General features: G+C 41.5%; 1 protein-coding gene across 2 annotated transcripts; it reads right to left on the bottom strand.

Moving 5' to 3' along the window:
- Nucleotides 1-72,725: 72,725 nt before the first annotated feature.
- On the bottom strand, nt 72,726-134,737 carry CHIC2 (cysteine rich hydrophobic domain 2). 2 transcript variants are annotated; one of them, XM_028143808.2, is made up of 6 exons: nt 134,261-134,737; nt 102,446-102,500; nt 102,228-102,299; nt 77,542-77,598; nt 77,316-77,375; nt 72,726-74,138 (listed from the first exon to the last, which is right to left on the bottom strand). In XM_028143808.2, the coding sequence occupies exons 1-6, from the start codon at nt 134,377-134,379 to the stop codon at nt 74,088-74,090; spliced, it is 414 nt and encodes a 137-aa protein (XP_027999609.1). In that variant the 5' UTR covers nt 134,380-134,737; the 3' UTR covers nt 72,726-74,087. The 2 variants fall into 2 exon arrangements, with proteins under 2 accessions (XP_027999609.1, XP_008138535.1); XM_008140313.3 differs by having other exon boundaries at nt 102,144-102,299; nt 134,261-134,736.
- Between the last annotated feature and the right edge of the window lie 9,442 nt (nt 134,738-144,179).

Below are 144,179 nucleotides of genomic sequence, written 5' to 3'. Positions count from 1 at the left end.
ACGATGTTCTGCCCAAAGTTATTGTATTCCACAGGAATTCACGTGAACTTGCTTTGCACAGTTCCTGGCACGGAGCAGCCGCTTACTCAAAAGCTCAGGCTTCCTGGTGGTAGTCCAGCTCGAAACCTCCCTTGTCCCAGAATGAGTGTCTCCCTTTCTCCTTCCCTTTGCCTTCATCCCATCCCCGTGAGTGGCATGGGCACAGCATTCCCCTCGGCCGTGATTCTTTCTCAGAGCTTTGCTCTCTGGGGGGTGTTTTTTAAATGAGTAACAAGCCTGGACGGTCAGGAATGAGGTCCTGCCCTTCACTGGAGGACACTTTACCCGGTCGGAACCAGAGCGTTACCTCCTGGAGATCAGAACTCCAGAGAGCACGAGGCCCTTCTCCCCTACACCCCAGGACCAGATGAGGGCACCCTTCCTGGCTCCCTGGGACTCCAGGAAAGAGTCAGATGATCCTCAACATCAGAGTAAGCATGGCACCATGCACAGCACCATTCTGGGTCCTCGGGGACAAGTGCTTTCATGAGCCACGTTGTCTTTGAACCCCACAGGGAAGAGCACAGACCGAGTGGATTCAAATCCCTGCTCCACTGCTCACTAGCTGTGCAGCCCTGGACCCCGGAGCCTCCTCTGCACAATAAGCTGACAGAAGAACCCTCCACGCATGAGTCCCCCTGGAGCTCAAGGAAGATGGCACAGCTGTCTGTGAAAGATCCTGGAACTGCGCCTGCCACACAGCGAGTTCTCTACAAGCGCCTGGTGATCCACACTCTCCCAAGGAGGGAAAACGAGGCTCAGAACTGTCCGTCATCGGCTCAAGATCACATGCCTTAAGTGGCAAGCTGGAGCTTAAACCCAGAACTGTCCATAAACACAATCACACATAATTTGAGCAAGAGAAAGCAAAACAAAGGCCTCCTTATTCCTTCTCTTGTATTGAGACAGCTCCTCTGTCCCACTCATTCCTCACATTTCCTTCTTTCTCCCCCCCGCAAAGGTGAAAGGTCAAGTTTTGCAGGAAAGTTGTGTATTGGGATGTGTCTAAGGTTTACCGCCTCTCACTTCCAAGCTAGGCCATTCTGTGGGGCTCACTCGCCTTTAATGGAATTACCTGATAACTTCATTATTTCCATTTATCGGTTTAGCAAATACTAATTGAGTCAGCATCCTATTAGGCACTAGATGAAAAGGGATGGCCCTACCCCACGGGGAGACAGTTAGTAGAGGCATTGTTGCCAGAAGCAACCGAGCTGACAGGAAATTATGGATGTTCTTCTCTTTAAAAACAGGATAGTTTCCTAACCAGCCACCTGTTTGGCTAACTTATCCAGAGGACCAGAGAGCAAAGACCGAGGAGAGATTAATATCAAACCTTTGCCATTTGACTGACACACCAGCCCAGGGTGGAGAAGTCCCACCCTCCTCCGCTGGGGTGCCTCCTGGGGCGGGCACGGTGAAGAGCCCAGGCTTTGGGGAGATCAATGGGCTTTGCGTCCCGGCTCTGACGCCTCCCGTGGTGCGATCTTGAGCAAGTCTGAGCTCTTTCAATCACCACTTTCTTAGGAGATCCCTCCTGTGAAGCAGAAAGGAGATGGGCAGCAAAATGCTTACCATAGGGTCTGACACATGGGACTTAACTGATCACAGGGGACCTCTAACAAATGGCGACTTGCAATGTTATACCAGGGCAGAGGCGAACTCTCTCCCGTGGTCGGGGAGGGGTATGCCGACTCAGGCCAAGGTCTCCCAGCTTGTGCTTATGAAGGGGGCTGCAATTTGCAGGGATCCAGAAAGGTCTGAGCCAGGCTTTGTGACTGTAGGTGGTAGACCAGAGAGTCTACCTCTAGATTGGTGCCGGGATGCTAATGTCACCCAGTGGCCAAGTCTCCATCCTTTTCCAAAGCATCTAGTCTCCCTGCTTCTATCTCCGCCCTCCCACTGTCTATTCATAACACAGACTCCAAACAGTGAGTCAGATTATGTCATTCCTCTGTCCAAATATTGCAGGCGGCATCGAGAGAGAGAGAGGGAGAGAGACCATAGTAATTAAAAGGAAAGTTTGTTGTTAATGCAGAAACATGCTCCTTCCTCCAGGCAGACACAGTAGTCTTGCATCCGGGCACAAAGCTTGGTGAGTTCAGGTGTCCTTGTGCAGGGAACAGCCTGCACAGTCACCCTGCAGTGCTGTGCACAGTCCCTTATGCAGCCACATCACCTCTCACTTCATCTGTCACTCATCTCACCCTCTTTGATCCAAATATGCTGGAAGTTCTTTGAATACCCAAGCATGCTTCTGGCCCAGGACCCTTGCACTTACTGTCCCCTCTGTCTGGGAGTCTCATTCCCTAGATATTCCCCACCTGGCTCCCTCACTTCATTCCAGTCCCTGCTCTGATACCATCTCTCAGTGAGGTCTTCACCCACCTCTGCATTTAAAATTGGAGCATCGCTATCTAGCATATTATGTTACTTGTTATTTAGTTATTGTATTGTCTGTTTCACCCCCCTGGAATGGGAGTTATAGAAGGCAGAGCATTTTTACAGGTGTTCATTTACTGCTGGATTTAGTGCCTGGCACATAGCACAAACTCAGTAAATATCAGGTAAATAAATGACCATGAGGACAAGTCCAACCGCCAAGGAAACCATGGCTTCTGCCCCAGAAGTGCCAGCTTTTTCCTTGCAGACCAAAGCATGCCTATGAGATTTCTGCTGTGGATACAGGAGGGATGCAGCCTGCTGTCTCTCCCAGATTCAGGCTCGTGCAAAGAGGTGCCAGGTGCAGAGAAGCTGTGCGTCTGGCCAGGAGGCCCCCAGGAAGCCTTGGCATGGGGTAGGTGTTCGGTAGACACTGACATGATTCAATGACCACGTCCTCCTGTTGCTCTCGGAGCTGTCAGCCACGTAACAAAACAACGTGGTCCTCTCTCCAGCATGGTGTCCAAAGCCTTGTTTCAAGTTCCCACTCTGCTTCTCACTTACTGTTGTTGTTTTTTTTTTTTTTTTTGCCAGCTCAGCCATTTAACCTCTCAAAGTATCCATTCTCTCATTGGTAAAATGCAGATCATGAGGCATACACTGCGGGTGTTGTGAGTCTGTTGCGGGAGCAAATAAAATAATGGATATGTTCAGTGGAGACACTGATCTCCCCTTCTTGTGAGCTGGGCACATCCTTCCTCCCAATGAAAGACTGTATTTCCCAGCCTCCTTTGCAGCTAGAAACGGCCATGTGACAGAGCTAGCCAATGGGGTGTGAGCTGAAGTGGTGTGGCAATTTCAAGGCCCTGCCCTTAGAGAGAGGGATGTGCCCTCCTCGCCTGAGCATTGGAAAGCAGAGAACGTACTGAGCCATCTTGGGCCATTCAGAGAAAGGCACCAACAGGGCCCTTAAGCACGTTATAAAGCAGAGCCAGTTTACCGGCTTAGACTTACATACAAGAGGGAAGTAAGATTCTTTAAAGCTTCTGTTATTCTGGGTCTCTAGCACATGCAGCTGCAAGTACATTCTCATTCATCCAATGAGCATTTATCGAATATCTGCTGTGTGCCTAGCAAACGTTAGGTGCTCAGGCTGATGCAAAAATAGCTCCTTCCCTTACAGAACCAGAGGGGGAGACCTGGCACCTAAGTCATTGCGACATGAGGTAGTCAGGGCACGGGTGGAGGGAAAGACAGGGCGGTATGGGAACTCAGGGAGGTGCAGACACCTTGTAAGCCCTACAGCTCACTATGCTCCCATTCATTCCCACGTTTACTGAAAAAAACGCTCTCTGCTAGGCCCTGTGCTAGTTTGGGGAGCACAACAGTGGACAAGACAGACAAGGTCCTCACTCTCAAGGAGCTTACATGCCTTATAAGCAAATAAAACAAGTCATTTTTGTATCTGGTAAATACAATACCTTCTAAGAAGGTTGAATGGTACAGAGACCCTAACGCAGGACATCTGACAGCGTAGCAGGTTTATTACGGAGGAGTGCCTGCTTTAGCCTCGTGGTCCCGGAAACCCCAGTGGCATGTAAACTGGGACCCGAGTGAAGCAGAAATGGAGAAGAGCGTGTTGTGCAGAGGCCCCTGTGGAATGTAGGTCAGCGTGGCTGGAGGGGCGGAGTGAGCAGGCAGACATGTCAGAGGGATGGCCTGGCCAGACATGGCAAGAAGTTAGAATTTTTCCCGAGTGTGTTTGGAAGTCACTGGAGGTCTTTACAAAGGAGGTGGGGAGGGGGGGCATGATCAGATCCATGTTGTAAGGAATCTGAGTCTCCCCCCCCCCCACCTCCGGCTGCTCTGTGGCAGAAGGACTGTGGGGACACCAATGGGGAGGCCATGGTAGCGTGTCGGGTCAGAGCTGGTGACCCGGACGAGGCTGGCAGCAGTGGGGACTAACAAGTGGTCAGATTGGGGACCTCTTTGGGAGGCAGGGTTAGCCAATGTTCCTGACAGAATGGGTGAAGGTATTTATCAAAACAGAAGTCTTCAGTGTTTGGTCTGAGCAGCTGGGTGGGTGGTGGCGTGGTTCACTGGATGGAGAAGGTGGGAAAGGGGGGACAGGCTGGGGCTGGGGGCTGATTTGTACGGAATGAAACGTATTAGCAGCCATTGTGGGGACTTTGCCTTTCCTCCCGATGAGGCCGAGAACCTCTGGAGGACTTGGCCACACCGCACGGAGGGCCCTGCCAGCTCGCCCCATCTAACGGGATGGCAGCCTGGACCTGGGACCTTACACCACCAGGCTCCCATCACCTCCCTGACCTCCCCCACAGGGCTCCTCCTTGCTCACTGGTGGCTGTCTCGCCACTAACCTCTAACCCTGCTCCTGCCTCAAGGGGTGAGCCTGTGCCATCCTCCCGGCATAGCCTGCTCACCCCCCACAAGTTCAGCAGGCTCCCCGCTTCACCTCCTTCAAATCTCTGTCCGAATGTCACCTTCTCAAGATGACAGACACCCTGCTCTATAGAAAAAGGAAAAACTCCACCTTCCCCTCATGGCAACAGTCCCTGTCCCTCTCACCAGCTTTATTTTTCTCCAAAGTACTTGCCACATTCTAATAAACAAACATCTCGCTCACTTATTTACATATTGTCCGCCCCCTCCCATTTGTATATAAACCTCATGGGGACAGGGATTTTTGTCTACTTTGTTCACTGCTGGAAGCAAGCCTGGCCCATAGGAGGTGCTCAGCAAATGATCAATGCGGAGTAAATCGAAGTACATTGTGTTATCTTTCTTTTATAGAAGCCTTGTTTCAATTTCAACATGTATTCGATTTTAATAGGAAGTAAGGAAAAGGAAATCTGGGTTCAAAAAGTCCAGTTTCCCAGGTCAACCAGGACAGTTGGTCATTCCTACCATCCCCACCCCCACCCCATGTGACCATTGAGAAAACCGAGGCTTACTGAGATTCTAATGTGTGTAGTGCCTCCGAAAAACCAAGCTTGCTCTGGCCTGGTTCGGTCACCCAGCCCAACAGGCATTATCCGAGCAGGACCCAGCATGTTTCCTCACACTCACACCCACGGTCGTGAGTCAGCGCGCGTGGAGATCGGATCTTGTAAGAGCACCGATTTTAAAAGCCTTGTCATTCATGAAAAATCAAGCTGCGAGTAATCTCTGAGTGGGATTCTGCAGAGACCAGGAACCTTCTAGTCGTCAGTACTGGCCCTGGATTGGGTTTGTCTCTTTGACATTTAGCAAGCACTTCATGTATTCTGTAAGAGTGCATACACAAGAATACCCACAGCAGCACTATTCACAACGGCCAAAAGGTAGAAACAACCCAAATGTCCATCAAGGTGAACGGAAAAACAGAGGGTGGGTCATCTATGCAATGAAATATAGCAGAAGGAAGACATGATCCATCCTACAACATGGATGAGCCTTGAAAACATCGAGCTGAGTGAAAGCAGCCAGACACGAAGGTCACCTACCGTATGATTCCACTTGCAGAAATGTCCACAGGTCCACGGAGACGGAAAGCAGGCGGGAGGGAGTGCTTAGTGAGTGTGGCTGTTACTTAGGTGTGAGGAAAATGGTTTGAGATAGAGACTGCTGTTTGCACATGTGAATGTACTAAGTGCACTGAATTGCTCCTTTCAAAATAATTTTATACTATGTGAATTTCACCTCAAATATTTTTTTAGAAGTGCATGCATCCATTTGTTCAGAGTGTCCTCACAATAACTCTATAAAGTAAATATTAAGTCTATATTCGCATGAGAAAACTGAGCCTAGAAGCACTAAGGGACCTGGTCCAGGTTGTACAGGTATTAGACTAGAAGCCGGGGCTGAGTTGGCTCTTTGGAACCACCAGCCCCTCGGCCCCTCAGAGTCCCATGTGGACCCTGGAGAGCAGGGGTGCTAGTGGGGAGTGCTAACGGAGAGAAAAACTGAGGCAGGGGAGGGGTCAAGGCAGAAGGCCCTGGGGTCTCTTTAGGGTCCCAACTTAGCACCAGCGAAACTCAGAGTCTTGAAGCTTTTGGATTCTGCTGCTGAGACTGGGCTCCCCAGCTTTTCTCTGTGCTCCCCGTGACTCTGCAACAGCTGAGAACCATGGATGGGGGTGAGAGGGGAGGATGGGGGCTGGGGGGGGTTGGACAACAAAGAATTAGGACACCACAGAACACCAGACCAAAGCTCTGATAACCAGTATCTCCATCCTTCTTTCTTAAAACATCTTGTCTATGACTTGGCAGCACAGCACTTGAGTGACTTGACTGTAAACATATTTTGAAAGAAGAGCATATTTTGGGGAGTTCCATCTCAGAAGATGTGAATGCAGTATAATTCGGCTTGTGCGGAGGAGCGGGAGTGGCTGGTGGGTGGCTGGAGCGGGAAGGATGGGAGTGAATGTGGCAGAATGACACAATAATAGGGCTAATGATTTCAACATTTGAAAAAGCTTAACAGCTCTTAGCGCACACTACAGACAAGCTCCAGTGGGAGGCTTTTAAAACATCCACTTTGACAGTTTCTGCTCTTTTTGAGCTTCTCCTGTTTGTTTCCTCTTCAAAGCTTGTTAGCACCTCCTGTTTGGAAGACTTTGGCCACCTAAGGATAGTGATGAGGCCTGGCCTCGGGGCGCTGACCCCCAGCCAGTCCTGGAGCTCTCCACTAGTTTGTTTATAGAGGTGGGGGCAGGGAGAACAGAGAAGGCTGCAGATGACTCTCCCAGGTCCTTTATTGATGCCCTAACCAAAGCCCTCCATCATAATTCCCTCTGCAACCCCTTCCAAAACGCAAAAGACCAATGTGTAGAACAGAAACAAATACTGGCGACTTTCATGAATTCACCAAGAAGAGCCAAGGTAACCAGCTGGTGTGGCTCAGGAGTTGAGTGTCAACCTATGAACCAGGAAGTCATAGTTCAATTCTCGGTCAGGGCACATGCCCAGCTTGTGAGCTCGATCCCAGCGGGGGGTGTGCGGGAGGCAGCCAATCAATGATTCTCTCTCATCATTGATGTTTCTATCTCTTTCTCTCTCTCCCTTCTTGTCTGAAATCAATAAAGATATATTTAATTTTTTTAAAAGAAAAGGAGAGGAGAGGAGAGGAGAGGAGAGGAGAGGAGAGGAGAGGAGAGGAGAGGAGAGGAGAGGAGAGGAGAGGAGAGGAGAGAAGAGAGAAGAGGAGAGGAAAGGAGAGAAGAGAGAAGAGAGAAGAGAGAAGAGAAGAGAAGAGAAGAGAAGAGAAGAGAAGAGAAGAGAAGAGAAGAGAAAAGAAAAGAAAAGAAAAGAAAAGAAAAGAAAAGAAAAGAAAAGAAAAGAAAAGGAAAGAAAAGGAAAGAAAAAAAAAAAGAAAAGAAGAAACAAAGTCTTACTGGAGACCAGCCAGGGACTCATCCACTCCTCCTATCAGGCAAAACCAGCCTTCAGGAGATGAGCCCCACAATCAGGAGACTAGCAGATTAGTCTCATGGGAGCCTGTCTAGGAGTGGCTTTTCCTTTTGAAAAATCATGAAGCTCTGGTCCCCTGAGTTATTGAAGGGCCATACAGCAAGTCCAGTGCCTCCACTTGCACTCCAAGCAGCCCAAAGCAACTGTGCCCAGACCGTACCCACTTCCTTCTGCGCGCTGGACGGGCCATAAGCCAAGAACCACCGTTCAGCTACCAACAGTGTTGACTCGGTCCTCACTGGGGGCCCCAGGAAGGGACCAACGTGGCATTTCTGGCTGCGTTCACTGGGTCACTCCTGTCGCCCCACTCCTTCACGCCAAGGAAGAGGGGGCTGGAAGACTTGAATAGGCAAAGGACCCAACTGTCTTGTCCTCCTCAATCAGCTTAATTAACTGATGAAGATCGAACAGGCCAATGGGACTATTGACAGATGTATCAGCCACCCAGCTTTTCAGATCCTCTCAGCTAGCTCAGATCACGGTGGGGTTCCTACTGGCTTTGAAACACCGCGGATTAATAAGTTACCACTGTTACATCTGGGGGAAATGATATTCAGCTGCATGAGACAAAGACCAATGTATACACATTTTCTTCAGACAGCCTCTGTGCTTCTCTTTTTGAAAGGGCTCCCTTGTACCCGGTGTTTTAAATATAGCATTAAAATATATAAGAGTAAAATATTTCTTGGGGAAAAAAGAATTGAAATTAAATCGAGTGCAACACTTATGTGTGTAGAAGGAAATCAGATGGGGACTGTGGGCAAGTGGATAACAAATGAGGAAAATGTCCTCTAGCCCAGTGGTCGGCAAACTCATTAGTCAACAGAGCCAAATATCAACAGTACAACGATTGAAATTTCTTTTGAGAGCCAGATTTTTTAAACTTAAACTTCTTCTAACACCACTTCTTCAAAATAGACTCGCCCAGGCCGTGGTATTTTGTGGAAGAGCCACACTCAAGGGGCCAAAGAGCCGCATGTGGCTCGCGAGCCGCAGTTTGCCGATCAGGGCTCTAGATGTTGCTCATGTCTGAGGAGTGCTCCCTTCAATCTTCAGTGGCAGTTCACTTGACCGTGTAGCGGTTCCAAGTTCAGGCTGTGGGGGCAGAAGGTCTACGTTCAAATCCCTAGTCTGCCACTCGTTGGCTGTGTGACTCTGGACAAGTGCCCAACCTCTCTGTGTCTCGCTTTTCTCCTCGGCGAAAAGGGGCAATGTCACCATGCACTGAACTGGTGGCTTTGAAGGCGGTAGGCACACGGTGCACGTGGAACAGTGGCTGGACTGGCACATGGCCAACGGGGACATGTTCATTGTTCTGAAAATGTTTTTTTAAAAATAAATGAAGCATTTCTACACAGAAGGATTGCTTCCCCCCTGAAGGCCCAAAGTACCTACCTAAGTGGGTCCTTTCAGCTATTAAATGCATAGTTAGTGTCCCTGCCAGAACAGGCGACAACTTCAAATACGCTTGGGCTGAAAAATAAAAATATCTCCAGTGTTGTTCTAACCTTTCCCTTGACAGCTGAAACGGTAATTGGTTTGTAGACAATTGCATTTTTCGTCGCAAATACTGCCACAGGAAGGCAGGCACCGGTTTCAGGGTGACAGGTTCCAAACAGCCTTCGGTGACCGACTGCCAGTCCCCGAGCCCCGAGGAAGGCGGCTCCGTAAGTCCTGATAATCATAAAGTAACAGCAATTGCTATCGCTTTTAAGGCCCTGCCTTCTGCCAGGCCCTGTGCTGGGCACCTTCTATACCTCTCTACACAGACCTCCAAGCTTCTTGTCTGCTCCAGCAGGCAGGTGCTATTAGCCCCTTTGACAGGCGAGGGAGTGGGCCCAGAGCTGCTAAGTGCCGCCAAGTGCCTGAATCTGGTTCCAGCCAAACCCACCCGGCTCCAGAGTCAGCCTTCCTTCCAGTCCACACTGTGTCCAACCAGCTCCTGGCCCTGTTCCCGGTCATTTCTGAGACCCAGAGCAACACACTTCAGGATCGCATCGCCTGCCAGGAAGTCCGCCTCCGCATCCATGGTGAATCTCCTGCACCATAACTTATGCCCCTTCCAGGCCCCTCCCTGGGTCTTTGACCCCAGCCCCCCAGGGTGGCCTCACAGGGTGCTCACTTGGGGCTGGTGAGCCCCATCTGGAGATATTTCTGGAGTCACAACTTGGGGAGGGATGTGCTACAGGCATCTAGTGTTCAGAAGCCAGGGAGGCTGTTAGGCATCCTGCAACACACAGACGGCCCCACAACAAAGAATTAACTGGCCCAAAAGTCGATAGTGCCACCCTCGGTGGAGAAACCCTGAAAACAGACCTCTGGGTTTCTTTACCCCAAATCCATGGCTCCTGTAGCTTTCCCATGCTCACACGTTGCTCAGACTCCACACCCAATAATCTGCCTTGATTGGTCCCTTTCTCACCCCCTTTTCACATGCATTTTAGCTGTCACTGTTAGAAAAAGAATCCATTCTGTGACATATGGCTCACATTTCCACCTCCCTCAGTGGTTCAATCAATTAATTACAATATCTAATCTATGTATTCAATCAACAAACGCTAATGAGGAGACCACCATGTGCTCATCAATCACGCCTGCTTTCCCTGGGAAGTCTCCGAACTCTGCAAACTTCCACACAAATACAGTTTAGCACCAGTGGGCAATCCACCTGAAGGTGTTACAGAGATTTTGCAAAATGCCAGATGAAGAAAAGCTTAAAGTTAAAACAAATGCTAACTGGCACAAAGGGAAGAGAAAGTCAACCACAGGAAATTCGAGACAGGGCCCCATGCCCAGATGGTTACTGCAAGCGCGTGTCTGCCCAGGCCGCGTGCGCTGTTGAGCCCACCTCCATCCTCGTCTTCAAGGTGCTTAGAGTCTAACAGAGCAGAACGTGGAAGGAGAAGAGAGATTATTTACACCAACTCCCAGAAACCTAAGTCCAGGTGAGTGCCGCCTGCCCACGGACCTCTCAGAAGACCCCGGCCTCTCCCGAAGGTGCCCCCGTGTTCAAGTCCACAGGGAAGCTTGTCGCCCTCGTGCCGCCGAAAGGAAGCCAGCGCCTCAGAGGCTCTGCTGCTCTCTTTCTGAGCAAGATGTGGAGCAGTTTCTTTTTTTTTCTTTTTTTAAAATATATTTTATTGATTTTTTACAGAGAGGAAGGGAGTGGTATAGAGAATTAGAAACATCAATGAGAGAGAAACATCCATCAGCTGCCTCCTGCACAACCCCTACTGGAAATGTGCCAGCAACCAAGGTACATGCCCTTGACCGGAATCGAACCTGGGACCCTTCAGTCCACAGGCCGACGCTCTATCCACTGAGCCAAACCGGTTAGGACAGTGGTCGGCAAACTCATTAGCCAACAGAGCCAAATATAAAGAGTACAACGATTGAAATTTCCTTTGAGAGCCAAATTTTTTAAACTTAAACTATATAGGTAGGCACATTGTTATTAACTTAATTAGGGTACTCCTAAGCTGGCCCTTGCTAAAAACTCAAGGGGCCAAAGAGAGCCGCAGTTTGCCGACCACTGGGTTAGGGCAAGATGTGGAGCAGTTTCCTCTTGCGCCTCATCCATTGGGTGGAGCTGCTCCCAGAAACCCGCTGAGAAGCTTTATTAAGTGGCCACCCCGAAAACGAAATACAAATATGCTTGAAGCCATTAGGCAGGCCATCCCAGGAAGTGACTGAAGGCGCAGTTCTGCCTTCTGGGCCCAGAAGGATGGTTCCAGTGGTACCAAGACGGCGAAGCGGAGCGCTTCCGTATCCATCTCACCCCCGAAGACCCGTGGAGTCCAGGCCCCTGACCATGCCCTCAGGGAGTGAGCAGGGTTAGGACAGGCCTAAGCATTTGTCTTCAACCCTGTAGATGTGGAGTCACGGCTTAGAATCCTGCGTTAAGTTACCTTGGGCGACATAACGTCTACAAGCTTCATTTTTCTCATTGGTAAAATAGTGATACCTCCTATGAGGATTCACTGGGCTGTGCTGTGTAAAGTACTTCTAATTGTACTTTATATAAGTGTTATGCCTAATTTTGTGATTATCACTATTATTATTATATAGCTTTTAACACCGAGTTTGGCACATAATAGACACTCAATAAATATTAACTATTATGACCGTGGCCAAGGGTAGACCTGAAAAATCTTAGATGCTCTTATAACACCCTGAGATGCTGGGATTCATTTAAAGATTGTATACAAGCATTAGAAAGAAACGTGGGGAAAAGACAACAAAAGCTCGTATTTTCAAAAGGAGCAATAAGCACTTAGGTGTCTGCTACTTGCCAGGAACTGGGGGAGGCACTGAAGACACAGCGGTGAATTAGATAAAGCTCCTGCGTTCTTAGTGGATGCTAGCAACTCTAGCAACCCCCTCCGAAAATCTACTCCTTTAAAGATGAAGCAAAGGTGTCCTAGTTCTTGGCAATGCTTTCCCTGGCCCAGTTACATCATAAAGAGTTGAATCAGGACTAGACCCCACCAGCTGGGAGTGTGAACTTCCTGGGGCTCGGCCACCACGCCCGCTCCCCTCGAGGTGGTTATCTAGCGGCCAGCAGCCGCTTTGATAAAGGTGGGAGTGTGCGCTAGACCTGCAGAGGATCACAATTAGATTTGGACAGGATGGGGAGAAAGATAAGAGCAATGCATTGTGCTCCTTGTTTTGCTTTTAAGAAAGTAGCCAAGATAGCTCGAGAGACACAGGACAGTGGATCGCTGCCGTAACTCCTCTTTTGATTATAAAACTTCGTTTCCTTATCGAGCCAATTCCAAAGGTTCCCCTGTGACCATCGTCTCTGGAATTTTAACCCCTGCCTGCCTGTGGACCCTGCTCAGCATAACTTCCTGGCCCAGAGAGATGGCCGGCCCCAGGCTGAACGGAGGGCAGGTGGAGCCTCTCTCCTGGTCCCATGTCAAGGCTGCGAGAGTGTCCGAGACAGCCACCCTTTGCCACCTCCACTGAACCAGCCGGTTCGGGGTGAAGACCCACCACAGGCTGGCCTCTGTACAGTGCAGTTTGACAGCCACTGTAGCCCCCCCCCCCCCCCCCCCGCTCTGCCTCAGGGAACCATCCAGGCCCACAGAGCCTGCAGCCACCCAGCCTGTCTCCACACACGCGCCGCCCTCCACCTCTGCAATCCCGACCCCCCCACACCCACACCTCCTTTCATCCCTCCCCCTTTGCCCACGGTGCTCCCTCTGCCCAAAATGCCCTCTCCTTCGTCCGGACTTTACTATCTGCTGAGCTTTCCAGACCAAATGGATCCTTGTCTTCTCCTTGCTCCTTTCCTACTGCCCCAGGCGGAGTGGGGCACTCCCTTCAACGCCTGTTTCCCTCTCACGGCGCTCCGTGCACACACAGGCCCCTATTATCTACGTGCGCACAGCGGCTCTCCCACCAGAGTGAGCTCCTCAGGGGCTGGAGATGCGCTTCATTGATTCTTGCAGCATCTGCTACATGGGAGGCCCTCAATAAATGTGGAGTGAATGGATACTGACTGAGTAGATAAGCAACATCAGTCTCAAACTGCTAACTGAAGTTAGGGTCCTAGAAAGACTTTAGAGAATGTCCTTCCTGACCTGGTTCTTCTTACTAGCTGTGTATCCTTGGGTAAGTTACTTAACCTCTCTGTGCCTCCGGTTCTTCATCTGTAACATGCAGAAAATAGAATAATACATCTACTAGTATTTATTTCCTAGGGTGGCCGTGAGTACCACATGTTAGTGTATATGAGGTAGTAGAATATTGCATGGTGCATAGTATATGCTCAACTAATGTTAGAGTTTATCACCGTCATTGCAGTGAATACCCTGCCCAGAGGCACCTGTGTCACCCACCCCCACCCCTGTCCCCACTGCTGCGAGGGTTGCCTGCCAATGGCCCTGCCTGCCCCCTTTCTTTGGAGACTCGCCCTCAGCCAAAGGGAGCAGCTTCACCCAGATGGTTCCCCTATGGGAACCGCACACCCGAGTTGCCGCTCTGCACCTCAGTCAATGGCTGACTGACGTGGGGTCCGAAGGCTGGGCCCTACCTTAAGGGAGGATAGACTTCAAGGTCCAATCTGTGCTCCCTGAAGGAGCAGACTGAGCAGATTCCCCTCCCCCTCCTGCTTCCTCACCCCCTTCTCTCGAGCGCATTCCCCAAGAAATCACTTACACAGGAATCCCTGTCTCAGACTGTTTCCAGGGAGCCCAGGCTACACACTCATCACCACCATTATCATCAGAGAGAAAACAGGCCCAGAGTGGCTGCCTGATGTGCCCAAGACCCAAGGCTGGGAACAGAGCCGGCTGGGGGTGGGGCAGTGACCAGGAGTTAGTTTGTTATTTTACAGGTTTCTGAGTCTCCAACAAGTTTTTTCTAAGAAACAACAACCACATGAATTAACAATCAGCTAGGACAGTGGTCGGCAAACTGCGGCTCTGGAGCCACATGCGGCTCTTTGGCCCCTTGAGTTTTTAGCAAAGGCCAGCTTAGGAGTACCCTAATTAAGTTAATAACAATGTACCTACCTATATAGTTTAAGTTTAAAAAATTTGGCTCTCAAAAGAAATTTCAATCGTTGTACTGTTGATATTTGGCTCTGTTGACTAATGAGTTTGCCGACCACTGAGCTAGGAGAACAACAAAAAGCCGGCCATACCTGAGAGAGGTGCAGAAATTGCGGCCTCTGGGGCAGAGGGGGAGGGCAGGCCGCCTCAGTGACCAGATATCCTGGGATGAGAGCCGAGGGTCCAGGGGGTGGTGAGAGGCCCTCAGGCCAGCACACAGGTAGGGTAGCGAGTGGAGACAAGCCCACGTCCCTGCTTGCCTTGGTCTTACTGCGGAGCCCACCGTGCCGGACAGACTTCCCCTCTCACCCCCGCCCCAGCCCACGAGGCCTCCACTGAGCCCTCTCCCACCCCCAGCTGAAAACCATCTTCTCTGATGACCCCATGGTGGTTATCAAATCCTGCCCTTGCTCTGGGCAGCCTTTCCCCTGAGACCACCGGGGCAGGATTGTGCGTGGACCTTTGTCCTACCGCCCAGGGGAACAGCTATGGTGAGGGAGAATAAGGGAACGAAAGCAGAAGACGCCTGCCCTGTGGCAGTCGTGAAGTAGGGATCAGGATCACGCTTTCCCTTGTGAGTGCGGGCTGCACGCAGGCCTCCGTCTCCCTGACCACACAGCTGCTGCAGCTCACGAAGCTACGTTCAGGCCCAAGTCCTTCCAGCCCCAAAGTCTGAGCTAAATCAGACCAGGAAAAGCAGAGTGCGCTCCAGGTGGGGCGTTTGAAGACATTGGATAGAATCAGATGAATATTCTGCTGGGCAGAGGGGCTCATAGGGAGAAACTTTGCAGGGCCTGGGGCAGGGGTTCTTTTCTGATGTGAAAGGATTTTTTTGCCAAATTACAAAAGCAGCATATATTTGTAAGAAAGTCAAAGAAAACAAGAAGTGAATAAATTACACAGTATTAGTGCCCAGGATTCCCTCCAACCCTCAGCAATACCTGCTAGTGAGAGTTTGACTCTTTTTCCAGACATTTTTAATAGGCATATTACATAGACAGATGGCAGATAAAATACAAACATCTGCAAAAGAAGGGTTACAGAAATAGCAATGCATAGAATGACATTAAATTAAAAGTGGGTGTCTAATGAATTGTCTTTAAACAAGCATTTTTCCAAGAACAGAAGACATGTTTACTATCACTGAGGGAGGGATTCCATGACAGCACAAGTAACAAGCGCTTCCCTTGTAATTACATCCCCTCCATAACCATTTTATATTTTACTCTTGTCCTTTTTGTCTTTTTTCTACCTTGTGTACTTATAGATTTTTATTTTTTGTTTTTTAGCAAAATTGGATTCAATTTTGGAATGGTTCCCCCCGCACCACACTCAATATCAGATTGTGAATTTGGGTGGGGGCCGCATAACTATTGCCTGCAATTGATTAATCTAGTGGCATTTACTTCCCAAGGAGAATCTTTTGAGATAATAAGGTAGACACCCAATCAATCTGTCCATCTTTTAATATCTTTGTCCTTTGATCTTGTATCATCGAGTCCTTTTATTTTTTTAGCCCCTCCTGTAGATTACTGTGGCTCTGTGTTATCTTGGGAAGATCCATTCCTTTTCCCCATGAGCACCAGGACTGCGTTGAAGACCATTTTTGAGACCCTTCTGGGTGCTGTTTCAGCAGGATGCAGAGCCTGTTTACTTTGTGCTCCGGTATAAATCCTTGCATACATCCACCACGATCCTATTTTCCCGCGAACATCAGCTCCTCACATTTCGGAGAGACTCCTGGTTTCTGACGGGCCTCTAGCTTTTTGGGAGTGCCCCCTGGTATGTGGGTTCTGAACTGCTATCCCGCCACAGCACCCCTCCAGTTTCTGAAAAATCTAAGATTTGTTGAGGCAGAACAGCCAGATCAGCTGAACTGTGCCGGGTGGTCAGTGGGACCACAGGCGCTGCAGCTAGATGGCGCTCGCACCCACACATTTCTGAGCAATTGGGAGGAGGTGAGCAGTTGTTTTCCAAGCTTACAGTCTTGGGGGAAGGGAGAGAAATATATCTGGGAACTTGAAGTAACTGAAATGAAATTGTCACATACTTGTTTTCCAAATGAAACTGACATATAATGACCACAGCATGCCAGATGCTATTCTAAGCCCTAAACTCTTCTCCAATTGAATCCTCCCTTTTCAGATGAGGCACTGAGAGACCTGGTAATATCCCCAAGGCCACAGGAAGTCAGGCCCAGGCAATGTGCTCCAAAGCCCACATTTAAGCACCATGAACCGGCTCAAGAAAAGTGCTAAGAACGTGGACATCAAATGAGCAGGGGTTAGGCCGAGGCAGCAAGGGGTACTGGGGGACCACATTACATGCTTTCTACACAAAGCTCTGTATTGAAAATTATGTCCCCGCGCGTAAACTATTGTGGTTACTTTTCAATTCAATAATTTTTATAAGAATAGCATAAGTGTATAAGAAATTGTTCAACTGCGGTCAAGGGCAGCTTCGGGTTTGTGGGTCTTGAAGTTTATACATGGAGGAGGGCTCTTTAAGAAAAAGAATTCAAAACGAGAATACAAAATTAGGTATGAAAGTGAATATGTATTTAGTTAGATTGAAAAAAGAAATCACAACAAATTACAAATTTTTTGGAAGGTGACAAATACCACAAACATAACAAAACCATGGCCGAAACCGGTTTGGCTCAGTGGATAGAGTGTCGGCCTGCGGACTCAAGGGTCCCAGGTTCGATTCCGGTCAGGGGCATGTACCTTGGTTGCGGGCACATCCCCAGTGGGGGGTGTGCAAGAGGCAGCTGATCGATGTTTCTCTCTCATCGATGTTTCTAACTCTCTATCCTTCTACCTTCCTCTCTGTAAAAAAGTCAATAAAATATATTTAAAAAAAAAAACCATGAAAAGTTGCATTCTATACCTCTTGAATATTCTTTTCCCTATTTTTGGTTGCATACTCTTTGTATGATTAACTTTTCATATGACAACCATTCTGTGATATCATTTTCATGGAAAAAAGCAACACGTGCATTTTAAAATGCCATTATATTAGGTTGAGCTACATAATTGTTTAATCAAATTACCCTTAAACTATGCACAATAACTTGTGGATGAATGTGCATGGGAGTTTTGTTGCAAGAACACTTAGGTTGCTTTGCTGTGATTTTAGTGTTTTTTCATATCTTTTTTTTTTTCTGGAATTGCCAGGTTTCACTAGGGCAAGGTGACCTCAGAGATCTAAGACTGATCCAGCATGTGGGGAGGCATAAAAATCCTGCTTCACCGTTTGTATAGCTATAGTTTTGTGCCCTATGAACACAAAAACTCTGGTCAATTCTATTTTGCATTGGTTCCCATTTTCAAAGCATGGTAGTTCCCCTAACTGGTTTGGCTCAGTGGATAGAGCATCAGCCTGCTGACTAAAGGGTCCCAGGTTCGATTCCAGTCAAGGGCATGTACCTTGGTTGGGGCATATCCCCAGTAGGGAGTGTACAGAAGGCAGCTGATCGATGTTTCTCTCTCATCGATGTTTCTAACTCTCTATCCCTCTCCCTCTCCCTTCCTCTCTGTAAAAAATCAATAAAATATATTTTAATAAAAATAAAATAAAAGCATGATAGTATTGGGTACTGTAGTTGTAAACACTGCATTATTGGGTATTTTCCTGCAGGTAATGTCTGTCTTGACTACATTGGAATGAGAACCCAATATTCCACTTCTAATTTTATACATTTGATGGTTAAAAGGACATTCCACAGACTAGCTTCTGTTTCTGCACATTTTGACTCCTTCTCCACCCACCCACCCACTTCCAGCATCATGCACAGTAGGACACATTTATATTGCAATAGGACCCAGGATGCTAGGTGAGTATGCACCTAGCACATCAGAAGTACTCCTGGAAGCCATTCCCACCCTAGAATAGCTAGCCTGGAAGGAGCATGAACTGTATGAATAGACCCATTGAACTCCCCCAAAATAAATCTCCAATTCAACTTACTCTTAGCTGGCGTCCCCAATACGCTCAGGGCCTCTCCATTGCCACAGAGCTCCTCAAGAGAAAAGCGATGGAGAGGGAGTTCGAGTGGGAGGAGACCACATCTTTAGCCTATTGCAATTCAAATATCTTACTTCTGCAATTTTACCAAAAGCATTTGACCAGCCCTGATCAGTTTGGCTCAGTGGCTAGAGCGTTGGCCTGCGGACTCAGGGGTCCCGGGTTCGATTCTGGTCAAGGGCATGTACCTTGGTTGCGGGCACATACCCAGTGGGGAGTGTGCAGGAGGCAGCTGATCGATGTTTCTCTCTCATCGATGTTTCTAGCTCTCTATCCCTCTCCCTTTCTCTCTGTAAAAAATTAATAAAATATATATATTTTAAAAAAGCATTTGACCATGTGAATCCATGAAAGAACCACATCCCTGGAACTCACCCTTACAGTGAACAAGTCCTAAAGCTTAAGCTTCTTTCACTCAGCAGTAAAATCTGCCCTGACTGGGGAAGATGATCATTGCAACTAGAGCTGAGATCGTGGACAAATCAGTGTAGACTGGAGTTGTCAAGAAAAACTGCAAATAGGAAGCGGGCACGGCGCTAGGCCGTGGGCCATTGGTAGGATCCCATAGACAGAGGGGGAGGAAGGACCGGAGCCACACATTTCCGCAGTCTGCCAAAAGGAGACATGCATGCATGTGGATGTAAAATCTGTTCTGCCAATAAAAACATTTTTCCATCACTGGCTTAGAGCTACCTAGCAAGAGCCAATGGCAACACACTTACATATCACTGAGGAATGAGAACTGAACTTTTCTTCCCGGCCCCTTTTCCCCATCTCCACCAGCCAATGAGCGCTCCCAAGCCAGGATCAACAAAGCTGCAGGCATTTGGCACACCTGTGCCCACCATCGACATCTTCCAACGTGTGGGTCCGAGAACGCTGGGTTTACACTCCAGGCAAAGGGGAAGGGAGGGGAGAGAAACCAGCCAGAGGCCGTTTCCTGGGTAGACTCCGGAAAAGCCTGGTGAATGCCTGCTCCTCCTGTGTGAGGAAGGAAGGTCCATGCCCAGCTCTCTCTTCCCTTCTTTTCAGCATCTTCTGGGCCATTACATCCCTGGGGAAAGGGAACTGTTTCCTGCCAGAGGTGCGGCCAGCCAGCCATTTGGAAGCCTGGGAGTGAGTTGATCTTGGCCGGGGCCCTTTGCCTGTGCCTTTAACACACTGCATTTAATTCTCAGTTTTGCTCCTCTTGATCCTGGATTCCACTCTGGAAGATCAGAGAGATGCTCTCGGGGGATCTTGAGGGCAAGACTCTTTATACTTAAGGAGTTCTGGGTTCAGACAACAGCCACAACCACCAGCACTGAGGTCGCCTCAATAAATGTCATTTAGTCCACACACATTTGTTCAGCATCTACTCTCTGCCAGGTAATCTCTGAGAGGCTAGCGTAATGAAATAGATTCGGGCTCCCAATTTCCCCCTTTCCCTTCCAGATCATAAATGCAATTACCCTCCTTTGGTTTCCCATAAGCTGATGTCTAGTAAAGTGGCAATATGTCTTTTACCCAAATGCCACATCGACTCTAGAACTCAGCTGGATTAGTCGCAGGTCAGCCCCACTGCTGCTCAGCGAGTTCAAGGGCTTGAGTGGACACTAAGACAGGCACATGGAAAGGGAGACAGTTAAGGAACAACTAGCAGGTGCCAGGTTAAATTTATTTCAGGATATGGTTTAAAGTATAAATCTAAAGCGCTTTTACCCTAACTTTAATTTCTGTATGCAAAACCACTCGTTGAATAATTCTTGCTTTCCCTTTTGGTGCTCACATGATTCTGCAGTATTTAATTCTTATATATCTGTAGACCCATGTCCGGTTCACTAGCCAGTTTCACGAGCCTACATCTTTTTCAGCCTAAAATCACATTGCTGTACCCTGCAGAGTTATATTATTTTTCCCAGAACCCTACCTTCTTCCCCCTACACATCACCCCTGCCTTGTCCCTCTTTGGGGGAGAGATAAAATGACATCATCTCTACCCTCCCTTGAGGAGCTTGCAATCTGCACGAGATTTATACCCCTGAAATAAGTGAAGTGCTCACAGCCAGTACTCAAAATGGCTTGTTGAAATAGTAAGTTCAAATACAATGTAAAGGCATCACCAACCAGCTTCTCCATAAACTACTGACTACTCTATTGAAATGGTCCCAGTTTCCCCAACACACACACACACACACACACACACACACACACACACACACACACACAATTTTGTTTTCAGATTGGACTGATTAAAATTGTGTAAAGTAAAACTCACGTGGTGACCTCACCCACATTACTTAGAAATGAAGAGCTAGTCATTCAAATAATTGTTTCTGTTTTATTTTTGGAGGCAAAAAAATAAGGCTGGGCAGGAATATTATCAGATATACAGTTTCTGGAAATCTGAAACCATGGATTCGGGAACACCTGGAACCTAGGGAATATTTTTTTCCTTAGCACTTTCCTGCTTTAGAAGCACAAGAATGTATTCTGTATTATCACGTCACTTATGAACTTATTATATTTGGCACTTCCAGAGATGTAAAAGTTTGATTTAAGAAGATGAGGTTTCTCTCATTCTTGTGCAGATCAGGAGGAGGCAAGGTGGACCAACACACACACACACACACACACACACACACACACACACACACACACACACACACACACACACCACACCTCACCACACCTCACACACATTATTTTACAATCAGATTTTTTTTTTTTACTTTTAAAATTCTAAAATTAAGATGTTTCCCAATGATCCAAGGTTAATTCTGGGCCTCCAGAATTCTTACCAAGAGTACTAGGTTCTTCACTGGCCATATATAACCCGATCTGTCTCTCATTCTCGCCTAACCATGCCTCCCCTCCCCCCTTAGGGTGGAGCCCATCTGGTCTTCGAGGAGCTACGTGCAGATGGAGGGAAGCTGAGGTGTCTCCCAGCCTTGGGAGTCTTGGATATCTTCTCTAAAGCTGGGATTGGTACAAATGGTACTTGCCCTCAACTAGGGTGCCTTGGATGTTGGGATGCCTCAGAGCCACCTACTGACAACTGTGCAGGAGTGGAGGCCAGGCTGCCCGGGGTACCAATGCCCCCACGTCTGAGGAGCCCCCGCTGGACTAGACACTCCACCAAAGCACAGGAGATCTTTTTCATTCTTGTGTCCCAGGGCTTAGCACAGTGCCAGACATGTAGTAAGAATTTAATAAAAATCTCCAAATTGATCATAATTAGTACTAAATTCCAATTGGACTTTAAAAATTTCTCATTTCTTGCCCTAACCGGTTTGGCTCAGTGGATAGAGTGTCGGCCTGCGGACTGAAAGGTCCCAGGTTCGATTCCGGTCAAGGGCATGTATGTACCAGTAGGGGGTGTGTAGGAGGCAGCTGATCGATGTTTCTCTCTCATCGATGTTTCTAACTCTCTATCCCTCTCCTTTCCTCTCTGTAAAAAATCAATAAAATATATTTTAAAAAAAAACATTTCTTACAAAATAAATACTTGAAATAGCTTCCATATACTATCAAACCAAAAAAAAAAAAAATGATACTCGTAAATTGATTTTTTTAAAAAGACAAAAGTATATTTTTACAATTTTATAATGATCATTACTACATATGCAGTTGTCAGGAATCACTAAAAACAAGATTTTTCCATGCTGGCTAATGTGAAAAATGAATCACTGTTTCACATTAGCCAAAGGCAACAGGGAATTTGTTTTCTAAAGTTCAGACAATAAAGAGTCAGATTTCATGATGTGGATCATTTAAACATGAAATCACCATGAGATTGTAATCACTCTTTAGTTCTTTCTTATCTTCTTATCTTTTTTCCTCTTCTGCTCTTTGTTGTTGTTGTTATTGTTGTTGATTCTCACCCAAGGACATTTTTTCATTGATTTTTAGAGAGTGGAAGGGAGGGGGGAGAGAGAGAGAGAGAAGCATTGATGTGAGATAGACACATCAATTGGCAGCCTCCCGCATGCAACCCAACCTGAGCCAGGGATCAAGCCTGCGATCAAGGTATGTGCGTGCCCTGGATCAGAATCGAACCCAGGACCCATCAGTCCATGGGCCAATGCTCTAGCCACTGAGCCAAACCCTCTAGGGCTCTGCTCTTTCTCTCTTTTGACTTGCTCTTTTCTCTGCCTGTCTCTCTCTCTCTCTCTGGCTCTTGGGCTGTCAATCTCTCTCCTCTTCCAGGGAACCATTAATGAATGATTCAAATGCTCTGGGCAGGTGGTGGAAAGGCTGAGCCTAGGGCTAATAAGAGAGCAGAAAGAATGGATCCAGGCAGACTTGCCAATGGATCCAGAACTTGCATGTGGCTAGAAGGGGAGACATTCTAGGACAGCAATTTGTAAACACTTAAATGGCCTTAGGGAGCTTGCTGTTTAAATAGGAGTTCTCCACCAGGCTCAATCCAGTCCAACAAAGATTCATGGACATAACAGTTATGGCGAAAGACACAGAGTCTGCAGGCAGACTATCTAGTTTCCAATCTCAGCTCCAAAATGACCTTGTGTGACCTTAGGCAACTTCTCTGTGCTTCAGTTTCCTCACCTGGAAAAATGTGGACAATAGAGTTGATGTGAAAATTAAACAAGGTTATTGTGCCTTACAAATGTTAGTCATTATTTTTTGGCCATCGCTGCTCTTCTTTTAAAAGTAAATGGAAACAAGAGGTTGCAATTTTATTGGGGGTAGTAGGCAGGATAATGTAAACAACTCATGCTGATTTTTGTTTTCTATAAATCTGATCATTGCTGTGTGTGTGGTTTTTAAGTAGGATGTGGCTTACATATATACATGTAATGGAAGAAATATTTATGAGGCCCTCTGCCAAGTACTTTACCTAATTATATTAACTTACCCTCACAAAACCTTACAAGATAGGCATCATTATCCCTATTTTGCAGATGAGGAAACAAAGGCTGAGAGGAGCTAATTAGCCCAAGGTCCCACAGTGATCAGTGGCTGAGCAAAGATTTGAGCTCAAGTCTCACTCCAGTTCTTTTTTTTTTTTTTAAATATACTTTATTGATTTTTTACAGAGAGGAAGAGAGAGAGATAGAGAGTTAGAAACATCGATGAGAGAGAAACATCGATCAGCTGCCTCCTGCACACCCCCTACTGGGGATGTGCCCGCAACCAAGGTACATGCCCTTGACTGGCATCGAACCTGGGACCTTTCAGTCCTCAGGCCGACGCTCTATCCACTGAGCCAAACCGGTTAGGGCCTCAATCCAGTTCTTAAGCCCGTGCACTACATCATGAAACAACCAGAGAGCTTAGAAAACACCATAAACCAGAAGTCAACCCATGATTAAAACTCTGTTGACCTGCAGAATAAACCGTTTCCCCACCAGTCCCTCTCGAAAGTCCACACAGCATGACTCACCACGGAACCGAGAAAACCGTGTCAGCAGAGAAGATCATAGAAGCCTGGGGAATCTTGACTGGCAGCAGCCACCTTGTCCTTCAAGCCCCCAGGCTAAGTGACCAAACTCTGGGGGATTAGGTAATCTTTGGTGAATGTGGGATCGCTGGTTCCCAGGATTCACAGCGACCTGTCAGATTCTGGGTTCATTGTGCACCTACGGGTCTCCCATGGTTGCCCTGCTGGAGCTCCTGCTTCCCAGCCAGAGAAAAGAGTGGACCGGAGACTAATCCATCCCCTTACAGAACAATACATCCTGAATTTGTCTACTGGGTGGACACCATTTCGACTGTCTCTCCATTAGGCATTCATCAACGGGCAAGAGTTTTGAGGTCTTGTCCATACCGGCCTGAAAGGCCCCACTCCCCAGAAGCAGTCCGGGGAACTCTGGGAAAGAGTGACTGCTTCATGACCTTCTTTAAGTCACTTGTAGCCAGATTTGGATAACATCCAAAATCTTACAACTGATCTCCTTCTCTTCTTTTTTGGATGCCATCAACCAAGAAGTGTTTAGGAATGTGCTCGTAATTCCCAGGAGAAATTGGCCAGGATTACCTAGTCATGACTAATGAAGCTGTCATCCACCATTCCTTCCCGCTGTTTAATCATGCCTTCCACGAGGGCTTTATGAAGATGGATAGTATCGTAACGCTGCACCCAAGAAACTGGCACGCTGTCAATGGCAACAGAGGCCAGCTTATTTTGCATGCCACTCTATTTTTCATTATACTCCACAGCAACTTGTTATTAAATGAAAATGAATTTGCCATTAGGGACTAGATACTATTAAAAACTGTTCAGCAATGCTTCATGATTCAATGTGTTTTTTTCTTTTTGTAAACAGTGCAGCAGCCATGTGAGGAAATGTCATTCTGTATTAGGTGAGGCTGGATTTTCCAGAACAATCCTTAAATATTTTATGGAACTTGGTCATTAAAACTTGATGTGGTTTAAAGCTTGGTTTGCAAGATTCTGGCTTTGAATGGGCCATTTATGAACAGAAAGAATGAAGCAGACCATCTCCATAAGTACTCCCAGGAAATGGCATGGAATGGGGACAGCAGAGGGGGTTTCTGTGCAGGAACAGTGGATCTCTCCTTCAGGGCAAGGAGGCTTTCTGCAAAGCAGTCTCCCCAGACACCTTCTCCAAAGAGTGTGCATCAGTTAGGATAGGCAGTGTTATTTTGCAATCCTATATAATAAAAGGGTAATATGCAAATTGACCCTAATGGAACGACCGGGTGCTATGACACACACTGATCACCAGGGGGCAGACGCTCAACACAGGAGCTGCCCCCTGTTGGTCAGTGCGCTCCCACAGGGAAAGCTCCGCTCAGTCACAAGGGAGCCTCTCCCGCCTCTTCCGCAGCTGCAGTCAGACATCCTCCAAGGGGTTCTGGACTGCAAGAGCGCACAGGCTGGGCTGAGGGACTCTGGAGTGCATGAATTTTCATGCACCAGGCCTCTAGTAACAAATAAACCCCCAAATTTTCATTGGCTGAAAATGACAAAAGTCTGTTTCTTGCTCATACTACTACATGTCCATTCCAATACTATATGTCTATCATGAATTTTCTGGAAGCTAGGATGATGGAGCACACACTATCTGGAATAGTGACAAAGCTCTGGAGGGTCTCAAGTCAGCAACTAGAAGTTTAACCTTGAGGGATTACATAAAGGACAGCACAGGGAATATAGTCAATAATGTAATAACTATGTGTGGTGTCGGGTGGGTACTAGACTTATCGTGGTGATCACTTCGTAAGGGATATAAATGTCTAATCATTGTTGTACACATCAAACTAATACTCTGTGTCAACTATAATTTAAAAATAATTTTTAAAAGTTTAATCTTGAACTGATCATATGGCCCCAACCAACCCCAAGGGTTGGGAAGTGGCCAAGAATTACAATCTGCTCAAAGGACAGAAACAGCCTATCTGGAGATCAGCCTGGTTAAGTACTAATGTGGGATCAAAAGGGGGGTTTCATGACAAGCCCAAAGGTTCAAAAGAACCGCTTGCATTCTGGGAGAACCCTACTTTCCCCATCCTATCTTTCCTCTGCTCTTGAAGACAGGCATTGTGGTCCGCAGCTCTCCCAGGGGTTAGTCAGCCAGGACTTGTTGACACCACATGATCTGTAACTTTAATTCATTTCAACTGAGTAATGTACTTGAAAAGTACCAGGGTGTTGATATGAATTACAATTACTATTAAAGCTCAGATGCACATAGATAATTAATAGCACTATCCCTTCACCTATCCAAAGTTGACTTCCAATTTATGCCACCTGACATGAAATCTCTTAGCATTTTGAAACCACTGGACCAGGACTAAATTACTGCATTAAGTATTGCCAGCTTTTCACAGATGAAGACCTCATCACTTATACATGATAAGTTTTTACATAGCTTTGGCAGCTAGATGGTAAAATCCAAAAGAAATTGTATAAATTAAGTAGCCTCTCAGATGACCTATTGGGTGTTCTGTACGGTACTTGATCTAAAGAGCTATCTTCACCGAATAGTGACATTAAAGCCCTAAGTGTCTAGTCATTGGCTGGGAGCATCCTGCAGGAAGTGTGGCCTCCATGAGAGAGAAGTAAATATTTCCCAAACTGCCTTATTAAAGGTTTCCTTGGTATCAAAGTCAGGGTTCCTCCCAGAGGAACCATCTGAAAGGAACCCATCCTGAGACAGGAAGTATGCAAGGGGTAGATTTGGGAGGAAATCCCAGGAAACCAGGTAGCGGGGTAGTAAAATGAGTCATGAGAGAGAAAATGCAGCCAATATGAGCACATTAATGAGAAGGATCCTGTTGGGCAGCTAGAGTTCAGTCACACTGGTAACTGTGAGGATGTAGAGCTATCCCACCAAAGGTGAGACAGGCAGGGTGTTCATCCTCCAATCCCATTCATCATCAGTAAGGACTGTCCCCACAATAAGGAAAGCTCATGAGACTCAAGGAAGAGTTACTCCCAAGTCTGGGTGGAGAAGTAGGTCTGTAGCACAAGGGGTGGACTGTGTGGCCACGAGAATGTGCCTGGCAGACCTCCAGCTGCAGAGAGCACAATGGATGAAGGGTCCCAGCTGCTGCTCCCTGAAATCAATGACCATGTTTCCCTGGAGGCCGCACTTCCTGCAGGATGCTCCCAGCCAATGACTAGACACAGCAGGATACTAAGGCAGGCGCAGTCCTGGAAGATGCAAGGCTTTCTGACAACTAACCATGGTTCAAAGAAAGACCCTCCTTAGGCTGCACAGTAGTCTGGAATGCTTCCACCCACCTGCCCCTGTCTCTCCTGCCCTGGGGGGTCAGTCTTGCATCGCTGTTGAGGGCTCATGCCGCCTCCTCCAGCTCCCTCCCCACTTTCTCTTACACGGGCACTTTCCCTAATAAAATCTTTGCATGTTTAACTCCATCTTGATGTCTGCCTCTCAGAGGACCCAGACTAACAAATACAGTACTAGTAAGTGCTATGGACCAACGGTGCTTTGTAGATAGTAGGGAACACAGATATATTAAGTGGATGGATGGATAGATGGATGGATGGATGGTGTGAAGGTGTGAGAGTTAATTTTATGTGTCTACAGACTAGTCAAGTTGTTTGATCAAACATTATTCTGGGTGTTTCTGTGAAGGTGGTTTTGGAAGAAATTGCCATTTGAGTCAATAGACTGAGTGAAGCAGATTGCCCTCCCTAATGTGGGTGGGTCTCATTCAATCAGTTGAAGGCCTGAATAGAACAGAAAAGCTGACACTCACCCAGGTAAGAGAGAACACTTCCTGCCCATGTGCCTTCAAACCAGGACATTGGCTTTTTTTTTTTTTTTTTCCTGTCTTTGGACTCAAACTGAAACATCAGCTCTTCCTGAATTGGATAATTTATGGACAGCACAGTGCCTGATACCTGGTCAGCACTCAATAAGCGGTGCCTATGGTTTGTTATTACACCTCAAAACTGGTTGCTCCCTCTTTCTGCAGGGTGAGGTTTCCTCAGATTCATTAATTATCATAGACAGTGGGAAGAAGGTTTGATCATTTGAATCATGGTCTCTAGATCAATGACCTCTTGTGCTTTTGGGTGATAGCAAATAGCCTTTGTGTACCTCAAAAATTATGAGACTCCCCCTTAAACATAATAGTAATTGTATATTTTTAAATCCTTGACTGAAAAAACATATGAGACCAAAACTCCATTCTAAATTCAGTCACACTTTAAATGTATTTTATTGACCTCAACAGCATTGAGGTGTATCTTAAATAGTAGGGCATGAGATTTGTGAGACAGAGCCTTCATTCAATCTAGAGACAATGCTTAGTGGACATCAGGCTTCAAGACCTCACACAGCCTTAACTCCAGGGCTACCCAGCGGTCTGAGGTCCAGTGGGATGAAAAACACCATTGAGTTAAGCAACTGCACAGGTCAGAGAAAACCCCCACCTTTTCTTCCTTAGGAGCTTGAAGTAGCTGTACTTTCTTCTCCAGCTTCTCACAACGCAGCCTGCCAGGCAGGTGTGCACCCACCCAAGGCTTCCCTCCCCTTGAGAGGTGGCCCTCCACGAATGCCAGGCGTTTGCTTAGCTCTTTCATATGCTTTAGTATGAATATGTGACTATGAATTTTTACTTTATTCTCAAAACCCTGTTACTGAATGCATCTGCCAGAAAGACAAAGAACCTAAGCAGACCACACACAAGCGTTAAGTGGGAGAACTGGACATCTGGTCATTTCTACAGGAAATGAGACCAAATGGCCAGGGCTGTGATTCTCGCTGAGGTCTTAGGCCCACGGAGGCCCATCCGGAGAGAGACTGTGGTCCTCTGTGCCTGTGAGACTTTAATTCCACCATCGCCAGGGACAACATCCCCACGAGTAGAAAGGACTTGCTGGGGCAAGGAAGACAAACCCAGCAGCAAGTTCACAGTCCCACGTGGGTTTTTCTGGTGGATCTGGAGGGAGTTGCTTCTAGAATCTGATATCTATAAAGGGAGGCTACTCACTTGCCCCAGGTCCTCAACCTGCAGCCACGTCAATCAGAAAGACCACTGGTGCTCCAAACACGTAAAAGGCGTGGAGCCCAACGTGACGAATTACGGAGGTCCTCAGATGGATCACCCCTACAGTGCGTGAAAACCAGCAGGAAGAAACAACGCTTCTTGGCCACTACTCAGTCACTCATTCAACAAATATCCATCAAAGCCCTACAGTGTGTCACAGGCCATAGGCTAAGCTCTTTACTTGTGAACAAAGAAAACAGGCAAGGACTGTCTTCATGGAGCTTATTTTCTACTGGGAGACACATAATGAGTCAAATAACCATGCAAAACTGCCCAAGTGAGAAATGACACAATGAAGAGGTGCATGGTGCCAAGAGAGCCATCATGCAGGGTTTCAACCAATGGGGCGGGGACGGGGGGGGGGGGGGGGTGTGGTTCCTGGGAAACCAGTGCAGGAGGGAAGTGGGGAGGAAAGAGGTTTCCGGGCCCAGGAAACAGCCTGTGCCAAGGCCGAGGGGAGGGGAGAGGTCTACCGAGCAGGATATTTTGACCTTTTCTACCCTAAACTCAGGTAAATAGACCGTGGTCTTTTTTTCTTGCTCTTTTGAGGTTTCAGTTTTTACTCAACCTGTCTGGGGGGAAAAATTCTGATGCATGATGGGGTGAATATCACTAAGAACCTGTTAGTTTTCCCCACTGATTTGCCATACACCCTCCATTTGCCTATATTTCTATAGTAGCTTTCTTTTCAGTGTCATTGATTTATTTATGTGCAAAAACTATACTCTTCTAATTACTGAGAATTCAGAATATCTTGCAATGCAGAGTCTACATCCCCCCAATGTTCTTTTTGGGGAAAATACAATAAAATAAAACAGAAAATTGCAGAGAAGAATATAGCACCACCTCCCACATACTGTTAACGTTTTAACACAGTTGCTTCAGACACATGGACTAGGAAACAGTATAAAATGTAACATGGATTCAAAGTCGCTGGTCAAATCCTTTTCCTCCCACCCTAGTGGTAACCACCAGCATGAGTTTGATATGGAACCCTTCAGTCTATGTTTTAAAACTTTAACTTGATGTATGTGTAGATAGATAGATGTAAAATACTGAATTTTTTGTGAATTTTCACTTATTTATTCTTCCAGGTGAATTTTAGAATTGTTTTGTTAAAATGCCTGTAGACTCCTCTTTTGAATTTTTATTGGAGATGCATTAAAGGGATTTATGACTTGGGAAAGAATTGATATCTTTACATTATTAGTTTTTTTCCTCAAGGGACAAAGTATGTTTTTTCACTTAATCAAGTCTCCCATATATCCCTTTGTAAAATATTGTTATTTTCCCCTTGTAAGTCCAGCACATTTCTTGTAATTTCCAAGTAATTGATTATTTGTATTGATGTTGAGAATAGGATTTTATTTTTGTATTATAATTGCTAATTCACTTACTGACATAAAAGAAAGAAGTTAATTTTTAAATACTTACTTTGTAGCTGGTCGTGCCACTAAATTCTTATAACTAATAATGTAGTTTTTCAATGGATTCCTTTGTGTTTTCTTGGTAGACAATTATACATTACATATAATACCAGAGATTTGCAAATAATAGTAATTTGGTCTGTTTCCTGCTGATAGTTATACTCCCTTTTTTTCTTCTTATCTCACTAAATTAGCTAGGACTTCCAGAACAATGTTAAATTATAATGATGATAGGTATCCTCATCTCATTCCTGATCTTAAGAGGAGTGTCTCTAATACTGCACTTTTGTTTAGTGTTGACAGTTTTGGGGGGCATCCTTATCATGAGTTTTTCTTTTAAAAATCAATGAGAGGGTTTTTTTTCCCCCCAACCTGTATATATTACAAAGCAAAGTGGTTTAAAAAATTGAAGCTCACTACATTTTTTGCTAATATTTTACAAAATTGAAGATTCAGCCCCCATCAACACTCTTTGGTTACTTGTATTGGAAAAGCACTAGATGGTTCTAGTTCAGGCTCTGAGACTAGTTAGTTTCATTTTGTGCAGGCCCTCCCACTTCTCTGGGGCTCGGTTTCCTCCCTATAAAATGAGGAGGGATAAGATTATTTCTAAAATTTACTTAGATTTATTAATAGTCTAAGCCCTATTTCCTACTTTAATAATAACTGTTTTGTCCAACAATTTTACAAAGCCAACCACACCCAATAAATTGCTTGGGCTGGAGAAGATTGAAAATGGTTGGAGTAGCCCTAGCCTGTTTGGCTCAGTGGATAAAGCGTCGGCCTGTGGACTGAAAGGTCCCAGGTTCGATTCCAGTCAAGGACACATGCCCGGATTGCAGGCTCAATCCCCAGTGTGGGGTGTGCAGGAGGCAGCCAATCAATGATTCTCTCACATCATTGATGTTTCTATCTCTCCCTCTCCCTTCCTCTCTGAAATCAATAAAAATATATATTTTTTTAAAAACAAGCAGTATTTAAAAAAAATGGTTGGCGTACATAGAAAACTGAACTGAAAATAGTTTAAGATAAGCAGACTGAAATCAGCACGAAGTTCACACCTAAAATTTTAAAATAATAACTACGACTTACTGAGTATTTACTATGTCCCAGGAATATTGTCTTACCTGAAAAATAGCCTACTCATTGTTTATAACAACACTATGTGGTAAGTGAAATCATTATTCCTGTTTTTCAGGTGAGGAAACTGAGGCAGAGTGGAGTGGAGCCCATGTCAGTTTCCTTCTGGCATTTTGTAGCCTGGAAAGCTAAAGTCCACATTTCCCAGACTCCCTTGCACATAAAATTCCAGATCTGCTTCAGGTTCCATCAGTCAGCTGCAGTGGCCAGAGACTTGATTCTGAGAAGAAGTCAGGCGGGGAGAGAGGCCGTGTGCAAGGCTATGCTTTACAGATCACTGTAGGTGCGTGAGGCTCTGGTGCCTACTGTTCTGGCGTGGCTTCCTGGTCCTCAGGTCACACTCAAGACAGAACAACAACTTCCCGAAGCTCCAGATTGAGGCATGGAAGTCACTTCCCTCCACAGTGCAGTCCGGCAGTGCCCTCTGGAAGCCATGCCCAGCGGCCAGTCTACGGCCAGCCCTCCCAGCAACGTCGTCAGCACCTAGTTCCCTTATTAAACCCCTTTCTGCTTAAATCAACCATCTGCCCCTTACACTCACATCCTTATAAGCAGCGTAACGTCCCTTTTTCTCATGTGCCCCCCTCCATCTAAATAGGAGAATCCACATAGAATAATGGTCCAGGCATTGGCTTAGCAGCAGGTGACCTGGGTTCTAGTCCCACCCCTGTTATTTAACAGCTGTGTGACTCTGGGAAATTTCCTTTACCCTTCCGGGTCTCAGTTTTTTGTGGGGTTTTGGGTTCTTTTTATCTTTGACATGAAGAAATACGGTGTCACTGCTGGCCCTAAATTTCTGTAATTGCCTTCGACCCAGAAGAATATTAACACCCATGATGCAGACTACCTGTAACTAAGCCACTTACAGACCTGAACATCGAAAGGCTGTTGATCCAGGCCCTCCCCAGAGAGGGACTTGAACCACGGAGGCACCACACTGGAGGCGGGGAGAGTGTCGCTCCCGCAGCCTTAGCTTCATTAGGAAGCTGCTGAGCAGGCAAGCTGAGGGTTACCAGTACAAAGCCTGTGGCTGGGAGAGAGCAAGCCAAGCAAAAGGTCAGGAAACTGGAAAATCAGGACAGGACCATGGAGAATTCCGAGGGCAGAGGTCAGCCCATCGGGGATGGAGGCCAGGAAGTCTAGCCTGAGGCCAAGGAGCCAACAGTTCCTACAGCTGTGGTCCAAGCAAGGAGACAGGGATGTGGACAGGCGGTCGGGCCTCCAGTGAGGACAAGGAATTCAGAGTCCAGGCTGCGAGGTACGATGAGGGTCTACATCCGCCCTCCACCCGCCTGGTAGAGTCAACCAATTCAGCACCTTGCCACGGTGGAAGTCCAGAAATGGCTGATACGTCAGATTGACCTGAATGAGTGAGGACCTCATCAGAGTCATGCACAGAGGAAAGCCAGTCTTGGAACAGATGTTTCCAGCAGCAACGATAAGCCAGAGTTTTCATAAGTGAGCACATGAGTGGCATTGGGGGAGGATAGTTCTGGCTGACAGAGGACAACACATGGAAGTGCAATTGGATTCTGGCAAATGGTTTGGGAGTGCGGCAGGAAGGGAAGGCAGCTGCGGGGGGTGGACTTCTAGTGGCCCAACATCTTTCAGGGAGTAGGAAGACACACTCTGTCATTAGACTGTGCCCTAATGGTTTGCTATCTCCACATGGATGGCTCCTTTTCATCTCCTCCAGCCCATATCAACTCTGCACACTGCCCTCTCTACATCTGTCTCTGCTAAGTCCTTTCCAGCGAGGAAGCCGATGAAGTCATAAGATACAAATACCAAAATAACAGAATGTGTTTCCCTCCCAGGAGGCTGTTGCCTTTTTATGAGCAAACTGACAGTGATGGATTTAGACTCTCAGAGATTCCGTGTGGAGCAGGAGCTAGGTGAACCCCCTACCATATACCCTGGAGGACATGCAGTTGGTCTTCACTATTCGTGGATTCTGCATTTGTGAATTCGCCGACCCACTCATCTGTAACCCCAAACCAATAAGTGGGAAGGATTCTGCGGTCACTCACAGACATGCACAGAGTGGTGAAAGATGTGAGTCCAGCTGAGGTCCAACAGGGGATGCTTTGCCTTCTTGTCTCAGCTCCTTCTCTGTAAACAAGGGTCTTTTTCACGTAATTCCATGTTTTCCTCACTCGTGTATTTTTCTTGGTGATTTCACTGTTTAATGGCCCTTGAACCTGGTGCAGAGGTGCTGCCTAGTATTCCCAAGCTCAAGCAGGCTGTGGCGTGCCTTAAGGAGCAAATACGTGTGTTACATAAACGTCCTTCAGGCATGCGTTGTAGTGCTGTTGGCCATGAGTTATCTATATATATAAAAGGCTAATATGCTAAGTGTTCCTCCTCTTGTCCAGCTGGTCACTATGATGCGCACTGATCGCCAGGGGGCAGACACTCAACGCAGGAGCTGCCGAGCTGCAGTGACTTGGCAGCAGCGGTTCTTGGGTGACCCACCAGGAACCAGAGAGAAGGGAGCCCGATTCCTCATGGGGCCTTGCGATTCCACCTTCAGCTGTGGGTTATGTTGTTGCTGGGGCACTATCGGCCCCAAATCTGGTTTACTGCACACTTGCATTTGTATTCCACACCCTGTATAACAGCAACTTTGCAGAGTGCCCTCTCACACTACGGGACCCCTCGGGGGATGTTGGAGAGCTGGTTTTGGCCTGATCCCCGCAGGCCAGGCCGAGGGACCCCACCTGCTGGAGGGAGCCCTCTCACTCAGCAGATGCCGGGGAGGAACCTCGAGAGGTTGGCTCCAGGGCATGTCCAGCCCCACCAGCCACCTTCCAATTAATTTCCTTCCAATGTGCACGAATCCATGCACCGGGTCACTAGTATTAAATAAAATGTCTTTAAATGGAGATACACTTGAAACAAGGTTATGTCTTGATTGATTGTGACCAGTGCCTGGAAGGAAGCTATCTCTTTCTTTCCCCAATTCCTTGTTCAAAATGACTTTATAGAACAAGTAACAAGAATGGACTGTACTGGATCCATCTCCAAACACTTCCTCATCCTAACGCCAAGGCTAGAAAAGGCTTACAGGGCCTTCTGCATGGCTGTTGCAAAGAATTACAATGAAAATATTTGGAAACATTTTTCAAGATCTTTTAACAGGCCTGACCTAAAATTCTTGTTGACAAGCCATGACTGTGTAGCCCATTTCAGATCTGATGAGCTGTTCCGGAATCCGAGATAAAAGGAAGCCCTGTAGTAGTTCTGCCTGAATTTGGTTTTTAAACTGTCCCACAGCTTCACCCACCCCACCCCCTGCAATAGATTCCTGATGTGAATGGAAAACCCTGGGGAGGGGCCCCTGAGTGGTGAGGAGTTTCACTAAGAAGTGTTCACACGGAGTTTCTACATGGAATCCTAAGCAGAAAGGGCAGAGCTGGGTGGAGCTTACACCACCAGGGGAGTCCTCACACCCTCAGCCCCCTCCTTTCTCCCTCCCCACTCCCGAATTATTCTGACTAGAATTGGAGCCTGAAACACTGGCAAGAATAAATTCAAATGATACCAGGAACCACTACTTACCTAGACTCCTGGTGGAGGCTCTTCTTGCTGCCTAGAGCCAGTAGCCCACGGCCAGAATCCTGCGCTTGCTTTTTAGCAGTGATCCCAGGTAACTCTCCCCAGATTAAGTCTATTGTGAAGATCTGAGGGGCTCAAACGTTAGCAGAAAGTGTTGCTTTCCAGGGAGGGAAGGCGTTTCAAGGTGACATGGAATCTCTTCTCTGCATTTCTCTTTCAGCCACGTTGTGGTGAATTTCTTTTCTTTGCATTTAAATTCGTGGGATCAGAAGGAGGCTTTTCTCCCCACCATTCACTGCTCCAGGCTCTTAAACGCCACATTTTCTGAACTCCACCTCCCAGACCCAGTTCTCAGTGTCTCCCCCACCAGGGCCCCTCTCAGCCTGGCCCCCGGTCAGGGCCTTCGCAAGCCGCCTCGGCAGGCAGCTGGGGCAGAGCCGTCTGTGTGGCTGAGTCCAGGGAGGAATTTGTCATTGGGGACTGGGGTCACATGCCTTCCGGTTTTCTACTTAGTGACACGCTTTCTCACACAGGGGTCAAGAGTTGGGGCCTCATAAATGCGTCCTTCGAGATGAGCTGCTAGGAATGTTTTCTCGCCACGAGTCCTTTTCTTTTCCCTCGAGGCCCTGAGAGTTTGAACCTCAGACCTTTCAATCCCCCGGCAGAAGCTATAAAACACAAATGTGCTACATGTTGAAAGGACGAGCAAGTGACCAGCACTTTGGTCTTTCCCTCGGCGGACCCTTGGGCAGTCCGCCCACACTGCGGGGAGAGCAGAGGGGGCAGCCTCCTCGGCCACCAGGGAGCCATCAGGACCAAATCAACTCCAGCCTGCGCCCCAGCAGGCCTCCCCAGTGTGTGCGGGCGGCCTGCTGGTCTAACGTGTCCTCTAGGAAGCCGCCTGAGGACACTCGTTCCTTCTGCCTGATGCTGAGAGACCAAAACTCCCAGCCCCTGCGCCACGAGGCAGTGGGAGAACTAGCACAGCGCCAAAGGGACTGGAGACCCGGAGGGGCCACACCAGTGCTTGACCCCAGGGCCAACACGTGCAGATTCCGGAGAAGGAATCCCGGGACAGATTTCCTTCCTTCTTTCTTTTCAGATTGTTTTTAGCAAATGATTTTACCGCGTGTTAAAATGTAGGTGTGCGTGTGTGTGTGTGTGTGTGTGTGTGTGTGTGTGTGTGTGTGTGTGTGTGTGTTGGGGTTTCCTTTATTTTGGAAAGGCGAAGAGCCCAAAGGAAACTCAGGAATGGAGGTGAAGGTGAGGCCAGGCGCTCAGCTGAGCAGGTGAGGGCAGTTCCAGTGCAGCTCACGCCTGATGAGCTCTGGCCACAGAGGGCCGGGTGAAAGGGGGCAGAGCAGGTACTGACTGTGTGCCCCAACCTGTGCTGCTGAAACAGGGACTCGGGGTCTTCTCCCTGCACTCGGCCTCTGCAAGGACTGCGCCCCAGCGTGCCCTTCGCTCACAGCTCTCTGTCCCTTGTACTTCCCAGGACGAGCTGAAGGAGCCTGGGACCACTGGGAGTTCTGGATGGTCGCAGGGGACCCAAGGTGGGGCTGGATTACAGAGAAGGGCCATGTGGTGGGATCCCCGGTGTGAGGAAGCGCCCAGTTCTCTCCTGAGTCCTGCTTGGTTCCTGACACCTGACCTTCTCAAAAGGCAAATGTCCTCAGGGTGGGGTAGCACTTTTAAAACTGTGAATATGGATATTATATCATCCAAACACCAAGTCAGAATAATTTATAAAACACCTTTCCTATCTTTTTTCATTCAATGAACTGTATTTTTCCAGAAAATTTTCTATGATCAAAGCAAGTCTTAAATATTGTAAAAAAGAAAAAAAGGCTTTTAGCCCGGCCAGTGTAGCTCAGTTGGTTGAGCATCGTCCCATGCACCAATGTCAGGGCCCATGCCACTGTTGCAGGCTGGATCCCCAGTAGGGGGCGTGCAGGAAGCAGCCAATCAATGTTTTTCTCTCTTCGATGTTTCTATCTCTCTCACCCTCTCCCTTCCTCTCTCTCTAAAAAAAGTCAATAAAAACATATTTTAACACATTTTTGTTTTTTAAATAAACCACAACTATAAAAAGAAATCTACCCCTACCCACAAATAACTCTTCTCCTAACCATGTTAAAAATGTGTGGTGTGTCCTTCCAGGCACTTCTCTACAGATTGCATGTGTGTGTGCAAGTGTGTGTACATGTGTGTCTGTGTTTTAACAAAAATGCATTTCACTTTACATACCTCGATTTGATTTTTTTTCCCACTCACTGCATTAGAAATGTCTTCCCAGGAAGAAAATTTTTTCAGTCTATGAACATCACATGAAAAATCTTCAAAAGTTACATTTCATGTACTATCCCTTTAACGGATGGCCTTTGTTTGTTTTTGTTATTTTCCTTGGCCTTTAATAAACAAGAGAATGCAGGCGGTCAGGGATTTGCAAGGGCAGAGCTGCCTGTTAGCCCTTTCTTCCAGGATGGAAATGTCCTATGTCTGCGCCTTCTGACGGGGTGGCCACTAGCCACTGGTAGCTATTGAGCTCTTGAAATGGGACTATTGTTATTGAGGAAATGAATGTTTAACTTACTTCACTTTAAGTAATTCAGATGCTACTTGTGGCTAGTGGCTACTGTACTGGACAACGCACGTCTAGAAAATATGGAATGAATCAGTCATTGACTCCCACAAGAGTTGTAGGAAGAAACTTTGAAGCCAGCCTTCCTGGATTTGAAGCGTAATTCCTTCCACTGAAAACTCACCCAACCCGTCTGAGCCTCAGTCTGTTCATCTGTAAAATGGGGATAACAACAGAAATGGCTTTGGTCATGCAGACTTGGTGAGCAGCCCTGGTAAAGCAGTGGAACCACTGCTTGAGCACCTAAGTGGTCAATAAATATTAGATATTAGATCATTTCCTAGGAACAGGGATGGAAGGGAAAACAACGTGGGGAGGGGAGTAGACTGGAGAGGGGAGCTTTTGAGTGAAAGGAGCTTTATTCTCTAGGAAAGGTGGGGTGCTAACCGTTGCAATAGCCTCTGGATGCTGCTTAGACATTACCTTGACCACATGCTTTCAGAGACAGAGGAGGGAGCAAAAGTGAACTCCTTCAACCTTCGTTGAATTCCTCCCTCCCGCCCCCCAGGGCACCTCCCCACAGAGCTGTTAGCTGCTCACAACCAGGCCCAGCTTGAGCTGTGCCTGGGGCCCTGCAGGACAAAGCCCTACTCAGCCTCAGAGCCCAGGTGGCTGCACTGGACCGGCGGGCAAACTGCAGGCACAGAGCCCCCAGCCCCCAGCCCCCAGCCCCTAGGGAAGTCACCGTCCTGCGGCTGTTTTAAGGCTAATTTCAGTCCAGAGCAGGAATGAAGACTCTTAACTTTGTCGGGAAGTGGGATCCTTCTTCCACAGGAAAAGCAGTCTGTAGAGGTGGGATAAATGGCTGAAGTGAAACAAGCATTTTTCTCTCCGGCTTTTTGAAAGGAGTTTTACCAATTCATTCAGAATGCTAGCCCTTCCCTCCTGCACACTCAACCTCGTGTCCAGAATGCTTGGAATGTGTCCCTGGTTATTGAAACACCACTGTGGGCAGCAAGATCAGTGGCCCATTTGTTTCCCTAATCCCTGCCCTGTGAGTGATTCATGAATGCACAAATGAATGAATGATAGATAGATCATTTAGTGAGCCCCTGAAAACCCATATTATAAAACAGATGTCCTCTGAACATCAACCTTCTTCTGCATTATGGGTAGAATAGAAATCAAGAGGATTCAATATGATCTCGGTCCTGGATCAGCGTGGATTGTAATGAAGACCAAGAAATGCACCTTTGTCTTGGAAAAAGTATCCCCACTAGACTGTCCATCGGGACACCTGGGTTCAAGTTCCAACTCTCCCCTCTGGCCACAGAGCCTCCACTTCCTTTTTGGTAAAATGTGGGAGAGACCCAGAGGACCTCCAGGATGCCTCCCAGGTCACACAATGTACACCCTGGGCCCCCGGGGGAGAGACAATCCTACCCGGCCCAGCCAGGGGCCACCGGGCAGCCTTTGGCAGGACTGCCCCTGCCCCTCTTGCCACCGCTTCTAAAAGGGCCAGTTGCCCCAGGGGCACAACAGAAAGGTCCACAGCAGTTGTCTTCCAGGGGAGCCAACCCCATCCCCTCAGACACTGGCTGCAGCTCTGATCACCTCGGGCGTGTGAAGGGGGGCCTTCCATTCACAAGCCCATTCAGAGGCTTTTTGGAAGCCTTCTGTCCCGGTGCAATGAAGCAGGCTGCCTCTTTTTTCCACCAAACGTCCCAAAGGGAAATGACATGCACCAAGAATTTGGACAAACATTTTTTTGGAAGAAACAGTGAGAAAATTGCACAGATCCTTGTTAGGTAAAACACTGGAGAAGAAAACTGCAGGAAGTGGTAGATTCGGGGCATAAAGGACATCGTTTGCTGCCTTATTATCTCATTTTTCAGCGAAGCTGATGGGACAGCTGCCTGTTATTACGGGGCACACCAGGAAATGTTTAGCTGCCAAACAGAAAGGAGCGAGTGAGGGGATTAGCAGCTCTGTTCATGCCACACAAATAGAATTCTTGCACCTGGTAGTCGTGCCGTTAGATTTATCATCTTCGGAGGGTATGTTACTTAAATCCCATTTACAAAGCAACAAAAACAACCCAAAAAGGCGCCTTAATGTCATTGTAATTATGATAAGTATTAGTCACCATTCTGCAGTTTTTAGTCTAGATTAAATTAATTGGTGTGGCTTTCCTTTAATCACACTAATCTTTTATTTGGTTTCTGTCATGTTGCAAATTTACCATTCTATGTTGCAAATCGAAAGCGTTCTTAAAGATGAAAGATCGATAGCAGTTTAACCCTCCAGAAAGCTGCCATCGTTAATGATGTTGTGTAATAATTGTGTAATAAATAATAGTGATCACTTCCCGAGGTGCCAGATCGCCTCCAGAAGTGACATTTTAAAGAAAGTCAATTATTTGCCTCTCAGCTTCATTTTCTGATGCCAGGGTGGCGGGGTGAGGGTCTGGGAGGCCGCTCCTGGAGCCCATAGCACAGCGGAGACCAAGCCCAGCCAAGGGGCTGCTGAAGGACAGCAGGTGGCCCTAAGTGGCCGCCTTGTTTCTTACTTCCCTCATGCCAAGGCCCCAGGAGGAATCCAATCAGAGGAAAAACTGAGTCTTAGATCCCATGAAAACTACCTGTTAGTACGAAACTTTGCATTAATAAAAACGCAAACTCCTCATGAGATCTTGTTGCTTCACCCACTAGGGTAGAAACTTGTTAACTCTTCATTCCTCCTTTGGCATCTCCTAGGGCCTCTCTGGGCCAACCCTCAATGTAAAGGAGACTGAGACCAAGTTGGACCCTATAGGAACTCCTTGCCACCTGAGAGCACCACTCCACCTGGAGGCCTCAGGCATGAGTCCATTTTCAAGGGGGTATTAATTCTCCATGGGGCAGGAGTCAGGGGGCATTCCAGAGAAGGAATCACAAAAGGGCGCACAACCAGCCGGAGAGAGGGCCTGTAAGAAGTTAGATAGGACTAGAACTCGGCGTGGCTGCAGAGGAGTGAAGGGAGAAGAGGTTGGAGCCAGAGGACAGAGGGCTTTGGATGCCCTTTTAAGGGGCATGGTCCTTGTCCTCCACATGAAGAAGAGTAACATAGCATTGGTGATGTCTGTGAAATTCACTCCTAGAGCAGGAATTTGCAGGAAAAGATGCTGAAGAGGGGAAGACTTAGGAGATTCCTAGGATGGTCCCAGTAGGAAACGCCGAGCCTGCTTAGCAGTATGGTGGAGAAGAAGCAGGTCCTGGGGATCTTTAGGGCATGGCTTTGACAAGACATAGAGAAGAAGGGCTAGATTGCCTACTGGGGCACATAGATGAAGAATGCTACCATTAATAAAGATGGGAGATGCAGTATAAGCATGGATTAGGGAACGAGGGAAGCGTGGGTTTGTGCCATTTGGGCTTGCCAAGTTCAAGGTTCTGTGAGATGTCCATGTGGAGATGTCTGGTCTGGAGATGTCTATCAGTGGAAAGTATGAGCATGGTTCAGGCACAGCAATCTGGCGCTCAAAGGGGGTTCAGGAGGTAAAGATTTAGTAGTCATCATTAGAGCTCTTCTATGCTTATGTGAATAGAGATAGTGGTTGAGTCCACTGGATTCAATAAAGTCACACAGGGATGGTATGTAACGAAACTAAATGCAAGCTAAAGACCAGGGTTAAAGGACCCCATTTATTATGGACTGGATGTTGGTGACCCCCCAAATTCACATGTTGAAATATTAACCCCCAGTGTAATGGTATTAGGAAGTAGGGTCTTTGGGAGGTGATTAGGCCATGAGGTCGGACCTATCATAAACGGGACTGAAGCCCTTATAAAAGAGGCTGGAGAGCGCTCGGCCTTTCCACCGGGTGAGGACACAATGAGAAGAGGCTGCCTGTGAACAGGAAGCAGGCTCTCGCCAGACACCAAATCTGCCAGCATCTTGATCTTGGACGTCCACCCTCCAGAACTAGGGAAATGCATGTCCGTTGTTGAAGTCCCCCAGTCTATGATATTTTGTTGAAGGTGAACATAGAAAGAAGAGGCAGCAAAGGGGAACGGTAGTCCAGAAGCCAGGGGAGAACCATGTCACCTGCCAAACAGGCCAAGTGTTCACGGGACTTGACAATGAGGAGGTCATTGATCATCCTAGCAAGAGTTTTCTCTTTTGGGGGGTGGAGGTGGGGCTCCTGGTATGGAAGAGACAGAGCAATGAGTAGAAATGCCGAACTGTACTGGGATGAGGAGAGGGGAGAGAGTGAATGCATCGAGTCTAGAGACTTTTTGTAAAAGACTGTGATAGGGAAAGAAAATAAAGACTGTGGTATGAAGCAAAGAAACAACCCACGAGAAGGTACAGAATTAGGGGAGGACTTTTTCTTTTTTAATGTACCTGCATATGATCGATAGGTTAGGAACCAGTAGAGAGAGAGAAGTCAAAGGAAAAAAGGCTGATGAATCAGAGGCACAGGTGAGGCTGTGGGTCTTGTACTCTTGGGACAAACTACTCCTCTCTGTGGTAAGAAGAGTGGTAGGACTGGGAAGAGAAGAGCTGAGTACTTGGTTTATTGCTTCAAGTTGTATTTTAATTTGCTTGTACTCCTCTCTCTACTGGAAGGACTCTGAAGTTCCCCTGCATCCTCCACTGTGAGTTAAGCTCCCCTTATCAGAACCTTGGCGTTCCATCTGTTGTTTTCTCATGGGCCAACATGTTCAACCTCGAATTGTTGTTATTGGAATCAGGATGTCCCCACTATTCCCTTTCAGGGGAGGAATCATATCCTGAACCATTTTTGTGCCTCCCACATCCACCCACATACTCAGAACAGTGTGTCACACACACTAGGCATTCAATAATTTTCTTCAAAAGAACAAAGGCATAACCTGAAATTAATTCTAATCTCTTGCTGGCTTCAACTACTCCTGATCCACTTCCTGCCATCATCAATTTCTATTCTAAAAATATAAAATGGTTCTCACCTTAGCTTGAATACAATGTATTGGAAAGACAGGTATGCCGTGATCAAATTCAGATATAAAAATATTGGAATGACCTTTGCCACCAAGGCAAGTTATGTAATCTCTTGCTTGGTGTATGTTTTCTTGATCAATAAAATGGGGATAATAATATACTTTTTAAAATGAGATAATATACATAAAATGCTTAGCATAACACTTGCATATAGTAAATGCTTAATAAGTAATATCTTACTATTATTATTATCCAACTAGATAATCTCCAAGACCTATCCTTGTTAAGTTCTGTAGATTCTTTCTCCACTAGTACAGATCATTAAGAGTAGACCTTATCTATAAAATATGCACATATTTAATAAAACACTATATCCATGAAACTAGAGCTAAACCTAGACTTCAATTTTAAAGCAGAAAAAAATGTCAGAACTTAAAGAAAACTGAGAAAATGACTCTTCCATATATTTTTTCTGTAAAATTTTCTAGTGTAATATGCTATAACTTATTCATTTGTTCAGCACACAAATAGATTTTGAGCACTTAGAATGTGCACATTGCTCTGGAAGGAGTCACAGGGGAATAAAGGATGAATCTGACACAAAGTGCTCTGAGGTATTCTGGGGTGGGGGCAAATAAATGAGCACGCACGCATTATAGTGTTATGCGATGAAAGAAGGCACTGGAGAAACCCGGAAAGGCTTCGGGGAGAAGCGGGGCAGAGAAGACAACAACAATAACAAAATATTCTGTACCAGGGACATCGACTTAGAAGCAAAAGCCTTGAGAGCTTGCCTTCATTATACTGAATTAAGAAAAACTACGCTGTTCCTATGAGCTTCCTTCCCTCCTTAGCTCCAATTCTTCACAAAGGTGGGAACCTGAAGGCCTGGCCACAGGTAGCACCCAGTGGGGCTCCAGTAGACCAGTTTCAAGCTGACTTCCATTAGTAAGCCAGCAGGATTTAGCAGCCCTGTGGGGCAGAGTGATTTCTACAGGAAGAGTTGATGGTGAATTCTTTCTTCTTTTTTTAAGTCGTCAGAAGAGCCAATAGAATCCAAGTCTGCGAGAGAGGTAATCAGGGCAATCTGTGGAAGCCCGGGTCTTCCTTACATTTAGGTGTCTAGCTGGCTCTCTGACATCCCTGCCAGTGGAAAGGCAGCCTTGTCCCACGAGGGAAATACAGTCCTCAGGATGCCACGTATCATTTTTGAAACAGAATTTTGCAAACCATCTGCAATTTTCAATACAGACTTGAGCGCTGGGCTTTTTGAGAGTGGAAAGTGAGCAAACTGTGTGGTCCTAATCAGTGGGACAGATCAGCAGACACCATTAAAGAACTTCAGCCTCTGGTTCACGGGGATGGCTTTCCTCCTCGGCCTGTCCTGGGTTTCTGGGTGGAGCAGAGGGGACCTAGGCAAATGCTCAGTGATGGCCATGACTGTGGGAGAACCATCCCAGAGGCCACTTGTGTGGTCCGTTGGCCACTTATCTACAGATGTACACACAGGAATATTTCACCAGTGAACCTGAAGGTCACGTCTTTGAAAGTCTTAGTGCAAGAGGAATGTCCCACACTTAACAACAACAAAACATGTCCTTGGCTTTAAAATGCTTAAACTTAGCAGATACTGGAGATAACTTGAATTATTTATGTCAACATGAGCTTTAGTTTGTCAACTAAAGCTGCAGGAACTAAATTCTCCTAAACAGTCTCATTTACATACTCAATAATTAAATCCCATTAAAAATAGCAAGCTGCATTATATATTTAATCTTTGAATCTTTCTTAGCACTTCAAATGCTTCTAACAAAGGGAAATATTCTCAAGTATTTCCATGCCTAGCAAAATGTAACTATATTAAACCTCAAGTCCTCTTAAGCATTCCAAAATGGTTTAGAACCTTAGTCAAAGGGTATTTAAAGGTGTCTTTTATGTTTCAACTGAAAATTACAAATTACACTCTTTCCATTGAGATCACAATTCTCTAACTGGTCCAATCCTCCCTTACAAATATTTGAAATACCACACAACACACATCATCCTCAAGATTATAAAAATCTCCTCTGGAACTTACAAAAAAATGCTAACCCAGTGGATCTGACTTCCTTCACCACCTCTCCATTTAGCTCTAAATCTGAACAGGACTAAAAATTAAGGAGACAGTTACATCATCCCAAACAAGTAGAGGTCACCACGTTAGTGCAAGGAGCATGCACATTGGCCAGAGGTTTCGGGCCAAGGCACGAGGTTTGATTCTCCCATGACAATGACCAACAGCATAGCGAACTCTTTCAAAGGGTGTTGGTCTCTCCCAGTTTCCAACTCTATCATTATCTGGGTTAGCTGCAATCCAGGTCCCCCCTCTTTGCTCACCACTTTATTGGCTAGAATAATTTAGCCAAAATGTCTGGTTCTATTCTGAATGTATTTCTTACTCTTCCGGTCTGACCAGGCCACAAATACCTAAATGACATCCTACAAAATTCTTTATATCTCCCTTCCCTTGGCCTGGCTCTGCCTATCACTTGCTCAATGCAATGTCCCCAACCAAACTGTGACCCACCTGATGTCTCAAGATGAGAGAAGATTGGCATGTGTTCTTCTCCTTTTCCCATCAGGTCCACCTCAACTATAAGTGGTTTTGTTTATTCCCAAAGAGCTCAATCCAAGCTCAGACACAAGCAGACAATATTACCTCTCACACCTCAATGTGCATATGAGTCACCTAGGATTTCCTTCCAGTGCAGATTCTGCTGCAGGAGGTCTGGGCTGAGGGCCAAGATTCTTCATCAATTACAACTTCTGGTGATGCCGATGCTGCTGATCCTCAGGCCACACATTGAAGAGAAGAGTTTGAATAGTTGATGGAATTAGAGCTGAAGGTCAATCTGGCCCCTAATTTTTATAAATTATGCACAGCAAACACTAGTTTTCCCTCACTAAAGTTCTGTCTTTTTATACATCACTGTCCTCAGCTCATTCATTCTCGCTCTTTCTCTCCCCTTAACACACACATCATGTCTTTTTTTTTTCTCTCTGCCCCTTTCCAAGCCTGTCAATGAGAATCTAATGCTTTCCAGCTGTCGCCAACCTTTCGGGCTTCATGGACCACCAGTGGTCCGCGAACCACCGGTTGGCGACCGCTGCTTTAGTCATTTCAAAAGTACTCTCTATGCAGAGTTGAAAAGAAATCTATAGAGGGAGAGGACACAAATTTTAGCAGTAACTTAATAATAATAGTTATCATTTATTGGGTGCTAACTACATGCCACTCACAAGAGCTTTGTGTCTCATATGATATAATCCTATGAAAAAGCTATCATCATTTACATTTTAAAGGAAGTGGAAACAGGCTCAGAAAGGCTAAGTATGAGGGAGGCTAAGTAGGTCAAAGAGCTAGTACCCGGCAAAGTGTGGTAGCTGGTCAGATATTCTTTGAAGCTCATCCCACCAGGCTGGCCTTGTGACCAACTCTGACTGATAGAATGTAGCAGAAGTGGCTTTCAAGCTTTGATCTCAAAATGTTTTAAACCACTAAAACACAGGATGGTGTTCATTTATGCAACAGTAGAGAACTGAGCCAAACTTGAATTCCAAGGATGTCTGCCTCTAAACCCTTTCTGAGCCCAAAGCCAGGACCACTCAACCCTAATTTGACGCTCCATGATGGGCTTGGGTCCTCCTTGTGCATGTGAGTTCCAGTTCTAAGCCAGGTTTGACCCACGTCTCTTCTGGTTTCCTGCTGCCCCACTCCAACCCTGGGACTGACTGCCTTACCTGCTTCCTCTTGGGCCCAGTTCCCCTTAAGACTGCCCTTTCTGCTCTTCTTGGAACTCTCTTCCTAGTCATCTTCATGTGGGGTTCAAGTTCTGGCTCTCCTTTCACTTTCCAGGACAGTGCTTCCTCCGTTCTGAGGTGCTTGAGAACCCTCGGATTTTGTTAAAATGCAGCTTCTTCTCTGGGTGCTCTGGAGCAGCACCCGAAACTCTGCATTTCGAGTAAACTCCAGACAATGCTCACCCTAGGCAGGAATCACATGTTGAGGAGCAAAGCTCTAGGCTGCTCTGTGAAGCAACTATGTCCCTGCTCCCCGTTCCCATAAACAATGATCGTGGCTGAGGGGAGGTCATGGCAGACCCGTCAGCCAAGTAGGGAGCCTCGGCTGTGCTCAGCACTGGCTTCATTCCTGCGCAGAGAACGCTGCAGTCACGGCTGCTGTGACCTCATCACGCTTCACCTAGAAAACGATGTGAAAGGAGCACAGGAAGAGCGATAAAGCTTCCGTTCCAAGGCATGTATTCAGTAACACAGCAAGTGTCTACCACGCACCCTGCCAAACAATACGTGGTGGTATCCAGGTAGGGAACCATAGAACGTCCTTTTTGAGAACAAAGGCTTCCTGGACCCTCTCAGCAAATACCATCGAATGGTCCCCCGAGTTAGTTGAAGCCTGTGAGCTTTAAATATAAGGCTGTCTGATGCCATTTGATTGTAATGGAGAAATCGAGTTTAGGAGCCAAGGTTATGTTTGACATGTAAGCATGTGGTTAGCGTTTAGCATTTAGTATGCAGAGGGATGCCATGTCTTTAAAAATGTGTGCCTGAGCCCCATCTTAATAAGAATCAAGGCAACACATAGGTGACTCCATAAATAAGGCCAGATAGGTGTCATATTTGATCTGAGCCTCTGCAGTTTTTGTGTAGGGAGCCAAGTCTCCCCCACCTTCCCCCCACCCCCCACCCCCGCCGCAAAGAGGATACCCTGGGGCTCCCTAGATAGATACAAACACATACTGCTGCTTGGCATGGGTCCTTGGAGAGTATTTGCTGTCTTATTAAATGACTGCCTTGAAAATGGAACTTTCTCTTTTCTCTCTTTCCCTCTGTCACCTGCTGAGGCCTCCTGAGACAAGTGCTGTCTCTCCCCTGACCAGACAAAGGACCTAGTCTCCCTAGGGACCAAGCAGGCGCTTCAACACGCTGACGTCAACACTCGTGGCCCTGCCTGGAGTGGTGAGAACTGTAACTCTTAACTCTTCTCTCCAGCCAGGATCCACCTCCTGCATTTTCCTCCAGAGTGGGATTAAAGCTTGCTTTGTTTGATCCATTCCTGACTTGGCAGGGCAAAGGCCTACCTCTGGAACTATACACTTAATCTTTTGTCAGCCCCACACAGGTAGGCCCTGAGGAAGCAGTGTGGTGCGGGACAGACGGGCCCTGCCCTCCCCGAGGCCGAGTGAGAGCGGACTGAGACAGGTACCTGGGCACTAACGGGATACATCGCAGTGGGGACAGGTAGTGTCCTCATAGCAGCGCTGATGAAGGGCACTCCCAGCCTTTGGAACGAGGGTGGCGGGACAGGAAAGGCTTCCTTGAGAAGTTGTCACCGAGGCAGCCTATTAAAGCATGAGTAACCCTGAGCTAAGCAAAAAGGAAGGGATGCATGGTAAGCGCATCCTGAAGGACAAAGGCCATTGTGTCAAAGAAGTTTGAACCAATTGTTGAATCAATCTCAAGTCCACGTGGCAGTGCCATGGGATATGTGGGCAGAAGCTCAGTCCACGATCTGGGCTTCTATTTCAGTATAGAAAGAGGCTTTGAGTTTGAAACATTTCTGAGCCACTTTCAAGCTCAACATTTTATGAGGAAGTCCCTGGGGCCTTCTTAGTGTAAAACAGGTATATCTTTTTTTCTTATTCCTAAGAAATTTTTAAGTGTAAAACAGGTATATCTTCTCATTACTTATAGAAGGGAAATAGAATGCAAAACATTCTATTCCTTAGTATTTATTGTTTTTGCTCCGTTCTTTACGATCGTGCTCACTTCCAGAAAGTGAGTTCCATATAGGAAAGCTTCCCTGAGGAATATGTGATAATTGGACAAAGCTGGGCTGACATTTACCTACAAAGAAAGACTTTGCTAAGATTATGAATAGAGAAACTGAAACAGGGAATGTACTTAATCTACCTGAAGGACACATTTTTTTTCCAGTACTGTATTTTGAAAGTACACTATGTGCAAATGATATTATGCATTAAATTGCAAATCAGCCTCATCCAGTCATCAAAGCAAGTCGTGACTTAACATCTACTGGGAAACACTTAGCCATCTATACATATAAAAGCCTAAGCGACCACCGGTCGACTGGTCGCTATGATGCTCACTGACCACTAGGGGGCAGACGCTCAACATAGGAGCTGCCCCCTGGTGATAAGTGCACTCCCACAGCTGACTTACAGGCACCAGACTCAGGGCTCATGGCTGGCTGCCGCAGCCTGGAGACTGTAGCGGAGCAGCAGCGAGCCTACCGAGCGGTGGTGGCGGCAGGCACAGCAGGGCTGGGATGAGCAGGAGCAGCAGGCAGGAGCCCAGGCGGCATTGGACTGCTGGTTTCAGCCCAATCCCCGCAGGCTATGCCGAGGGACCCCATCGGTGCACGAATCCATGCACCGGGCCTCTAGTTATAAAAATAAACATGCATTTAATTACACAATACAGTGTTTTGTAAGTATTTTCATCAAAACTTTGTATAAGTTCAACCTGACCTCCTTCTAACTTATCTGACCTGCGAGTTTCACCAAATTTGATAGATGCTCAATTGCCTGCAATGGCCTTACATTTTTCTTGGCCTTGCATATGGAGAGTTTCTAAATTCTTCTGATATTATCAGCTCAAGGAGGACTATAATACTCAATCAAAATAAGCTCATTTATTTATACAAAATTCAGGCCTAGCCTCTTTACCTAATTGTCTTACGAAGAATTTATTAGTAAAGCAAAACAAAATTTTTTAATGTCCAGGAAAAGGTATCAAGGAATCATAAAATGTGGAGCTTGAAAGTAGCTCAGAAATGTTTCAAACTCAAAGCCCTCTTTTTACACTGAATTAGAAATATACTGAAATAAGTGGTTTCCCCTAAACTTACAACTCTTAGTCAAAATACCAGTTGCAATTCTTGTCTGCAATTCTGAAATTGTATAGGCTCTGAAAAACTAACTTGTTACCTTTTTCCTAAATTTAGTGCGCAAACTTACTAAATACCAAAACCTGTCCTAAGCCTGCAGGAAGCTATGTATCCACTTACCATGAATACGCATCCATTTTGCTGAAGAAATTACTAATGTGTTTGATCACAGAAAGTTTTCCAGTATCTCAGTAGAGATATTAATGCACCATAGCCTTTCTACAATTGGAAGAATTCTGGATTATAACACATACCTGGTCTCAAACCTTTTGAATAAAATATTATGAACTCCTAACAACAGTTATTAATTATTAAGCACTTACTTTCACCAGATACTGTCCTAAGATTTTAGATCCATGTTCGTAATCTGGACTTGGCACATTCTACTCTGAGCCCACCTCCCGTGCATGCTTTCAGTACACAATTCCTCCAACCCTTCGGAGCCACGGGTTCTCCAATCCATCAGGCCTTCCTCCTTTTTACTTACAGTTCCATCTTCTCTCCTTACCAAGCTTAAATTATCATGTTACAATTATTCAGTTCAGAACCCCTGGAATCCCTTGCCCCTCTCTCTCTGTCACACTTGCTTAGCAAAACTGCAGTCTTGGCAAAACCCTACTCTTTGTACCAGAACAGTTGACTATACCTTGTGTTGACTGGCCTCGTTTTGAGTTCATGGCCGCTAACCCTTCAGTGGGCCCTGAATGCTGCCTCACATGTATAGTATGTGTCCCCCACCTGCCCTTCACTTACTGTCCTGTTCTCCTAGAGAACAAGTTCATACTTCCTCCTCCCCCTCCTCTCGGCTGATTACTTTGCTTCCCACTTCTCTAAGAAATCTGAGAGAACCAGATGAAAACTTCCACACCCACATCTACCCACCCCCGCATTCCCTGCCATTTTGCCTGTTGCCTGAGTCCACCCGGAGCCCATCCCTCACCCACTCAAGCATGTCCCTTTAGCAACTTTTTCTCCTCTTTCTTGCATCATCAACAGTCACTCAACTGGATCCTTCACACAACTGGCTAATGAGCACACAAACTTGCTATTATTTCTCCCTTAGCCACCCCCTTGCTCCCACCACCACCAGTCATCTGGTCAGACAGGCTCCCTGTTTCTCTTGGGGCTCTGACAATAGCTTCAAGGTCCTATACAACTAGTCCCCGAGTTCCTGCAGTTACTTCTCCCCCTCCAAGGCACACTGCTTCTTTGCTCTGCGTTCAATGTGCCTGGCAGGCTCCTGTCCTCTGGCCTTTGGACTGGCTATTCCCTTTGCCTAAAACGTTCTGTCTCTAGATGTGGCTTAATCCCTTGCCAACTTCAAATCTTTGCTCAGCATCACCTTCTCAATGATGCCTACCCTCGTGTACTCTATATAAACTTGCAGCCCATTCCCATGCTCCCATACCACCCGACTGCCTATGGAACTCTTACCCCACAGGATTATTTTTCTTAGCACATGGAACTTCTAACATATTGGATACTTATTACTAGAGGCCCGATGCATGGAGATTCGTGCAAGAATAGGCCTTCCTTCCCCTGGCTGCCAGCACCCGGGACCTGGGCCTTCGCTCTGGTCACCGCCTTCCACCTTCATGCGCTGCCCAGAGGCCTGGAGCAGCCAGGGTGGGGCAGGATGCCATCTTTGTCACATCAATTTGCATATTCCCTCCTTATTGGCTGTGGGCACCGCCATCTTTGTGATGGTCAATCTGCATATTCCGTCTTTATTATATAGGATGTTTATGGTTTTTTGTTTGCCTCCCATCCCTCTACCCTTGCTAGACTATATAAGCCTCATACATCAGGATCTTTATTCTGTTCACTGATGTATCCCAAGCACGTAGAGCAATGCCTGGCAGAGTCGGCATTCAGTACATGCTGAATGAATGAAATACTTTACTTAAACTTCAGAGGAACCTCAGGAGTTAGGTTCATGTTACCCTTATTTTATATATGAAGAAATGAGGCAGGGAGAGGTTCTACAATGTGCCCAGGTTCACAACACAAGAAACAGGGACAGGTAGGAACCCTGTGTTTCTGACACCATAGTACACTGGCTAAATGGCCATATCATGTGGCCTCTTCCATTGGGCCTGCCTCAGAGTTTGGAATAAACATGTTGAATTATATCCACCATAAAAAAAAAAACAACCACCATCTGTCCTGTCCTCTTTGGTCCCCTCGGGGCACGTGACCCTTTGATAGTTTTGATCCAAGGTAGCATGCTACTCATTTTACTCTCTCACTCCAGAAGAAATCGGGCTGAAAAGTCAGCCAAAGGGATTGGTTTTCAGTCATGTATCCACTCATTTATTCAATGTATACTTATTGAGCTCAATATACTGAAGCTATACCGAGCACTGTGCATTTCGATGCAGTCAGAAAGCCAGATTTCCCCCTTAAGTCACCAGGATGGGGACAATGCCCCATCATTTTTGGACCTAAATCTAAAGATTAAAGATGACCTTCTCCTTGACTTCGTCAGAACATATGGCACTTTCCAAGGCCTAGAAAAGCCTCCTGTCTGGGCCCTGCCCTGGGGCCTCCCTCCAACCCAGGAGGAGTAAAGCAGCAAGTGTGCAGGGCCAGGCCCCAGCGTCTGTGGAGCTACATGCCTGATGGCTGCTTGTTCTGAATAGCCTTGCGCTGGAATTTGGAAGGAATGTGTGCAGCCTCCATATGAAGCTCAGTTTGGCTTCAGGGACCATTTTAATTAAATTAATTATCTCTAGAAGAAACACTTAGAGCCATTTAAGCCTAAACAATAGGCACTTGTTCTCACTTCTAATAGGAGTCGCCTTGTGCAGAGTTCTCTTGGGGAGCTGAGAACAATACCCCCACCAGCTATTTAAGGAAGGCCCTCCCCTCCTGCTCCCTCTCCCTCCTCTTCTGCTCCCTTTTCATCTGCAGTGAAGGGGCGTTCAGAGAAGAGGGGTGCAGAGCCTGAGAGATGAGATGAGAGGCGAATGTCTGGAATTGGCATAAAAGCTCCCTACTGCTTCACTGGCTTCCTACCTCGTTCACATCTGCATTTCAGTGGCTGAGCCTGAGTCCTTGGCCTCGCTCCCCGCTCCACTCCGTAGGGTCTGCATGTCCAGGAGGAAGGGTCCCATTCTGTTGTTGCTCTACAGAAATGGGTGTCACCACTTTCCTATTACACTTTCCTGCCCATTTCCTCTGAGTATTTCCTTGTTTGTAAGAACTCTAACTTGATTTTTCTTTAAATTGACCTGGCTGATTTGTTCCATTCTATCTGTTCTTTTTTTAAAATTACAGTGCAAGGAAGTAAAGTAAGTCAACATCCCACCGCCTCCATCTCATCCCCTGCTCCTCACTGCCAGCCAAGCACCACAGCCCTGACCCTAGAAAGAGGAGGGTGGCGGCAGGGGGGGGGTCCCTTTACCCTCAAATTCACTCTTCAGAGCTGAGCATCATCTTCCAGGACGCATCGCTCCTTTGTGGGAAAGGCTTGATACTGCAGATATGTTTCATTCTAAGTAAAGGAGAGAACGTTCAATGCCTTTCTGTGCTGTGCTAAGCCCTCCTCCCTGAGCCGTCCCTCTGAGTTTGATTTAACCCTCCGCAGAGCCCTAAATGACCCATTCTTTGATGGCTCTCCAGTGCGCAGGGGATATGGCACCCAGCAGAGAGCCCTAAAGGCAGTCACTACTGTAGACTCCCTGACAGTGGCAGTCTACATAGGGCTGGGCTTGCTGGAACGAGTGCACGCCAAGGATCAGAGCTTGTCAGCTTAGCTTCACAGGCTAATGGTGTGCAGCTGGTGCTGGAAGAGGTGGCCAGAGCCCGGGCCACAGGCTGAGCAGGTGCCACCCAGCTCTGCCTATCTAGTTAGCAAGCAGGACGTGGTTTTCAGTATAAATGGTGACTGCACTATACTTGAACTAAAGTGGTAAGTAATAATGACACTCGGGATTATTTTAAATTTACTTTTGTTATATTCTAATTTATTAATAATGGGCAAGTAATGGAGAAAAGAAAAAAAAAAAGCAGGCTTGTTTTATCTTCCACAGTTATTTTAAGAAAAAAGGTTTTATTGTCATTAAAACCTCATGACTAATTGTTAAGGTCTGTTTCTTCTTTTTTATTTATTTATTTTTTTCTGGAATGATCTCATTCCCAACCTATTTGGCAAAACTGTTTCATTGTTTTGAACACAGTAAAGTTGCAAATCTTTTCCACATCACTTGTTTATAGATAATGATCAAGTGGGTAATGACCATTTTAAAAAGTTTTCCTAATCTGCCCGGGTATCATTTTGTTTTGTGCCCTAACAATATTGATGAAAACTATACCCCCTTTTACAGGCGAGGAGGGAGCTGAGACCTAGTCAAAGGTAACAGCAAAGTGAGCGTCATAAGAGACTAGATTGAGACAACCTTTAACTCAGGAACTTCTAAACTTGCATTTAGCCCGTGAGTGACCAGTTTCCTAAGATCTTAGGATACAGAGGAGTTTCCACATTTGAAAACAAATTTGGAATAAGGGGGAAAAGGTGAGGTAAGTAAGAGTAATAAACATACTCTACTTTCCACTTCTAAATGCTCAGTAAAGTTTACTCAGCACACACACATTCTTACATTAGGAGCTATATTTGGGTTAATTACAACCAAGTTTCATTGTTTCACTAGCTTGAAAAAAACACCTTATACAATTTCGAGAAAAATTATTTTGTGGTTGGAGAAAAGAGTATTGTTCTCTTGGGCCTATCGTCTAAACTTTATTTTGGACAAACACAAAAAGGGTAGAAATGTTTGTGCTGCTGCTCTTTCCTGTGTTTTTCCTCAGAGGACCGTCTGTGTGTGGTCTAAAATGATGACCTGTCAGAGATTTACATATTTTCAAAGGAGACTCAAGCCTTTGTCTCATTTCTTTTCACATCACAAAATACTGTATTACCTTCTCCAAGCCACCTCAGGGGAGTACACTCTCTTTAAATCAAGGGTCAACCCAAGTCCTCAAGTGTGCAGGAGATTTTTATGACGGTGTCTCTATTTCTTGTTCTGGCCTATATTAATAACGTACAGGTGAGCATCCTACCTGATGTCTATTTAAAGTATCATCGTCCTTCTTTTCATTCTGAAGGAATTTTGGAGACTTAAGTTTTTAACAGTGACTAGTACAAGTGAAAGCAGTGGGAAAGCTTCTCAAAGTAAGGACTGAGGGAATAAGCCACCAACACACAGAGCCGAGGGAAAAACAGGCACATTTCCTGCAGTCAAAGCTGTGGGTAAACCAGGGCTATATTGAAACAAATGTGGCTACAAAACTTAACCAGTCAACAAACATTTATTGAGCACTTATCTATGCCAGGCAATGTTCCTGGTGCTGGGAACACACATATCAAATGACAAAAATATACGATAAATGCAGACTGTAAAAAGCATAATCAAGAAAATAAAGTAAGATACTGACGGGGAAGAGGGGCTTGGATGGGGGGCTTGGGAAAGGTTTCAGTGTTGAAGGGACATTTGTGCTGAGACCTGAATAAGAGGAGCTAGTCATTCCAGCGGAGGCAACAATGAATGAGACCCCCTATGGAGGACAAAACTTTGCCCTTTTGAGTATTCCAACAAGACCATGCAGGCAGACTGAAGTGGGCGACACTGGGTGCTGGGCAGTAGGAAATGATGTCAAAAGCAAGCAAGGGCCAGATGACGTCGTCAGTTGGGAGAAGTTAAGAGGCTACTGCAATAATTCAGGTAAGAACTGACAAAAGATGGTGGGAGCTTAGACAAAAGTGAAAGCAATGATATGGAGAGTAACCAATGTACTGAGGATGTATTGCCAAGTACATTTCGGGGAATAGGGTTAACAACTCCTGGTGTGTGTGTGTGTGTGTGTGTGTGTGTGTGTGTGTTTGTCTTGAATATCTGAGCAAAAGGAGGTGAGAAAGAAGGAAGAACAGTATTCACAGGGAACAACCAAGACGTCTGCTTTAACCATTTTAAGTGTGAAATGCCTAATTGCTATTCAAGTGGAGAAGTGTTAAGTTGGCACCCAGATATCTAAATTTATAGCTCAGTGGAAAGGTCAGAGCTGACGATATGAATTTGCATGAGCCATGGATTAGATGAAATTGGGTAGGAAAGGAGAAGAGCTGAAGTCCTAGACCTGGGCCCTGGAACACTCAACATTTTTGCCCATCAGTAGATGAATAGATTAAAAAAAGCTGTGGTACATTTATACCATGGAATACTATGCAACGGTAAAAAAAAAAAAAAAAAAAAAAAAAAAAAAAAAAAAAGATCTCTTACCCTTTGAGACAGCAGAGAGGGACCTGGAGAGCATTATGCTAAGCAAAATAAGCCAGTCAGAGAAAGACAAGTATCACATGATCTCACTCATATGTGGAATCTAATGAACAAAATAAACTGATGAACAAAATAGATGCAGAGACATGGAAGCATGGAACAGACTCATGAATCTCAGAAGGAATGCAGGGTGGAGGGGTAGGGTGGGGAGTGATTAACGGGAGAACTTACATGCATATAGGCATTGCCCATGGACACAGGCAATAGTGTGGTAAAGGCTGGGGAGGGGTGGGTGTGGGATGGGAGGGGTCAATGGGAAAAAAAGGGGGGGGGCATCTGTAATACTTTCAACAATGAAGATAAATTTTAAAAAAAAGAGTTAAGGGGAAGGAGGAGCAAGAGACCGGAAGAGCATGCTGTCAGAGAGGACAAGAGAGATGCATAAAGATGGAATGGTCAGCTGAGAAAATGCTTTGGACTAACACAGAAAAGTAACTACTGATGTGGCAAAGTGGAGGCATCTGATAATCTTGACAAGAGCGGTTTCAGGGGAGGGGTAGCCAAAACCTAGTAGGGCTCCACAGAGGCAAGCTGGAATGTGCAAACTTCTTGGTTCATGGGTCAACACTCAACCACTGAGCCACACTGGTCTGGCAGTCTTTCATATTCTTAATGCTGTCTTCTGAGTTTTTATCTTTGGGAATGTGATCTAAAGATTTACTTTTTTCAAAGTTTTGTAGTTTTAGCTCACATTTAGGTCTGTAATCCATTTTTAATTAATTTTTGTGTATAAGGGTTTAAATTCATTCTTTTGCATGTAGCTATCCAGTTGTTCCTATACCATCCTTTGATCTACATATTGTACTTATACCAGTACCACACTCTTGGTTACTGTAGCTTTGTAGTAAGTTTTGAAGTAATGAAATATAAGTTCTCCAACTTGGTTCTATCTCAAGACATTTTTTGTTATTCTGGGTCCCTTGTATTTTCATATAAATATTAGGATCAGTTTGTCAATTTCCTACACAGCAAGCTAGAATATTAATAGGGATTGCATTGAATTTATAGGTCAGTTTGAAAAGAAATGTCATCTTAATAATATTGAATCTTCCAATTCATAAACATGTAACGTCTCTCCATTTATTAAGATCCATTTTCTTCTGCCTTTTTGACCAAATGCCCTTTATTTACTTCCTTCAGAAATGATTTATAGTTCACAGTGTAGAAGTGCTCACTTTGCACTTTTGTTAAATTTATTTCTAAGTATTTTATGCTATTGTGAAAGGGATTTTCTTAATTTTATTTTTCAGATTGTTCATTGCTAGTCAACAGAAGCACAATTTTATATATATGCTAGAGGCCCGGTGTATTCGTGCATGGGTGAGGTCCCTCAGCGTGGCCTGCGGAGATTGGGCTGAAAATGGCAGTCCAACGCCACCTGCCACTCCTGCCTGCTGCTCCGGCTCATCCTGGCTCTGCTGCGCCTGCCACGGGCTCACGCCCAGTCAGTCCTGATCGGGAGAGGCTTGCGCCACCACAGCGGTGCTCACCAGCCATGAACCCTGTGTCTGGTGCCGGTACCGAGGGGACTTGGGGGGGGGGGGTGGGGGAGGCGGGACGGGACACGATCAGCCCTCCGAGCAGGCAGTGGGATTCCCTTGCCAGCCTGGGATCCAGACCCGTCCCGCTGACATTGACGCAGGTTATTGGGAGCCACCGGATGGCCGCTTTTATATCATTTCTTCCTTGCAGAGCATCTGGGGAGGGGATGTGGCCCGAGGCCAACTTCCAGGAGTCCAGTGGTGCTGTCGGGATTGTGCCAGCAGAGCCTGTCCTTCGGTGCCTGGCCCGTTCTCCCGAGATTGGACCTGCAGGACTTCTGAGGGAGTGGCTGCTGCTGGGCTGGTGGGCCGCTGGGACGAGTGGATCAGCTGAGCGGCACTCCCGCTGTGGGAGCGCAATGAGCACCAGGGGGCAGCTCCTGTGTTGAGCGTCATAGTGGTCAGTGTACATCATAGCGACCGGTCAACCAGTCATTCGGTCGCTTAGGCTTTTACATAGATAGATTTTCCTGTGAACTTGATAAGGTTGTTGGTTCCAGCCATAGCTTTGTGAATATCTCAGCATTTTCTACATACTACTAATGCATGCCATCTGACAAGGACAGTTTTTCTTCTGCCTTTTTGACCAAATGCCCTTTCTTTCTTTTTCTTGACTTAGTACACTCAGACTTCAAGTATGATGTTGAGTAGGAGTGGTAAGAGAAGAAATACTTTTCTTGTTCCCAATCTTTAGAGGAAAGCATTCAGTCTTGCACCTAATAAGTATGACATGAGCTGTAGGGTGTTCATACATCCTCTCTATCTGGATAAGGAAGTTTCCTTCTATTTCCATTTTGTTGACATTTTAACATGGATGGATGTTGGATTTTGTGAAATGCTTTTTCTTATCTTACTCAGATATTTGTAAGGTGCTGTAGATTGTTTTAATAACTGATTACTTTTTTTTTAAATTGATTTGAGAGAAACAATGGCTTGTTGTTCCACTTATTTATGCATTAATTGGTTGACTTTGTATGTGCCCTGACCAGGGATTGAACCTGCAACACTGGCACACTGGGATGACACTCTAACCTACTGAGATACCCAGCCAGAGTGGTGCTGTAGGGTTTTTTTCTTACATGTTCTTGATTCTCCTTTTTTATTAACTCTTGGTCATGTGACTTGTTATAAGGGTTCAGAGTAGTAAAAGCCTTTATTACTCTGGCTCCAATGGAGGGAGGGCAGAGGACTAGAGTCTCGTGAAGAGAGTCTAGGGTTTGTGGCTCTGGGGAGAGTGCTGAAGGGTCAGCTGCCAGGATCCCTGTGCTGAGTCATTCTTCCACATTGCAGATACCATCTTTCTTGTGTGGAGCACTCCTCTCCATGCTGCATCAGCCTGGGGGAAAGCAATAGCCCCACCCTCTCACCCACTCTATAGGGTTTATACCCTGCTGAGGAATCAGCTGCCTTGGCTGGGGTGTAGAGATCTGAGTAGACTCAGGCGGTGTCAGTGACAGTTGTGTGGCTTGGGGTAGGGGACAGTTCCCCCACTCTCCCATGAACCTATCACTTCTTCTTCACTAGAGATCTACTCTAAGTTCTTAAATAAGAGATTCTAGTAAAAAAAAGCAGTCAGTAAAAACAATTCTAGACATTACTTTCTGCAATTGAATAATTAGCACAATTTAAATTCATAGGATACATGATTTTACTCCCAGAAAACATGTTCTTCAATTATGGCCTAAAGCCATAATGTCACTATTACTGATGCCAATAACCAAAACTAGGGCCTTCCCCATCATTTCTTAGGCACCTGCTTGTCAATTACCCTCAATGGCAGATTACTTGATGGCCCGCATAGACTTCTGATTTCCACCATTTCATTACATTAGTCAGCCACTATTTTCTCCATGCCTTCAAATTCTTTGTAACTTCACAGAACTTCCCAAAGTATAACATGCTTGAAAAAATGACAAGCTGGAGTTAACTTAATTCTATTCCAATCTCTAGTGGGTGTTAATTATCAAATACTACATTTTTATATTCTCGCTCAGTACTGAGATTAATTTCTGTCCATGTGGATGCAAACTAGAATGGCAAGTCTATGGAGAACTGGCTCACCACATAGCTGAGCAATGGTGCTCAGAGTACCCTTCATTATCCCAAACATTACCCAAAGTGTGCATGGATTTATAATGTAAAGCACAGTTTACTGAGATTAATGTTACTATACATTACAATTAGCTTATGCTTTAAAATAAAAAGGGAAATTAATGGCGAGGAAACAGGATATAGTTAGTATTACGTTATTCACTGTTTGCTTGAAAAATGCAATGAGAACACACACACACACACACACACACACACACACACACACACACCAATCAGTATTTGCAGACCTGCCTTTGTAATTTAAAATGTTAATGAAATGTAAATTTTTTCTATACAAAATTCATGAATGTTCAACTCTAAGCTGCACTGTGTCCAACCTTGTTGGAGTCCTTTTTGTTTTATTAGTACAAAAAGTCTCTCATTGTCCATCTCTTCCATTTCATCACTACCATACATTTGACGATCACAGAAAATACATTTGACAATCACAATAAGATGGTGTCAGTAAAACATAAAATAACTTTAATTTAGAAAACAACACACCCCTCACAAATTTTGGTAACAAAATCAAGTTTTAGGGTTCCAAGCTATTCATCATGAAGAGAATGTGTTTAATCTGATGTGAAGTTGGCTACCCACCAGTCTAGTCAGGCTGTAGAATGTTTAACTCAGGGTCTGGGTAGGCTGCCAGACATTCTAAATGTTTTCACATGGACCAGCAATACATAATTTCATGTCTAAGTCACCGTTCTCAGGTTGGACAATAGATAAGGCTAAAGTTTCTTCACTTGTGGAGATTAAGTATTTGTTTTTTTGGTGTGTGTGTGTGTGTGTGTGTGTGTAAGCATTTGGCCTTTAGGTGCTTTAGGCATAGATGATACTCTTTCAGTTACAAAGAAAGAATTTTGATAATGTTTTCTGGATTTCAATCACTTTTAGGTTTTTTTAAAATGCTAAGTTTGCAAAAGGGAAAATTCTATTTATAGTATTTATTGCAGGAAATACCCCACATATGTATACTAGCGGTCACATGTCTGGAGTTTTAGTCCTAGGACTGTCACTAATAATCTGTGAGCTCAGACAAGTGACAAACTCCCTAGGTTAGAATGGAAAGGGAAGATGTCTTATCATAATTGGGAAATGTTTAAAATCATATTCATGTTCTCCTTCCCTCTTTCCAGTTCTAAGCGATGGGGTATGGAGGAGAATACAGTCATGTATGTTTGAAAACAAAACTCTCTCCAGTTGATTATAATGCACATCCCCACTGGACACCTCTGGGGTTTCCTCCAGCTCTGAGATTCCAGCTTTTCTTAAGTGGGTGTGGGCCATGGCTAAAGAGCAATACCCAGTGCTGGAAGAATTGGAAAAGAAGATTATGCTTGTCTACACACACACTTTCTTAAAAGCTTTTTCCTAGTGCAGCTTAATTATTGTTTTGACAGTATTTAAAAACATGCCGTGCATTTATAAGTTACCTAACTCATCTCTGCTCTAAGCAATGTATAGAAGAAATACTGGTTGATTTCTTACTCTTGCATTCTTTTACACATCACCTTCCAGCACATAATAGTATGTTACAAACAGAAGACTGCGAAAAACTGGTTTTTCAAAGTTCATAAATATTACTGATACACTTTCCTATCTTTGGAAAATAATTTTATAGGAGTGTTTGTTACAGTTTGATGCTCAGAAATAAGTTATACTATTTGTTTTATGTGCATGAACAGAACAGGTTTGCTTTCCTCTTCAGAGCAGTCTTTCTATGTGTGAAAATTTTTAAGTATAAAGTAATTTAAATTTCAATAGATCATTTCTAATTTGGGGAAAGAAAAAAACCCCTCTCAATATAAACCATAAAAATATTTTGTTTCTCACAACCTTTCACCTTATAATTAATTCTTAGCTTTTTTCTCTTTCTTACAATTCTTAAATTTAGGATTATACCATAAAAGAATGGTATTATTAATATGGAAACCACTGACAAATACAGCCAGAAGTACCAGATTGAAAATAAAATTCATTCCTATATTTTTAAAGTTTAGTCTTTAAGATGGAGATTAATTCTGAAAGCTTTAAAAATATTACAGGGTGGGGGGGGTGGGAGGGGGGGAGGGATCAACCAGAAGTACATGCAAACCAAAATTTGGGGACATAAGACAAAAATTAATACATTTAGTCTGAAAATTTGGATTTTATCCATGAAGCACAATAGGTGACAGGCATCTTTTGGGGGAGAAATCTGAAAAGACATAATAATTATAGGAATTAAGAATTTCCTTTTCAGATTTTTAAAATAAATTTTATATTTCCCAATGACAGCAGAATGCCTCTGCTATTTATGCTTCTTGCCCAGACCATTCAATATTAAAGAACTGACCATTAGACTTTTAAATTGTTTTAACAGAAAGTTGTTCATCTTCAAATAATAAGAGGGTTGTTCTTGTAACCCTTGATATTGCCTTTCCTCAGACCTGTGCAGCAATTTTTCTTCAGTTTTATATTATTTTTGCATTCATAATTTAAAAGATCTAAAATTTCTTCAAGTTGTATCAGTGCAGTATTTGTTCTCTGATTAAAAAACAAAACAAAACAAAACAAAATCACAGGGATGAACACCAGCATGTCCGAACAATGCAAACCACTCAAAGGGTATTGCTGTGCCACAAAGGAAGACCTTAGCACCTTCAGATACTGCAACCTAAGCAAATCACTTCACTGGTTCAAGGCAGGTCTACTTGGCATTCTCCTTCCACTCACAGACAGAATATGAGTCTCATAGTAAGAAGAAAGTTTTTGGAGTCTAGAATATCACACAAAGTAAGGAGCATATAACTAAAACCTTCAGTTTAATCTGCCTAACATCCTTCTCACCTAAAATGACACACCAACAAAAATATTTAAATATGCTAGTCCTCACAATAAAAAAACTTGTTGATCCCTGGGGCTTCTTTAAAGGACAACTAAAGGTTGTAAGGTATAGTCTAGTCTAGCCTTAAGTCACACTCTAGGAAGGATTCGAAGAGATTTAGTGGTGAGAGAGAACCATCTCTTTGCCACCTCAGAGTTTCTCCTTTTTTAATGGCCCTGTATTAGTCAATGAGGTAATCTATGGTGTGCCAGCCTGGGCTCCAAAAAGTGGGTGGTCTTTGCAGAGGGAGGTGCTCACTCACTCTACCTCTGGCCAGGGCCAGTTCCTGCAGCTGGACCTAAGGCAGCCCACAGACTACACTCAGCACATTTCTTCATTTCTCACTTGAGTGCCCTTCTTTAGTTCCCTTTCAACTGCCCACTTTATATCGGCTTCATTACACCACCGCTCCGTTTGTAATGTAAATTGGGAAACTCGGGGAAGTTTTTCTTTTGGCCTTGTCTACGGAAGAATACAGAGAGGTATTCAAAACGTATTAACACAAATCAATGGCACCAATAAAAGCAAAATCTCCTTAGCAACATAATCTTGATTGCAAAAGGAGAACTGAGAGCATTTAGCAGAACACAGGCCCACATGGAATACGCATTTGTCTGGAAGAATCCAGCACAAAGCCTAAAAGAGAGATTTTGAAAAAATCCAAAATTAACTCACAGGGAACAGTTACTCTTTTTTTCAAAAGTACACAATTGGCTACATTAAATCTATCGTGTGCTTTTGGCTCAGCAACATTGTATCACACCGCTTTGCAAACTGAAATTACAACACCCTGCATGCTTCACATGAGTTGCAGGGTGTTTTTTGTTTGTTTTGTTGTGTGTTTTTTTTGAAGTTTTTTTTTCCTTCGTTGATTTCTTTAGTAAAGCAAACAAAAAAGTCTCAAGAAATATTCATCTCACATACAATGTAAAGAAAATTGAATGGCTATCTAACTATCTAAGACTATCTTTTTGGCTTTCTAAGATAGTTTAACTACTGCAAGCAGCAATGGCATTTTTGCTTAGGTCTCCATTTGTGAAAAAGGAAACAATATACTGCTGAGAATTCTTACATTTTTCTTGGTAGGATAAAAAAGTGAAAAATAGAAATTCGGAAAATAAGGGAATTAGTTACAAACTACAATACTGAGATGACTTAAGGAAACATAGAAATAACCCACGAACACAAATTTTTCCTCTTAGTTTTTAAATGTTTAAAATAGAATCAATTTTATTTTGTATTTTAAGTAAAACAATCCAGGTGGTGGAGGTAAAAGCATCTTTACTTCCGACTGCAAGAGATGCCTTAATGAACTGAATTACAAATACTTTATTTTAAAATTATGTATGTATATATGCACACCATATCTTTTCCCATATATATGAAATTATTTCGTAAAGGTTTACACTACAATCTGGGTCAATTAAGTAAAATGAAAAAATAAAAGTGTGTATGACAAATAGTCATTTGATACAACACAACAGAAACCTTACGGCTAAATATGTATATTTATAGGGTGGTAATTAGATTTCTGCCTTCCCTTGAACGCTTAAAAAGCAATATGAAATCTAAATAGAATAACTGAGAACCCTATTAAAAAGCTGCATTAGCTTTTAAATTTTAGGGACAACTTAAGATCTTGGAAAAATGTTAATTATGTAAGTTGTATTTTTTTCCTATTCTTTTTTCCAACTATAATGCAAGCTCATGAACACATAAGATTTTTTTTAAGTTTATTGCACATATTTCCTAAACTTATATTCATGTCAATTATTTTATTCCCAGATATTTGAACAGGTCGTGTCCACAGAAGAAATATGTATGTGTATTCATTCATACGGCCATTTCAACAAACATTACTAGTTTTGTCAATATCCTTTTAAGTGATTTAATCTCTAAGTTCCAAACTCTTTCTTCTAACTTCATCTAAATTGGTTTAAATTTATATTTAATATATTATAGTACTTAAAGATCAAGAGCTGTGAACTAGCCCATATTTTAGTTCTAAGAATGAAATTATGTGAAGTCAGGTGTTAAAACAGACTCACTTAAAAACAACTTGCCTGGCCCCAGTGGCTCAGTGGTTGAGCATCAACCTGTGAACCAGCAGGTGACGATTTGATTCCCAGTAGGGGCATATGCCTGGGTTGCAGGCTCGATCTCCGTTTGTGCAGGAGGCAACCGATCAATGATTCTCTCTCATCACTGATGTTTCCATCTCTCTCTCCTCGCCTCTCTGAAATCAATAAAAAAAAATAATAATAACAGCTCAACTAAAAGCATGTGACCAAAGTTCAAATTAGAACTCCATGTGTTTACTAGAAAAATTTGTCAATGAAGACTTAATTTTATAAGACTCAATATACAGCAATCAACATAGGGCCAAAAACCAAGCCACCCTAAATATTACCCATCTACATATTTCTTCACAATTATGACAGCCAACAAACTTTCATCTAACCAAAAAAATCTTTTGAACAAAGCAAGCATACGTTTGGCAATTGCTTTCTTAATAATGAAAAATGTAATACATACCTTTAAAATTCAAGTTTGTAGCAAAGTTATTTTCATTTTTTAAAATGTTACCAGACTTAGCTGAATGTAACTAGAATCACCTGAAAGCATAACAGAGACCCTGGTCATGGGGGTGCATAATTGCCCAATCAGAAGTTCCTAATGCATTATACTTGAAAGCTATTCCATGCTCACTAAGGACATAGGAACAGATTCCTAGAATCATCTATTTAGTATTTTTAATTGTTTGTCACACAATTATAAAAGATAAACAGAATACTTTATTCAAGGTAGCCTCCCACTAACTTTTCAAGACATGATAGCAGAGGAAAACTAGAACATTTTTCTTTTTTAAAAAATAATTTCCATTATAATACACAAAGAATGTAATAAAAAGAAAGCTGTCTGCAATTCCTGGCCATTGCATAACTTTCCCACTTGTAAACCAAAGTACAGGTAGTATAACAATGTAGTTATTTCTCTCAGCCAGGAGATTTCAGCATATTGCTTTCCAATCATGTCTATTTGCTTCCACTGCCAATTTCACAATGCTAAACTCTTCTGAGAGGGCAAAATATCATTAAACTCCAACAAATGTAAAAATAAATGGAAATTTTTAAGAGATCTTTGATAACTTCAGTTAAAACAAACTCCTGTTTATGAAGACTCCATGGCAATGCAATGAAACTAATTAAATAAGCTGCTACTAAAAGAGAAAGAGGAGGAGGTGGTCTTTTATTTAGTACGAAAGGTTTCTTGAGGAAATAGGCTACTCTTTCCTTCTAGGACATTTTAAGTCTATATAGTATTTATGTCAAAAAGAATTTGAACCAGTTTTACTAAATTAAGAACCAGTAAGAGAGACAATAGTAGAAAATCTGCAATTTGAGGGTACATTATGGTACAATAAAATAGTACCCAAAACACTGACAAATTACTTATGTTCTCCGGAAAGCTGGTTGACATTGCTTCTTTAAAAAGAAGGAAAAAAGCAACAGATAGGTTATCTGCCAAAATTAATGCCTGGTGTAGTTAGTTCATTAAAATATTTCGGAAATAAAGAGCTAGGAAAGTGCCCTGCCAGTGTAGCACAGCAGTTGAGCATCGACTCGGAAACCAAGAGGCCACCTGTTCAATTCCTTATCTGGGCACATGCCTGGGTTTCGGGCTGGATCCCCTACAGGGGGTGTGCAGGAGGCAGCTGATCCGATATTTCTCTCTCATCAATGTTTCTCTCTATTCCTCTCCCTTCCCCTCTCTAAAAAATCAATAAAAAACATATTTTTAAAAAAGAGCTAGGAAAGTAATATACTATGTTTTTTATAAAGAGAAAAAAGTCATCTCTCAAATTCAGATAAAGCACCATGTTTATGATGTAGAGAAAAACTTTTTTTTTAAAGGCATGATTTTGCTTAAGTATCTGAGATGAAACAATCGTTTAAAAGGTATTGGAAAAAAGCTTTTCTCAATTACTATATTTAACGTCTACCTGATTTTAAAACATGCAAAGCTTTACTATGCCGGAAGCCAATTCCAGCATGTCAGCAGGGCTGAATCATCTGGGAATGGCTAAAGGCATTTCCCCAAACCTGAAAAGGATGATTGCTTGCTGCCAGACAGCTCAGGGCATCTTAATCTACATGTCATTGCCTCCTACTGGCCAAACACCTGAACAGCCAGAGGTAATCCCCCAACTGACAATGCTTCTGTATACAAACCGTGGCCTTTGATGTGTATATCTACCTCGCCTTAGGACAAATTGTGTTAATAAAAAACAAGGGCCCTGAGACAGAAGAACTTGGTTTCTTTAGCCAAGCTCCTCTGGCCCCCATAATGCCTTCCAAAATTATGTTAGCACTCTGGACTCTTGATTCATTTACACACAGCACCTTCTCCAGATTGACTGCTGAACCCTTCTAGATGCCGGATCAAGATCACCGGCGTTATTACTACAGGTAGATATAGGGAGTGTTCATTCTAACGCTTTAATTTTAAATGCAAAATTTGAAAGTAGCTCAAGTTTTTGCTGACACTGAAAATTAAGTCAAAAAAGCTACTCACCCATTAGTAGTAAACATCTAGCTATTCTTACTTTTATACAGGATGTAATAAATAACAGCATAATAAATGATTTAAAAATATGAGGTAGTCATAGTATCTTCCTTTTGTGGAAATGAAAATAAAAGCAAAGAGGCCAAGTATCTTGATGACCTTGCAGAACAGAAATGAATTAAAACTCAGGATTAGCATTCTGAATTTCTGTTTTCAGAATTGTCTATTAAGGCCATAAGCAAATTCTGTTGTTCCAATTTACCATTGGGGTGTGTGTGTGTGGAATATTGTTCCCTATTGCAGAAACAAGTACACTGAAATATGACTAACATAAACAATATATAGGCTTCTCTTAAGTTACTATCTAAAAATCTTTGTAAAAGTACAGAACAACAAGATAACTCAAAATTAAAGACAAAACTATTAATGGGATAATTAATAGTTTGGTTTAGAACTGGCCTTTAGTCTATTCTTTCTGCCCTAATACTACATATCAATCAGCTTTCTTCAGAAATGGTTTGAGAAGCCCCATGTAACTATCCTATTACTTCCTCCCTGAAATGTCTGGACTGATAGGAACTATTGAAAAGAAAAACACCAATTACACCTCTGCATCAAATTGGAAATTTAAGACACTCCATTTTAAAAATGCAAGTACCACCTTAGCAGAATTGAAAGTGTCAGCTCTTCATCACTTAATGTGACTGACTCACTTTAACTGGTCTTCCAAACACCCAGCTAAGAATGAAAAAGAACTGACATTCTTACTGAGAGCTCTGGGGAAGGATAGTAGAAAGGCAATTCTGGACTATGTCCCTGCCTGAGTGAAGACTCTGGACATTAAGAGGGCAGCAAAAGGACCCACAGTGCTTCAGTAGGATAGGAGAATGAAAGAGGCTCCAGGACTAGAGGCTGGAATTCAGATAAAGACAGTTTTAAGCACATTGTACTTTTGAGTTAGTACTACTGGCGAAGAGTTGAGCCAAAACAAGTATTAATGAAAATCAGGCATGCAGCTAAACATTATAATTGTGAAGCAGAATACCATAAGTGTTGAAACAGTCTGTATATAATGTTATATAAAACTAGTGTGAACTCAGGTGGCTGTGGGTCCAACTGTATGTGTTACTCTAACATTTTTAATAACCAGAGATTAATAAGAAATGTTGTCAAAATTTTATACCATTGCTGTGTCTACTAATATAAAGAAGCAATCAGAAGCTCTGTACAAATAACACTGAAAACACAACTATGGAAAAAGTTGTGGTTGTTCTTGAATTAAAATTATTCAATTACAAAACTAGTTTTTATAGTAAGAAATCATTGTTTACTGTTATTCAAAGTTTTAACACTTACTGATTTTAGGCCTAAATTACATGTTCATATTTTAAATGAATGAAACCCAGTCTTAAAGAATCTTAATAAAGCATCTGATAACCATTTTATATGGGTAAGGTGACCCTCTTGTGAGGGTAGGGCAATATCTACCTTAGAAGCTAAATGTGTCCCTTATGTTTTACTATAGTCATTAAGTTTTGGAGTATATATTTTAAGCCAGATATATATACACTGAGTGGCCAGATTATAATGATCTCTGAACGCATAATAATCTGGCCACTCAGCATACACACACACACACACACACACACACACACACACACACACACACACAAATAAGAGAAATATGCAAACTGACCATACCTCCACGACACCCATCAGCCAATCAGGAATATGCAAATTAACCCAACAAAGTTGCCAGGTTAATTTGCATATGCAGGCACGGAGCAGCCGGGTGGGGAAGGACGCCTGTTATGAGGGGAGGGCAGGGGGGCGGAGGGAGCTACAGGAGCGAGGACCTGCAGGCTCCTGGGTGTCCGGGAGCGAAGCCAGGGGAAGGAAGGCCTATTCTTGCATGAATCTTCGTGCAACGGGCCTATAGTGTGTGTGTTTGTGTGTGTATTAGAGGCCCGGTGCATGAATTCGTGCATGGGTGGGGTCTGGCCAGCCTGGCCAGGGGGAGGGGACATGGGTGGTTTGCTGGCCTGCCTGGTCAAACTCCTGGTCAAGGGGACAATTAGCATATTACCCATTTATTATATAGGATATACACTGCATGGCCAGGTTATTATGCATTCAGAGATCATAATAATCTGGCCACTCAGTGTAAGTCATGTATTAAGTTGACTAGAGTTTACTAAGTACATTATGATAAAAGAATGTTTCTACACACGAATGGTGACTGATGGTAAAATGCCAGTAATATATAAACAAAGATCCTAAGTTATTCATTTAGCCTATGTAAAATCTACACATTAGATTTTCTGTCAATATTTTTCCTTGTTCAGTTTTAAAAGTATCTATGATTCATGCTTCACAAACTTTAAGTCAGAAAACATGAACAGAAGAACAATCATCATTTTAAATATTTCTAATTTCCAGTAACATGGGCACTAATATTCATGAATCAAGAAAGGATAAGCCAGAGGAGTTATACTGGAGGCTACTAGCCCAGATGTTCAAGCTCAAGGCATAACTGACTTATGGTAATACCACATATTAATCATTCAGGTTTTTTTTCTACATATACATTAGAAATTATAGGAGTGCACATTTCTAGGGAATCCTATATAATAAAGAGCTAATATGCAAATGATTGTCATGCCCTCACACCCTCGCCAGGGGACCTGAGGCTGTGCCCCCCGCCCCGGCGTCAGGGCTGGGATACCTGAGGCTGGGCTGGGAGGCATAAGGCCGCGCCCCCGGCACTGGGTGACCCGGCGGGGCTTGACGGGGGACCTCAGGTTGCGCCCCCTGCCCGGCGGGGCTTGACAGGGATGGGGCCGGCCGGGTCTGGGTCTCGCATGATTTTGAGGCGCACGCAAGTGGGCAGGGACATGACTCTGGGTCCCGTGGTGTGCCCCACACTCTGACAGGAATGAGATTTTCATATACATTTTACTAGTTTTCTTTCATCTCTGACACTTCTATTATAGAGAAAGGGAAAATAGCAATATTAAAATATTTCCTCTCATTAATTCCCCTTTAATGTGCATGAATTTCGTGCACCAAGCCACTAGTCTATATACAGTAGGTCCTCAGGTTACGTCAGAGATCTGTTCCTATGGCGCAATGTAACACGATTTTTGCCATAAGTCAGAACCCACCTACATAAGCACCTACTTCATTCACATGGAGCACATACACAGCAGTAATAAAGTTAAACAGTAAAAAAAAAATTTAAAAGAAAGATAGCAATTCCTGACCTTTACTTGTGGTAAATAAATAATAAACATAAAGCACATATGTACATACGTCGAAATGACAGAACTTTTTTTTATAAATAAATGGGAGATGGCAACGTAACCAAAAAACGACATACATTGAGTCTGACGTAACTGAGGACTGCCTGTATATAAAAGCCAAAGTGACCGAACAACTGGTCAACCAGTCGCTATGACGCACACTGACCACCAGGGTACAGACGCTCAATGCAGGAGCTGCCCCCTGGTGGTCAGTGCGCTACCCACAGTGGGAGCACCACTTGACTGAAATGAGTGGCTGCTCCTGCTGCGAACCCCGGGCTGACGGACAGGAACCCAGGCTGCGTTCGTCACCTTCTCGCCCCAGGCTCCTCCTCCTCCTCGCTCCCTGCTGCCTCCTCCAGATGCCTGCAGGCCACGCAGTGCCACCACCGGGCTCGCAGAGGTGACCCCAGAGGGGGGAGGCAGGTTCATGACTGCCGCCAGACTGAGGCCTACTCCACCGCCTCTCAGTGGTATTGTCCCTGGGCCCGGCCCCGACTGGGTCTCCTGGAGAAGTGAGTGCTCCAGCTCCACAGAAGATGCCAGACCAGGGAGCAGCTGCTCACAGGGCAGGTCCACAACCGCTTGGCTAGGCTGATCGGGATGGGCGGCACTCCCACAGCAGGTCGATCCCTGTAGGCCATGCCCCCTACCAGTGCAGGAATCCTGTGCACCGGGCCTCTAGTATGCATATAAGATCTTTAGTTAATCTCTTCCCACTCTCCCCCCTACCCCCTGAGATTCATCAGTCTGTTCCATGTTTACATGCCTGTGTATTGAGTGTCTGCCCCCTGGTGGTCAGTGCACATCATAGCAAATGGTCGAATGGTCGCTTAGGCGTGTGTGTGTGTGTGTGTGTACACACACACACACACACACACACACACACATATATATATATATATATATATATATATATATAGAGAGAGATAGAGAGAGAGAGAGAGAGAGAGAGAGAGAGAGAGACACTAGAGGCCCAATGCACAAAATCTGTGCAAGGAGCTCGGCCCGCACAGCCCCGGCTGCCTCGGTCAGCCCTTGCAGCCCCAGCCGGCCCTTGCAGACTCTTGCAGCCCCAGCCGGCCCTCGCAGGCCCTCACAGCCTCAGCTGGCCCTCACAGCCTTGGCCAGACCTTGCAGGCCCGGCTTCATCTGGAAGGTGGTCTGGATGTCCAGACAGTCATTCTGCTGTGTGGTCTAATTAGCATATTAGCTCTTTATTATATAAGACTAGAAGCCCGGTACGTGGATTCGTGCACCGGTGGGGTCCCTCAGCCTGGCCTGCGCCCTCTTGCAATCTGGGATCCCTCGGGGATCGGGCCAAAACTGGCAATCTGACATCCCGAGGGATATAGTAGTGCACAAAGCAGCAGGTGGCCTGGGAGAAGCCTGCGCTGCTCTGCTCATCCCAGCCCCACTGTGCCTGCTGCTGCCACTGCTCAGTAAGCTTGCTGAGCAACGCTCCCACTGTGGGAGCGCACTGACCACCAGGGGGCAGCTCCTGCATTGAGCGTCTGCCCCCTGGTAGTCAGTGTATACCATAGCAACTGGTCGACTGGTCGCTTTAGCTTTTATATATAGACTAGTGGCCCACCAGTGCACGAATTTGTGCACTGGTGGAGTCCCTTGGCCTGGCCTGTGGGGATCAAGCCGAAACCAGCAGTCTGACATCCCGAGGGGTCCTAGATTGCGAGAGGGTGCAGGCCAGACCGAGGGACCCCATTGGTGCATGTATCTGTGCACAGGGCCTATAGTCTTTAATAAAATTAAGGCTTTTAAAAATCCTATACTTAATACTATCAACTATGAAATTATCTTACTATTAAATATTCTTAAAGGAATAAAATAAAAATTATAACTTACAGAAGACTAATAACAGGAGAAAAAAATTATGTCTCAAAAGGTACAATTCTTCTTATAAAGCTAATATGATGTTCTACAAATTTATAAAATTTTAGATATAGAACACTATGTTGCATAGTCTGTAGTCATATTTTTCTGCTCTTGAATACTGAGGCAGATTTAGCATTCCCCATACAATTTTCCACACTGAAACCAGAGGAATACTAGAGTTTTTGAATAGCATTACCTTTTAATTGCACTACTTTAAGGTGTCAGGCAACACCCTAGACATAAGGTAAATTAAGTGAGAAGTGTTTAGATTCTTTCTACTTTGACCTCTTCAGAAGAAAAATGTTTTATAAATTTAAGTTGTTAAGTATTTTAGGGGACAAGGGAAAGAAATAATTCTCATACAAAAAAAAAAAAAAAACCCTAGTTTTCAAGATAGTTCCTAATGTCCAATATAGGATATATAATACTGGCATTCAAGTATTCAAATTTATATAGAATTACAGTACTTTGGAGAAGTACAAAGAAATATTTTTTAAAAATACAGGTATATAAATTAATGAAACTGGTATTTAAAAAATTTAATACAAGGAAAAAAGGTATAGTGGTACCAATTCTTAATACAAATTATTAAGCACAGTTTATATAATTTCAAAAGTTATTCACATTATTGCTCGATACCACAGCTGTATGGAACAAGTTCTTGACACACATCAAAATTTGTATAATTTCAGGTTTATAAAAACAAAAATTTACACATTCATTAAAGTTTTAAAATGCATGGACATATGTACAACCAAAAAGAGAAAAAAAATGTATGTTTGTATATATGTAAAAGAAACAAGCTCATCTGATTCAAACTTAAATGTCACCTTCTCAATAAAAAAAAGTACATATAACTGGAACAAAAGCAAACTAGTAGATAAAAACAGTACTAAATATGCCTTCCATTTTTTAGTAATAATCTGTTCTAAATATCAATGGGGTATTAAACACCAGTTTATTTTCAATTCTAGAATTTTTACTTTCTTTCAAAACTTTTTAGAAACATATATCCATTCTACAACTGTGTTAGATTAGGAGAAATATTTTCCTTAGAAACTTTTTAAAGGAGTATTTCCATACTTTTGTATATAAGATTTGATAAACAATAAAAAATAACCCAAATAAGGCATTATCATCTTGACAAAAAATATACACAGATTGTAATGATATTAAATTTTTATGATCCTGAGCTCTAGTAACCATTAGATGCATGCATACCATTCACTGATTTGTCTATTCTAATAAAAAATAATTTAATTCTGCCTTGCTACCTTTGAAACCAGAAATCCTTTCAAAACTTTTTTATAGGTCTTCATAATGTTACAGATATTTCCGCTGTAAACAGAGCATTAGGAATTGTATGAGAAAGGATATGTTAAATTCCAAAAAGCTATTAAAGAAAACTTACTATTTTAAAAGAATAACTATGTTAAATTTAAAAGGGGTGAAAAATAATACAAAGAGTGTGCTTGCTATAAATGATGAGTAGAGCCTTACAAAGGTGTTTTTCTATATTAAGGAATTCATAAATAAAAGACTGTATACCTTGGTGATAAAATAAAAAAGGCTGGCCATTTTTTATGCTAAGTTCAAATGTATTTTTTTGATAATACAAAAAAGTAACCTTGAAAATCAGAATACATAACAGAAAAGAGCACAATAACTTAAGTATTAAACATCTGTATGAAATAACTGTTGCAAAGTTGGACAAAAATGCACACTTAGAACATGCGGTTATTTAAAAAAAAAAAAAAAAAAAAAAAACAGAAAAAAACACCACACGATTCTGTAGAACCAATGTTATGTCACCACCAGAAGAGCACCAAGCAAGGCACCATTGGAAAGACAACATACTTGGAAAGTCTCTATAAATAAAGTAAATGCTAATCTGGTCGAAAAATTGGTGTCTTTGGTAAAAATTCTATGAGGATGACCTGTAGAAGGAGAAAAAAAAAGTTTTTAAAATATTTAAATAGATTTTCATCTTAATAAAACTTCAGTTATATTCCAATATTTAAAACAATTTGGATAGTGCCTCTGACACACAGAATACATGCATGAATAAAGGAGAAAACAGAACTAGCACTTACTAAGAATAATTATAAGTGTTTCATACTATCTGGATTTATTTAATCCCAACAACTTTTCTTATGAGGCAAACATTATCATCCTCATTTTACAGATGAAGAAACTGATGATCTGAGAAGGGTAACACCATAGATGTTAAGTCACTATTTGAACAAAGGTCATTCTTAACTGCAAAGTCTTGCCTTTTCTACTATACTCTGTGGCTACAGTTTCCACCTATTCATCTAACCCAATTCCATGGGTCCTTAGGTTCTAAAGTTGCTCTCATTTTACTGTAGCAAGATATGTGATCTCTATATAAAGGGTATTGATCCCTTCTCTCTTAATTTTTTAAAAGTTCTTTTCTTCTTAAGTTAACAAAATTAAAGGTTGATACTTGTTCCAAAGGATCTTTTAAAAAAAAAAAACAACGTAAGGAGCCCTAGCCGGTGTGGCTCAGTGGATAGAGAGTCGGCCTGCAGACTTAAGGTCCCAGGCTCGATTCCAGTCAAGGGCACATGCCTTGGTTGCAGGCTTGATCCCCAGGAGGGGGTGTGGAGGAGGCACAATTTTTCTCTCTCATCATTGACATTTCTATCTCTCTCTCCCTTCCTCTCTGAAAGCAATAAATAAATATATATATTTTTAAAAAAAAACTAAAGGAAAATCAACCAAGAGAGAACACAATAACACAGAAAGACCAGAGCTAATTTTTATTCCAAACTTGAACTGTCTTAAATTCCAATCAATTATTTCCCTTTTGCAACTATGTATAGATACGTGCTAACAAAAAAAATTACTTGATTTGAACATTTTCAAGTTTAGTGAACTTATTTTCTTTTTCAGAAACTGTCTCTAATTATAAGTCAACATTCAATTAATACTTCTATATTTCAAGTGTGTCCCCAATCAAGCAGTCTACACAGTTTCAGCTCCTGAATGTAGGCATTACATTTTATAGTGTATATGACAGAATGGAAAATAAATGCTATCTTTGGCCATATTTGCATTATTATTTTTTAAAGAATATAATGTATAGAAATTGGCCACTTTGTTGCATTCCTTCTAAATCATACTGCTCTACCACATCAGAATAAAAGAAAAATTGGTATCAAGTTGGTATTTTTCTAGATTATCTCCAATATTCAAAATATAATCAAGGAGAATTATTTTCCTTTAACAAGTGAAATATTTGTAAGTTTAAGAAAAGTTCAGGTCAAAGAGAAATACATGATAAGAATACTCAATTCATTAGATAAGAAGCCCTCTCTCCTTACTAGATTGTTATCTTAAGTTTTTAAAATTGTTAGAAAGTTTTTGCAATTATGCTATTCTCCCATTCAACTACCACAAATATATATATTGAAATATTTAGAAAAATATAATTTTTTAACAATTTTATTACTCTTCTGAATATCTTCTATGATGGTATGGAAAATACAATGGCTTTAATAGTAGAGTTTAATTATCTAAAAACTCATAAAAAATTAAAGGAAACTATTTTACAAACAAAGCACACAGCTCATTATGTTTTGAAAGGTTAGTAGATTATTTTATTTTTAGTTTAAAAATATAAAACAAAAATGAATAAGAAGTATATTTTATAAATGAATAACATTCCTATAGTTCTATCTGGAAATAATTGCATTGGAAATAACTTTTGTTTTTCTTTCCAATATATATTTAGAAATGTGCAAAAATAAATTTTAAAAGCCTCAGTTTTTTAATCTTAGTGGTTGAGTTTATAAATAGAGCATTTTTTTTTCCACAAAGTGCTTTAAATTTCTTACATATCCATCCCTCCCACCAAAACACATAAACTGTCTCTGATGAAAATACAAGACTAGCATTTTCATAAGTCAATCTAAAGACAGTTATTTGAATATGTTTTATTGTTCTAAAGTATCAAGTATCTTTCTCATCAGTATAAAGTAACATGTTTTATATAAAAGATGATAAATTTTAAATTATTTGGTTCACTGAATATAGACCTATTCTATGAAAAAAAGATATTTTTAAGACATCTTTTATGTTCAAGGCTAGAAATGGGATTTGACTGTATGATAATGAAAGAAAGGGTAAATACTATAGAGCAAAATGATTTTATGACAATTCCCAACTATTTAAGCACTGTTTTAATCAATCTTTTATACACACACACACACACACACACACACACACACACACAATCTCTGATAGCTTAACTCTATCAAATAGAATTTGTCAGAAATGATGAGCCAGGCACTTCACAAAGACTATGACTTTAATTTCAACAATCAATTCTTCCTTAGATATTTTTCAAGTAATATAATAACTTTTCATATTTATAATAAAATACCCAACCTCAAAGCAAAATAAATAAAAATTAGTAATTCTGAATTTTTCAAAAGGAGAAAAATTGTTCAAGTAAATTAAAGAGTTGGTAGATTAAATATCATGCTGAATAAGTTCTTAAATTCATTATATACATGTACCAACTTGGATTATCTTTTAAAGAATAAACAAAGGACAGGCAAAATCCCATCTCCTACATACTTGAAGGATAATTTTTATAAAACAATATTCTAATAACACTTTAAAAGATCCTTTAAAGGCCACTGAGGTATGGGTAGTTAAAATTTATAAAGGCTAAAGGTTTCTTAAGCTCCAATGGCTTGGCTGAAAGGTTTTCTTCCACACTTGGAAACTTGATTAGCATTATATAAAAAAGCCATATCTGACTTGCTGCGTAACCAAAGTTGTGGTTATTCTTTATACAGCACCTAAAATTTCACACTCCATCAACACATGTTCAGGCTATTTTATCTTGGCAATTAATTTATTATTTTTCAGAACACAGTGAAGCCTTGTTTTCAAGTCATTCATAACTTTATAAATCAGTCTTGCACATGAAACCATGCATCTGTGAACCGTAGAAAATCCTTGCACTCAGGAGATTAAGCTCCTGACACCTTTGCTGATTAATAATCATGGAAAGAATAAGATCAGAAGCAAAATAAATGATCATTTAATAGAGAAACTCACAAAACAGCCCTTTAACTTACATATTCCATCATGTTATTCGTTTCACATTTCCTTTTGCTCAGTCTCCAGTGCAAGCACAGCTAGACAAGAAGGAGAGTAAAAGAAGAAAAATGAGCTCTAGTTTATTGCAGCAAACAGACTAACCCATTTGTCCACCTTTCATATTTTTAGTTCAACAAAAGCATCTGTTTCCATACTGTGCAATTCAGACCCCAACAGTACGAAGCTGCTCCCTGTGGTACTCACCTTGTGGTATAACCTATTGTTTTCCCATTCTAATAACTTCTCAATCGATCTTCGTGTCTGGAAGACAAATGAGAAAAAAGTTTACTCTTGACTGGTTTTAGAAAAATTGTTTTGCAGCTGCTTTTTGTGTGAGAAGAGAGGTGTAAGACAGTGACTGAATATAGGGTGGCCTATAACACTATCAACAGTCTAGCATTAAATAGTAATCTAAATACAAATAGTACTCTAGTAAAGATAGGTTTTGTTTTGTTTTTAGCATTGATTCCTTTTTTTGCTGTTTCAAACTTACTAATCTCTGATTTAAAACTATCAAAGTCTAAAAAGCTAGTTATCTACCAAATGATATAAATTTAAATCCCCATTTAGTTCAAAAATAGATTTGCAATACTGAAATAATATGTAAGTATTAGGTATTAAAACAGGAGCAAAACTGTATTTAAATCCACAAGAATGACAACAAAATCAAACTCTTAATCAACACTACTGTTAAAGAAATTAACTGCGAAATTTATGTTTAAGATTACTTGATTTTTGCAATATGAACTATGCAGCATGACATGTTTCTTGCTTGGGAGTTAGAATAAAGGAAAGGATAATTCATGGTGCCAGGTGTTAGGATGAGACTGACACAGCTGCAGGTGCAAAAAGGACAGTGTTGCCACAAGAATCAAATGCAACTTGGTACAGCTGCAGCTTCCTCACAAGGGAAGGAAAGAAGCATCTAACACTATTAATGTGGCACAAGTAAATAAGTACTAATAATCAAGTTGTGAAAAATTGCATATCAAGCAAGGATGAGGTAGGGGAGAAACTGTAGGATTAAGCTAGTTTTCAATAGTCAAATGTTACATAAGAAAATAGTATCTACTATTAACTACTTACCATATTACCTTTCAGCATGTTGAACATGCTAAAGACACACCACAGGCACATAGGTGCCAGCTATATTTCATAACTACCAGTGAATTATCACTACCGCCTGACATTTTCCAAGTATATGTCATAAAAATCAGAAAACCAAGTAACTCTTTGGATAATAATACAACAATGACCAATTTATTACATTATTTTTTTAACGTTTTTGGGGGGCAAGAATTTTAAAGGGAAAAAAGTGCCCTTGCTAACAATGATCAGCAGACCTCACTTGTTTCTTTGTAAAGATAGCCTTTTAGAGGCAGCTCTCCTTTTAAATGAAAATAGGGCAGCAGTTATGGTCACACTTTTTGTTAATTTAGTTGCCAGTCAGCCCCAAATCAAAAGAAAATAAGGCTGCAGAGTGTAATTAACATTCAGTTCAGTCGTTTTGTCCCTTGTCTAGCCCCCAAGCTTTGTTAAAATTGCCATCTGAATGCTGAAGGCTGTAGGGAAATCGATTTGATTCTAATCGCACCATGAAAAGAACATGATCTAACTGCTTTCAGCCCTCCGTAAATCTGTACTAGGTCTTTAGCACAATGCAACTTCCAATTTAAAAAGCACTGAATGTCTCGTCAATGACTTTGTGAAGAAAAAAGAACAAGGAGCAGACATAAAAATTCCAATAGTTGTTTAAGCATTAAAGTTCATTTGCATCACAGCAAACCTGAAAAGGGCTGACCTCTCAAACCGCCTCTCAGGTCTATGAAGTTGTAGCCTTGACAAGCTCACATTGACAGAGCTCATTGACTCTGAAAGGCTACTCTATCAATGGTGAAAAATGGCAATAGGTTCTACTCTGAGCAGGCATCTGCCTGCCCACCCGCTGCTAAACCAATGGCAAAACCGATTCAAAACCTGAATCTACCTTGTAATCTTCCTTTCTAGGACCTTTTAATAGATTAAGATTACTATACAATTTGAGGTTTTCCTTTTACTGATGGTTTAAGAATTGGGGGCTAGGGGTGAAAGAACTAGGGTGGGAAGAACAAGCTTTCCAAGTCTTGTTTAATATTAAAGTATAAAAATTAAAAGCTTAAAATTACATTCTGCAAAACTTCATTACTCAAAGAAAAAACGTGTAGTTCCCACTATCATCTTTTCATAATAAATTTAAACCCATGTTATATTATAATGAGAAAGAACCTCATTGCAAATGAATTTCATGATGTATATGATATACACACTCACACACAATTTAAAAATTTTTAAATATTTACTTTAAGTAACTTAAATCAACTAGCAGTATCTGAATAAAAGGTAAGTATAAAGTATGAGTCCTAAATTCCAAAATATTTACATAGAAATTCTGAATACACTCTTTGCCTCTAATTAGTTTAATGATTTAATAATAGGGTTTGGTATAATAATTGCATCTTACAATATTTAAGAATTCTAAACCAAACAAAACCTGGTATGGCATATTCTGGATAGGCATCTAAATATAAAATATTTCTACACACTTGACAGTCTGAAGTAAAAGCTGTGAATTAGCACCATCTAATCTTGCTATAAGACCTCTTTCCTGCTTGACAGGTGAAAAAAAAAGCACTTGCACGTGCAGCTTAATTAATCATTACACTTGACATTTCCATGATTTACAGTGAGGAGCAGGTGAGAACATACAAAACCAGAAAGAAACCCTTGATCGGAGTGGAACATTTCTAGCACACTAAGGTGACAAGTATATAGATTCTATCAGAAAGAAAAAAGAAAGAAAGAAAGAAAGAAAGAAAGAAAGAAAGAAAGAAAGAAAGAAAGAAAGAAAGAAAGAAAGAAAGAAAAACTGTGCCACAAATTATTTGTTAGTAACAACAAAAGCTCAAATTAAATGGGGAAAAAAAAAACTTTAACTACTGAGAATGTTAAATATTCTGCAATTATTTTTAGTTCACAAAATAAAAATATATTTTTAAGATTAAACACAATACCAATTTGGCAGATACTAAAAATATATATATGACACTTCAGCATTTATAAGAGCTATTTAAAAGCCTTTAAGCATGAAAAAAAGCACCTTATAATTGCAGTATTCTGTCCACAGGGTTGCCAGATATTATTTCTAATAAAATGTACGATTCAACACTGCCAAACTCTCTATTTACTATTAAGCAAACATAAGCATATAAAAACCTGTCCTTGATTTTTAAAAGTTTATATCGACCACTAAATTCAACATAAATTAAAACAAACTAATATTCATTAGAAAAAAAATACTATGTATAGAGTCTGCCAACATGACATACAAAAAAAAAAACACAACTTTCGGTATTCTAGGCCAGTGGATTCCTAAAAATAAGTCATCTTAATTTCTTAAAAAGAATTTGGTGCTTGTGAAAAGCACCAGATTGATAGTCATGGGAACTAAAAATCTTCTATTTAATTGAAAGAACAGAGGAAAGGGCAGTGCAGGCTTCAGTGCAAGCTTCCCTACAGTGGGCCTTAATCCTTTTCAGTGCTCACACCCTAGGGGTGAGAGGACAGGTTAGTGGTTCTTAACCAATGAATTTTCACTCCTTCTGCATCAGATGATCAACAAAAAATCTCATTTTATCATGAATTATTATCCTTAATTAAAAGGGCCAAGACCACCAACTCACAACATGCAAGCAAAACAAGTTTTTTATGAGAATGACATAATACATCACTAACCTGGTCTGGAAGAGGACAGCTCCCACCCACCTCCCTCATCACAGAGCTCACTTTAACTTTTTTCACATATTTCTTTATTTCAACACCTTGCTAATCATATTTTTCTCACTGGTGAACTAATTCTAATATAGCCATTAAGCAATTTTAAAGTAAAAATTAACCAAGATTCAAACATCATTTCAATTATTAAATAGACTTATTTATTAAATAGATTTAACTTGAATAGCAAGTAGTAGCAACAGAAGGATAGTAATTTTAGTTTCAATTTATATTGCCTTTGGTTCTTTTTAAATTAGAACATAAGTCAAAACATGTAAACTACAAAAGAAGTAAATGGCCTATAATTCACAAAATAGCTAATCAAATAATAAATAATCAACAATTAATTTTATCAACTTCCAAAGACCCTGTAAAGTAAGCTTAAACTTGTAAAATACATATTCATTTAGAAATAGTAAGTTACAATAGAAAATAAGGGTTTTCTGAAAATGAAAATTTATCTTACTATGAAGAAGCATTTTTGTAAATTTTTCTACATCTCATAACTTTCTGAGAAATAAATTATTACATAAATTATGTGCAATTAGATATAAATAAGTCTTTCAGGGAAGCAAGAAATCTTTTTAAAATTTTGAATATATTACTTCCCTACTTTATTACCACTAGTACTTACAGTATAGTCATTACTAATAATTCATTTATTTATAATCAATCGTTTGAAAAAGTGGTTTTTCAAAGACATGATTTTCTAAAGTTGCTAATAAAATCAATGGGAATCTCATGGATTTTAAAGTACTTAAAGCCAAAGGGAAAAAAATGTGGAAGCTGTAACAACATTTCTCTGAAATTCCCCCCCTAAGATAGCATAATAATCAGGTTTTAGGAAATAAATATGCTAATATACGTTAACAAAATGTATAACTAAAATATCTCACTAATTACTATAAAAGTTTTTGCCTTTAATTTCCTTGTTTTGGGGGTCAAATTCATAAAATGTTTCTGATGTCCAAGTCCATAAATTTAGTACCTATGTTTTCCTTTTGTGTAATTTATTGTTTCAGATCTTATAGTTAGATCTTTGATTCATTTTGAATTAATCTTTATACATGGGACAAACTAGTTTCATTCTTTGTATGTGGCTTTCCAATTCAAGCTATTTAAACTTGAAATTTATTTGAATAGTACTTATAACATCACAGAATGTCAAAGTACAATTTTAAAGCCAATTTCTTATTTAAAACTGGTTTTAATTTTAAACTCCCAAATTATAATCCATTAAGCTTTCACAAGAATAATGCTTTGAATGTATTCATAATTTTATTTTTTAACTTTTCAGCATTTTTAAGAACAACACTTATCTTTTGTCATCTGTACAAATTCAAATTACCAACCTAAGTTTAAAAAAAGTTCTTAATTATAAGTCATTAGAAGAAAACCATCTAAAATTTTAAATAAGTTATTGTAACTTAAGTGAAAATTACTTGATTCACCTGTTTGTTCTGGATTAATAGAAATCTTATATTGCAGTGATGTGAACAAAATTAAATTGCATATCTCAGTATCATGATACATGAAAAATCTGGACTCACCAAAAAGATAAACTAGAATATGGTCAGATTCCTCAGAAAAATTTCTAAACTAATTTCCTTGTACTTGAAGGCTCCTTTTAGGAGCCAAAAACACACAATGGAGAAAAGAAGGCCTCTTCAATAAATGGTAATGGGAAAATTGGAAAGCCACATACAAAGAATGAAACTAGTTTGTCCCATGTATAAAGATTAATTCAAAATGAATCAAAGATCTAACTATAAGATCTGAAACAATAAATTACACAAAAGGAAAACATAGGTACTAAATTTATGGACTTGGACATTGGAAACATTTTATGAATTTGACCCCCAAAACAAGGAAATTAAAGGCAAAAATAAAATGGGACTGTAACCAACTAAAAAGCTTTTGCATGGCAAAAGAAAAGTACAAAACAAAAACGCAGCCAACCAAATGTGAGGTATTTGCAAACAACAGCTCCAACAAGGGTTAATATCTAAAATATATAAAGAACTCATACAACTCAACACCAAACAAACAATCCAATTAAAAAATGGGCAGAGGACCTGAACAGACACTTCTCCCAAGAAGGCATACAAATGGCCAACAGATATATGAAAAGATGTTTAACTTGACTAGCTATTAGGGAAATTCAAATCAAAACTACAATGAGCTCTGGCTGGTGTGGTTCATAGTTAGTTGGGTGCCAGCCTGTGCATCAAAAGGTTGCTGGTTCCATTCGCGGTCAGGGCACATGCCCAGGTTGAGGGCTCGATCTTTGGTGTGAAGCATGCAAGAGGCAGCCATTCTGCCTCTCACATCAATGTTTCTCTCTCTTCCCACCCCCTTCCTCTCACTCTAAGAACCAATAAAAATTTAAAGTACAATGAGATACCACCTCACACCTGTTAAAATGGCTATTATCAACGAGACAGGTAATAACAAGTGTTGGAGATTGTGGGGAAAGAGAAATTCTCATTTGCTGCTGGTGGGAATATAAACTGGTATAGACACTATGGAAAATAGTATGGCGGTTCCTCAAAAAACTAAGAATAGAGTTACCATATGACCCAGGAATCCTTCTTCTGGGATTCTACCTGAAAAACCCCAAAACATTTAGGTATTCACAAAGATACATGCACCCTATGTTCATTGCAGTATTACTCTCAGTGGCCAAGACATGGAGAACAACAAAGTGTCCAACAATAGAGGATTGGATAGAGAAGGTGGGGTACATATATACTATGGAATACTACTCAGCCATAAGAAAAGATAAAATACTGCCATTTATGACAACATGGATGGACCTTGAGAATATTATGCTAAGCTAAATAAGTCAGTCAAAGCTAAGAACTGCATGATTTCACACATATAAATAGAAACTCATAGACATAGACAACAGTATGATGGTTACCAGAGGGAAGGGGGTGGGGTGGGGGAGTAGGGGGGGTAATAAAGGGTAAAGGAGGCCAAATATATGGTAACAGATGATGATTTTACTTTGGGTGGTGGGCACACAATGCGATATACAGACCCATGCATCATAGAAATGTACACTTGAAACCTATATGGTCTTATTAAACAATGTCACCTCAATAAATTTAAAAGATAAATAAAAAATAAAGCTATAGTAATTTTTTAAAAAGGCTCTTTTAAAAATTTTTTATGTGCTGAAAGGTGAAGGAATTAGCCAAAGAGCATATAGGCATAACCCACAAACACAGACAGCAGTGTGGTGATGGCCAGAGGGAAGGGGAGGCAAGGGCAGAGAGAGGATGAGCAAAGGGCAGGAAAATGGGGACATCTATAATAGTGTCAACAATAAAAATAAAGTTTAAAAAAGGCTGAGGAAACCAAGACGGCGGCAAAGGTAAACACCTAAACTGCTGCCTCGCACAACAATTTCAAAACTACAACTAAAAGACAAAACGTCTATCACCCAGAACCACGGGAAAGCTGGCTGAGTGGAAGTTCTACAACTAGAAAGAAAGAGAAAAGAGCATTGAGACGTGCACAAGAGCTGAAAAGCTGAGGTACGGAGGCACGCGAATCGGGCTGGTGGCAGGCAATTGGATGTGCTTTTTTTCAATCCAAAGGGAGACAAGCTCCCAATTACTCTGAAATCCAGTTTCTGGGGAGACTCGGGGACCCAAACTCCTATGGGGAGAAACTGGACTGTCGGCCATCGGGTCAGAAAGTGAGAGCGACTTTCTTGCAGAGGTGCACCCAGCAATCATTGTTTACTGCGCTGGAGCGCGGGATGCAGGGACTTGGAAATGTGGAAAGGCAGAGAAGGCTGACTGGCAGCCATTGCTGTTTGCCACGCCCTAGCCTAGTAACGGCCTGAGACCCTGCCCCACACAATCTACAAACACACCCAAGCTCTGTGCAGTGGCTTTTGCATATAAATGGCCTGCCCTGTCACAGCTTAACCAAATAAACTGCAGCTCCAGTCAGACAGCTCCAAAACCTCCAAACCCCAAGCAAAGAAGAGAAAACTGTAGTTCTTGCTGTAGCTCCTGCTGGGTGGGCCTCAGACAATAGCTGACCTGCACCCCATTGGAGATCCAGAAGCTAGTGTATCTAGTGGTCTGGGTGAGACGACACCAGATTTCAACTACTCTCATAAGGGACACATTCAAGAGGCAGACTCAGTGAGCACCAAAGCCCCACTGGAACAAGTCCTGCCCCATAAGCATGTCTCCAGCACAGCAATTCTTCCGTTATAGACACAGCCAATTGGCCTGGAGGTCAATTCCTCCCAGTGACACCAACAACAATCAAGACTTAACTACAACAAGGCTGTACACCCAGACCACAAAGGGGTGCACCAAGAGTGTCCACCTCAGGTAACTGGGAGGCTGACACATTGAACCATATTGGACACCTAGCACACAAAGCTACCCTACCAACTCAGGGAAGCAGCGAAAATGAGGAGACAGGGAAACAGATCACAAACGAAAGAAATGGAAAACAAACGACTGGATATAGAGTTCAAAACCACGGTTATAAGGTTTTTCAAGAATTTCCTAGAAAAGGCCGATAAATTTAACGAGACCCTCGAGGATATAAAAAAGGACCAACTAGAAATTAAACATACACTGACTGAAATAAAAAAATATTATACAGAGACCCAACAACAGACTACAGGAATGCAAGAATCAAGTCAAAGATTTGAAATACAAAGAAGCAAAGGACAATCAACCGGAAAAGCAAAAGGAAAAAAAGAATCCAAAAAGTTGAAGATAGTGTAAGAAGCCTCTGGGACAACTTCAAGCGTACCAACATCCGAATTATGGGGGTGCCAGAAGAAGAGAGAGAGCAAGATACTGAAAACCTATTTGAAGAAATAATGACTGAAAACTTCCCCCACCTGGTTGAAAGAAATAGACTTACAAGTCCAGAAAGCGCACAGAACCCCAAACAAAAGGAATCCAAAGAGGACCACACCAAGACACATCATAATTAAAATGCCAAGAGCAAAAGACAAAGAGAGAATATTAAAAGCAGCAAGTGAAAAACAGTTAATTACCTACAAGGGAGCACCCATACGATTGTCAGCTGATTTCTCAACAGAAACTATGCAGGCCAGATGGGAGTGGCAAGAAATATTCAAAGTGATGAATAGCAAGAACCTACAACCAAGATTACTCTACCCAGCAAAGCTATCATTCAGAATGGAAGGTCAGATAAAGAGCTTCACAGACAAGAAAAAGCTAAAGGAGTTCATCACCACCAAACCAGTATTATATGAAATGCTAAAAGGTATTCTTTAGGAAGAGGAAGAAGAAAAAAGTAAAGATAAAATTATGAACAACAAATACATATCTATCAACAAGTGAACCCAAAAATCAAGTGAATTAAAAATCTGAGGAACAGAATAAACTGGTGAATATAATAGAATCAGGGGCATAGAATGGGAGTGAATTGATAATTCTCAGGGGGAAAGGGGTGTGGGGGGTACGGGAAGAGACTGGACAAAAATCGTACACCTATGGATGAGGACAGTGGGGGGGAGATAAGGACAGAGGGTGGAGTGGGAACCAGGTGGAGGGGAGCTTTGGGGGGGAGGGGAAGGAGAAACAATTGTAATTATCTGAACAATAAAGATTTATTATATTAAAAAAAACATTTAAAAAAGGCTTCTTTTAAAATTTTTATGTAAACATTAACTTTTGAATATATATTTTTTTATTGATTTCAGAGAGGAAGGGAGAGGGAGAGATAGAAACATCAATGACAATGATGAAAGAGAATCATTGAATGGCTGCCTCCTGCATGCCCCCTACTGGGAATCGAGCCCCCAACCCGGGCATCTGCACTGACCAGGAATCAAATGGTGATCTCCTGGTTCATAGGTCAATGCTCAACCACTGAGCCACAACCACTACGCTGTAACTAACTTTTAAATAACCTAGATACACTAAAACATCCACCAAAGTATGATTAGAACAACCCTCTTAGTACTGTTTGTTAAAATAGTTTTAGATGAATATTAGTTAAATATCTGCAAACCTTTTGCATATAAAAAAAATCCTCTGAGCAGTGATTTATAGGAACTAATCTTAAAGACAAAGGTATACTTAAATACAATTTCATAAAGAGTTTATGACCTATACGATTGTCAGCTGATTTCTCAACAGAAACTATGCAGGCCAGATGGGAGTGGCAAGAAACTTCACATTTAAAATCCATTGTCAGTACATTGAGACTACAGAATAGAGTAGAATGGGTATTTCTAGACCTTAGAATCACAGAATATTAGAGCTGAAAAAAAATTTAGTTTTACAGTACATTTTGTTTTACAAATTTTAGAGTAAATTTGAAATTGTTCAAGCACAACAGCTTAGTGGCTTAACATACCTTGCATGTCATACGCATGTTATTCAACAAGTTACAAATTCTAGTAGTTCTTAACCTTTCTAGGTTACTGTGAGTACTTTACAAATGACAAAAGGCACATACACAGAAATATAAAATGTTGCACATAATTTTAAGGGGGTTAGCCACTCACCTCTGATAAAATTTCAGAAAATACTATTAACATCTCAAAAAACTAAAACTGACCTTCTTTTGACAGCAGAAAATTAGAAAAACTATACATAAGACAAATGAATTTTAGATAACACAAAAAATATTACTATGAGGGATTTTGAAAAACTACATGATTACACAAGGAAGAATCATCACTTGATCAGGATCAACAAGTGGGGGAGGAAAGGATTACCTACCAACTAATTATAATGGACTACTGGAGAAACAAAAATGGGTAAGGAATAGTATCTGTTGATCTTCCCTTTTGGTTTGACTCCATGCTAGGTAGGTGTCTTTCCTTTGTTACCTTATTTAATCTTCACAACAAACCTATTAAGGCAGCTTGTATAACTTTCTTTTTACATATGAAAATTACAGTTTAGAGGGGTAAGAAACTTAAAGCTAAACTACGAAATAGTGGAACTAAGATTTAAAACCAGGATGGTATGGCCTTCAGCATCATGCTCATTCCATTATATATCAGAGCCAAGAATTTGTAAAGAATTTGTAACTTGTTGAATAACATGCGTATGACATGCAAGGTATGTTAAGCCACTAAGCTGTTGTGCTTGAACAATCTCAAATTTACTCTAAAATTTGTAAAACAAAATGTACTGTAAAACTAAATTTTTTTTCAGCTCTAATATTCTGTGATTCTAAGGTCTAGAAATACCCATTCTACTCTATTCTGTAGTCTCAATGTACTGACAATGGATTTTAAATGTGAAGTTTCAAACAAAACGTTAAAAAAAGATAGAAACAATTGCATCATTTCCCTCCAAACATGCAAAAAATAGCATAATTATTTACATAAAGGTAATTGGAGACATATACTTGTAGGTAGGATGTAGTAGCTAGTGTCAAGCCAACACTCCCACTACAAATAGAAATGGATGACTTAAAGAAGAAAAAACACACATTATTTTTAAAATATCAGAAAATTCTGTTAGCAACAAGGACTAGATAAAATAAAATCCAGAGAAGGAAAAAAAGCCCTTCCTAGCCCTGACCTGTTTGGCTCAGTGGATAGAGCGTCGGACCACGAACTGAAAGGTCCCGGGTTCGATTCTGGTCGAGGGCATGTACCTTGATTGCAAGCTCGATCCCCAGTAAGGGGTGTATGCAGGAGGTAGCTGATCAACGTTTCTCTCTCGTCGATGTTTCTAACTCTCTATCCCTCTCCTTTCTGCTCTGTAAAAAATCAATTAAAAAAAAAAACATATATATATAACAGTCCTTCCTAAATCATTTGATGATTGATTACTGGCCATTTTCTTTCTTTGCTGATTCTAAGAATGGGAAGAAAAGGTAAATCAATAGAGTCTGAACAGGTTGTACAGGCTGGCTCAATGGATTAGAAATTAGTTGTGCTCTAAAATGCAGAGCAATTTTCTCTAGAGACATTACTGAGTTCTGGGGCAGCATAGAAGGGTGGGGGACCAAGCCTGAAAGGCCGAGAAAAGTAAGTCACAGTCTACCACTGCTTAGGAAACAAAATTCTGCTTATGGGGGGAGTCAGGGATAAGGATCAGCATCAAACACATGACTGGTCTCCCCACTCAAGACACTTGAACCTGCATGGAATGCAAGGCTAAAATGCCAAACTCAAAATATGCTAAGGATACAAGTCTTAGGATAGAGGTGAACTGAATATTACCAAAACTTGCAACCCAGCCCAACCCAGCTCAATCTTTTATTACACCAAAGTGACCATTTCCCTCACACTATCTCCCTAACACAGAAAAGATGAGACCCTTGATTGTCAAGTTAACTATGATTAATATGTTCAATAAAATAGAGGGAACAGAATTTTATTTCAGAATAAAATGAGTGAAAACCATTTCAGAAGAGAATATGATTCTATATATTAGACTCAAATACAGAGTATCAAATGAAACTGAAAAATACATATCTGAAACTAGGAATTCATTGGATTAACAGCAGAATGGACACTGAAGAAGCTAGGCAAATCTTTCTACAAATCACTACACTAATACTATCTTCTAAATATTCAGACAGAACTGAATTTCAGCTAGCTCTTGGCAAAACACATTTTCAAATGAGTCTAACACAAATTTAAAGTCCCAGTGCCATCTCTGAACATTTAAGACTCAAAGTTTACACTATTTTGAATATCCTTTTTCATGATGAGAATTTAGTAACATTTTTCCAATTAAAAGCAAATTGTCAATGTAATTTACTTCATTTATATAAGTCAGTTTTCTAAATTTCAAGCTTAAAGTATTCTTTAGAATGAAACAGCAACAACTATATTCCTCTGGTTATGAGACATCTTTTAGAGAGGTAAAAACTGATGTTTACAGAGAGTGAACTGATTAATTAGTCACTCAGAAAAGCGCTACTTTCCAAACCAGTTCTTTCTAGCACCAAAGTACAGGTCCCAGCTACCACATGTTGCAGCCTACTTCCTTCCCTATACTGTACTTCCCTATATCTAAGTGATTGAGTCTAAGGGGAATAGAAATATACACTATTTATTAAAAAGTCCTTAAAGAGCACTTTTAGAAAGTCACACGATACTAATCATACGCAAAAGAGAGATTAAAGCACTAAAAATGGAGAAAAACAAGATTAAGATTAAGAAGTTGGTGTATAAAGTCTAAAATTTAGGGTTCTTCAGTCAGAAGGGATATGGCTAAGAGCATACATAAACAAAGTCTATAAAGTCACTAATGTTCAGATATAATATATATGTGCAAAATCTCAGAAGACTAAAACTAATAGTTACTTTAGGATAGAAAACAAAATACTATAACACATCATACAGTAAAATTATGACACTTGTTTCCTCAAAATAGGAGTCAGGCTGAAAGCATATACAAGCTCATAGAGAGTTCACTTACTTGGACATCAATTTTTAAAACTATAATACTATAATTAGAACACAATCAAGAAGCAAAATATAAACAAAAGTATAAAACAATAAATGTCAAAATATTTAAGAAGCATTTTACTCACTTGTAAGCTCCTCAGGGTCTTACAAAGAACCTACTAAAAGGCTGAGGTTTCCTGTTTTATTATCTTCCAAGCACCACTATTTGTAATTATCTCATTGCTTTTTATCTCTTTTTATGTCCACAAGAGGAACCTTATAACCTCTATATAGCATTTGTCATCTAAATGGCATCTAAAACAGTACCGAGTCTCACAGTGCAGGTTCAGAAATATGAGTTAAATGAATAAGTTAACTTTCAGCAAATGGCACACTAGCAGCATAAAGAAATAGCAGCCAGCCCTAGCTGGTTTGGCTCAGTGGATAAAGCATCAGTCTGCAGACTGAATGGTCCAGGTTCGATTCTGGTCAATGGCACATGCCCGGGTTGAGGGCTCGATCCCCAGTAGGAGATGTGCAGGAAGCAGCCAACTGATTGTTCTCTCTTATCACTGATGTTTCTATCGCTCCCTCTCCCTTCCTCTCTAAAATCAATAAAAAAATATTTTTTTTAAATAAAAGAATCAGTTGTTGAACAAATAAAATTACAATATTAAAAGAGGCAGCTAAAAGCAGCAATTTCTTAAGACAAATATGCTTATCTTCCAAGAGTATCAACTTTACTCATTTTAAAGTTTCTATTAATGCAAATATATGCAACATAATACAAATGACATTTCAAATGGGTGTTTGAAATATAATACAAGACTTCAAATATATTTTGTGGTTATAGGAGGCCAGTTCATATTTCTAGACCCTAAGGACACACATTTATTGTCTTCTGATATTAGAGCTTCATGAAAAATATTAGAAGTACTTACATACTTAAACTATCTCTGTACTTACCTACCAATTCTCCAAAGACTAGATGCTCTTTAAGTAGAGTATTAATATACATCTTTCTATTCCTATCACCTAGCATAGTACTTATATGTCAAGAATACTTCTATTAAAAACAAAAAAGACATTCGAACTCTCCTTTTCAGCATAAAGCAATAGCTTTACCTCTAGCCTGAAACAACAACAAAAAAGAGACAGAAATATATGAAACTGTTTTCAAGACAATGTACAATGGGAAATGAAAGACAATGATTCCTGAGAAACGAGAAATAAGTCAGATGGGCCCTATGATTCCTAAGCTTATTGATGTACAAGAGCTCCATGCGGCAGTGAATGGAGAGCTCAGACAAAGCCTGGAGATTTCCTGAGTTAAGAAGCCAGCTGAGAGTCGAGGAGACCAAGGCAGCTAGAAGGCACAGAACAGATCACCAGAGAAGAGAGTGCTAAAAAGATAAAGAACTCCAAAGATCTGAACATAGTCCCTACTGAATATTTCAGTGAGTACTGAGCAGCACATGCAAATAAGGAAACTACCAGAGGTGGAGCAAAGAACTACTAGGAAGAATTAGAGAAAACAGTGCCCAAAGCTCACAAAGATCTGGCACAATGCCTCTTTCCATCAGCCACACTAGAAAACATTGTAATTCACAAGCCACTGAGTACACTAACCAGGAGGGTCTTGCCTCATTAATAGGCAATAACTAGCCCTAGACTAAACACTGCTCTGGCTCCTCAAAAAGTTCAATACAGGGTGGAGCAAAAGTAGGTTTACAGTTCTGCGTATGAAAAATACAGAGGTTATTCTTATATTATTACTTTTTAATTATTGTATTATTTCCCATACAAACAACCTACTTTTACACTTATAACACCACACTCTTATATACCCCAAACAACTATATACCCCAAACAACTGAAAACAAATAGCAAATGAATACATATACATCCATGTTCATAGCAGTAGTAGTCAACCTTTGGATGGAAATAGCCCATTAATGGATGAATGAATAAACAAACTATAGTATATCCATACAGTGGAATATTATTCAGCCATGTATTGATACATGCTGCAACATGGATGAACCTCAAAAACATTATGCAAAATGAAAGAAGCCAGACACAAAAGGTATATAATGTATGGCTCCATTTATATAAAATATCCAGCTGGTAGTAGTGGCTGAAAGTGGGCTACAGGAGGGCCAGGCCTTGGTGCAGGCGAATCTGGTGGGAATCGAAGCCATCAGAACCGCCACCAAGACTGTGGGCAAGAGCAGCAAGATGCTGCAGCACATCAATTACAGGATGAGGTGCATCCTGCAAGACGGCTGTATCTTCATTGGCACCTTCAAGGCTTTCGACAAGCATATGAATTTGATCCTATGTGATTGTGATGAATTCAGGAAGATCAAGCCAAAGAACTCAAAACAAGCTAAAAGAGAAGAGAAGCGAGTCCTTGGGCTGGTGCTACTTCGAGGGGAGAACCTGGTCTCAATGACAATAGAGGGACCTCCTCCCAAAGATACTGACATTGCCCGAGTGCCACTTGCTGGAGCTGCTGGGGGCCCGGGAATGAGCAGGGCTGCTGGCAGAGGAATCCCAGCTGGTGTTCCCATGCCCCAGTTCGTGGGGTTGGTGGACCCTCCCAACAGGTCATGACCCCACAAGCAAGAAGCACTGTTGCAGCTGCTGCCACAGCTAGTATTGCAAGGGCCCCAACCCAGTACCCACCGGGCCATGGAGGTCCTCCCCAACCTATGGGCCGAGGGGCACCCCCTCCAGGCATGATGGGCCCACCTCCTGGTATGAGGTCTCCCATGGGTCCCACAATGGAGATCCCCCCGGACAAGGAACTCCAATGGGCATACCCCCTCCAGAAATGCAAGGCCTTCTTTGATCGTTGGCCACAGAGTTACGGAAGTAGCTCCACAGAGGCGTGGTCCCGGTTCACCAGGGCCACACTACCACAGACCTGTTTGTTTGTTATGCTGTTGTACTTGGAGTCTCACCAGATTGTCTGGTTTCCCTTACAGGGCCCCCTCCCCCAGGAATGCACCCACCAAGGCCCTCTTCAGCTCCCTGCCTGTTTCCTGAAAGCCTGTACATAGTCCTTTTATTTCTGTGTGGCCTGTGAAACAAAATTTCTTAATAAACTCTTAATAGGATAAAAATAAATGAATAAAATAAAATATCCATAGTAGATAAATAAGAGTCTGAACATAGATTAGTGGTAGCCAAGGGTTGGAGGGAGAGGATAATAAAAAGAAACTGATTAATGGGTAAGGGGTTTTAGTTTGGATTGATGGAACTGTTTTAGAATGAGATAACAGTTGCACAACACTGTGTATGTACTATATGCCAATGAATTGTCCACTTTATCATGGTTACTTCTCTGTAACATGAATTTCACCTCAATAAATTCTTTTTAAAAATACAAAGATGGGAAAATGAAAACTAAAAATTAATGAGGGTAAAAAAGAAAACAAAAAGCAAAATGAAAGACTTAAATGTAGCTATATCAATAATTCCAGTAAATAGCCCAAAATCCCTAATTAAAAGGCAAAAATTGTCAGACTGAATAAAAAAGCAAAACCCAACACTGCCTATAAAAAAATGAACTTTAAATAAAAGGCATAAACATGGGGGTAAATGGAAATGGAAGAAATATGCCATGCTAACATTAATCAAAAGAATGTTGTTGGAATGACTATATTACTATTAACAAAGAAGATTTCAGAGAACAAATGTTTCTAGAGATAAAGAAGGTCAACATCTATTACTGATAAAAACTCTCCACAAACTACTAAAATAAAATTTCCCCAAGCTGAAAAAAGACATCTAAAAATCCCTACAATTAACATAATACAGAATAATGTAAGTGTGGATGCATTCCCCCTAAGATCAGGAGCAAGACAAGGATATCTTGTCTTACAACTACTAATCAATGTTTTCTGGAGAGTCTAGTCAGTGTAGTAAAACACAAAAAAACTACAGAAAGCATCCAGATTAGAATGAAAGAATAATGTCTTCATTGCAGACGATATGACTGTCTATGAAGAATTTCAGGAGTCTACAAAAAGTTAATGAAACCAGAAGGTGAATTTAGCAAATTATACCCTAACAAGGAAAAATAAATAATTGAAAAATTTTAAACATATACCACTTAAAATAAACATAATAAATACTTACAGATAAGTCTGAAAAATGTGTCCAAGACATGTACACTAAAACTACATAGCATTGTTCAGAAAAATATTTAAAGTCTTAAGAAAATAAAGGAGAAACCAAGATGGCGGCATAGTTAAACATCTAAACTCCAGCCTCGCACAACAATTTCAAAAATACAACTAAAAGACAAAACAGACATCATCCAGAACCACAGGAAAGCTGGCTGACTGGAAATCCTACAACTAGAAGGAAAGAGAAAACCATAAGGAAAATCAGAGGAGCTGTAAAAGACTAAGGTACGGAGACATGGGCGGAGACACGGCGCGCGCATGCGGGGAGGACGGAGCTGGAGAGGACGGGCGGCTGAGTGCCTGGCTGGCGTTCTCTAGTGGGAAGGAGATAAAAGCTCCAGACTGCGCTGAACCCCAGCTCCGACTGCACTGAACCCCAGTACCGGGCGAGACCCTGGGGACCCAGGCTCATACTGGGGGAATCTGGGCTGTAAGGCGGAAACTCAGGGAGGGGGCAAAAGGCAGAGCTCCGGAGGCGCGCACGTGAATGCGTGCAGAGGACACATCATAATTAAAATGCCAAGAGCAAAAGACAAAGAGAGAATATTAAAAGCAGCAAGAGAAAAACAGTTAATTACCTACAAGGGAGCACCCATACAATTGTCAGCTGATTTCTCAACAGAAACTATGCAGGCCAAACGGGAGTGGCAAGAAATAGTCAAAGTGATGAATAGCAAGAACCTACAACCAAGAGTACTCTACCCAGCCAAGCTGACATTCAGTATTGAAGGGCAGCTAAAGAGCTTCACAGATAAGAAAAAGCTAAAGGAGTTCATCAACACCACACCAGTATTATATGAAATGCTGAAAGGTATTCTCTAAGAAGAGGAAGAAGAAAAAGGTAAAGATAAAAATTATGAACAACAAATACATATCTATCAACAAGTGAATCTAAAAACCAAGTGAATTAAAAATATGATGTACAGAATAAACTGGTGAATATAATAGAATCAGGGGCATAGAAAGGGAGTGAACTGACAACTCTCAGGGGTAAAGGGGTGTGAGGGGTGCAGGAAGAGATTGGACAAAAATCGTACACCTATGGATGAGGACAGTGGGGGGGAGGTAAGGGAAGAGGTTGGGATGGGAACCAGGTGGAGGGGAGCTATGGGGGGAAAAAGAGGAACAACTGTAATAATCCGAACAATAAAGATTTATTAAATTAAAAAAAAATAAAGTCTTAAGAAAATGGAGAGATACTGTTTCATGGGTCAGAAGATTAAGTATTTTTAAGATGCCAATTTCCCCAAATTGATCCATAAATTCAATGCAATCCAAACTAAAATCCCAATAGGGATTTTTTCGTAGAAATTGACTAATTCTAAAATTCTTATGAAATACAATCTAGAAAAGCAAAACAATTTTGAAGAAAAAAAAAAAAGTACAAAGTTTAAGAACTAGCACTACCCAATTTTAAAACATAATTATAAAGCTACAATACTCAAGACAGTGTGGTATTAGCATCAAGATACACATAAAGATCAATGGAACAGAACAGAGCCAAGAAATAGATGCATACATACACTGAGTGCCCAGATTATTATGATCTCTGAACACATAATAATCTGGCCACTGAGTGTGTGTGTGTGTGTGTGTGTGTGTGTGTGTGTGTGTGTGTGTGTGTGTGTGTATGAATTCATGCATGGGTGGGGTCCAGTCAGCCTGCAGCCTGGCCAGGGGGAGGGGACATGGGCAGTTGGCCGGCCTGCCTATTGGTCGAACTCCTGGTCGAGGGGACAATTTGCATCTTAGCCTTATTATTATATAGGATATACACTGAGTCGCCAGATTATTATGCGTTCAGAGATCATAATAATCTGGCCACTCAGTGTATATTGACAACTGATTTCCAACAAAGGTCCAAAGGCAATTCAGTGAAGAAAGAATAGTCTTTATAATAAATGTTATTGAAGCAACTGGGTATCTATATGCAAAATAAATAAAAAGAACTTCAATCAATACACTGCACCATACAAAAAAATGATCTCAAATGAATCAGAGACTTAAATGTAAAACTTAAATCTATAAAACTCCTAGATAAAACATCGAAAAAAATCTTTGTACATAGACTTAGGGAGATATATTAGGTATTACACCAACAGCATAATCCATAAAAGAACAAATTGGATTTTATTAAAATTAAAAACTTCTGCTCTTGCCGAGACCGGTTTGGCTTAGTGGATAGAGCGTCAGCCTGCGGACTCAAGGGTCCCAGGTTCGATTCCGGTCGTGGGCGTGTGCCTTGGTTGCGGGCACATCCCCAGTGGGGGGTGTGCAGGAGGCAGCTGGTCGATGTTTCTCTCTCATCGATGTTTCTGACTCTCTGTCCCTCTCTCTTCCTCTCTGTAAAAAATCAATAAAATATATTTAAAAACAAAACAAAAAAAAAAAAAACTTCTGCTCTTGAAAAGACTGTTAGGGGATGAAAAGACAGACCACTAGTTGGGAAAAATCTTTGCAAAATATAAACTTATAACCAGAATACATAAAGAATTCTCAAAACTCGATAATAAAAAAACAATAAAATAAAAACACAGGCAAAAGTTAGAAGACACTTCACCAAAGAAGATACACAAATGCCAAATAAGCATGAAAAGATGCTCAATATCACTAATCATTAGGAAAATGCAAATTAAAGCCATAATGATATTAGAATTAGTCAAATAAAAATATTAACTAAATATTGACAAGGATGTAGCAGAACAAACTATCATATACTGCTGGTGGTAGTGTAAAATAATACCATCATTTTTGAAAAGTTAAACAGATATATATCATACAGTCAAGCCACTCCATTCTTAGAAATTTTTACTCAAGAGAAAAGAGGATATATGTCTACAGCAAGACTCAAAAAGAATATTCATAGCAGCTTTCTTTATATAAACCAAAGCAGGAAATAACACAAATGTCCTTCAAATGTGGTATATCTATGCAATAGAGTATTATTCAACATTTAAAGGGAATGAACTATTAATCCAACAATATGGATGAACCTCGAAATAATTATGAGTAAAAGACGACAGAAAAGCATACATACTGTATGATTCCATTTACACGAAATTCTAGAAAATGCAAACTAATCTAAAGTGCCAGAAAGCAGGTCAGTAGTTGCCTAGAAGAAACAAGGGGATTTACAAAGAGAAATAAGGAAACTTTTAAGTGTATTGAACAGGTTCACTGTCTTGATGTATACATGTATGTGCTAACATGTGACCAAACTTACCAATGATACACTTTAAATATGTGCTGTTTACTGTATGCCAATTACACCTCAATAAAGGTAGGAAAAAATATATTAAAATTTTAAAGATGTTATCATCAAGATATATTGTATTCAAAGACATAAAACAAAACTTAACACATAAAAAATGTGCTAAGGCATACCTCTCCATTTACTTGCATCTTCTATTTTTTTATCATTGTTTTGTAGTTTTTGCATACCATACACATTATGCACATATTGTTAGTTTTATATGCATGTATTCCTTTGGGTTTGGTGCTATTGTTAATGCTATTTTTAAAATGTTTTATTTCCAATTGTTCAAACTCACATTTTTAAATCCCAGGAATGGTTTTTCTGTAGATTTTTATGGGATTTTCTACAGAGATAACCATGTTGTCGGAAAACAGTGACAGTTTTATTTCTTTTACTGTTTTTCACTGGGTAGGATTTCCAGTAAATGTTGAATAGGAATGACATGAGTGGATTGTTTGCTTTAGTCCTAATTTTCTCTATTGTTTCCTGTTTTCTTATTTTTTATACAATAAACACTTGTAAATCATATAGTTGAGGGGTTTTAGTACTTTAATGACTACCTATATATATATAAAAGGCTAATATGCCAAGTGTCTGACCATCCGACCAGTCACTATGACGCACACTGACCACCAGGGGGAAGACGCTCAATGCAGGAGCTGCCGTGACTCGCACTGGCCACTTACAGAGAAACGGCACCGCGGACCTAGCACCGACAAAGTAACACTTGACTTCCCCCAAGTGGGACCCAGGCCCCACCACCACCCTGGAGCTACACCCCACCAAATCACGGCCAACACTGCCGAGACTGCATGGCACAAAATGCAGCCCAGCCCAGAAATGGTGGCTGTGGGCTCCAGGTAATGACATTACATAGCAACGCCAGGTTTCCTCTCCCTAGCAACTAGCCTCCTTGGAATATCTTCATCCTAGGAACACAACTTGCTTTATAGCCAGGTGGAAACATTTTACACTTCAACCAAATGTCTGTGAAGCGTTTTCCCGTGCCTCATCTCATTTGATCTTCATAGAAGTCCTGGAGTAGGTAGATGGGAGACTCGGTGGAATCCTCTTTTCATTAGCCAGAAAACGGAGATTTAGAAAGCTTAGAAACTTGACCCGGCTAAATAGAAGTAAGAAATGGTGGACCTTGAAAATGACTGCAGGTTTTCTCACTGCACAGAATATAGTCAAACACTGCTGCAGTTAAATATTTTACCCTTTGTTCTCCCTGTGTGATCTACAATAATAATCTGGTTTGTGTTGATATTAATTGCTGTGTTGCTGACAATTACCTGAAAGAGAAGCTGGGGTGCTTCACTGGGCTGGAAAAAGTTTAGTTAAATCAGAAAGCAGGTCTAATTAAGCAAGTTTATCTATATATATAAAGCTCTCGCTGGTGCCAATCGTATACGTGTGTTTTAATCTGTCATTGTCGATCGTGAATTTGGTTGATACTTCATTATAAAAAAAGGGTGAATAGCGATATTAAAATATTTCTTCTAATTAATTTCCTTTCATTGTGCACGAATCCGTATACCAGGTCACTAGTATGTTTTATAATTGGCTCTCTTTAGAATCCTATGTATTTTATACATTTAAAATACATTAAATCTTGTAAAATACCAATAAAACATTATTCTAAGAAATTGTTCATAGGCTTCCGGAGACTACTATTAAGTGTCCATGACAAATAAAAGGATAAAAATATCACCCTAGCTGGTTTATTCAGTGTGTTGAGCACTGGCCCTCGAACTGAATGATCACAGGTTCAATTCTGGTCAAAACATGTACCTTTGTTGCAGACTCAATCCCTGACCCCAGTCAGGGTGTGTGCGGGAGGCAACCAATCGATATGTCTCTCTCACATCAACAGTTCTCTCTCTGTGTGTCTCTCCCTGTCCCTTTCATTTTCTCTAAAAATATCCTTGGGTGAGAATTAACAGGAAAAAAAAAAAAAGGTTAAAAATCCATGCTGTAAATTACCTTGCTCTTATCTTACAAAGCACCCCTCTCTAATACCCTTCATACATGCATGAAGTGTCACCCTCTCCATGATTATACAGTTGACACCCAGAACAGAGAAATGCATAGCTTTTTTTAAAGCAATAAGCATAATTGTTTATGCTTACTAGATAGTATAGTCCATATAAAATTAAATGTATCAAATAAACATTCCATCTAACCACCTATATAGAGAGACCTTAAGTTAAATACTACAATGTCAAATTAAATATACTTTCTGAAACTACAATGGGAAAAGCCTGAAAATATCAATCTACCTTATTCCCAAATAAAAAAAGTTTAATGAAAACATCTGAAAAATGATCTTAAGTTGCTAAAAACATGTGGAGAATATGAAGTTTACTTTTTGTCTTCTCAATCCTATACTGTGCACACATTGCAGTATCTTGTTTACTCATTTAAAAAGTGAAAAACAGAGGATATCAAATAATGAGTGGATAAAAAAAACTGTGGAACATTTACAATGTAATACCATTCATCTGTAAAAGGGAAGGAAATCTTACCTTTTGTGACAGCATGAATGGACCTGGAAAGTATTATGCTAATTGAAATAAGCCAGTCAAAGAAGACAAATACCATATTATTTCACTTACATGTGAAATCTAATGAACAAAATAAACTAACAAACAAAATAGAAACAGACTCAGATACAGAGAACAGATTGACAGTTGTCAGAGGAGTGGGGTTGGGGGGCTGTGTGAAAAAAGTAAAAAGATTAAACCAAAAAACAAACAACAACAAAATGAACTTATAGACACAGACAACAGTAAGGTGATTACCAGAGGGAAAGGAGACTTCAGGGCGAAGTAGAAGAGGATGAAGGGGGAGGAGATAAATAGTAATGGAAGAAAATTTGACTTTGGGTGATGAACACACAATTTATAGATGATGTATTATAGAATTGTACACTTGAAACCTATAAAATTTTATTAACCAATTTCACCCCAATCAATCCAATAAAAACTTTTAAAAAGTAAAAAAAAAAAAACAACACAGAATTTCCAATGATTCCTCGGGTTAAATAACAGAAAAGTATAAACGAAGTGATATACAGTAGTCATTTAAACAACAGAAACACCCAAACAGTTGGAAGTGAGGGGATCTAAGCTACAAGAGCTACAAATTCAACTAATAACAACCAAAAATTTAAGAAGTTTAAAAATCAAAAAATTCTACGGTCTGAAGATGATCTGGTGAAAATAGACATCTACTTCCTATCAATAAAAAATACTAGTTTAAAAATATTTTCAGTAGAAATATACCTTATTTCATAACAAAAATCAAGGGACAAACAGAATTTGCTTTTCTGTATTTCCTATCATTTGAAGACAAAATGAAATGTAGCCACACAATTACATTCATTCAATTTCAACTTAACAGTATTTCATTTTTATACATATAATTACCATAATTTTAAAAAACTTTAACAAAAATATAATACATTCAATCGATACCAGTTTTTTATGTCTCTACCAACATCTTGAAAATTTTATTATAAGCACCCAAATTACAACACTTTAGATAATATTTTCTGATTACAGGATCATTATGTACTCATCACAGGAAACTTGTAAAATATAAAAGAAAGAAAACAGAATTCCCTATAATCTTACCAATTATAAATAAGCATTATAATAATTTTATTTCTTTTATGGAAAGTATCTTATATATTAATAAAAATGCTACTAATCAATATTAGACCCTTACTTTGAGCTACTTAGCTAAGAGCTTTAAAAATACTATTTTATTTTATCCTTACAACAACCCTGCTTTAGGTGAATATTTCCATTTTACAGATATGTCAACAAGAATTTAAAGAGGTTAAGAAACATGCCTAAGGCCACAGAGATAAGTGGTACAGCTGAATCCAGCATTTTAGATCATTATCCTATGCCACCATCAATATATACATACACAGAATGCTGTATTCTACTCCACTCTCAAGTAATTTTAGATGGTTATTTAATATTAACAGCATGTGAGCATACCATAATTTAATTAATCACTCCTCTACTGGATCAGATTATTTTTGTATAGTATTCAGGATAGAATGACTCATTCAATACAAAAAAATAAAAACAGATAAATGCAAGACTTGCTTGTCTACATCTAAATTTATATTAAAATATATAATTCAACTTACTCTTTTACTGAGACAAATAACTGGCCACATACTGCAACCTAATGTGCAGCAGCAACAAAGGCAGCCACAAAGTAGCCAACGTACATTAACAGGAAGGTTCTTCTTAAGACAACTGTTAACTCTGTTGATGCTGGCTTTAAATTCTTCAGGAGCTACCTAAAGAAAAAAATTTAAGAAATAACAACAGTGCAATATTAATGTCAATAAACATGCATCATTATAAATCTTATTCCTAATTTGTTAGGAAAAGACTTTAATTTTGAGGTGTATAAATAATATCTAAATAATTAACAGACACTCACTTTTCCAGTTAATGAAGAAGGGAATTCTGATTCAAATTTGTTGCTCAGTCCAAATCTATTTTAAAAAGGAGAAAAATGTTATTGCATGTCATTGCTGCACAAAATATACCATTTAACTTAATCAAGGGTCAAGTAAATAGCAGCTTCATATACAGAATAACCACGGAAGATTGAGACACAAAAACATTCTAATCAACCATTTATGAAATGTAACAAGCAATTTAAGCAGCTGAATCAAAACTTTTGTATAATAAGAGGCTGTGAATAACTTGTTTGGGGTTATCTTTGTGAAACAAATATTATGTAATGAAAAACAACACAATGTTTAAATGTTCAAATTTGTCAAAATTATGAAGGTTCTTCCAACTAAGTAACAAAGCTAAAACCTCTATTAATTACTCTTTAGGTCAAGAATATTTGTTAACATTCAATATTAGCAGTAACATGTCTAAAGATGCAAACTGATTAGTTAACACTTTCTGAGATCTACACTATTACAGCCAGAGAATGCAAAAACACCTGGAACAATGTGGTAGCTGGCCTGGCTATTTAAGCTTTCAAATTTTAAGACATTTGCTATCCTTACCCGCAAAGAAATGAAACCTAAGTAGTGCATTTTAATATCCTTAAGTGTTTAAATGTCTGAAAAGATCATGAGAATTGACTGGGCACATGACTACTTCTTCACATGTTATTAGATAAAAATAAAATAAATATTAAGACACATTGGCAATAGCAGATCACCCTGGAAATAATATTGAGATTCTTCAATATGATCATTTTTGTTGGACCCTCATTTCATTGAGAGATAACTGACACATAAAATTATATTAATTTAAGGTGTACAACACAATGGTTTGATACATGTGTGTATTATTAAATGATTGCCAAGTGAATTTAGTTAATATCTATCACTTCACATAGTTACAAAAAAGTTTTTACCTATGATGAGAACCTTTAAGATTCACTGTCTTAACAATCTTTAAATAGATAATACTGTATGTAGGGTAGCTGGCGCTGGTAAGAGGGAACCGCTGAGATTCTGTATTAAACAGCTGGCTAGAGTAGGAATTTCTTATTCAACCATCTAGTAGAGCTGGACAGGGAAATCAAATGAATAAGATGAGCTGTGTGAAGGCAGTAAGGAATGATGGAGCCTAGCTGTGGGGAGGGGAAAAGAGAGGAAGGGAAAGGGAGAGAGATCAGATCCAGCGGATTAATGTCAATCTAGAAGGCAGACCCACTTTTGACAGACTGTATGATTTTCTTGTTCCAAGAGGAGGTGGAAAACCAGATTTCTATGCACTTTCCCATCTCTAAAACACTGTGCAAGTCAATTAAAAAACTTACGTGGGTCAGGCTGTGGTTTGTATCATGATCTAGACTTCCCTACCTGTGAACAGTGGGTTCTGAGACCATTTCTTTATCATCTTAAGTACTTTCATATACTATTTAATAGCAGCATTGAAATAACATTAATCTATCTTTAAAAATAATGGATACTATTTACAAAAAAAAATTACAACACAATTACCTAGGTCCAAGCCCAAGTTCTTTTCACACTAAACATAAACTGGCAACCATTATTGTTTAATGTAATTCTGGCACTAATGCCATTCTCTTTCTAAGATTGGACGATTGAGCTAAACCTATTTTCTGTCTATGTAGGGGCCTCAGAGCAATGTGATTCTACTGGAAAAAGCCTCCAGATAACCCTCTTCCAATCTTAAAGATCCTCCCAGGAGGAAGAGGTGTGAAGAGCTTGCTGATAGTTCTCAGTGAGGTCTCTACCATAATGTACTTCCTTTTCATCTATTCCCTTTAAGGAAACATTCAACAAATGTTTGCGTATTCAACCTTCTTAATATAAACTTCCTTCTCTTACATGATCTCCCTCAGTCTGGAGGTTTTCTCCTTCAATTGATAGTTTCCATTTCAACCAGGTTTATTATTGCAATTAATTAACCATCTCCTTCCAACTGGTCTTTGACATTTTCTAGAAAAGCAACAACCAGATACCTCCAAGTCTCCCAAAGAAAAAGGTCCTCCCTACATCCCCAGTGATTAAATATTTAAAGCAGAGAATACCTATAATTTGCTAGTTAATATGCTAAATTGGAGAGAGCAGTCTAGTATGAGTTTAAACCCTAATTTCCTTTCTTTCCAGAGCCTGGATACTTCGCTCATTGGATGAGTGGCTGAATGTTGATGCTTTGCCCAGGGAGTACTATGAGCTAACTGCCCTGCTGTTCCTGCAAGCAGAGCTTTAAGCCAGGCCAGTAGTTAGTTATTTTTACAAGTTAACAACTGGTAATTTCAAGAACATTCTTTTGGCACTCAGTTCCTATTCTCACACATTTTGTTAAGTTGTATCTTAAGAACAGATAGTAATTCTTCCTCTTCCTTCATCTCACCCCCAAAGTAATGTCCCAGGAAAGATGAACAGGAACATGATTCACACTAGAAGGGAGTGTTCAGCTTTTCCAGCAACCATTAATTCGGTTTGGTGCAGATAATTGTCCATTCTCCCTTGCTTGTGTTTCCACCAGCTAAACAAGAATACCTGAAAGAACGGTCAAGAAAATGCTGCTGTTGGTGGCCTTAGAGTCTCCCCAACAAATTCCAACAGCAATTTGCTTTCCCTTTTAAAAATTTCTAAACAAGAGAATATTCAAGTGATATACTTCATGACTACAGGAAGAATAGGCAATGATAATCAGGTACCCTTTCCTCATCTCCATTTGAAATATAGTACTCTGCTGCAGGGGTATTTAAATGTTTGGTGTCAGTACCTCTTTGCTTTTTTAAATTCTTGAGGACCTCAATGACCTTTGAAATTTATGTGGTTTACATTTATTGATATTTTGGATTAGACATTAGAATTAAGACATCGAAAACATTTTAAAATTTTAGTCATAAATTTTATATAGCCCATTATATGCTAACAAAAATAACACTTTTATGCAAAATACCTGTTTTTCAACACAAAAATCTTTAGTGAGAAAAGTATGTGACATTTTCACATATCTTTTTAACATTTGACAATGAAACACAGCTGGATTCTCACATCTCTTTCTGCATTCAATCTGTGATATGCTCTTTTGGTTGATGTTGATGAAGAAAATTGGGCCTCGCCAGATATGTCATTGAAAAATATATTTACTACACCAAAACCTAACAGATGGCATTCTCTTATGGTTTTGCAAGAAGGATGCTGAAAGTCTATCAATGAACTTTTTTTAAATTTAATAAATCTTTATTGTTCAGATTATTACAATAGTTTCTCCTTTTTTCCCCCCAAAGCTCCCCTCCACCCGGTTCCCACCCCACCCTCTGCCCTTACCTCCCCCACACTGTCCTCATCCATAGGTGTACAATTTTTATCCAGTCTCTTCCTGCACCCCCCCATACCCCTTTCCCCCTGAGAATTATGAGTCCACTCCCTTTCTATGCCCCTGATTCTATTATATTCACCAGTTTATTCTGTTCCTCAGATTTTCAATTCACTTGATTTTTGGGTTCACTTGTTGGTGGATATGTATTTGTTGTTCATAATTTTTACCTTTACTTTTTTTTCTTCTTCCTCTTCTTAAAGAATACCTTTTAGCATTTCATATAATACTGGTTTGGTGGTGATGAACTCCTTTAGCTTCTTCTTATCTGTGAAGCTCTTTATCTGACCTTCCATTCTGAATGATAGCTTTGCTGGGTAGAGTAATCTTGGTTGTAGGTTCTTGCTATTCATCACTTTGAATATTTCTTGCCATTCCTGTCTGGCATGCATAGTTTCTGTTGAGAAATCAGCTGACAATTGTATGGGTGCTCCCTTGTAGGTAATTAACTGTTTTTCTCTTGCTGCTTTTCAGATTCTCTCTTTGTCTTTTGCTCTTGGCATTTTAATTATGATGTGTCTTGGTGTGGTCCTCTTTGGATTCCTTTTGTTTGGAGTTCTCTGCGCTTCCTGGACTTGTAAGTCTATTTCTTTCACCAGGTTGGGGAAGTTTTCAGTCATTATTTCTTCAAATAGGTTTTCAGTATCTTGCTCTCTCTTCTTCTTCTGGCACCCCCATAATTTGGATGTTGGTACGCTTGAAGTTGTCCCTGAGGCTTCTTACACTATCTTCAACTTTTTGGATTCTTTTTTCTTTTCCAGTTGAGTGTTTTTGCTTCTTTGTATTTCAAATCTTTGACTTGATTCTTGCGTTTCTGAAGTCTGCTGTTGGGTCTCTGTATAATATTTTTTATTTCAGTCAGTGTATGTTTAATTTCTAGTTGGTCCTTTTTCATATCCTCAAGGGTCTGGCTAAATTTATCGGCCTTTTCTAGGAGATTCTTGAAAAACCTTATGACTGTGGTTTTTAATTCTATATCCAGTTGTTTATTTTCCTCCATTTCTTTCGATTGTGATCTGTTACTTTGTCTCCGCATTTTCGCTGCTTCCCTGAGTTGGTAGGGTAGCTCTGTGTGCTAGGTTTCCTATATGGCCCAGTGGGTCAGCCTCCCCAGTCACCTGAGGTAGACACTCTTGGTGCACAACTTTGTGGTCTGTGTGTACAGCCTTGTTGTAGTTAAGTCCTGATTGTTGTTGGTATCACTGGGAGGAATTGACCTCCAGTCCAATTGGCTATGTGTATCAGCTGTGTCTATGCCGGGAGACCTGTGCTGGATATAGCCTTATAGGACCAGACTTGCAAAACTGCAAAAGCCTCTGTGCTCAGCTTGGATAGGGCGGAGTCTCAGAGCTGCACAGAAGGTCTTGGCTTCCCGTCAGCCCTGCCCTTGCGCACGCGCCTTCAGACCTCTGCCTTCCGTGCTCCCCTGAGTTTCCGCCTGACAGTCCAGGTTCCCCCAGGCTCGCCTGGAATTGTGGTTCAGTGCAGTCGGAACTGGGGTTCAGTGCAGCCAGGAGCTTCTGACTCCCTTCCACTAGGGAGAGCTAGCAGCAACCTCAGCATTCAGTCATGCGCACACTCGCGTGCATGCCTCCAGACCCCTGCCCGCCATGGCTTCCTCTCCGAGTATCTGTGTGCCTTTCTCTCTACCTGACAGTCCAACCCCCCCTCCCCATGAGCCTGGGTCCATGGCGTTTCACTCAGAACTGGGGTTCAGTGCAGTTGGGGGCTTCCTTCCCTCTCCTGCCAGAGAGCTTTCCTGTGGTTCTGGGTGATGTCCGTTCTGTCTTTTAGTTGTAGTTTTGAAATTGTTGTGGGAGGTAGCAGATTAGGTGCTTCCCTATGCCGCCATCTTGGTTTCTCTCATCAATGAACTTTTAATACTGTGCTAAAATTTAAAATCTATTGGCATATATTTTGAATGAATTTTTTTTTTTACCCAGACCTGATTTTGTAGCTTCATTCGTCAAATGCTGACATACTTTATGATATAGGAATCATCACATTCATTAATATGATCACTGACCTCATCAGAAAGGTCTTTACATATGGGGAAGCTGTCCAGCTCACAGTGGCAGATACAAATTTTCCAAAATTCTAATTTTCCTCTGAAAAGTTGAAATTTTATTATTGACAACAAATACTACAAGTTGTTTTCCTTGAAATGACAGTCTTGCTTTATTTTTAAAAAAGGGGCGGGGGGGCTGAATGTTATCCAGCACTATATAAACAAAAGAAAAAAATAAGCTACCACCCATACCTTAAAAACTGACTTTAAACCATATTAATAGATGGCTTTTTCCCCCTAGATTTGAGTGTTACTAGTGGACATAAACAATGGCTATGAATTGTAATAGGTATCCTTGGTATATAAAAGCAATAAAGGCAGAAGGAAAAATACAGGGAAAAGTGGATGAAGAAAAGTAGAAGAAAAGAGAGAGATAATAAATAAATAAAAAGGAAGTTTGGATTGGCCAACTGCTACCAACAACTGTGTTACTTATTATCCAATATCTATTAATTACCAATCTCTTAGACGGTATGAAAGAAAATGACGTGCTATAACTACATCTATTATTATTGCCTAAAAGACCTTTTCTTGAATCATGAGTAAAATATTCATGACTGCCCTAGCTGATTTGGCTCAGTGGATAGAGCCTCGGCCTGTGGACTGAACGGTCCCAGGTTCGATTCCAGTCAAGGGCACATGCCTGGGTTGCAGGCTCGATCCCCAGTGGAGGGCGAGCAGGAGGCAGCCAATCAATGATTCTCTCTCATCACTGATGTTTCTATCTCTCCCTCTCCCTTCCTCTCTGAAATCAATCAAAATATATTTTTAAAAAAATACTCATGACCTTGGAATTGAAAAAATACATAACCTATTTTCAAAGGATGGCAATATGACAGAGATAAAATGCATTAAACTTAATCTATTTTACTCTTACCTAGTACAAGTTCACAAGTCTACTAGTATTCCCTGAAAAGAGAAGTCTTTGAAATCACAACTATTAAACACCTTTTATGTAACACTTCATGATTACAAGGTCCTACAAAAAAAGACTTATCTCACTTTTAAAAAATTTTTTTAAAGAAAGCATGCACAAGGCAACTTTTTTACTTTTATATAACTTGAGGTAATTTTGAAAGTTCATGCAATATACAGAGGTACTGTAACTTCATACCTAAATCTAAGTGTCATTTTGAAAGAGGCTTGTTTTACCCATATCCTACCTACTGCCATTTCACAGTCACCTGGTTCCTACAATCTGTAGCCATAACTCAAAGTGTAAGCCACTCCAATCTGATCCCCTGCACGTTCATCTACATCCAATTCAGAATCTCCTTTTCCTGATAGATACTTCCTCTTCCGAACTCCTTTTAATATTTAACCTGTTTTATCTCCTACCTAGTTACCTCCTTGTATCTCTTAAGTTTTTTCACTTTAACCAAAAATCTTATTGAAATGACACTTTCCTTAGAAATCCTCAATTATAGCTCATTCCCTGGAGTCCACCTTCCAGACTCTATCTTCCATGTTCCCATAATACTTGATTATATTCTCTCTTATACATCTTTATCATATTTTACTATAATTATGTTAACAAGCCTAACTTCCTACTCTGATAAACACTGAGTTGTTTATGGGTAGGTATGGTACTGAAATTATCTTTATACCTCAAATATCTGGCCCAATGTCAGACATAAATATTCAATATTTGCTGAATAAATCTATCAATTTTCAAACTAGAAAAAATGTCCAATTTCACTAATTCCTCATTGTAGTCTTCCACACCATTGTTTCTCTTCCTCTAATGCCCATGAATCCTGATTTATACCACATTGTTCCAAGTCTCAACTGTCATTTTCAGACTTCCAGGTCACTCCCTCTGTGCTGGGGGCACACAAGACGAACCTCAGGTTCAATGATTGATTAGGACTCACAGGATTCAGCATATAGTTGCACTCATAGCTAGATTTATTACAGCAAAAGGAAAAGACACATGGGATGATGGACACAGACTAGTGGGCAGGGGAGGAGGGCATGTACTGGGGGGTGGGGACAGCTGGGGGAGAGGTCAATGGGGGGAAAAGGAAACTTATGTAATACTTTTAACAATAAACAAATAAATAACAACAACAACAAAAATACATTACAGATAAAATAAAAGATACATTGGGGTGAAGTACAGAGAAAACCAGAAGCAAGCTTGCAAGAGTCTCTTCTCAGTGAAGACACTGAGGATGTGCTTAATTCCTCCACTACAGTAAGCCCTCAATTTTGTGGACCTATGTTTAACAAACTTCAGATTTAATGAACAAAATTTCTGATCCATATGTCATATGTGGAAATTAACACCCTGTTAATTTTTAAATTCTCTTAACAAGATTTGTTTATAATTAACAGGTTATTTTTTTGTTATTGCTTCACTATTATTTTTAACAAATGTTAGTGAATAGGTCATATGTTGGAAAAAACACTGTAGTAATTTCGCCAACATAAATATTACATAGTCTACATGTAAAATCCAAGAGTTATAAACAATGTTGGGTGAATGATTAGCACGTGATCACACCACATTTCACATGGTAATTGGTTCTGTCATGTGCTGTGACTTCTACAGCAGTTTCAACTCATGTAGACTGTTTCTAAGTGTGCTAAGCCACGCCCCAGCCATGTGCATCTGTTTACTCACTGTGACTAGTGAATGTACATTTATTAGTCCTATTCAGTATAAATTAAAAATTACAGTAATATACATAGAAAACTTTTCTGTGAAGTTAAACTTTTCATACATACTTAATTTTAATTACACAAACCTGTTTACATAAGTAAAAACACATAAACAAAAAAACCCACATAAACCAACTAATTTGTCAATTTTTTAACATACACATTCAGAAAACATACTTTATTATATATATAATGGGCTTTCAGCTTTAATGGACACCCCCTTGTCCGAATTAGTCCATTATATCAAGGTTTACTGTAAGTAGCTTTGACAATATGTATATAATATTGTCTACCCAGAAAGCTTATTACTCAGGGCTTTGGTCACATGGGCACCCTCTCCTTAGCATGTACCAAAATTCCAGACTCCCAGAATGAAACCAGGTGTTCAATATACACCACACTATACAGGTTAGGCATAGTGAGCCATTCTTATATAAATTCTGGGAATACTGAGAACTCTCCAAATTCCCAGACACAAGCCAAGAGCCAACACTGCAAGCAAGCCTTTCTAAGAATAGCAGTCTCAAGCCTGCTATGTTAAAACTCTTTCTGCCCACCTTCACACTCTAAGGACATAGACATCCATGTCAATTTTTGTTTCTACCATGACTCTCGTCTTCATTCTAATTAGTTCAATATTCAGCACCAGAACTAAGTGGTCATCTGACTTCACCTATTCTGAGGAAATGCACCTCTATTTAATTCAGCAACCTTTTCCACCATGAAATAGTCTGTATATTGTCATCACTTGGAACTGTATCTAAAATTCTGAACTGTAAAATTCCCCTCTTACCACTACCATCAATCATTTCATTTCTCCCACCCTTACCAAATTTGTTTCTTCATCTCTGGCTGTATCCTACTGCTTACTACTCCTCCTTGCTTTTCCACTCTATACCAGCTCCCTTATGACTCCCTATCTTCCTGTCTGCCAGAACTATACAATCGTTTTGACCATACTCCAACAAACACCCTTTATTTTCTGCATCTCTAGAATGTCTCATCAATCCAATTCAATTGAAATTTCTACTTTAATTCCCATTGCCTGGGGCTACAAGAGAAAAATCACATGTTATAAATATATTATCTAACTTCAGTTAGGTTAACATTATAATAACCTTTATTCATTCCTAATAAACTCCCTTTTCCATACTCCACAGTTGTTGTTTCTCTATTGCTCAACCTTATCCTCACAACTCACATTTTTTTGCAGATAACTATAGTCCTTAATTCCAATCAGAGAAAAAAAGACCATTGAACATAAACTACTTTGCCTCTCACCCTTTCATTTTTTAGATTTACCTATGTCTTCAGTATCTTTACCATCTTTCTGAATAGAGGCAAGCCAAAGCTAGCCATTTACTCCTAGTTGCAACTCCTCCAGTCTCCTCTGCAATCCACTGTATTTCTCCCTCTCTTCTGGCTCCTTATACATAGCCTACAAACCTGCATAAGTCTACCAAGCCTGAGAATCTGAACACCTATTTTCTTGTCCCTTAAATATATAATGGCAACCTTTTCTTTTCCTTCCTCATCCAATTTCCTGCAAGAGTCCTCTACATTCATTATCTTTATCTCACCTCCCATTCATTATTCAAACTACTAGTCAGGCTTAAAGCAACATTACTGATGAGTCTGCTCTCAACAACTGAAAACAGTTCTTTTCAGCAAGTTCCCCTTCATACACCATGCTTTCTCCTAGCAAAGAGCTTGAGTATCAGAGTGGGGAATGTCTTACAGACATAGAAAACAGCAGCTCCTTTGTTATGTGTTTCATTTCTGCTAAAGCCTTTTTTTTTAATTCTAGGTCAACCAAAGTAATACTGTCAGATAAAGTTTTATAAGACCATCTTATTTTATTAAATGGGTAAGAAAAACCACACTTCATGTTTCTTAATATTAACTACAAATGTTACTTTTAATGATTTTAATGTGGCATAAGTTACTTAGTTTTGATAATACTTAGTTCTATTTGGGGGGGGGTGTTTTTTAAGTTTGGCAAGATGTGGGGTTTGTTAGCAATGAAAATGAGATACATGTTTCAGGTTAACTTGACAGCATCATATCCATTATGCACCTTTAAGTTTAACATTTTTAAATCTGGTAAGAAGAATTTACTTTTTTAAAAAATATATATTTTATTGGTTTTTTACAGAGAGAAAGAGAGAGGGATAGAGAGCTAGAAACATCGATGAGAGAGAAACAACTATCAGCTGCCTCTTGCACACCCCCTACTGGGGATGTGCCAGCAACCAAGGTACATGCCCTTGACCAGAATCGAACCTGGGACCTTTCAGTCCACAGGCCGAAACTCTATCCACTGAGCCAAACCGGTTTTGGCAGAATTTACTTTTTTTTACATCAAAGTACAATTAGCCCTGGACAGAATTGGAAAGGCCAAGTTTCATCTTCAAAATGATGACTTGATAGGATTGAAAGAAGAGCAATGGGGTAGGAAGCTGAACTCCCTTCAAACCTAATAACCTAACATTAATCCAAAAGGCTGGAAGTAGCATTTAATTTTGAAAAATGTGATTCAAGGTGGCATCTTAATTCAGTTATCTCCAAAGACTAATTAGAAAAATAAAACAAAAAAGATTTTATGTTGGTAAGAAAATCTTAGGATGAAAAATATTATGTCCTGTCAGTGAAACTATAAATTATTAAAATCATTCCAATAATCAATTTGGCATTAATAGTATTTATACTGTTGTCATAGTTGATTTCCCTTTTAGGAATCTAACCTAAAAATAATCTGGAATGTAAATAAAAATATATGCATAAACAAGTTCCCTGAAATGATAGAGAAACAAACATCATGTTAATGTTAAGTAAATTATAGTATCTCAATATAACAGAGTATTAGACAATTATTAAAAATGTGGAAAGTACATATATTGTTAAATAAAAAGAAAACACAAAACCAGCCAGGTTTCAGGTTTGATGGATGTTTTTCTTTCTCTCTTCCTCCCTCTCCCCTCTTCTCTCACCTGGCTGGTTTGGCTCAGTGGTTGAGCATCCACCCGTGAACCAGGAGGTCATGGTTCGATTCCCAATCAGGGCACATGGCCAGGTTGCAGGTTGCAGGCTTGGTCCCTAGTAGGGAGCATGTAGGAGGCAGCTAATCGGTAATTCTCTCTCATCTTTGATGTTTCTTTCTCTCTCCCCTCTCCCTTCCTCTCTGAAATCAATTTCTCTCTCTCCCTCTCCCTTCCTCTCTGAAATCAATAAAAATATATTAAAAGATAAAATAAGCAAAACATATCCTCGGATGAGGATTAAAAAAAAAACTTACAAAATTATAGTCTTCAAGGATACAATTAGATAGTAGTCTATAAAGAATAGTCATGCCGAAACCGGTTTGGCTCAGTGGATAGAGCGTCGGCCTGCGGACTGAAAGGTCCCGGGTTCGATTCCGGTCAAGGGCATGTACCTTGGTTGCGGGCACATCGCCAGTAGGGGGTGTGCAGGAGGCAGCTGATCGATGTATCTCTATCATCGATGTTTCTGTCTATCCCTCTCTCTTCCTCTCTGTAAAAAATCAATAAAATATATTTAAAAAAAAAAAAAAAAAAGAATAGTCATACCCTTTGACCCAGAAACAATGGCACAGATATGTTATTGAAGAATCAAGTATTCTGCACTGTTATTTTGGTAAGGGAGTATTAAAGACATTTTACCTTATTTGTTTTCTTAAAGTAGAATGTTTTTTCAGCAGATGTATAGTAAGTAGTTGCTAAGTAAATACTTTAAATGTATTTTTATAGTATACATCACTTTTTTTTCTATTTGAATGTTTTACTTGATATTAACTAGGTATCCTATATAATAAAGAGGGGATATGCTAATTGACCATCACTCCATCACAAAGATGGCTGCACCACAGCTGAGGCCAAGTTCCCATAAGGAGCCTTAACAAGCAATAAGCAGGGACCTGAGGCTACACCCACACCCACACCCGCCCCCGCCCCCGTGGGGCTTGACAAGGGACCTCAGGCCACGCCCCCTGCCTTGGCATCAGGCTGGGGGAACCTCAGACTGCGGCCCCCGCTCCGGCACTAGGTCAGGGGACCTCAAGGTGTGCTTCCCATCCCGGTGCTGGGCTAGGGGACCTCAGGCTGTGCCCCCAACCAGGTGGGGCTTGACAGGGAACTTCAAGCCATGCCCCCCACCCCGGCACCAGGCTGGGGACCTCAGACCGCACCCCCCACCCAGCGGGGCTTGACGGGGGACCTCAGGCCACACACCCCCACCCCAGCACCAGGCCAGGGGACCTGAGGCTGCGCCCCCCTACCTGGCTGGGCTTGACAGGGGACTTCAAGGTGCACCCCCAGTGCTGGGTTGGGGGAACTCAGGCCGCGCTCCCCCCACCAGGTAGGGCTTGACAGGAGACTTCAGGTCGCGCCCCCCACTCCAGCACCAAGCTGGGGGACCTCAAACTGTACCCCCTGCTCGGCGGGGCTTGACGGGGGACCTGAGGCTGTGCCCCCCCTGCCTAGCTAGGCTTGGTAGGGGACCTCGGCCATGCCCCCCACACAGTGGGGCTTGGTAGGAGACCTCAGGCCATGCCCCCCACGCAGCAGGGCTTGATGGGGGACCTGAGGCTGCACCCCCTCCCGGTGCTGGGCTGGGGGACCTGAGGCTACGCACCCCTGCCTGGCATGGCTTGATGGGGGACCTCAGGCCATGCCCCCCACCCAGAGGGTCTTGATGGGGGACCTCAAGGCATGCCCCCCGCCCTGGGCTGGGCTGGGGGACCTCAGGCCAGACCCCCATCCTGGCACCAGGCCAGGGGACCTGAGGCTATGCCCCCTGCCCGGCAGGGCTTGACAAGGGTGGGACTGGCCGGGTCTGGATCTAGCCCAATTGGCGGGGGGGGGGGGGGGGGGGGGGGGAAGGCCAGGCCTGGGTCTCACGCAATTTTGAGGCACATGTGGGTGGGGGGGGCTTGACTCTGGATCCCGTGGTGCGCCCCAGACTCTGACAGGAGGAATATTTTCAGATACATTTTACTAATTTTCTTTAATCTCTGACACTTCTATTATAGAGAAAGGGCAAGTAGCAATATTAAATTATTTCCTCTAATTAATCCCCTTTTAATGTGCACGAATTTTGTGCACTGGGCCACTAGTTTTATTATAAGTAAACGGGAGTCTTGGGTTCACCAGTCAATAGTTTACTGAATGTATTTCAACCTTTTCTGTAGCTCAAGCCCAGTCCTTTTTACTTGCATTTTTATTTCTTCTACTAGAGGCCCGATGCATGAAAATTCATGCACTGGAGGGGGGGGTCCCTCAGCCCGGCCTCCTTCCTCTCACAGTCCAGGAGGCCTCAGGCGAGAGGCGACCTGGTGATCAGGGGAAGGCGACGTCCCATCACACCTCTGCTGCTGCCACTGCCAGCAGCACAAGCCTCTGCCAGCCCTGGTTACCTGAGCCTCGGGCAGCCCTGGGCAGCTGGGCAGCTGCCATCCGAGGCTTGCCTGCACCTTGGGCCGACCCTGGGTGGCTGGGGGGGTGCTGAGGGGACTGGGGGACTCAGAAGGCAGGCGTGTGGAGCAGCCGGGCCCACCTTGGGGCAGGCCCAGCCTTGTCGTGCGCCTGCCGCCCGATGGGGCTGAGGGGACTGGGCACCACCATCTTGTGGCTGTGGGCGCCGCCATCTCTGAGGGCAGGGTAGTCAATTAGCATATTCCCTCCTTATTGGCTGTGGGGTGTCAACAACTTTGTGATGGCGTGAGGGTCAATTAGCATATTTCCTCTTTATTAGATAGGATGTTCCTTGTATGCCTCATATTATTGATGTTAGAATTCACTAATGCATCATTATTTTGAATTAAAATATATTTTGAATTAATGGTGAGTTTTGCCTTTTAAATGCAGAACTGTCAAGAATCTGACTGTTTCAATGTGTTTTGTTCTGTGATTATTTTTCTCACCTTCTAAATTTTGATGTTATTTTAACAGTGGGCTTTAAAACAATAGAAATGTATTACAGTTGTATTAAATTAATCATAATAAATCAATATGAAAGAATATTATACAGTTCAAAACAATGTGTAGTATAGAATAACTGTTACTCTGAGTGCCTGACTAGCAGCTAGCTCCCTATGCTCTAGCAAATTAAAACACAAATGGGCATCTGCTCTAAGAACAGCTAATCCCTGGGCTGGCTAGCAGCATATGGGATGGCAGGTTCAACAGACCTACCCAACTTGCACATTAGCTAACTCAATCTGACACTCTTTCTTGAGTTATCTGAAAGTAAGAGACAATTGTTGGTAACATAAAATTTAACTGAAGCCAAGATACTGTAAAGCCACAAATAAGTAGCAATTAAGATTAAGCTGAAGCCAACAGTAAGCAGAAACTATGAGATAGAGGGAAAAAGTGCTCTGCCAGTTTATGTTGCAACAGCAGAAGCTAAAATTGAAAGTCAGGTAAGTCACCGTGACAGACTACTAGACCAGGGAGCAAAGGACACGCACTGCCGAGAAAAATGACAAATAATTTCATCACCAGAGCTGTACTATATCCCAAACAATAATATTCCAGTCACCTTGAAGCCTGGATGACAAAGCTTCCTGTTTTCCTTAGTCTCCATGAATTCTTACAATAAACTTCCACTGCTTAAGGCCCCTTGGTAGTTCTATTGTTTGAAATCTAATAGACCCTAATATTTCATACTTTTAAAGAACCCATAATAATACTGGCATATATTCCCAAAATGTTAAACAGAAAATGTAGAATACAAAATACCTTATAAGCATGGTCTCAATTATTTTAATATTTATATACACAGAGAAAAACAGAAAAAGTTAATCCATTAAAATGTTAACAGTGGTTAACCCTAGCCAATATTATGGGTGATACTGCATTTTTAACATTTTCATATTTTCTATAATAGCATATATTATTATTTTAAGATAAAGATTTCTAGGGGAAAAATTAAATAAGGACTAGGAATGAATACACTAATATATTAAATGTTGCCTCTTGGTGATTATAGATGGTTTATTTTCTGCTTCACTGGGAAGTACTACCTCCAAATTTTTAAATAATCATTATGTTTTTCATTATAATTAGGAAAAAAATTAAACCTGAAGGAAAGATAGAAAATTAAAGGGTCTTTATTTTTAGTTTTAAGTCAGATTAAGGAAATATGTGTGCACAGTGGAACCTCGGTTCTTGAACTTAATTCATTCCAGAAGGCTGTTCAAAAACCAAATCTTTTTTGTTTTGTTTTTATTGTTAATCCTCATCCAAGGATATTTTTCCCACTGATTTTTTATAGAGTGGAAGGAAGGGGAGAGAGAGAAACATCAATGTGTGAGAGATACATCCACTGGTTGCCTCCACACAGAGGATCGAACCTGCAACCCAGGTACATGCCCACGACCCTTCAGTGTACAGGCCAATGCTCTAACCACTGAACACACTAGCCAGGGCCCAGATTATTTTTTCCCATTAGAAATACTGTAAATTGAATTAATCTGTTCCAGACCCCCAAATGAATCCGTTTTAACCCTTCTTATATACAGTATATGTCTAATGTACTATTTAATCTCTAAACACTTTAAAAACAAAAAGGACATGAAATGTAAATGAAAATTTAATAAAAAAAGAAATGTACAGTAAAAATATTTAATAATGATAAGCAGCAACAAAAGCAAAAATCATGAAAATATTGACAGCACAATTTCCTGAGATGTTAACATGAAGTTTAGTAGTAACCTGATTCATACTTGAGCATTCTCTGACGCATGACTGGTCATACAGGTATCAGCATTAAAGGGTTGTCAGGTTGAGAAGCGAACTATTTGAGACATTATAGATGGAGACATTCTAGAACAGAGGTTTCACTGTAATTGACATGTCTAGGTTTCAAGATAATTCTACTTGTTCTAAAGTATATTTTAGAGGTGTGTTAATTTTACCTCTTCATTTCTAAATTTATCTTTATTGTTTAAAGTATTATAGATGCCCCCCTTTTCCCCCCATTAGCTGCCTCCTCCCTCCTCCTGTCCCCCCTCCCCCAGGCCTTCACCACACTATTGTCTGTGTCCATGGGTTATGCATAGTTCTTTGGCTAATCTCTTCCTGCCTCCCCCACTTCCCTCTGAGATTGGTAAGGATTTTTAAAGTTTATTTAAATATATATTAAGTATATTGTAAAGAATTTAGAAATTAAAGAGAAAAAATTCTAATTCCACAACAGTAGAATCTCAGAATCTGAGAGCTAAAAAGGGTCTTTAGTCTGAATATTGCATTTTAGATGAAGAAATTGATGCATAATAGGCAAGTAACTTGGGTTTCATACTAATATGTAGGATCGAGGCTAGAGCTTTACTCTCTTGAATCCAATAAAGCTCAGGGCAATTTCTACTATAAAACAATGCCTCTAATAACTTTCTTTGTAAGCATAGAAAATGTTTATCTCCTTGAACTAGAAACTTTACAGAGAAAATTTCTGAGAATTGAAGGAAAAAACTTTCTCCATCAAACAGAAATTATAAAATTTAGACTAATACATAACAAATACTAGGTGTACTGGTTAATAATGGCAGATTTTGTAATCAAAGAAAACATGATAATTTCAAGAGAAACATCAAAAGTGCTTTATTCAAAGTAATGTCCATCACTAGCTACACATGCCCCCATCTTTCAGGTAATTTGTGGATATCATCCCAATAGAACTTTTCTTATTTTGAGGCAAACCATTCAGAGACCCAATTTTCCACTTCTTCATATGTTCTGAAGTGCTGCTCAGAAAGTCATGTGCCATCGATAGGAATAAATGGTAATTTGAAGGAGCAAGTTCTGGTGAATACAACGGTGGGTTAATACTTCCCAGGCAAGATCTTTTAACGTGTCTTTAACTGGATTTGAAGTGTGTGATGGTGCGTCATCATGAAGCAAAATTACTTTGCCGTGTATTCTGGCACATTCTGGTCATTTCACGATCAAAACGTGGTTCAAGATGATTATTTGTTGTCGGTAGCAATCAGTATTAACGGTTTCACCTCGTTTCAGAAGCTCATAATACACCACACCTTCCTGATCCCACCAAACGCAGAGCACTATCTTCTTTCCGAAGCAATTTGGCCTTGCAGTCGATGTTGATGGTTGACCTGGATCAACCCATAATTTTGTGCATTTGGGATTCTCAAAATAAATCCATTTTCATCACCAGTCACAATTCGATGCAAAAAAGACTTTCTTTCGTGCCGTTGAAGCAACATTTAACTGATGACTTTTCAGTTTTCTATTTGTCTTTCGTTCAGTTGATGTGGCACCCATTTTCCTTCCTTTAAAATCTTTCCCATTGCTTGTAAATGATCGGAAATTGTTTGCTGAGCAACGTTTAAATCTTTCTGCAAGTTGTTTTTGAGTTTGACATGCATCTTTATCCAATAATGCTTGTAACTGTTGGTCTTCAAACTTTTTCGGTTGACCTAGACCAGTGATGGGCAACCTTTTGAGCTTGGTGTGTCAAACTTCGCCAAAAAACTGAGCATAACTTGGGTAGTGTGTTACTTTGAGGAAAAAAACATTATTTCACAAATGTTTCATCCTCGGCATGCGGCTGCCTCTGCGGCCGCGTGTCATCAGAAATGGCTACGCGTGTCAGTGCTGACACACGTGTCATAGGTTCGCCATCACTGAGTCCTAGACATTGTCTTTCACATTGAAATCATCACTTTTAAAGCGTTTAAACCAGTGTGCACAAGTATCTTGAGGTAGATGGAGCATGTTCACCATAAGCTTCCCAAAGTATACAATAACTTTTTCTTCAGAATAAAGTAATGAATTAAAACTTCCCGCAAATGCTTTTTTGGCACCAAATTTGACATTTTTAAGCATAAAAATATCTATGATGTTAACACCTTCGGCAAATTTCACATATGAAGTTTTGAAGCTTGTTGTCAATACAACCAAATAGCATACATATCAAATCGCATATATATCAACATATGTGTAATTCCATCTATTGAAAAAAATCCGCATTAACCAGTACACCTAGTACATTGTCATATGGATCTAGAAAAAAATATTTTTGAGCTTTTCACATTTGTACCTGAAATCCCAAAATACATAGGATTTTGTTATAAATGTGTTGACAAATAATACAGAGCACATGAGTTTGTTGCTTTCAGTCCTTGAATTTTTTTAAAAAGCAATTAAGCAAACATTCTGGAGGCAGACTATCTGGAATGTAATTTTGACACTGCCATTCACTAGATGTGTCACTTTGAGCAAGTTAGCTACCTTTTCTGAGCCTCAGTTTCCCTATTTATACACCAGGGATAACACCTGGCCTAAGTCATTAAATGAGTTCATATACATAAAGCACCAACAGTGCATGGCATAAACCCTCACTATATATATAAAAGGCTAATATGCTAAGTGTCCTTCTGCCCGTCCCACCGGTAGCTATGATGCGCACTGACCACCAGGGAGCAGACGCTCAATGCAGGAGCTGCTAAGAAGCAGTGATTTGGCAGCAGAGGTTCTCAGGGAACGCACCCCGAAACCAGAGAGGAGGGAGCTCGATTCCTCACAGAGCCACGTGATTCCACCACTGGACATGGGTAATGTTGTTGCTGGGGCACTGTTGGTCCAAATCTGGTTATTGCACACTTGCATTTGTGTTCCACACTCTGTACGATAGCAACTTTGCAGAGTGCCCTCTCGCACTCCCACTCCAGGACCTCTTTGGGGATGTTGGAGAGCCGGTTTCGGCCTGATTCCTGCAGGCCAGGCTGAGGAACCCCACCTGTCAGAGGGACCCCGCTCACTCCGCAGATGCCAGAGAGGGACCATGAAATGTTGGCTCCAGGGCATGTCTGTCCCGTCTTGCCCAGTCCACCCTGCCAGCCACCTTCTAATTAATTTCCTTTCAATGTGCACGAATCCATGCACCGGGTCACTAGTATGTTATAACTGCTTTTATAACATAACATAAATGTTTGCTGTGTTTTTATTATGGTTATTATACTTCTAATAAAGTGGCCAATATCATTTAATATCCACTATAGATAACTTGATAAATTAGAGAATGTCCAGATCTCAGTGACTTCATAAATACCATCTTCAAGTAATTTAGCAAACAGAATAGCCAATGATCATATTGGCTAATGATAACTGTCAAAGATTTTTCCAACTTTTTGCCAACCTCTTCAAGGTCAGGGGGTAGTGTACAGGAAATAAGGTACACAAAGAGGTGCTGGGTTCAGGAAAGCCAGGCAATAATAAAGCATTAGTAGCAAATATGGGCAAGCAGCGTGGGTCAGGAATCCAGGCAGGTGAAACCAAGGTTGAAAAGCACAAAGCAATTACTGTGGTGAGATGAAAGAGCAGCACAAAGGAGAGACAGCATGCTCAAATTCTAATCCTGGTTCAGATATCAACTAGGTACATTGTTTTAGGAGAGCAAATCTCCTTTGTGGTTTTATTTGCCTCAGGTAAAACAACTGGCCTATTAGGGTCATGGACAGCCCAAAGGTCAAATACTATCCCCAAGTTCTCAAGAAAACATTAGCAAGGGTTTACTGGATTGACATTTTATAGGTGGACAGCTGCTGTAAAGCAGGAAGAAGGTTTTAAAACTTTATTCTTGTCAAAAAAAAATTGAGTTTTTCTCTTCACAAATCTGTGCCCTTTATCAAGTCCAGTACACTCATGTTCTCACAGATGAAGCACTATGAAAAAAGAAAAAGGTAGCAGAGAATAAGGAGTAGGTAAACTTTAATTTTAAAAAGAGAGGCGGGTAGGACTCATTAAGAATATAACTGAAAGATTTAAAGAAGATAAAGGAGCTGGCATTGGATATCTGATGGGAATATTCCAGAAAGGAAGTGCAAAAGCCCAAAGCTGGGGTGTGCCTGGAATAATTCAGGGAATGAAAAGGAGGCTAGTATGGCTAGAGTCCAGTAAACAAATGAAGGAATAGTAGAAAAGAAATAAGAGAAGTAATCATGGTCCAGATCAGTTAGGGTCTTATAGGCCACTAAAAGGGACTTTTAACTCTGAAGAGGGGGAGCCTTGGGGAGGCTTAATACAGAATAGACATGATCTGATCTATATTTTTAAAGGATCATTGTGGCAAATGTATTGCAAAGGTTGAGAAAAGGTAGAAGCAGGGAGAAGAAAAGTATTAAGTGTGAGGCACAAAAGAGACAATGACAAGTCACAGCATCAGTAGAGATGGTAAAAAGTAGTTGAATTTTGAATATATTTTGAAGATAGTCAATGGATTAATTTCTTTATAGACTAAATACAATTAAAGGGAAAGAGGGGTCATCAAGGATGTGTTAAATATTTTTTAATCTAAGCAAGCAGGATGCCAGATCTGCCATCAACTAAGAATGGGAAGGCTGCAGGGGAAACTGATTTCAGGGGGGGGAGGGGAGGGAGTTATTATGAATTCAGTTGTGGATATTTAGGATTCTGAGACATTCAACCTATACAAACCCATAAACTCACAAAATTTTATCTTTCTATATAGATGACAAGACCTATCCTAATAAAAAAAAGTAATATGCAAATTGACCATCACTCCAACACAAGATGGCTGCCCCCATGTGGACACAAGATGGCTGCCACAAGATGATCAGCAGGGGAGGGCAGTTGGGAGGGACCAGGCCTGCAAGGGAGGGCAGTTGGGGGCAATCAAGCCTGCAGGGGAGGGCAGTTAGGGGTGACCAGGCCAGCAGAGGAGGGAAGTTGGCGGCAACCGGGCCTGCAGGGGAGGGCAGTTGGGGGGGACCCAGGCCTGCAGAGGAGAGCAATTGGGGGGACTAGGCCTGCAGGGGAGGGCAGTTGGGGGGACCAGGCCTGCAGGGGAGGGCAGTTAGAGGTGACCAGGCCTGCAGGAGAGGGCAGTTAGGGGTGACCATGCCTGCAGGGGAGGGCAGTTAGGGGTGGCCAGACCTGCAGGGGAGGGCAGTTAGGGGCAATCAGGCTGGAAGGGGAGCAGTTAGGCATCAATCAGGTTGGCAGGGGAGTGGTTAGCAGGTGATCAGGCTGGCAGGCAGAAGTGGTTAGTGGCAATCAGGAAGGCAGGCAGGCGAGCAGTTGGGAGCCAGCAGTCCCGGATTGTGAAAGGGATGTCCCAGGTTGGAGAGGGTGCAGGCTGGGCTGAGGGACACACACACCCATGCACAAATTTCGTGCACCAGGCCTCTAGTGAACATATAAACTAGAAATTTCAGATTCACACTGAACACATGGGTTTTACACATGGCAACAGCACTTGTTTCCTAATGTTGAACTCTGAGCTCAGTGGAATCAGCTTGTTACCTATTTTGGAAGATGAAGTTATAACTAGAATTAAAATTCTTTAAACATAAAAATCATGCTTTAAATGAATCTGGCTGCCTTGATATACATCTGAATATCAATGTAGCTCAAGAAGGAAGAGCTATAACTGAAAGTGTACTATGTTTATCCAGAAGATATAGAACCCCTAGAGTTGGAGACATACACATTAGTCTCAGAATAAGTGAAAAAATTTTAACTGTGTGAAAAAATTCTGAATGTTTGGGTTCATATGGCTCTGTGAAAGTACATGGACTAATGAAATCAAAGACTTAATTTAAATCATGTAGTACATTCACACTATCATAAATCTCATCATTATACAGTTCTATAACATACTAGCATTAGTTTTACTAATATTCAATTAAAATTATATTTTCAAGTATTGATAGATTACATATGTTGCTAAACAGTGAAGTTATATAAATGAATACTGATTAAACTTCATGGTATTAACTTCTGATAATATAAGGATTCAACTAATCCAACTCAACTATTTTTTTTTCAAACAGTTGACATTTAATATTATTTTACTAGAGGCCCGGTGCACGAAATTCATGCACGGAGGGGGGTTGTCCCTCAGCCCAGCCTGTACCCTCTCCAATCTGGGACCCCTCGAGGGATGTCCGACTGCCCGTTTAGGCCCGATCCCACTGGGGATCACAATCCAGGACTGCTGGCTCCCAACTGCTTGCTTGCCTGCCTGCCTTCCTGATTGCCCCTAACTGCTTCTGCCTGCCAGCCTGATCACCCCCTAACCACTCTGCTGCCAGCCTGTTTGCCCCCAACTTCCCTCCTCTGCCGGCCTGATCACTCCTAACTGCCCTCTCCTGCAGGCTTGATCACCTCCAACTGCCCTCCCTTGCAGGCCTGGTCCCTCTCAACTGCCCTCCCTTGCAGGCTGGGTGCCTCCCAACTGCCCTCTCCTGCTGGCCATCTTGTGGTGGCCATCTTGTGTCACCATGGGGGCAGGATCTTTGACCACATGGGGGCAGCTATATTGTGTTGCAGTGATAATCAATCTGCATATTACTCTTTTATTAGATAGGATAGAGGCCTGGTATAGGGGTGGGGGCCAGCTGGTTTGACCTGAAGGGTGTCCCTGATCAGGGTGAGGTTCCCTTGGGGCGTGGGGCGGCCTGAGCGAGGGGCCTGTGGTGGTTTGCAGGCCAGCCACGCCCCCTGGCAACCCAAGCGGAGGCCCTGGTATCTGGAATTTATTTTCCTTCTACAATTGAAACTTTGTAGCCTGGAACGGAGCCAAGCCTGGGGCTCCCTCCGCGGCCGGCAGCCATTTCTGTTGGGGTTATAATTGAAACTTTGTAGCCTTAAGCGGGTGGGCCCGGCCAGGGTGTGCGGAAAGCTTTGCTTCCCCTGTTGCCGGGAGCAACCCTGGCCTGCTCTCTCAAGCTCCATTCTGCCGCCATTTGTTTGAATTTGTTTACCTTCTATAATTGAAACATTGTAGCTTGAGTGGAGGCTTAGGCCTGGCAAGGGCAGGCAGAAAGCTTGGCTTCCTCTGTTACCTAGGAAACCTTGCTCTCTGTGGCTGTAGCCATCTTGGTTGTGTTAATTTGCATACTCGCTCTGATTGGGTGGTGGGCGTGGCTTGTGGTGTGTCAGATGTATGGTCAATTTGCATATTTATCTATTATTAGATAGGATATTATTTTCTGGTATACAGCATAGTGGTTAAACAATTATATAATTTACAAAGTGATCCCTCTGATATTTTAAGTACCCACCTGGCACCATACATAGTTATTACAATATTAATGGCTATATTCCCTATGCTGTACTTTACATTCCTGTGACGATTTTGTAACTACCAATCTTTACTTCCTTTCACCCAGGCCCCCAACCCCACTTCCCTCTGGCAACCATCAGATTGTTGTCTGCATCTATGAGTCTGTTTCTCTTTTGTTTGTCTCTTCATTCTTTAGATTCCACAGTAAGTGAAATCATGTGGTGTTTGTCTTTCTCTGACTGACTTATTTTAATTAGTATAATACCCACTAGATCTATCCATGTTGTCACAAATGGAATGATTTCATACTTTTTTATGGTCAAGTAATATTCCACTATATATTTGTACAACTTTTTTATCCACTTGTGTACTAATAGACACTTGGGCCAACTCAATTACTTTAAATCACTCTGGTTTCTCTTCAGATCGCATAAATCTTTCGCCTTTTAAATCACACGTACCTGACCACCTCAAAAAAAAAAAAAAGACTTTGTGTACCTAATTTATACATATTTTAGAATATTCTTTAAACTTACATAAATCTTATGATCTATACAATGATGATAAATTATGTTCATTTAAGAATATATGGTTGAACTGGTTTATAGTATAAACTACCAAAAATATAAATTTAAAGTTTATAATTGAATAGTTTAGAAAGGGCAGAGAAAAAAGGCTGAGTACATAGGAACTCCTTCACTGAACTAACCAAGAACTCTACTAGTATTGTATCTACAATGCAAAATCAAAGAGAATAAACAAGGGCCTCTTGCAGGAAGCATATATTTATATGCATGCTTATCAAATTAAATATGCACACATTCACTTCTTATCAATCCAAAAACAATGATAAGTTACTCCAAAGTCCAACCAACATTACCCTAAATAAACTTCATTTCCTACTAGGTGGTAGGATGGAAAAAGGCTTAAGGGAAAAAATAATTTTTTCCAAGACTTTGTGAGAAAATTTTAGCCCTTATATACAAAATTCAGTTTTAAGTGTAAAGATGTAAAAAACAGTATTTTCCTCCAATCTAATCAACAGATCATTGTCAAACACCACACATCTTGTAGCTAAAGGATTCCACTTTACAAAGTTCCTCACTCCAAAATCTATGATCTTGTGGGAAAGCCCCTCTACACTTCTGACACATGCAGTTCTCTTGGCCTACTAGCTGCCCTGTGGCAGCAGAACAGGAAATGCAGGTATGTCATCAAGACAGTCTTCAATCAACAGTAAGGGCAGCCACAGTTCTTTGACCTCAACCTCCACAAAGTCAAAACAAAACAAAAATAAAACAAACAAACAAACAAACAAAAAACACAACTAATGAATGAGATGGCAAAAGTGGCCACTCCACTGCTACGTTTTTTCACACATCATAGGGAAGTTGTGAAATTTGATGGCTTATAGAACTGTAATACCTCCTTAATGTAAAGACCATCACCCAACACATAGTCACTATCATGTCTCATCTAGATTGTTCGAATAGCCCTACTCTCCTTAGTTTCAGTCTAATCCCTCTATAACCTTTTCTGGCCCATACTAAGATTACCAAACCTCATTTCAAGGAGCTATCCCCTTTGTTCATTATATTCTAGCCACAATACAGAAGTAGCCTTTCAGTTTCTTAGGCAAGCCATGCTTATTTTGTTGTTCTCTAGGAGTCTTTCATCCCTTCTAAATGTCATCTCCTCACAGAGGTTCTCTTAATCACATTATTTTTAATCACAGCACTTTATTGGTCTCCTTCAAAGCAATTTTCTTATAGGTAGTTTGTCTATTAGCTATAAGCTTCCTAAGAGTAGAAAAACTATGTATGTTTCATTCATTACTATATACCCAGAGCCTCACATTATACCTACCACAAAATTTAATGATTACTTGTTAAATTATTAACATCAACAAGACAGCTGATAATGAAGGATTAAGCAAAAAATACTCTTAGGAAACAAATACCTTCCAACCCAAGTATTAAAATTCAAACATCTAGCCAGGCCAACGTGGCTCACTGGTTGATCTTCGACCTATGAAGCAAGAGGTCAAGTTCAATTCCTGGTCAGGGCATATGCCCAGGTTTCGGGTTTGATCCTCAGTGTGGGGTGTGCGAGAGGCAACCAATCAATGATTCTTTCATCACTGATGTTTCTATCTCTCTCTCTCCCTTCCTCTCTGAAATCAATAAAAATATATTTTTAAAAATTCAAACATCTAAATCCAGCACTCAGAATCAACATCTTACTTTACTAGTATATATGGTTCTAATAAGGTTAAGTTGTCTCATTCCCAAAGTAACCCTGATGAACTAGATGGGGCGGGGGGGGGGGGGGGGAGAGGGGGGGGGAGGTAAACAGAAAACAAAAGCCCACACGTGAAATTCCAAAGAGACATTTATAGAAGATCCTCAAACCCCAAAAATACCTTAACAGCCTCTAAGAATATCACTGTTACCGGCCTGATAATATCTGCTTTTGATTAAATGTTTCCTATACTCTATCAGATAATTTTGATTTATGCTCAAAACCTTGTTTTAAAGCAGGAAAGCATGTCACCTTTTGGATTGATTCCAAGAAAACAGTAAAGATTAACCAAAAATATGCATGAAGGATTAACATCAAAATAAGTGATAATCATTTGCTGAATGCCTACTATGGGTCCAGATCATTAGATACATTACTTCTGATTCTCACACCTAATCTCTGAGGTAGATATTATCCCTTTTGCAGATGAGAAGACTGAAGTTCAGAAAAGCTAACAGTTATAATTAGCTTGCAGTTAGGAAGTATCTGAGCATTGAAACCAATCGGCTTGACCACACTATTTCCAGAGGACCATTCAATGCTTTCCAAATGTTGATGAGTGTCACTAACGCTCTTATTAATAATAAAAATTACTAGGCTCTTCTCCTAAACATTCTGATTGAGGATGTTTAGGATAAGAACCTAAAATGTGTTTTTTAAAATGCCCTAGTGATTCTGATAATTAGGCAAGTTTAAGAAATCTTGTCCTGGGATTAAGTTAGACTACACAAACATGAAAACACTGACGATATGATTTTATAACGGATTCTAAAACAAGTATTGGCAATTGACAAGATCCAAAGATGTATGGAATTATCTCATTTATTTAGAGAACATTTCAGGACCAATAATATTCCAGACAGCATATTAAGTAGTGGAGAAATAGGACCAATAAGTACAATCTCTGTCCTCAACTTTACAGCCTTGTGGAGAAATATAAAGTCTTCAAAAATCTTAAAATGAAACATGCCTTAAATATTATGCTAGCTGGATGGGAAAAGATGGGAGTTATGAAGTTAAAATTGTTTAACTGAAGTGATTCTGTTATTTCAGCAAATCTTGTTCAGGTCTCTCCTTGCTACCATAACATCTAGTAACAGTCTTGAAATACTGATACACTTCAAGATAGACAATTTTTAATTGACTCTACCATTAGAAAGCTCAATCAATATACTAAAGTGTTCTTGTGATGTCTCTTATACAGAGATCCTATTGTACCCCAAAGTAGTTTCCAAATTTTTTCATTTCAAGTCACATTTCTAAATCTTTCAACTTTCCACAGCATACCTAAGATGAAGACAAGCAAAGAGAGTGATGTCCCACAGCCACTGATAAAAACTGGTGAAGGACATATATGGCAGTATAAATACATATGCAAGTGTTATATATTTAGTGGTATGTATCCATATATGTGGTATGTATGTATATGTATATATAGTGAAGGAGCCATTTGGTATAGCCTACTTATTGGTATGTTAAATTTTCTAACAAAGGAATCAATTAATATGCAATTATTAACATACTTCAATAAATGTTGGACAATTAGAGGTGAAAAAAAAAAAACTGGTGAAGGATGAGGAATTATTTGTGGCAATGGTAGGAAAATTATACCTCAGAAGTGAAAACATGGTAATTTAGTGAAATAAGAAAAGAATAACATTAGAAACAAACTGCAGCAAAATAACTTGGCTCTATAAAGGGCTTAAATTAGAACTCAAACATTAGAAAAGCTCCAAGTTTGATTCTGATATAGGAAGTCATGACTAAGTGAAAAGGAAAAAATAATGTCAGTTATAATTGTAGATTAGCTAGGAAATACTGGTCCAAAACTAGATTTAAATTCTAATTTTTAGGTTAACAGATCCTTTAGCACAATGATTCTCAACCTTTCTAATGCTGCGACCCTTTAATACAGTTCCTCATGTTGTGGTGACCCCCAACCATAAAATTATTTTCGTTGCTACTTCATAACTGTAATTTTGCTACTGCTATGAATAGTAATGTAAATATCTGTGTTTGCCAATGGTCTTAGGCGACCCTGCTAACGATTCATTTTATGGTTGGGGGTCACCACAACATGAGGAACTGTATTAAAGGGTCGCAGCATTAGAAAGGTTAAGAACCACTGCTTAGCACTATCACCATTGTGAAAAATCAAAGCCTTCAACAAATGATCATTATATTTTGTACAAATTTATTTTGAGGGGTAAAGAACTCCATAATTTTTTAATATTAACCAACCTGGCCAATTCTACCTAATAAGTTAATCACTTTTTCCCTCACCTTCATTACATAATAAAATGAGAAATACACCCCCCACACACAAACAGTAAACCTAGTTTAATTGTGAACTCAAGTCTTTTAAATTACATATACATATTATACAATAACAGGAATTTATCATTTCCCTCTCTTCCTTCAAATATAACGTTTTGTCAAAATATGCTCCTGCCAAGATTTCTCTCTATTGGAGCTGCCATCTTGTTTCATATTGCTACATGCAAATCTAACAATGAAGAAAATTATTATACTCATCCAGAAGAATGTCAAGAAAGAATGATGACCCTGATGGAATTACAAAGTATAAGTCTGATTTGGAGTCAATATGAAAACATTTGTATTAAAAACCACATTAAAGTAGACTTTGTTTAGTTAAATTATACTTTTTACATTCTTTTGTCCCAAAAATCTGATTATGTCTCAAAATAAACCAAGACCTACCGGTGTAGTAGAGAATGGAAAACAATTTAGTTTTTCACACCACTATAACATACCAAATGATATCATATGAGAATACAGTGACTTCTAAAATAAAATAAAAGCAATTCTATACTATGATATAGAATTAAAGTAAGGGAAAATATTCAACTATAAAGGTCTACTCAAAAGTGAAATCTGTGAAAAATACATATGGATTGACCTATAGCTTTTCCAACTAATCTGGATTACAGATGACTCAGTAAACAATATCACTTATTTTCAAATTGGTAAGGAAAGACAGCTCCTTAGTTTTAAAAAAGGGATGGCGCAGTACCAGTGAGTGAGAAGTTTAACCACTCTTACTACAACTGTTTTAATAGCTCTTTCCATTTAAAGGCAAGAAAAACTGAACATGGTCAACAGTTACAGTAACTTTCCTAAGCACTAATTTCAAAAACTTTTATAGGTACAATAGGCATTAACTGGGCATAGTATGCTTGTGAATTATGCTTGTGAATTATGCACTGACATAGTATGCTTGTGAATTATGCATGACAGAATCATATAAAAAAAAGTTTAAAAGTTCTGTATTACTATTACTATACCTATCTATGTCACCACAAAACAGGTTTAGACTTCCTTTTTGTTTGTTAATCCTCATCCAAGGATATTTTTTCCATTGATTTTTAAAGAGAGTGGAAGCAAGGGAGAGACATAGAGTGAGAAACATCTATGTGAGAGACACACATGGATTGGCTGCCTCCCACATTCACCAGAGGAGAGGGGGCGGAGTTCAAGCCTGTAACCAAGGTACATGCCCTTGATCAGAATCAAACCCAGGACCCTTAGTCTGCAGGATAATGCTCTATCCACTAAGCAAAACTGGCTAGGGCCAGGCTTATATTTTCAATCAGAAAGATTCTCAATAATTCTCATCGAAATATTTCACATAATTTAACCTCATGCAAATATTTTAGAAATGGAAAATAAGACAAAGTGAATCACTGTTAGGTTTAAAAACAGCAGCTCAGATTTCTTTAAACCTATGCTTCTCAAAGTGAAATAACATGTGCGGAAGATCATTAATAAAGGCTAATATTTATTGAGCACAGTACCACACAATGTGACTAATTCTTTGCAAGTATTGTCTCATTTAATCCTTAATAATCTTACAAGTTCAGGACTATCACTATCTCTATCTTAACTGAAGAGACACAAATAAGTAATTTACCCAAGAAGTGGCAGACTATAGATTTCAACCCAGAGCCTAAAACCAAGGTAACAGGGAAGAGAGGGAAATGGTTCAGGGAAATCACAGAAATATTAACTCCCAATATAGAAAAGAATACTGTTTACTGGTGGCATATAGTTCCGTATACTACTCTGAAATAGTGGCTTGCAATCCTGGCTACACATAAAAATCACCAGTAGGACTTTTTTAAAAAAACTATCCAAGCCTGGGACCCTCACTCTGATATTTGGCCTTCAATTGGCCTAGCCTGGGGCAAAGGCGGGTTTTTTTTTTTAAGCTCCCCGGATGATACCAATGGGCAGCTAAGACTGAGAACCACTGGTAGTTCTCTCTCACCCTGTTAACCTCTCTAGTAGCCAACTATAATCAAATTAACTGATCACCTATTTGGTTCTGAACACACTCTGCCAATTATATTTTCCATTTACCCCAAATAAATGCTTAGCTTTTCTTTTCCTTAAAAGAAAAGAGGAAACATTACAACTATAGCTATACCTTTTTAAATACCAAAATTTTGTCAGTTTTTCTTTGACATCAGGAATGTGGGGGGGGGGGGGGGATGAGCAGATAGCATAAAAAAATTTAAAAATCCTTTCTTTAAGCATCCACATATTCCTTAGATTTAAAACCATGTAAAAAGGTCTTAAGAGTCATGCTAAAAATTAAATGACTGGTTATGAAAGTAAAATAAAAGTTCTGTGAAATATGTTAAAGAAAGATTTAATATCCATGGTATTTGGTTATAACTCTTAATTCTGCTGGTGATGGCAGTTAAAACATTAAGTAACTGTCCGGCTGTGGTGGCTCAGTGGATTGAGCATCCTCTTCACAGACCTAGAGGTCCCAGGTTTGATTCCTAGTCAGGGCACATGCCCAGATTGCGGCTAGATCTCCAGTAGCAGGTATGCAGGAGGCAGCCAATCAATAATTCTCTCCCATCATTGATGTTTCTCTCTCTCTCCCCCTCTCCCTTCTTCTCTAAAATCAATAAAAATATAATTTAAAAAAAAAAACAACAACAACACTAAGTAACTGCTACTGTGGTGATAAATTTCATTGTCTTTTCATGGCACTGTGACAGTGATCATGCAGTTTTTACCCTATAAGTCACCTGAACATAAACTAACAGGGGCTAAAGAAATGAAAGCATTATATAAACATAGCCTAACAGCAATACCGCTAGTCATATCATGTACTGACAAATGCAAAGATTTTCCTGACAATCTTATATGAGAAGTCTTACTGTTTCACTAAAGTTATTCAATTACACATTCCAATCACCCTATACCTAAATATAATGGAAACTGTTGGAGTCTCAGATTTGCTGGCCCTTTCATTTTACTGAAAAGGTAGAAATGTGGAAATATCTGACAAGCATGGACGTTTGACCTATGATTTGAACAAGAGATCTAACACACACACAAAAAAAAGAGTATAAATAGTTCAAGTAGTACAAAACTCTGGACTTCTCAGAGAAACATTACAAAACTTCCTGCTTCCGGCCAGCTCATTATTTGGTTCAGTCTTCACGTTCCTTTATTAGTCATGACCATTCAGGAAGCTATCATTCCTTACTGTTTGAATAATATCGGACTTTTAAATGTTCCCAATCACACTTTCTCAAGAACGCTTATCAAATGAAGAAGCCATCCCAGAGTTCATGCCCAAAAGAAGGAGTTATATTTCAAAGACCCCTTAGTAACCTGAGAAGTATGTCTATCAGAGATTTTTTTTTTTAAATTACTTGTACACATATATCGTCCTGCGGATTTTAAGCATATGTTCATCTGTACAGTTTCACCATGCACAATTACGGGAACTTGCATTAGTTCTGCAGAAATTGACTCTGCAAGAAACTGAGACCTGGGGGGGCAATGTGTGAAACACACAGACACGACGACAGCGAACCAGTCATTACCGATTGTCACTGGGGTCTCCGACGGCCCAGATCTAGCCTCTAAGCCAGAAGTCACTAGGCTCAAAGGCCCAGACACGAGAGCGAACCACAGGGTAACTGGGTGAGAAAACAAGGGGGAGGGGCCTCAAAAATGCGTGTACTTTCTACCCCGAAGCTGAGGGGGTGTCCCGAAGGAATGACCCCAAAGAAAAACCTTCCCTTCTGGGATCCTGCCCATCGCCCCAGGCCTGTGAGGCCTGCTAAAAGGGTTGTTGGGGAGGAAGGTCCTCACTTCGGAGACCGAAACAAATGAAAATAAAGCAAGTTCTCACTTCCTGGTTGCCTACTTTCCCAAAGGCCCCCGACGCAAGACGGACATCGGGAAAATGGGGCTCCTGAGGAGTAAAGCCACCCCCGCCCCCCGCCCTCGGCCCTGCACCTCCCGTCCTCGCCCTCGCCCTCCTCCGGGCCTTACACGGTGACGTGACCCGAGCCGCGGACCACCACCGGGTCCGGCGAGTACTTGAGCAGCTGCTCCTCCAGGGCCCGCTCCTCGTCCTCCTCCTCCTCATAGATCTCGTCGAAATCCGCCATCCTGAGTCTCGAGACCCCTGCCCCGAAGGAGCCGGACTCCAGGGACTGTGGCTGGGATACGGGCTGCGAGGCGACGGAGGCTGAGGGGAGGCGCCGCCGCGAGCTCAGAGGCCGCGGACTTGGCTCCTGGCGGTCTCTACTCAGGCTACAGAGGCGATGTGGTCCCGGCCGTCGCCGCCATTACCGTCAGCAATAACAACACAATGTCAACATCCGCCCGAGGGCCGACCCCTCCACCAGCGCCGCCGCCGCCGCCGCCGCCGCAACTCAGGCAACCACAGCAACAGCCAGAGCCGCCCGCAGCGGGAGCAGCGGGCTACGGCATCGCGAGACTTCCCGGGAGCGCGGGCGGTGCGTGGGCGCGTGGGCGCGTAGGCGCGCGCACGTGAGCCTCGCGCGCTCCCAGGCCGCCTTCCCTCCTCCGCTCCCACCCGCGGACGGCGCCTGGAGGGCGCGCTCCCGCGGCGCGTCCCCGACCTCCGCAAATAGGTCGCCGACCAGCCAGGGGGCGGCTCCGCGAGCCGGAGGCGGTGACCCCGATTCTGCGAACAGGGCTCCGAGCGTCCGGCCGGGCACAGAGTTCACCAAAGTAGCTCCAACCAGAACAACCGAAAATGAAAACCCTGATTGGAAATAGAGAATTTATCGTGCGTCTGATTGGCAGTGTATCTAACAATTGAATCTCGCTTTTCGTCAGTTTTTTCCCGTCTGTGATGAAGGCCACCGTCTGACTTCCCCAATGTGAGAAGCCCCACAGACACTGCAAACATTTTTGTCCACTAAAATTCAGAATTTTTCAAAACGGGTCCAAATTCAAGCATCTTGTCCGATCATCCTTTTAAATATATTCTAATAGGTGAGACCAACGATGCTGATACTTTCTGTTCTTAAAAGAAAACTCACTGTCAAAAAGTGAATGAACTAAAAAAAAACCCACATAAAAAAACCAAACCTCATAGACCCAGACAACAGTCTGATGATTACCAGAAAGGATGGTGAGGGGAGTAGAACAGGGTAAAGGGGAGATAAATGGTGACAGGAGGAGACGACTTGGGGAGGTGAACACTATACAATAGATGATGGATTATAGAATTATACACCTGAAACCTATAGAATTTTATTAAGCAAGATCACCCCAATAAATTCAATAACTTAAAAAAAAAAAAAAGAAAGAAAGAAAAACTCACTGTAGTCACGCCATAAAACAAAATTGGCAAATTCCCTGGATTACCTCAACCATAACCTGTTTTCTTCCATTAAGACCTTAGATTACGTAATCCCTTTCCTCCTCCCACAAAAGAAGGAAAGGGAAGGAAGAAAATGTCTAATGAGTGCCTCTTACCTGCTTAGACCAGTAGTAAAGGCCTAAGGGTCACCTGGGTACTTGGTTTCAGAGTCAAGAACCTGCCCAGGCCAAAAAAAAAAAAGAAAAGAAAAAGTTCAGGGACAGGAGAGGTCTCCTTAGAGTCCTGGATATTGAGCATAACTGTGGGGGCAGGAAAAAATAGTCATATCGGACCCAAAACTGGTCAGACTATTCTCCAAGTTCAATCACCGTCTAGCAGTTCACTTTAGATGTGAGAGAGTGCCAAGGAGGTCAATGAGGATAGTGAGAAGTGACAATCTCCTACTGGAAATGGTCGAAGGAAATGAACACAGCCAAGAAAAGGTGAAGGAAGGACACAGTAGATGTGTCAGACTTCCTGTGTATTTCCCTAGAGAACATTTATTCATTTGTGCACTCAACAAATGTTTACTGAGCTCCAGTGATGTAGCAAGCACTACGCAAGTGTGTGTATGTGTGCCCGTGTATGTGTGCATGTGTGTGAATGAGATATAGTCCCTGCCTTACAGTAGCTTGTTTATCACAAAGGGAAGCAATTGAACTTGAATTTAGGGATCCCAGAAGAGTATACAGAGGGTGCTAATGAAGCGCACAGAAAACAGCTTGGTTTGGTAGTTAACAGTGAGCTCTGGAGCCTGCCTGCCTGCCTTTATTCTCAGCTCTGCCACTTACTCTGTGACCCTGAACAAGTCACTTAACCTCTCTGTTCTTCATATGTAAAATGAGGATATAATAGCACCTAGCCCACTGGGTGTTTAGAAGAGGGCTGGGCTCGCAGTAAATATGAAGTGGTACCAGGGGATCTCCCAGGCCCCATCCAGCCAATTAACTCTACGAGGATCAGCACAGATTTTTACATTGGGTGCTAGTATAATCTTCACTGTTTAAGTAACACGTATTACTTAATATTCCCCAAGAACCCTGTGAGGTAACTCAGGAGGGTGTAATTTATTCCTTCATTTCAGGGACACTATGTGGCTTTATCATGGCCAAATGGCTATTTAATAGTCAAACTCAGGACTTCCAACTCCAGGGCACTGGATACGCCAAAACCTCCTGAATTTTCTTCTTAGTAGGAACCGGGAGGCCCGTGGCTGCGCTTAGTTGAAGGAGCAGCTGCAAATGGTAAGGTGAGAAAAGGGAAGAAGAAGAAGGAAGGTCAGACTTTCTCAGATATGGTCGTACACCTTTCTGTAGTAATAGTGGCCAAGATAAGGGGCTGGTGCCCCCAAATATCGAAATCATGACCTAGCTGACAATTTGCCAGGGGCTGAGGAAGTCACTCACGGCTCCTTAAACCTCCAGCACCTTCCGAGGTTCCTGCTCCAGAGGAGGAGCTCAAAAATCTTAACTGAATTGAGGTACAGAGTTACTAGTGCTATTTCCAAAGGATCCTGAATTAATTCAGCTTCTGAGGACTGCAGAAACCTTATCCTTATCTTAATACAGGTTCTATATGGAGAAATGTTCTAAGATATACTCAACAGAGAGATTCTTGTATCTCCCACCGCCTCAGGGTAAGGTGGGGGCTGCCTTATTTCTGTTCTTCCTATTTTGATCTTTTTTTCTGCTCTAAAAACAACCTGTCAAAGCCAGCAGAAGGGTGTGGGACCCGGGAACAAGGCCCAGCGGGTGAGGAAACATGTTGACATCAGAATTCCAAACTCCACCCCCAATCCTCTGGGCTCCAGTTTCCTGTCACACTCCTTCCCCCAGTCTCTTTCCTGGGCTGAAGACACTCACAATATTCTTCTCCTTCCGTGTTTAGGTGCTCTCCTGCTCTCTGCTGAATGGCCTCCTCTGCATTTGAGTTTGCCTTTACATTCCTGCTTCACACACTTTCACACTTACCTTCAGACCAAATGGCTTCAAACCAAAAGGGATAATGCCTTAAGAGCCTCATGAGGCAACAAAAATCTTCAGTTGTTTTTAAGACAAATATTCTTAGGTTTGAAAACTTCCAGGTTCTGTCATGACCCAGCTGAGCTCCCTTGGGCAGATTTAATTTTCTAAACTTCCTTTTCTTTGGCCTGAATTGAAACCTATGTCATGGGGTTATCAAGGGTCAAATGAGGCAATGCATTGCTATGGATTGAATTGTGCCTTCTCAAAATTCATATGTGGAAGCCCTACCCCCCAATGTGATGGTATTTGGATATAGCGCTTTGAGGAGGTGATTAGGTTCAGATGAGATCATGAGGATGGGGTAAGTGTCCTTATAAGAAGAGACCAGAGAATTTGCTCTCCCCATCACCCTCCCCTTGTTGTGAGGACACAAAATGAAGACTGCCACCTGCAAGCCAGGAAGCTGGCTCTCTGCTGGGGCTACGGGAAGGTGGAGAAATAAATTATTGTTGTTTAAGCCACCCAGTCTATGGTCTTTGTTATGGCAGCCCAGCTGATGAAGACAGCATGTAAACCCTAATTTTTTCACTCATTCACTCATTAAATAAGTATGTATTGAACTATTTCCAGGTGCCATATTCTGTGCCAGCAACTAGGGTTTAGCAATAAGGCAGTAAACAAAACATAGTCCCTCCCTTCCTTAAGCATAAAGTCCAGTAGGAAGAGCTATCAGATAATTATAAACATAATTAACTGTGAGAATTAGGATCAGTCCTGTAGAGAAGGGGACCATGACAGCCATTAATCTAATTCACTCTGGGAAATCAGGAATTCTTTTCTGGAGAAATAACATGTAAGTTGATGAACTAAACAAAAATATGAGTGTGGGGAAATAGAAGAGATGAAAAAGTTCCAGGCACTGGGAATAGCATGTCTGTCTTAGTTGATTTGGGCTGCTATGACGGAATACCATAGACTAGAATGGTCTATGGTGGGAAGATAGGAATAAGTAACGGAGAATAGCACTGCTGCTTCAGGGCCCTAGGGTTATGGAAATGTGTGCAGTACAATTGCATGAAAAAAACAACAACACAACTTTGGGGAGTAACAGAGACCCTCTTCTGCTTTCATAGTCATCTCAACAACTGTGATGACTGAAGAAGTGGGAAAGAAGGTGACCCAAACTAGACTGGGAGCTTCCCAAGGGCACAATGTATTTTGTTTGGAAAAAGAAACAAATGCATATGTAGCAAATATAGTATTCCGGGCACTGTTCTAAGCACTTTGTACATATCAACCCATTTAGCCACACAAACATCCCTATAACATGGGTACCATCTTTGTCTCTATTTCATGCATATGCAAACAGAGGCAAAAGGAAATTCGGTAACTTGGCCCAAAGCCACACAACTAGAAAGTGGTAGAACCAGGATTTGAGTCTAAACAGTATGTTTCATCACCCATGATTTTATCACCATGCTCTGTTGTCTTAAACACCAGCAGGGTAATAGTCAGACTGCCTTCTGTCTCCCGATACCTACAACAGTGCCTGGTGCCCCGGCCAGCGGGGTCTTCTAACGGGGGTACCGAGGCGGCGCACCTAAGAGAATGAGAGACAGACAAGGGACGCAAAGAATGGAGGCAAGACAAAGGGGTTTCTGATCAAGCCTCAAAATTTTATTTTTACAGCGTTCCTTATATGTGATTTCTAGAAGGGTGGATGCCTAGGAGGGGTGGGGGCTGACCTAGATAATCGGCTAAAGTCGTAACTATAGATAAAGGGTGTGGCAGTTGAAGGGCGGCTACAGAAGAAATGCTTTGTCCTCAGGCAAGAGGAAGTGGGCCTAGTTTCAGTAACTTACTGAAGGTCAGAGTTAATCCTTTGACCAACTCATGGCTCCTGACAGCCTGGCATACAGTTAGTGCTTTATAAATATTAAATACATGGCTACATATGTGAAATAATATTGTTTTCCTTTTTCTTTGATCATTTTACACTGTATTTATATATTTACTTCAATGTATGTCTCCAAATATTTTTATAATAAATTTGTAAAATCCAAGTGGATTCTCTTAGATTATCTTAGAATAATATATGTGGCAGCTCACCTGATTTAAACCAATGTTGTAAATATAACATACAAGTTGGACTGGGATTTCTTCACTGCTATCTTTTAAATTCACAAATATCTGGGGACTGCTCCTAAAATCTTGTGCTCATAAAACCAGAATGGAGCCCAGAAGTCATCTCATCCACATTGACTTCCAAAACCATGCTTCAGTCTAAATTATGTGGTGCTTCTTTCTTTATTGAACATCTCCCATAATTATATTAAATATCATTAGCATATTGAGCACATACAAAAATACTTCATGTTCTTCTACAGTTCCTAAAGACTAGATTCTTTAAGGTCAAGGACTGTGTCTTGGCTTTTTATTTTTTTACTAGAGGCCCAGTGCACGAATTCATGCATGGGTGGGATGGATGGCCATCAGGGCAATCAGGGCCGAGGGAGGTTGGCTGCAGGGCGGGGGGGGGGGGGGGGGGGGGACCACGGGAGGTTGGCTGTGGGAGCGCACTGATCACCAGGGGGCAGCTCCTACATTGAGCGTCTGCCCCCTGGTGGTCAGTGCGCATCATAGTGACCGGTCGACCAGTCATTTGATCACTTAGGCTTTTATATATATATATTCCAATTCCTTCAATATGACCTGGAGTGCAAGAATCATTTATTACAGCTTCATCTGTTAATCCTCCTTCCAATCTCTGGGGAAATACAAGTTTATGCTTTCTTCTATGTAACAGTCCTTCAAATAAGTGAAGAAATCCCCACCTGAAATCTTTTTCCTTTGAGCTAAACATGACCATTTACATAATTCATTTTTCCTCCAAGAAGGTAATTTCAAGTTTCTGACTTTACAAAGGCTGTAGCTGACTCCTAACAGCTTTGTTTAGTCAATAGCCTTTTTACTATTAGAGGCTCAGAAACAGACATAGTGTGATTTGACCAGTGTGGTAGCCAGCCTCCACGATGATCCCTAATAAGCCTCCTCATCTGGTGTTTACGCCCTTCTACAGCAGAGCTAACCTGTGTGACCAAGAAGATTTGTGAAAATAACAGTATTTGACTTCTATGGCTAGGTTGTAAAGGGCATGGCAACATCCACCTTGTTCTCTTAAATCATTCACTGGAGGAATCCAGCTGCCATGTCATAGGGAAGGTCAAACAGCCCAACAGGGAGGCTCACGTGGAGAGGAACTGAGGCCTCCTGCCACACATATGGGTGGGTCATTCTAAAAGCAGACTCTCTAGCCCTGGTTGATCTGAAAGGCTAGAGAATCTGCTTTTAGACTCAGCCTCAACTAGCACCTTGACTGCAGTATTCTGACAGACCCTGTGTCAGACCACCTAGCTGAGCCCTTCATCAATTTCTGACCACAGAAACTGTCAGAAATAACACGTGTTGCCGAAGCCGGTTTGGCTCAGTGGATGGAGCGTCGGCCTGCGGACTGAAAGGTCCCAGGTTCGATTCTGGTCAGGGGCATGTGCCTTGGTTGCAGGCACATCCCCAGTGAGGGAGTGTGCGGGGGGCGGCTGATCGATGTTTCTCTCTCATCGATGTTTCTAACTCTCTATCCTTCTCCCTTCCTCTCTGTGAAAAATCAATAAAATATATATTTTTTTAAAAAAAAGAAATAACACGTGTTTATTGTTGTTTTATGCCAATAAGTTTTAGGGTACTTGGTTATGTAGCCATAGATGATTATTACAGCCAGGTCAGAAGAAAAAGAGACTAGCACTTCCTGACCCTGGGTATCATAAGAAACAGTAGAATGATCAAAGTATTAATTTTAAAGTTCTGTGTGTGTGTGTGTGTGTGTGTGTGTGTGTGTGTGTTTTCTTTGGTATCTTTTTTAGTTTCATCTTATCTGATGCCTCTATAGCACTACTATAGTGCCATACTTACATAGACACTTAATACATTTGAAATATTGGGCTTCACATTTAAGTCTTGGGGGTACAACCAATTTTACTCCAGAATGGGTGTGGTGAAAATCTATTCTTTACTCTTTTGGAACTCTCACTGGGAACCAGTGGCCTTCTTACTCACCAATGTTAAGATTTTCCTGTACGTCTTTGAACATGATACAGGGAAGAGTTGGATTTAATGGTTATAATCATGATGGGTTTCTCACGTGATTGAGCTGATGCAGTCAGTACCCAGTTTCCATGGGAATTTAGGAGAGAATGTATCCTGGTGCGCGCTCTCTCTCTCTCTCTCTCTCTCTCTCTCTCTGCCCACCTCAACACCCAACAGAGACAGGTGGCCTTGCTATGGTGCATATTTTTCTCATATCTAATTTTTTCTTATAATATTTTCTTTCTGAATGTCTGCTTTTTTACATTCATGCTTTTGAAATTTCTTTTCTACTTTCATTGGCTAGTATGTTTCAATCTCTTCTTATAACCTGTTACTTTTATATAGAACTAAAATTTTAAATATCAAATTCTCTCAAGTAAGTTAACTTTAGGGCTTCAATATCCAAGGTATCATGATGCTCCTAGTGACATTAGGCGCTTAAGGAGATATATGAATAATTTTAGGCTTACGAGATCGTCTAGTAACTCTCTCATTGGTATATTTAAAGATGCTAATGTGTTCTTTGAGAATATAATGCACTGTGAGGAAAACTGAAGGTTTAGAAAATTAAATGCACCGTACTCACCATGAAAATAACTTAGACCTGGAAGAACAAAATAGTTCTAAGTAAACTACTTCAGAAACATTGCTATTATCTTTTTTGCTGTGATTAATTACATCACTTGGAAGACATTTGGATCTGATAAACATGTAAAAGAATTCAATGTCTTTATTCAGAAAATTAATGGGGAAATGAGGCAAAGAAAAGAGACCATCTGTAAGTAGAAATATTTATATCAGTGTTACATAGTACTTAATATTTAACAAAGTATTTTCATTTGTAATGTCTTATTGGACCCTCACATTTCAGTGAAAGAAACAGGGATATGATTCCCATTCTCTAAACTTCAGAGGAAACTGAAATAAAATGACTGACTTGTTCAAGCTCAAATGGCTCCTAAAAGGCTGAGATACAACAAAGATCTAATATTCCTTTTGTTTCAGGGGGTAAGTTTCCACTACAAGGAAGGGAAGAGAAATAAGAAGGGAACAGACATAAACTAACTTAGTGAGAAAGTGAGGCTGTTTTAATACAGTAAAATGAAGAATTGCTAAGCGGTTACAAAAAGAGCTAATTTACTCTTTCAAATTACTCTTGATCTCAGGATGATATTAAAGAAACAGGAAACAGTTTTAGCCAATACTTGTTATCCTCATCTGTGCAGTGGAGCTAATTATAGCACTCGTTGCATAGAGTTATTGGAGGACTAAATGAGGTAATATATGTAAAGAATGATAATTACTCAGGAAGTGTTAGTTGTTATTATTGATGGTGATATTGTTATTTCCATCAGGGTAGATTAGAATACTAGAATAAAGAGTAGTAGATATGCATTTTCATGCTGCGTTGTAACCAGGATACTCTAAATTGCCTTCCTTCAATTCTCTTATCTAGAGAATGAAGACAATATTTCTTTGTAACTGCCTTTTTCATTAATCCTCACCTGAGATTTTTTCCCATTGATTTTCAGCGAGAGTGGAAGTGGTGGGGAGAATGAGAGGAGAGAGTCACATCGATTATTTGCCTCCTGCACGCACCACAACTGGGGCCTGGACGAACCTGCAACCCAGGTACATGCCCTTAACCCTTGACCTGGAATCAAACCTGCGACCCTTGGGTGCATGGGCTGACGCTCCAACCACTGAGCCATGCTGGCGAGGCCTGTAGCTGCCTTTTTCACAAAACAATTCATCATGTGGATCATGTTTTGAGCACCTACAAAACCCTGTGAAAATACAAGAAGGTGCTGAGACCATTTCTCTCTTCCAATTTTTCTTTCTCCTTGCCACCCTGAGCAAAGCCATACTTTAGAGGAGTGAGAAGGGTTTATGAGTAATCATCCATTCAGGCCTACACAGTTGCCCAGCAATTTAAGAATTCAGTGGCTGAACAGTCAAGATTCAAAAGAACCACACACATTACCTACGAGAGGTTCACTGAAGTGGCAATGCATATATCATCTAAGATTCTAAGGAATGGGCAGGTTATTTTGCTGTGGATTAACATGGTGATTAGCCTGTGAGAGGTCAGTCTATAGGAGATGCTTCCTCCAAAAGTCCTTGCAAAGCTATTGTGGCTGGTGCTCAGCTTACAAGTGATCCTACCTTGGACCAGAGATCCCACTTTACCCACGGTTTGTTAGGTCCCTGTAACTTCATTCCCACAGCAGCCCTCCTGTGACCCCACTGCCAACCATGAGGACCTGTTATTTAAGGGCATGGCATATGAGCAGGTGATCATTCTTGTTAGTATCACAGAGCAGCCAATCATTCACAATTAGGCCATGACGATTGACTTTATCAGGGCCAATTTGGACACATCTACATCCTGTGACATAAGCATGTGTTTCTATCCTGTCCTGCCTGAGTTGAGACACTTTAGGAATGATGTAACTTGGCAAATGAA

This window comes from Eptesicus fuscus, chromosome 2, assembly GCF_027574615.1.
Source record: "Eptesicus fuscus isolate TK198812 chromosome 2, DD_ASM_mEF_20220401, whole genome shotgun sequence".
Classification (NCBI taxonomy): domain Eukaryota; kingdom Metazoa; phylum Chordata; class Mammalia; order Chiroptera; family Vespertilionidae; genus Eptesicus; species Eptesicus fuscus.
Note: the sequence above shows the minus strand (reverse complement) of the source record. Positions and strands in the feature narration are given on the sequence as shown.

Coding starts and splice junctions, on each gene's coding strand:
- CHIC2 (XM_008140313.3), bottom strand. CDS start 134,379: ATGGCGGATTTCGACGAGATCTATGAGGAGGAGGAGGACGAGGAGCGG. Junction 77,599..102,143: donor TTATTTGTCTCAGTAAAAGA/GTAAGTTGAATT, acceptor TTTGTCTTCCAG/ACACGAAGATCGATTGAGAA. Junction 77,376..77,541: donor ACAATAGGTTATACCACAAG/GTGAGTACCACA, acceptor CTTCTTGTCTAG/CTGTGCTTGCACTGGAGACT.